Source organism: Schistocerca piceifrons, chromosome 1, assembly GCF_021461385.2.
Source record: "Schistocerca piceifrons isolate TAMUIC-IGC-003096 chromosome 1, iqSchPice1.1, whole genome shotgun sequence".
NCBI classification, from domain to species: Eukaryota; Metazoa; Arthropoda; class Insecta; order Orthoptera; family Acrididae; genus Schistocerca; species Schistocerca piceifrons.
The window spans coordinates 153,506,001-153,650,179 of NC_060138.1; the positions used below are offsets into that span (position 1 = coordinate 153,506,001).

At 38.8% G+C, this 144,179-nt stretch overlaps 1 protein-coding gene across 3 annotated transcripts; it reads right to left on the reverse strand.

The window, feature by feature from the left end:
- Positions 1 to 17,903: 17,903 nt before the first annotated feature.
- On the reverse strand, positions 17,904 to 113,486 carry LOC124784021 (inositol polyphosphate 5-phosphatase OCRL). 3 transcript variants are annotated; one of them, XM_047254066.1, is made up of 19 exons: positions 113,299 to 113,486; positions 113,018 to 113,149; positions 107,350 to 107,530; positions 107,122 to 107,256; positions 106,812 to 106,963; positions 98,998 to 99,140; positions 98,386 to 98,556; positions 93,844 to 94,006; positions 90,308 to 90,486; positions 75,528 to 75,749; positions 74,824 to 74,959; positions 64,791 to 64,970; positions 64,606 to 64,702; positions 56,537 to 56,674; positions 52,881 to 52,978; positions 52,603 to 52,786; positions 48,208 to 48,335; positions 42,359 to 42,470; positions 17,904 to 20,609 (listed from the first exon to the last, which is right to left on the reverse strand). In XM_047254066.1, exons 2-19 carry the CDS (start codon positions 113,072 to 113,074, stop codon positions 20,449 to 20,451), a joined length of 2,637 nt encoding a protein of 878 aa, XP_047110022.1. In that variant the 5' UTR covers positions 113,075 to 113,149; positions 113,299 to 113,486; the 3' UTR covers positions 17,904 to 20,448. The 3 variants fall into 3 exon arrangements, with proteins under 3 accessions (XP_047110022.1, XP_047110023.1, XP_047110024.1); XM_047254067.1 differs by lacking the exon at positions 113,299 to 113,486 and adding an exon at positions 113,234 to 113,268; XM_047254068.1 differs by lacking the exons at positions 107,350 to 107,530; positions 113,018 to 113,149; positions 113,299 to 113,486 and adding an exon at positions 112,804 to 112,979.
- Positions 113,487 to 144,179: the final 30,693 nt, after the last annotated feature.

Here is a 144,179-nt window from a genome sequence, read left to right on the forward strand (position 1 = left end):
GTTGTTTTAATTTTTTCTGGTGAATTTTTTCAATGTGGTTTTCATGTTCATAAACCACAATGGAAAAATGTGTCTTCAACATCTGCAGCTGAAATACATTTTTTTAATTGTTTCTGCTGCTGCATTAACATCTCCAAATGTGGGAACATCATTACTATCACAGTCACAGTCACTGTCACTTACTGCGTTTTCTTGAAAGTCAATCACATCATCAACAGAAATATATTCCACAGTGACAACATTGTCTTCAGTGTGTACAAAATCATGAAACAAATGCTGCAGCTTTTCCCATGATGAAGTAAGCAGTTTTTCACGTAGTCACTAACACTCAGGTCTGATGCGTCGGATCCATTTCCGTTGTTGGCTTCAATGAATCCCGCTTGTCAGAAGCAATTGGAGATGCTGGCCACTGTAACTCCTGCCCATGCCTTCACAATATAATGCAAAGCATTTAAAATTGACACTTTAAATGAGGCTGGGTCTTTCCCAACCTCCATCAAAGTTAGTGCCTTCTGCACAGTCGCCTTCCTATAGTGTGTTTTGAAAGCATGTATAATACCCATATCCAAAGGCTGTAATTTGCTTGTGCAGTTTGAGGGCAGAAACTCTATTTCCACATTACATAGACTTATATTTCCGGGATGTGCAGGGCAACAATCCACTAACGAGAATTTTTCTGTTGTGACTGTCCATTCTTGCATGAAGGCAATGTAATTGCTTCTTGAATAATTGTGATGTCATCCATGCTTTTTTGTTGGTGCTGTAGTTCGTTGGTAGTGTTTTTATATTTTTAAAACACTGTGGTTTTTTAGATTTGCCAAGCACAAATGGTTTAATTTTTTCAGAACCATCCGCGTTGGTGCCTAACATTACTGTCAGGTGAACTTTACTGCGTTTACCTCCATGGCAGTTTTCGCCTTTAAGGGCAAGCCTTTTATTTGGGAATACGCTGAAAAAGAGATCTATGTCGTCAATAGTGAATATATACTTTGGTTTATATTATTTCAAAAGTTCTTGTAACCTGCTACTCTGCAATTCCATAACAGATTTTATGTCCACGTTGTTTTCTTCTTTACAAACAGTTCTATACACTACAATGTATCGCTTCTTAAACCTGTCTATCCACCAGTTAGATGTTGTAAAGTCCTGGACCCCAAGTACTTTGGCGATTTTCAGTGCCTTTTTTCGTAACATAACGCTTATTGGAATGTTAGACGCACATGCTGCCTGAAACCAGAACTTTGTAATTTCTTCCAGCTCTGCATATTTCGAGTATCTGGCATATTTCATTTTTTTTGGAATTTGGCCCACTGTTTCTTGCACTTTCCAAAATAGTGTCTCAGTTTTTCACGATGATGTTCTACATAGATATGGGTATTCCTAAACTCTGCGATAATGCAACACATGTTCCACGGTGAGCTTAAACTCTTTCCAGAATTTTTACCTTTTCTTCCATAGAAAGTGTTTTCCAGTCTCTTTCGGCAGTACCAGCTTTTCCCATCTTAAACTGCGACAGAAAACAACAGCATGAAAGAAACAACTAACCACAGACTATGACCACTTAACACAAGGCTACAAACATGCTACACACAAACAAAGCCACAAACACAAATTCTTTGCATGGCAGGTGTTGACTGTCAAGAGTAGCTGTGTCAATTGAAATCAACTCCCTTCGGTTGTAGGAACAATTACTCCCATCAGCCACAACTAGTGGTTGGCAGTGGCAGGATACGAATCACGATTTGTTCCAACTTAAGATTTGCTGGGTAGAGCATCCTGGTATCAAGAAAGTAAACCGTGTAATCTATGTAAACACTACTTGAAGGACTATGCAATGTCTGCATCATTTTATCTCAATCACACCAGTTTTTTTTTTCCTCCACAAATACTGTTTCCTAAAACGTAAATCGCGAGAAAATTAACCGAAAAATGGATGTGAATTAACACTGTGACCATAGGAAATTTGAGAGGAGCGATGTTAAAAATGTTGTAAACGGCGGGAAAATGTTAATTACGGGAATGCAAATGTTGGGTTGTACTGTAGTAAGATATATGTTTTCTAATAAGTAAAATGTTATAAAGCACTATAGAGCAGGCAGGGGCCACTGAAGGATTCTTGTGAAGTATTAAACGATGAATGGAGATTTGCCGTGGTGGAGTGATTAGTGAGAGGGAATTTTAACAGTTGTATACTGTATTTTACAAGGAGGTAAGTGCCTGTTAATTTGGGAGAATAGGAGGTTTGACCTAGGAAGAAAATGGTAAATACTGTACATTTTTTCCATGTATGCTGATTTTTGTTTGCAGACTGGTCTAGGGTAGAGATCTGGGGCCAGAGCTCTTGTACAAGGGAGCCATTGTAGTGCAATAACTTTTTTTTTGGGGGGGGGGGGGGGGCGGCAGCGGCTTATTGTGGAAAATAGCAGCTCCGACGCAGCAGCTGAAGGAGCAATAAGCAGCCAGCGGGCATCAAGGCATCGGCATGATGGTTGCAGCAATAGAACTGTTTGTATACTGCGAGGCAGGCCAGGTCAAGCATCGCAATCCTGTTGACACAGCAGATTCCAAATATGGCTGAAAGCAGTACATCGGCATATCATGTGTACTTCTAACCAGTGTAAATAGCCATCAGTTCTAGCAGTGGTATTTGTTGTCTGGCAGCACCTACTACGACAAGAGCTTTTGGCCAACGAGGCTTTTGTCAGAAGTAGACCACACACACCCATTGAGTCGCTGATGGGTACAACAAAAAGACTAGCTGAAAGTGAGCTTTCAGCCAACACACACACACACACACACACACACACACACACACATAAACTCACTCACTCATGCCTTGTTGGCTAAAAGCTCACACTCTGACAGTCTTTCTTTTGCTGTTGCTATCTGTGACTCAGCATCTTCCCTATATGATGTGTGGCAGCCATCCTTTTCATAATATGTGCTTTTCAATTGGTATATCTCAAAAGTTAATTTGATTCTTATGTGTTGGAATTTAGAATCGATGCCTCTGCTACATATTTATCTTTGCCGCAGTTTACCATGGATAATTTTATAGTCGTTTCTATTACCATGGTTGTGTTTTGCCTACCCTTGTGTAACATTCGTTCTGTGTGTGTGTTAATAAAAGCATTTATGTTCACTTTTGAACTGTAACCGCATGTTTATTTCAAGTTCAATAACAACATTATGTTATTTTTCTATTTTGAATTTAATCTTTTTATGTATCTTCTCAGTTTTGGCACGTATTTTGGCAGTAATTTTTGTTTGCGATTCATCTACTAAGCAGAGGATATCACTTGTGCATCAAAACCTGTATGTGTTGTTTTCCTTGTAAAGCAATCTGCTTTACAAAGTTTAAAAAAATATTTTTTTTATGCTTTTGAATCTTAAACCACACAACTCACAAAACCAAGCACCACTTTGACACATGCTTCATAGACTCAACAGTGAAGGGCGGAGTCTTTTTGTTCTGTCTGCAACCCAACACCTCCTGTATATTGTGAGTAGTAATCTATTTTTATCCATAATATTTTTGTTCTTGTAAAAAAGAAAAAATCTGCAGTTAGCACAAGACCAGTACTTGTTCCACAGCAGTTAGATTTTAAAACACAAAAGCTACAAAGCAAAAAGATTGTTACATAAAAATGTTGCGATGTGTTATAAGTGAAGTGACAATGCAATGTCTAATCTATGACCATATTGGCAGATTTTGGATGGAAAAATGAATAACTGCAAGTATTTATTTATTAATATAATAATTACGACATGAACTATTTCCTAATCTGTAAGTACTGGATATACGAACAAAACTGTATTATTTCAGATTATATCAACTAAAAATGCCTTAAATTAATGTATGTAAATCACTAATAGCAGCAAGATAGACTGGAAGAACAAATGAGCAGCTTGCAGAGTTTGGCATGACAGCCCAAAATTTTGTAACACGGCATTGGGGCAAGTATCCTCCCTGGTCAGTATAGATGCTAAGTGTGTTTTTAAATCTGACAAAGTAAACAAAATTCTGAACATCAGATTTTATTTTTAAACACTGCTTTTTCAAGAGGCAGTGAAATTCAATAACTATTTACACCGATGGGCCTAAACTGGACCTTACTGTCAGCTGCCCAGTAGTTCCTCATGGCTATCTCTAGGGATGTATTTCCACACAAAAATGGTCTTTGATATAAAGCTATAAGCAATCAAAGACACTGTAGCAGATGAGATGCAATCAGTTTTGTTTGTTTTACTTTAGGGTGCAAAAAACAACTGTGGTCTACATGCCCAAGTCAAAACTACAGGACACGAAGAGGAGTTAAACAACTGTACGTCAGTCCCAATGGACAGAATAGAGGACAGCTAAAAACAGGCACGTGAAAAAAGTAATAAAAAAAACACCAAACAGGAATGGAGGTCCAAAACTAAAATTTAAATGGCCTTCGTCATATTGCTTCAGTGGATAAAAAGTAAAATACGGTCGACAGCCTGCACGTCATTCACTAAAATGGCTGATAAAGCAGGTGACTAACCCAAGCTGGAACGTAAATGGTTAAAAAATGGGCATTCCACCAGGAAGTGGCGGACAGTTTAAAAGTTGGGTGCAATGTGTACAACGTGTTGGGGTAGCGCCACTTAGCAAATGACAATGGTTAAAGAGGCAGTGCCCAGTACGCAGCCGAGTTAAAATAATCTCCTACCGGTGGGAGGGCCGAGAGGCAGTCGCCCAAGGCTGGGAGAGGATCAGTAAGTTGAAGCTTATTCCTGTGAAGGGAGGACCAGTGGCAATGCCAAAGGGACATCAACTCCTGACAGACGGCAACACAGAGATCATCGGAGGGAATATAGGTACTCGCGGGCTGAGGTACGAGGACTGCAGCCCTGGCAGCAGCCTCATCCACCAAGAGTGAGCAAGTGACTGTTTTCCTGGACCCGCTGCACCAAGGGATGGGGGGTGTACAGCGCACATAGACTTTGAAGGGCACTGAGTGAGTCTAAGCAGAGTACACAATTAGAAAGGCTGTGTCGCCGGATGTACTCCGTGGCCTGATACAAGGTGAAGAGCTCGGCTGTCAATACTGAGGAGTGTGCCAGAAGCTGATACCAAATGACATGGGTGCCAATGACGAAGGCACTCCTGACCCCACGGTCAGTCCATGAGCCATCAGTGTATATAAAGGTACTATCGCGAAGTTCCATGTGAAGGTCATGAAACTGAAGGTGATAGACCGAGGCTGGAGTAGTGTCCTTAGGAAGCGAATGAAGGCCAAGGTTAACGTGGGCCGCTTCACGAAGCCAAGGTGGTTAAGGGTTCACACACACTGGGAAAGTTGCAGGTAGTGCGAAGTTAAGCCGCTGTAGCAAGTGGCAAAAGCAGACTCCAGGAGGTAACAGAGAAGAGGGATGAGCCCCACACTGATGATCAAAGGAATCATGAAAAAAGGAGGGATGGCTGACAAACGGCATGCATACCTGCTGAAGAGAAAGTCATGGCGGTAAGATAGTAGTAGTTCAGCGGCTTCAGCATAGAGGCTCTCAACCGGGCTGGTGTAAAAGGCGTCCGTGGCCGAAAAGATGCCATGATGGTGGATAGTGTTGAGACGGCGTAAGAGGGATGGGCGTGCAGACGCATAAACAAAGCACTCATAGTCAAGTTTCGAATGGACTAGGGACTGTTACAGACGGAGCAGAGCAGTTCGATCGGCACCCAACAAAGTACCATTGAGGACATGTAGGAGATTGAGGGACCACATACAGTAGGCTGCCAGGTAGGGAACATGGGAGAACCGAGAGTGTTTCCTATCAAGCATGAGCCCTAGAAATTTAGTAGTTTCAATGAGCGGAAGGGCAACAGGCCCAAGATGTAGAGATGGTGGGAGAAACCATTTGCACCAGAAATTCATGCAGACGGTTTTGTCAGTGGAAAAGCGAAAGCCATTGTCGATGCTCCAGGAGTAAAGACAACCAAGACAGTGCTGACAACACCGCTCAGTGAGACAGGTCCGTGGACAACTGCAATAGATGGCAAAATTGTCAACAGAAAGAGAGCCGGAAATGCCTGGCGGAAGACAGGCCATTATAGGGTTAATGGCGATAGCAAAGAGGACAATGCTCAGGACGGAACCCTGAGGCACACCATTTTCCTGGATAAAGATGTCTGACAAAGCAGAACCCACACGCACCTTGAAAACTCGGTCTCGTAAAAATGCCTGAAAAAAACAGGGCAGGTGCCCACAGAAGCCCCACATGTAAAGAGTACAGATGATACCAGTTCTCCAGCATGTGGCTAGGCCTTCCCCAAATCGAAAAACACAGCCACAATCTGGGATTTCTGCAGAAAACCATTCATGACATGGGTGGACAAAGTAACAGGATGATCAACTTCAGAACGCCGCTCTCGAAATCCACACTGTGCATTCGTCAGTAAATTGCGTGACTCGACGCAGCACACCAGCTGTGCATGAATCATACGTTACATCACCTTGCAAACGCAGCTGGTAAGAGAGATGGGGCGGTCAGCTGGTAAGAGAAATTAGAGGCGGTAGCTAGAAGGAAGGTTTTTGTCCTTACTGGGCTTAGGTATGGTGGTGGTGGTGGTGGTGGTGGTGGTGGTGGTTAGTGTTTAACGTCCCATCGACAACGAGGTCATTAGAGACGGAGCGCAAGCTCGGGTTAGGGAAGGATTGGGAAGGAAATCGGCCGTGCCCTTTCAAAGGAACCATCCCGGCATTTGCCTGAAACGATTTAGGGAAATCACGGAAAACCTAAATCAGGATGGCTGGAGACGGGATTGAACCGTCGTCCTTAGGTATGGGTATGACAGTTGCTTCACATCGGCATCCAGGAAATGTGCCCCCTGCCCAGATGCAGTTGTATGCGTTAAGCAGAAAGTGCTTGTGTGCAAGAGAAAGGTGCTGCAACATCTGAGTGTGGGTGGTGTCTGGCCGTGGGATGGAGGATCGGGATGAACTGAGAGCATGATGTAGCTCCCACATAGTAAAGGCAGCATTGTAAAGCCGCCTCCGCTTGTTTCCGAAGGAGGAAGGGAAGGTGATAGTGGGAAGAGCTCTAAATTTCCGCAAAATGGTGGCCCAAGGTGTTTGAGATAGCAATAGGGTCCACGATGACATCATCAGCGACTGTCAGGCTGGAAGTTGGGAAGGTGTGGAACTAGTGAATGAAAGCCAACTAGCTCTTTTCCTATCTCAAAGAACATGATGACACTTTGCACGCATCAGTTTATAATGAATGCAGTTCACCAGCGAAGGGTGGCAGTTAAAAATGCGGAGAGCTCGTCTACGTGTGCGAACTGCATCGTGGCGTGCCTCAGTGCACCAAGGGACTGGGACGTGGCGTAGTAGAGAAGAAGTGCAGGGGATGGAACGTTCTGCAGCAGTAAGGATAACGTTTGTGAGATATTCGACCTGGTCATCACAACTGGGCAAATCTTGTTCTTTGAAGGTCGCCAGGGAGGATTAAAGCTGCCAGTCAGCTTTAGGAAGCTGCTATTTAGGCGTGCACACAGATGGGGTAGGAGTCTAGCAAATGAATAGCACACGGGAAATGGTCACTTGAGTAGGTGTCAGAAAGAACGGTCCACTCAAGACGATGGGCAAGCTGGGCACTGCAGAAGGATAGGTCAGCCAAGAGGGCACCTCTCTGACAAGTCCTGGGAGAACCCCAAAGGGGAGGATGCACATTAAAGTCACTGAGTAGTAAAATTGGGGGAGGTAGCTGCCCAGTAAGTTGAAGGAAGTCTACCCTGGTGACAGCGAATGATGGAGGGACATATATAGTACAGAGGGAGTAAGCCAAGTTGGGAAGGAAAAGGCGAACTGCAACAGCTTGAAGATTGGTAGTCAGGGAGATGGGTTGAGTACGAATATCATCCCTTATGAGCAGCATGATGCCTCCATGAGAGGAAATGCCAGCCTCAGGGGGAAAAAGTCAAAATAAATCAGTAAGAAATGAGAAAGCTCAAAGTGGTCGTTAAGGCGCAATTTCGTTTCCTGAAGGCAGAGTACAAGGGGACGGTGCGATGCCAAAAGCAGCCGTAAATCCTCTTTGTGGAACCAAAGGCCGCAAATGTTCCATTGTAGGAGAGTCATGATGAGGAAGAGATGTAGGGGTATCACCTCGGTGGCTGCCAAGTGACAGCTGGGGAAGAGGTGCTACTACAGGGCACAGAAGTGGGAGGGTCTTGTTCCATGGGGTTCTCAGAAGCTTCAGTTTGCTCGTGTGGTCGGTCTGTAGAGTCCAACGCCAAAAAACAGTTGTTTGTATGCACTGGTGACACGGAGGTTGGATGGGCTAAGGTACCACGTGCCGACACCATCGAAGCGGATCTTCAAGGTGGCAAAGGAGAAGACCATTTGCCCTTGGTGGACTTCTTCAAGCCGTTCCGGTTACATGAGGACTTTGGTGTTGTTTGGCTGGAGGGATGGAGGAAGTCTTCATGGGAGTACGCCTTCTACCCTTTCCAGCCTACCGGTTATGTAGTTGGTGGTTTTGCCCCTTGAGGTGAGAGCTTTGACAGTGTGTTGTGTGTTGCACAGCTGGACGGGGGGATGGCGATGCTACCTTCACACTGGGCGATTTGACAACCTCCCAGCTGAATTGGGTCGCATGTCTGTGTGGCCATGTCCTTCATGGAGCGAGGGGTAACAGGAATGGAACTATAGGTGTCAGATGGGAGAACGCAGGGTTTGTGACTAGCCAGTAACTTGTGAGCGACTGGATAAGGCACCTTTTCCTTTACTCAGATCTCTTGAACAGCCCACTCATCAAGATACACTGGACACTCCCGAGAGAAGGCGGCATGGTCGCCATTGCAGTTCATGCAGCAGGGAGGAGGAGGTGGACAATTGCCCTTGTGTGTATCCCTACCACAGGTGACACATTTGGCTGGGTGTCGACAAGACGTTGAAGTGTGGTTAAAATGATGACACTGGTAGCAGTGCATTGGGTTTGGAATGTATGGCCAGACGGTCACAGTTTCATAGCTTGCTTTGAGCTTGGACGGAAGTACCACTCAATCAAAGGTAAGAAAGAGAGTGCAGGTGGGCACTGAGGAGGAACCTACCTTTTTCATTATACGATGAATGGCAATGATACCCTGATCAGGGAGGTAAGATTGTATTTTGGCCTCGGTTAAGCCCTCGAGGAGCCTGGTGTAAATTACACCACGGGGAGAATTCAAAGTCCTATGGGCCTCAACATGAACAGGGTAACCGTGGAGAAGCGAGGCAGCAAGCAGTTGTTGTGCTTGAGAATCAGAAGTGGTCTCCAATAGCAAAGTGCCATTCCGTAAACAAGTGCAGGATTTCACAGGGCCAACAATTGCATCTACACCTTTCTGAATAATAAATGGATTTAAGGTGGCGACGGACTGACCGTCTTCAGTACGTGAGAACATGAGGAACCGTGGTGCAGCGGGAAGGATATTTGAATCATTAGCCTCATTGCATTTATGTTTTGTAGATGTCGAGTGGGAAGATGATTGGCTCATCGCGAGGAAATCCCCCATGATTGCCAGCGTCACCGATGGCATGCTCTTCCAACTGGGGCACCTGGCTTAGGTGATTGTTCGCACCTCAGGTCACACCTCCTGAACACCTGGCAGATGGACCAATCGGCAATTTGGGAAGGTTACAGCTTAGGCAATCACCCCTCCCTGGGCCTGGCCTGTACCAGGGTGTATGTGTGAACCCTACCTGTCGACCCGGGGCTGGGAATTACATGTTACCTCGTCACCTGTTACGCTTCAGACATGTGGGCCGGCCTTAGGAGGAAGAAGAAAAAAGAGGATCCTCAAACGCCAAAGCGGAGGAACGAGAGGAGAAGGGAAACCAAGAAAAGAAAACGGAATGAAAAACAAAGGTGAGACTGTTCGCACATCAGCAACAGAATGCAGAACATTCCCAATAATACCCCATACATGTTGCCCAAGGGAGAGGAAAAAGAATAGTAAGAGGATAGACATGCAGCATGGAATGGAAAAAAATGCAGCAAAGGCTGGGGCCCTGTGGTAACCAAACACGAACCTGCCAAAGAGTGGTGATCCCCCAGGGTGGGGGGATGCAATCAGTAGAATAACTTTAGAGTACAGGAACTCGGACCAGATATTCAGCAAATGTACTCGACAGACAAAGTGGTACAAAATGTACAAGACACACTTCACATACTATAACATCAAAGTTAGGAAGTATTATTATGGGTACCAGGCCATGCGGAAATCGTGAGAAATAAGCAAGCTAACTTGATAGCAAGGGGTGCATGATAAGAAAGTTATGTACTAACCTATGCCTGCCCCCATGAGTGCTGCCATTACCTAATTGTTGTGGAGAAGAACTGCCTGTCAGTGGGAAGAAGTGTCGCTGGAGGTACATAACAACAACAATAACAAGGCTGTAGTTTTGCCATGGCAAACATTGTTCCAGTCAAAGTGGCTTCAGTGCAACTTAGAACAGGGCATTGTCCTTGTGCCAATTGCATTTTATATTCTGACGAGAGGATAGCAATATTTTTATCATGATTTGACCACTTTTTTAAACAATAAGATGAGTGTGGAAAAGGTTTCATGCATAGACACTGTTTAGTCACTGATCAAGCCAGCCACGATTGAATCAGTTTTGGACTTTTGGGTTGTGCAAATTTCTTTCCTAATATATATTTTAAATGTAGACTTAGGTTTTTATTTAAGTACTCTTATATCAACATACTAAACTGTTACCCAACATTTTCATGTTCTCGTTGGCCCTTGTTCTGCTTTTATTAGTGGTACACCTGTCGCATGTACCAAGGAATAGTTTTTAGCAGTTTCTTCAGCAAATTCTCAACCAACATGTCAAAACTTTTGATGATGTATGAGATTCATGTCAATATTTGTTGCAAATAAAACCAACATTCTTTCAAGTATTATGTAATTTAGCTCACATTTGGCTATATTGGCTCTTGACTATATTTTTGTTTACAGGAGATGAATGGAATCTTTTTCTCTTGATGATTCAAGCAAGAAACTTCCCTCACATACTCTAACACATTTTCTGTTATAGTTCTTGCTGATGTGTTGCAGGTTCCGCAAGAGTGTACGTGGTTGAAAAGATAGTTGCTGATCTGTGGAAGAAATGGTCTTATTGTCATCTCAGAGCTACAAAATAAAGAGACTTTCAGAAGATTCTTGAAACTCTCAAATAATTCAGTTTATTGTAAAAAATATAGATGGGAGTAAAGTTAGTTATCTAGAGGAAGTAACAGCCACAAAAGGTTGTAGAAACTATCTACATGTAATATTGGAATTAATAAACCCAAACATATAGCAATTTCCACAGATACAAAGGCCATGCAGAAAATAATTCCACACACTCTTTCCTCATCTGACAATGATGCAAATGTAAAATTGTTAGGTTTGAATTCTCTGAATTTTCCTGACTTTACGCACAAAATTTCTGTTTCCTTCAACAGAGTAGGTGTGGCAGTGTTTCAAAATGGCATCTATAAGTGTCGTATTTTACCACAGTGGGTCGCCATCGAATATTCACTGGGGAAAATCTTGAAACGTTTGTCCGAAATCCATGGAGCATCTGAAGTCAATAGTAGTACAGTTTTTTGCTGGGCATAATTTGCAGCAAGTGGGAAAACCATGGCTGTTCCACCTGATATGGCGCATTGTGCTAATGTTCTCACTCACGGGGATTAATGCATTACGACTTTGCAGGCGCCACTGCTTCTGTCAATCAGCAAAGGATACTCAAAATTATGTGCAAGATGGGCCCTGTGTTTACAGTGGAACGCAAATCTCACAGAAAAAATATTTATTCTGGTTGTTTGCAACATTTTGTAGCTTAGAGGGAGGCTTTGCCTCGGATTGTGAAAGGTGACGAACCATGGGTTCATTTTGAGCCTGAAATAAAAAGACAATTGATGGAATGGCATCATCCTTATGCTCCACAGAAGTAAAAATTCAAAGCAACTGATTTCGTCATTAAGATCATGATTGTAAGAGTGTGATTATCATTCCTGTGATATCAAAATGCAGTATCATTAATTCAGAGGCAAACGTGAATACAGTAACACCACTCGTGAAGCATTTCCAACAACTTTGAAACCATATCAACTCGGGGGATGTCTTGATTCAACACTGTTATGCTTGGCCTGAGGGAAGTTTGAGGACTTGTGAACAAATCACAAAACAGGGTTGGACTGTTTTACTGCATTCTCTCTACAGCTTTGACCTAGCTCCACTGAACTGCCAGCTATTTGGGCCGTTAAAAAATAAGATTTGTGGACAACATTTTGAGCATGAGGAGAAAATTATTTGCAAAGTGACCAGAACAAAGACTGGTACCAAAAGGGCATAAACACCCTTGTGCCTTGCTGGAGAAAGGCCATAGAACTGGAAGGAGGTTATGTGGAAAGATAGTGTGTAGATGAAAGTCTTTCATGCATGTAATTTTCATTGTATGGAGTAAGTAACAGTTTCAGGGAAAAATCTGGGGTATTAATTTCTGGGTAACACACTTTATCTTTCATCTGCTGTCAGCAGGTTGAGGGGGGAGGGGGGGGGGGGGGTAAAAAGATGTGTAGGAACTTTATTGACACATATATTATTTGGTGTAAAGGATGAACAGAAGTGTGAAAGTTATAATTCCGATAAATTAGTCATTGCAAAGCTACAACTGGGATGAGCAATTACACAAAACTGATAACAAAGGACATGGAATGAAATTAACTACATCCTTTTCAAAGGAATCATCCTGTCACCATAGTTGATATATGCAAAATCTAGACTGGGATTTGACCCCCAGTACTTAACCACTCAACCTCCTTGCTTAGGTCCTTCCTAACAAGGCAAAGGCATCAAATAAACATCAAACAGTAAAGGTAAAATGTACATAGAAAAGAAGAGATTTTCCAAGTTAAGACTATCATCTCTCATTTTTTGGTTAATGCTTACCAGCAGCCCAGTATTGAGTACTCAAGACTGAACAGAAGAAAAGAAAACTTATGGAGAAAACGTAGCGTACATTATTGCACTATGCACCTTGTAAACTCCAACACTGCTCACTCAAACTAAATTTCTGTGTTTATCAAGGACCTGCACAATGCCATACCAGCCACTTTCATTACCAATGCAAAACTTACCACAATACCTTAGTGCCAGACTCCTGTCTAAAAGCTTCAACATTGAACTTTGGTATCACAAATTTGAGGCAGGCATTTAACAGAAATGCTGCCACTGCAGTGTTGGCGATAAAACATAATTTTTCATAATTTGTTTATTTTGTACCATTATGTGAATGATGTCCATTAACAAACATTGCAGAATAAATATTTGGCTTTTTTTATGTCAAAGGGTAAATATGAGAAATATTGAATCAGGTTCTGAAGTTTATAACAAATTCATGTTGTTGTTGTTGTTGTTGTTGTTGTGGTCTTCAGTCCTGAGACTGGTTTGATGCAGCTCTCCATGCTACTCTATCCTGTGCAAGCTTCTTCATCTCCCAGTACCTACTGCAACCTACATCCTTCTGAATCTGCTTAGTGTATTCATCTCTTGGTCTCCCTCTATGATTTTTACCCTCCACACTGCCCTCCAATACTAAATTGGTGATCCCTTGATGCCTCAGAACACGTCCTACCAACCGATCCCTTCTTCTGGTCAAGTTGTGCCACATATTTCTCTTATCCCCAATCCTATTCAATACTTCCTCATTAGTTATGTGATCTACCCATCTAATCTTCAGCATTCTTCTGTAGCACCACATTTCGAAAGCTTCTATTCTCTTCTTGTCCAAACTATTTATCGTCCATGTTTCCCTTCCATACATGGCTACACTCCATACAAATTCTTTCAGAAATGACTTCCTGACACTTAAATCTATACTCGATGTTAACAAATTTCTCTTCTTCAGAAACGCTTTCCTTGCCATTGGCAGTCTACATTTTATATCCTCTCTACTTCGACCGTCATCAGTTATTTTGCTCCCCAAATAGCAAAATTCCTTTACTACTTTAAATGTCTCATTTTCTAATCTAATTCCCTCAGCATCATCCGACTTAATTCAACTACATTCCATTATCCTCGTTTTGCTTTTGTTGATGTTCATCTTATATCCTCCTTTCAAGACACTGTCCATTCCATTCAACTGCTCTTCCAAGTCCTTTGCTGTGTCTGACAGAATTACAATGTCATCGGCGAACCTCACAGTTTTTATTTCTTCTCCATGGATTTTAATACCTACTCTGAATTTTTCTTTTGTTTCCTTTACTGCTTGCTCAATATACAGATTGAACAGCATCGGGGAGAGGCTACAACCCTGTCTTACTCCCTTCCCAACCACTGCTTCCCTTTCATGTCCCTCGACTCTTATAACTGCCATCTGGTTTCTGTACAAATTGTAAATAGCCTTTCACTCCCTGTATTTTACCCCTGCCACCTTTAGAATTTGAAAGAGAGTATTCCAGTCAACATTGTCAAAAGCTTTCTCTAAGTCTACAAATGCTAGAAACGTAGGCTTGCCTTTCCTTAATCCTCCTTCTAAGATAAGTCGTAGGGTCAGTATTGCCTCACGTGTTCCAACATTTCTACAGAATCCAAACTGATCTTCCCCGAGGTTGGCTTCTACTAGTTTTTCCATTCGTCTGTAAAGAATTTGTGTTAGTATTTTGCAGCTGTGACTTATTAAACTGATAGTTCGGTACTTTTCACATCTGTCAACACCTGCTTTCTTTGGGATTGGAATTATTATATTCTTCTTGAAGTCTGAGGGTATTTCGCCTGTGTCGTACATCTTCCTCACCAGATGGTAGAGTTTTGTCAGGACTGACTCTCCCAAGGCCGTCAGTAGTTCTAATGGAATGTTGTCTACCCCTGGGGCCTTGTTTCGACTCAGGTCTTTCAGTGCTCTGTCAAACTCTTCACGCAGTATCATATCTCTCATTTCATCTTCATCTACATCCTCTTCCATTTCCATAATATTGTCCTCAAGTACATCGCCCTTGTATAGACCCTCTATATACTCCTTCCACCTTTCTGCTTTCCCTTCTTTGCTTAGAACTGGGTTTCCATCTGAGCTCTTGATATTCATACAAGTCGTTCTCTTATCTCCAAAGGTCTCTTTAATTTTCCTGTAGGCGGTATCTATCTTACCCCTAGTGAGATAAGCCTCTACATCCTTACATTTGTCCTCTAGCCATGCCTGCTTAGCCATTTTGCACTTCCAGTCGATCTCATTTTTGAGACGTTTGTATTCCTTTTTGCCTGCTTCATTTAGTGCATTTTTATATTTTCTCCTTTCATCAATTAAATTCAATATTTCTTCTGTTACCCAAGGATTTCTACTAGCCCTCGTCTTTTTACCTACTTGATCCTCTGCTGCCTTCACTACTTCCTCCCTCAAAGCTACCCATTCTTCTTCTACTGTATTTCTTTCCCCTATTCCTGTCAATTGTTCCCTTATGCCCTCCCTGAAACTCTGTACAACCTCTGGTTTAGTCAGTTTATCCAGGTCCCATCTCCTTCAATTCCCACCTTTTTGCAGTTTCTTCAGATTTAATCTACAAGTCATAACGAATAGATTGTGGTCAGAGTCCACATCTGCCCCTGGAAATGTCTTAAAATTTAAAACCTGGTTCCTAAATCTCTCGGTTCTAGGCGCTACAGTCTGGAACCGCGCGACCGCTACAGTCGCAGGTTCGAATCCTGCCTCGGGCATGGATGTGTGTGATGTCCTTAGGTTAGTTAGGTTTTAGTAGTTCTAAGTTCTAGGGGACTTATGACCTCAGCAGTTGAGTCCCATAGTGCTCAGAGCCATTTGAACCATTGAACCTAAATCTGTCTTACCATTATATAATCTGATACCTTTTAGTATCTCCAGGGTTCTTCCATGTATACAATCTTCTTTCATGATTCTTAAACCAAGTGTTAGCTATGATTATGTTGTGCTCTGTGCAAAATTCTACCAGGCGGCTTCCTCTTTGATTTCTTAGCCCCAATCCGTATTCACCTACTATGTTTCCTTCTCTCCCTTTTCCTACACTCGAATTCCAGTCACCCATGACTATTAAATTTTCGTCTCCCTTCACTATCTGAATAATTTCTTTTATTTCATCATACATTTCTTCGTCATCTGCAGAGCTAGTTGGCATATAAACTTGTACTACTGTAGTAGGTGTGGGCTTCGTATCTATCTTGGCCACAATAATGCGTCCACTATGCTGTTTGTAGTAGCTTACAAATTCATAGAATTCTGAAATTGTGCTTTGTTTGTCAAGCTGTCCTTATTTTGGTAATGGTTATGTGTACCTCATTTTATTCACCAATGTTCAAAGCTTTTTGTTAGATGGTTTCTTATAAGCTACATTCAATTGACCACATGTTGTATATATTAAAAAGATCATTTATTAAGAGTTTTTATGAATGGAACTATGAGGTAGAAAACTATACATACAATTAACATTGCCAGTTGCTGCTATATAAATTTAAAATTGCAACTGAAATTATAACAAAAGGAGAAAAGGTACATCATATGACTTCAGATAACAACGTTCCACAGCAGTTTATGGAAAATTTAACACAAAATGTTTTTTTAGATGATACAGACCAACTGAATATGAATTCAGCAAAGTGTTCTATAAAATATATTGACGTACATCACAACAATGCTAGCCCATTATTGCAAAAAGATGACTAGAAATACTACACAAGCAAAAAGATACGGCTAATGGAAGGAAGACACTGTGATAAACAATGGAAGGAGTAAACAATACTAAAAAAAGATGGCAATGACAGTATGGGTGTGTTGGGAGGAGGGCATATAACCTGTGAGGAAGGACACTTTAAAAGCTTAGTGACTATTTCGATCTTGTTTATATATGTGTAGCCCACTACATGTCTCAACTACATGGCACGTACTTTAACTCCTTCCACTGTTTGTATTCCATTGAGGACATTTAAGTATTTCACAAATTCAAAGGTTCTAAGTATAAGAAATAGACAAGGAAGCTATTTTAAAATATTTGAAGTAGGAAGTGCACCTACAGGTCATTGCTGAAATGTACACACAAACACCAAGTAAAATGAAAGTATCATTACTGCCCATTTGGGAGAAAGGTGAGAGGATAACTCAAAACAAGGAAGTGTTTTGACAACATCGGCATTTCATGTATTAAATGCATTCATCACATCCAATATTTATAGGAAGATAAGTAAAGAATAAGAGGGTCCAAAAATGGATTTTTTAAACTAAACAAAGAACGTATAAAATGAAAAAAATATTCAACTCTCATGGATAAACAAACTATGTCAAAGCAACACAGTAATATTCAAATTTTCTGTGTGTATTCTTAAGGAGTTCTTTGGAATGTATACTTTCCCATCTACATTACTTTCAGTTGCCTTTGTCACCATTGTTTATTGAAATCTTAATTGGGGTATTTTAGTTGACTGTTCATGCATCACAAACTAAAGTATTTACAGCAATTTAAAGAGTTCTTGCTTGCTCCTACAGTATTTCTACAGGCTACACATTCTCCAGCTAGCTGTATGTGGACCACTGATCAGATCCCTCCCAATTTCATTTACTGTGTACTGGAAACAATATTAACAATATAGAAATACCATTATACAGAAACATTTCAAATGACTAGATTTCTGAGTGACAATTTTTTCAAAATATTTAAATAATAATACTACATTCATTTTATAAATATTCTAGTGCTTCATCCTTCTAGTAGGCCACCATTTAAAACCTAATATATACTAATATAATAGAGGGAAACATTTCACGTGGGAAAAATATATCTAAAAACAAAGAAGATGTGACATACCAAACGAAAGCGTTGACAGGTTGATAGACACACAAACACACAAAATTCAAGCTTTCGCTGAAGCAACCATTGGTTGCGAAAGCTTGAATTTTGTGTGTATGTTTGTGTGTCTATCAACCTGCCAGCGCTTTCGTTTGCTAATATATCCTAAAACATAACTACATATGCACAAAGTATGATTGCTTTGGCTATGTATAAAACTGATGTGGGAGGGGAGAGGAGACATTGTTTCTATTGTGTCAGAGAAGAAGCAAATATGTACAGGCGCAACATAGAACTCCTCTCTCTTCATTGCAGTTAATCATGCTGATGTTTTAAAATGCCTTGTGTGTTGGTTGGATGGGTTCCTTTGCAGAAAGGTGACAGAGCTAATGTGAGAAACACTCTGCTCTTTCCTTCCCAAATAAGTGAACGATTTGTTTCACATGGAATTTTTATTTAGTGGAAAAAATATTCTTATGACTCAGTGATTTACATGTTAAATGTCCATTATGTATTTAAAAGCAAAATAGAAATGAAAGAATGGGAGGTGGCATAATTCCAAGACTTCAGAAAATTGCCAAAAAGTGAGTGTACATAGCCACAGTCTATGGTGAACTGTTGCTGCACATTTTAACTATGTTTATAACTGCACTCACACATCAGGTCAGGTTCGTGAACAATTAATTGCATTTTATACTGTTGATATGTTCTCATATAGATTGTGCATCACATTGTGACAGATTTAAATATACTCTCGATTAGGGACTATTACGTCATTGGAAATCACCGAGCTCATAAGAATATTTTTTCCACTAAATAAAAATTCCATATGAAACAAATCGTTCACTTATTCGGGAAGGAAGGAACAGAGTGTTTCTCACATTAGCTCTGTCACCTTTCTGCAAAGGAACTAATCCAACCAACACACAAGGCATTTTGAAACATTTTTTACTGAGTCCATTATACGGTGCAACAATGAGTTCAAAACGTTTTTGGTTCTGGAGCCATTAATATCAGAATTTTTCCATGGCATATCAAGTCAAACTATTCATCTATCTGACAGCTGATGTGAGAAGGCTGGTTTAAAAATATTATAATAAATGAAACACTTTAGATTCGCAAACAATACATACAGTATATCCAACATTAATATCATATTCTGGTGGTGTCCTGTAGCACAAACGTGATGCTGCCGCAGCACGCAGTTAACAAATCTCTGCACTATAGTATACAAATAGATAAATTTAATTGGAGAGTCTAAGATGAGACATTGATTGCTGCTGAAAAAACCTTGTATGACCAGTAAAGCAGACATGAGTAAATGATGACTTTAGTTTTCCACTTAGCTACAGCAAAGGTCTGGTTCACAAATGAGCAAATGCAGAAGTGAGTCAATTGGTGGATGTATAAATTGCAAAGATTCAGTGAGGGGCTAGGTAAAATAAGGTTTAAATGTCTCATTATTACACACATGTGAACTGACACAGATAAATTAACAACTTGCAATATAATTCTTTTGAAACACGCTCCAACCATCAAGGTAAAAAACACAAGAATGATGTTCAAGGAGGGTTATGGTAATATCTCTCTCCATTGAGGCAGTCCATGCTGTAACGGTTCCCTTAGAAGAACAATATGATTAACTGATGGAAGAGAGTATGTTTCACACAATTCTTCAGACATTAAGGTCAAACATCATCCTAAATTATGACTCCACTGTCACTTCACCATCCATTACCGCAATACACCACACCAAGCATTTGTGGGAGCTGTAGAGGCTTTATACTGGGCTCTGATCCTCACACTTGAAATTTCAGAAAAGATGACAGAGGAAATTATAATAAAGCTGTGGCATAAGGCATTTAATGATTTGGCATTTGTGTCTGCATATGCATACTGACACACAGGTAGAGCATTTAAACAGCTAAGTACACACTGTTAAACAAACCAATTTGTTTAAGACTAAAAAATTTGGCATATCATCGTACTGTAATTTTACTCGGAAGAGCTGTTGCAAGATATATTTATATGTACAATTTTCCATAATTTATACACTGAACTCCAAACTGCTTCTTCATAATATCTAATAACAATGTCACTCTTGGTCATCATGCACATTGTAATGGGTCAGCCAAATCCATGTAATGACATAACTCTGCAGTTTCCAAATTGAAGGACTAATCACTCCATGGATGAAAATTGTCAGACTTACTGTTACATCCAGTGCACATCATTATCACATGAAAATAACCATACTGGCTCCTGCTTAGGATAAACAATATGTACTTTTGAAGGAAATAGTACAACAATATGCAGTCAAATTACAGTTTTTAATACACGGCAAGAATATCAGTTATTCTAGGATAACTTTTTCTGATATTTAATTTCTCACTGCAGCATAAACTGAAACTGTTTTATTCTATAGTGCAGTACATGGTACTGCTTTACATATTTGCTTCTTCTGTACAAATAATTGCACATTAAAACACACACATGCAAGAATTTCTTAATTAAAATAAATATGCAATCTAAATATTAGATAACAATATATATAAATATGTGCAAGGTGGGTCCACTTTAATTTGAGTATAACTGCTTGTAAGTACTACACATTTAACAAATGCAAAAATAAAAAAAGTTTCATCGACCAAGTATTAAATCACTTTGGTCATTCACTAGAAAATTGTAAACAAAATTCGCCTTCTTCCTGTCAAGTGCCTGCTGATTTGTCCGAACTCTTGAACTCAAATCGCCACGACTACGTGGTGGATCACGTAGGAAGATTGTCCCAAACAGTGTGGCTGAAAAAATTGCAATATGTAAGATTTTTTGTAATGGCCTTCACACCTCACAGATTTTATTCTCATCTTGGGTTATAATTGGAATAAGTTACCTTACTACTTTTAAAGATCTTTTTCAAACTTAACACAGTGATTTTATATTGAAGAGCTATTACACTAAATAATAATTAAAAAAAGGTATAATGATTAAGTGGATACTCCACCCTCTTCAAGTGGTTTTTTTATTCTGTATAGATATATTGGGGATCAGTAAAGTGAAAATGGGATTTTTTTAAGGATTTCAGGGCAGATGAATATAGGGTAATATCAGTAGCGCCAGACGATGAAATGGGGGTAGGATAATCATGAATAGGAAGGTACAGAGGTAGAGCAGAAAGTGAGTTATTGTGAGTAATCCAATGAAAGGATTATGCTCACCAGAACAGACAGTAAATCAATACCAACAACAACTAATCAGATATACATGCCAAGGTTCCAAGCAGAAGATGAGAGAGAGAGAGAGAGAGAGAGAGAGAGAGAGAGAGAGAGAGAGAGAGAGAGAGAGAGACTACATGAAGGTACTGAATGTATAATTCAGTACGGAAAGGGAGGTGGAAGTCTAATAATCATTGGTAACTGGAAAACTCTAAAGGGGAAGGAATAAAGCACTGTGTTATAGGAGAATATGGGTTCGTTAACATGAATAAGAGAGAAGGAAGACTAAATTCTGCAGTAAACTTCAGCTTAATGGCAAATGCACTATTCAAAAATCACACAAGGTCATGGTGAACCCTGAAAAGATCAGCAGACACAGGAAAACTTCAGCTGGGTTACACTATCATCAGACATAGATTCCTAAATAAGATACAGCATTGTAAGGCCTAATCAGCTCATAATTTATAAATGCTGAAAAGTATGCTGAAGTTCAAGAGAATTATCAGAAATAATCAACGCCAAAATAAGGGAGGTACTGGAGTACTGAAGAATGGTGAGATGCATTTGAAGTACTTTAAGACTGTAGATACTGCAATAAAGAATACCACAAAAGGTAGATCAGTTCAAGAAAAATTGAAATCTCAAAAACTAAAATGTCACAAGTTGGTCATACAGTTGTAGATATACGGAACACAGCTGTTTGTGAACATTTCAGCTTCACCGAGTTACTGCTGTGTCAGATTTGTCCATCTTGAGCTTTTGACAACTCCCTACATCATCACCAGGATATTTCAATGTCTATGACTGAAGAACATTGGTAGTAATGCCGATTTCTTTAGATAAGTGACTCGATTTATCTGTCGCCTTTCAGTGTCAAGCATCAATTTCCATGCACCACTAAGGGTGTAACTGCTGACTCAGTTAAAATAGCTGTTACACATTCTGATGTTAACACCTTCATGGATGACACAATCACAGTAAATAGATGCACAGAATAATATTCTGTTTCATCATACATAATCACGTGCCTGTTCACGAGGCTACAATTTGGAATAGCAAATCTGAGAAAATCACAATATTTTCTGTGTTGTTGGTGCTCTTTGCAGTCTCTGAAATCGGTGGTATTGACTGACCAATCCAAATGCTACCACATGCAAATTCCATGAACACTGAGACTGAGGCTGTCTTTTCCTGGGTGCAACATCTTTAAATTTTCTTTGAATACCTTTTTTTTTTTTTTTTTGGGGCACAAAAACTACTACGGGCATTAGCGCCCAGTCTGTGGCTTAAAAAAAATAAAAAATATGGAAATCAGCAGCAATAGGAGTGAAAATCAAAAAGTGGGGAAACTAAAAAACAGAAGGAAAGCTAAGAAAACCACTATAGAAGAGCTTCAAATGACCGACGTCGTCTCACTGACACCACTGACACTAATAAACTCAAGGACGCAATCGGCTGAGTGCGTGTCATCTCCTAAAATGGAAGATATATCAGGCGAAATCTATAGACGGGCGTGTAGCGGAGTAAAATAGGGGCACTCAAGTAAAAGATGTCTCACAGTTCAAGGGGGGAGGGGGGACAGGATTGCCACTTAAAAGATGTCGATGGCTAAAAAGACAGGGAACCACGTGAACAGCAGGCTGAAGAAGAGAGACTGCAGCCTTGGCCACTATATTAGCCGCCTCATTTCCATGGGTACCAATGTGTCCTGGGATCCAGAGGAATACCACAGACACCCCCCAAGTGGAGGCAGTCCTGAATCCAGTGGACCAGAGGATGGACAGGGTAAAGAGCTTGGAGACTGAGGAGAGAGCTGAGCGAATCTGAGCATATAATATACTATATCCGCTGATGGCGACGGGTGTATTTGACAGCCTGGAGGACAGTGTAAAGCTCTGCAGTAAAAACCGAACACTGGTCAGGAAGCCGAAATTGATTAGGGGTGTTGCCAACAATATAGACACTCCTAACACCAAATGATGTTTTTGAGACGTCAGTGTAAATAAATGTGGCATCCTTTATTTGTGCGCATAGAGCAGCAAATGCCCGACAATAAACGAGAGAAGGGGTACCATCCTTGGGAAGCTGACAAAGGTCACGGTGCAGGCAGGTTGTCAAAAAAGTTTTAGGAAATTGGAAGGAAAGAGAATGTAGCAGTTGACGGAAGCAGACTCCCGGTGGTAGTAGAGAGGAAGGGTGGCCTGCATACCCTAAATCCAAGGAGGCATTGAAAAAAAGGTCATGGGCCAGATTAGCAGGCATGGAAAACAGATGGCTAGCATAGCAACTCAGAAGGACAGCTTGCCGATAGGACAGCTTGCCGATTGGACAGCGAAGGGTCAGCAGTCTCAGCATAAAGGGTTTCCACAGGGCTGGTGTAAAAAGCTCCAGATGTTAAATGCAATCCATGGTGGTGGACAGAGTTGAGACGCTGAAGAATAGATGGCTGAGCAGAGGAGTAAAATATGCTTCCATAGCCCAATTTCGAGAGAACTAAGGCGCGGTAGAGGCGGAGAAGGACCACTCTGTCCGCTTCCCAGAAGATAGCATTCATTCAGAGGAGATTGTGTTGAGGGATCGCAGACAGTGAGCCAAAAGATAGGAAACTTGGGAGGACCAGCACAGTTTTCTGTCAAACATAAGACCCAAGAATTTAGCGGCATCCGCGAATGGAAGGTTGACAGGGCCTAGATGTAGGGAAGGCGGAAGAAACTCCGTACACCACCAAAAATTTACACAAACGGTCTTACTGGGAGAAAAGCGGAAACTGGTTTCGATGTTCCAAGAGTGGAGGCGATTGAGACATCCTTGAAGACGTCGTTCAAGAAGGCTGGTCTGTTGAGAGCTGTAGTAGATCGCAAAATTGTCCACAAAGAGGGAGCCCGAGACATCGGGAAGGAGACAATTCATAATTGGATTTATGGCAATGGCAAACAGTACAACCCTTAGCATGGAGCCCTGGGGTACCCTGTTTTCTTGGGAGAAAGTACGGGAGAGAGTTGTGTTCACTCACACTTTAAATGGGCGCTCTGCCATAAATTCAATAATAAAAAGGGACAGCCGACCTCGAAAGCCCCAAAGAGAACAGTGTGTGGAGGATGCCTGTCCTCCAACAGGTATTGTATGCTCTCTCCAGATCAGAAAATATTGCTACCGTTTGGCATTTCCTGAGAAAATTTTTCATGATGTAAGAGGAGAGCACCAAGATGGTCAACTGCAGAACAATGCTTTCAGAAACCGCATTGGGCAGGTGTTAAAAGGCTTCAGGACTCCAGCCACCAGACTTAACAGCAATTCACCATATGCTCCAAAACCTTACATACACTACTAGTGAGAGAAATGGGGCGATATCTAGAGGGGAGATGTTTGTCCTTTCCAGGCAAAGGAGGTAATGCAGACTATGGTAGGATAAATGCAGCAACATTTGGATGTGGATACCATCTGGTCCTGGGGCAGAAGAGCGAGAAGGAGAGAGTGCGTGTTGGAGTTCCCGCATGAAGAAAACAGTATTATAGCCTTTGCTATTTTGAGAGGAGAAAGCAAGAGTTCGCACTTCTGCTGCACATTTCTTTGGGAGAGAGGCTGGCAGGTAATTTGAAGAGCTCAAAATCTCAGCAAAGTGTTGACCCAATGAGCTAGAAATTGCAAGGGGGTCCAATAAGGTATCATGTGCGACAGTGAGCCCAGAGATTGGGGAGAAACTAGACGTGCCAGATAACCGTCGAATTTGACTTCAAACTTTCAAAAATGGAGGGAAGATGTTGAAAGAGCTAGTAAAGAAGTCCCAGCTTGCCATCTTGCTGTTGCGGATGACGCGACAGCATCACGCACCTAACTGCTTATAGTGGATACAGTTGGCCGAAGTGAGATGGTGGCGGAAAATGCGAAGAGCACGTCGCCACTTACATATTGCGTTATGGCTTGCCTCGTTCCACCAAGGAACCAGGGGGTGCTGGGGCAAACTGGAGGTGCGAGGTATTGAACGTTCTGCGGCTGTAAGAATAACTTCTGTAACATGAGTGACCTGATCGTCGACACAAGGAAAGTGATGGTAATCGAATGCTGCTAGAGACGAAAAAAGTGTCCAATCGGCTTGGGCAAACTTCCAGCGTCTCGGGCGCATAGATGGCAGCTGTGGCTGCAATTTGACACATGGAAAACTGTCACTCAAGTGTGTATCAGCAAGAGAGAACCATTGAAAGTGCCGAGCTAGCTGAACAGTACCAACCGAAAGATCCATATGAGAGAAATTCGATGTGGAGGCAGACAAAAATGTAGGGTCCCCAGTGTTGAGGCAAACGAGATCCACTTGGTGGAAGACGTCAATCAATAGGGAGCCTCGTGGACAAGGACGCGAAGATCCCCCAAGGCGGGTGGTGGGCACTGAAGTCCCCAACCAGCAAATAGGGGTGCGGGAGTTGACCAAAGAGATGAAGGAGATAAGCTCTTGTCATCGGTGTGGACGATGGAATGTATACAGTACAAAGAGAGAAGGTGTATCCAAAAAGGGAAAGATGGACAGCGACAGCGACAGCAACAGCTTGGAAGGAACTGTTTAAGGGGATTCGGTGATAATGGACAGTATCATGGAGAAGAATCTTAAGTCCCCCATGTGCTGGAGTGCCATCAACAGAGGGGAGATCAAACCGGACTGACTGAAAATGAAAGAAAACAAAGCGATCGTGGGGACACAGCTTTGTTTTCTGAAAACAGATGACAACCGGCGAGTAGGATCGTAAGAGGATCGACAATTCATCCCATTTGGCTCTAATGCCACGGATATTCCAATGGATAATTGACATAGGGTGGGCAGAGAAGGGAAGAATCTTACCACGGTTGCTCTCAACTCGACTGCTGAGAGTCGGCGGCTGACAATGTGGAACGGCATTCAGCCAAAGGCAGAAGATCCTGATCCATAGGTTGTTCGGGGGCAGCTCCTGCCACCAGCAATCGGCCGGTTGATCGGCCGCCAGCAGTGCGCCTTGGCGACACGGAAGACGGCCAAGGGGGTTACCGTCAGGTGACACTGTAGATGAGACACGCCTTGGCGGAGAAGGAGAGGAACTTAGTTTCTTATGAGCCTTATTGGAAACAGGACATTGAGATGAGGGAGGAATCGATGGTTGTGAAGTTGGGGTACATAAAAAATGTTCGCGAGTAGGCTCTTTTTTTGGAAGTCCGGGTGTCTGATTTTGGGGCTCGTGATTTAGCACAAGCCGATCAAGGGTGAGCTGTGAGCAGGTGATAGTGTGGAGGTTGAACGGGCGATCTTGGCACTGGCCAATGTGATGACCGTGGCGTTTAAGGTGAGATAACAAGTCTGTGTGGCTGCCTCCCTAGTAAGCCAAGAAGATGCAAGAACAGTGCTATATTTACCTGCTGGAGGCACAGTGGGCTTTCGATTGGCGAATAACTTCCGGGCAGCAAATGTAGACACCTTTTCCTTCACTCTGATTTCCTGAATAAGCTGTTCAACTTTGAAAATGGGGCAATCTCTAGAGGAAGCAGTGTGGTCACCCATACAGTTGATGCAATGAGAGGATGGAGGTGGACAAGTACCTTTATGGGCATCCTTGCCACACACAACACATTTGGCCGGATTGGAACATGACTGGCTGGTATGATTAAACCGCTGACACCAATAGCAACGCGTAGGGTTGGGGATGTAATTGAAACTATCTAACAGCCCGCTTTAATGTTCGATGGAAGTTGAACTCTGTCAAATGTCAAGAAGATGGTACGGGTTGATACCAAGCCCTTGTCAACCCTTTTCATGACTCGATGTACAGCCTTTACGCCCTGGTCAGACAGGTAGTTTTGAATTTCCTCGTTGGACAATCCATCAAGTGAGCATGTATAAACCACCCCGCGTGATGAATTTAAAGTGCGGTGCGCTTCCTCCTGGACAGGGAAGGTGTGTAGCAGTGAAGTTCACAGCAATTTTTGTGCCTGGAGGGCACTGACTGTTACCAACAACAAGGTGCCATTTCGTAATCGGCAACAAGACTTTGCAGGACCTGCAATTGCGTCGACACCTTTCTGAATAATGAAAGGGTTGACTGTGGAGAAGTCTTGACCTTCGTCCGACCGAGAAACTACAAGGAACTGTGCCACTGATGGAAGAATTGTCCGTGGCTGAGACTCATTTAACTTTCTCTTGTGAGCAAAAATTGTAGACATAGAGGAAACCATTACGGAAGCATCCCCCATGATTACCGGTGTCTCTGATGGCACGCTCCTGCCTTGTGGGGGGGCCCTATCTGTGGGCACTCCCGCCTTAGGCGATTGTTCACACCTCCCAAGAAACGGATGGAAGGTACCAGCTCAGGTAATAACCCCTCCCTGGGCCTGGCCGTTCCCAGGGGATACATACGTGTCCTACCTGTCTACCCGGGGTGGGGAATTACGCGTTACACCATCACTGGCTACACTTGGGAACGCATGGGTCAGCCTTGAGCCACGCATAGGGAGCAAAGAAAGAGAAAGGGAGTAACAAAGAAAAGGAAAGAAGAGAGGACTCAAACGCCGCAGCGGAGAAGAGGGTAAAGAGAAGAGGCAAGGAAAAGAGAGGGACAAAGGGAGGACAGAGACTTTCCAGCATAGAAAGCAAAGAAGAGAGACTGTCTTACAGTTACAAGTGTTTGTCTCCGGACGTAGGCACGAAACATACTCCCATAGGGGGAGAAGGGGAAGGGAAGAGGCGCAGGTGGGGGGGGGGATGGGGAAGGATGTGGAAAAGGAAGGTACGCAGCCCAGAAAGGAAAAAGAGCCGCACTAGCTTGGGGTCTCGTGCTCCCCACGCATGTAACAACAAAAAGAGTTGTGGACCCCCCTGGTGGGAATTGAATACCATGTCTGCCCAGGACTCTGCCTATTTTATTAATTGCTGTAGCTTCAAAGAAAGAAGGAATGCTATGGGCTGATCACCTGATTATTGAGTATCTCAGTTTGTTTCTTGAATGTGAGATCTCGGAATCCATGTGTTCTTTGCCATTGTTTACTTTATTTATCAGAATATTTAAAACTGCTCCTTTATGGGATGGACGAAGTTTGTTTTGTGCCCTGAGATATACTTCTGTATGGCTCGCTTTCCAGAGAATAGAGTGCCCTAGCTGACTATATAATTTTCGTTGAAGCAGACCTCTAAAAATGGTAATTTTCCTTCTCTCTCCATCTCACCTAATCAATGAACAGGTGAATTGCTTCAATTTCATGTGACCAAATCATAAATGTGTGTCACACACAGCAAAACAAACAAGTTAGACAAGGAGTTTAATTTCACGTGCGTGTCTCAAAGTGCTCCATAAAGACATTGCCCACTGCTGGAGACAACAGATTTTCCATTAGTCATTTCATTTCATAAAATCTACCTTTATATAAAAATGTGTGGTTGTCGAAGTATGGTGAAAGAGTATGACAGTCTGGAGAGGGAAGTGGTCCAGTAGTAACTTACGTGTCCTCCACAGGGACTTTTGAACAAAGAGACCACATCCAAACTAACAGTAATTTCACCTCGATTGGTTCAGATCTGTTTGTGACCAAAAAATTTGAAGAGTTTTTAATATCGTGTTCACAGTGAATAGCAATTGACTTACGTAATGTTATAAGAATATTGTGAAAGGATAGTTGTTACTCACCATATAGCAGAGATTCTGAGTAACAGAAAGATACAACAAAAAGACTGACTGAAACTGAGATTTTGGCCAACAAGGCCTTCGTTGGAAACACATACATACAAAAATCAGATGGATAGCTCAGGCACTATGTTTACCGGAAACCAACTTATTTTGACCTATATCTTAATGCACAAAGATCTCATCATCTAGCCCATAAAACAGCAGTTTTAAATATGCTGATAAATTAAGCTAAAATTGCCTGTGCAAAGGCACACATGGGTTCTGAGATAGCATATCTAACAAACTTATTCCAGGAATTGCTATAATTATTCAGGTATTAAGTTAACCATGTCTAAGAAACAAAAACAGAGATAATCACCAGAAGCTGATCAGTCCGTAGCAATCCTTCCTTCTCCAAAGCTACAAAAATCAAAATAAGCAGAGTCCTGGGCAGACACAGTATCCCATCCACTTTCCAATCACACAAAAATAGTTAAGAGAGATGATAAGCCCATAAAAGACAACCTTGGTCTCAGTGTTCCCGGAATTTATAAACTAACTCATGAATGTGGTACAGTTACACCAGTAGTCAAGATGAGTGATTTCAGGGGGGGAGGGACCAACAACACGGGATTTCAGCAAATCTGTCATTTCTGAACACAGCCTCATGCATGAACACACGATTATGTTTGATGAAATGGAAATAATATCCCAGGTATCCACCTATTGCGATTCTGTCATCAGAGGTGCCATTGAGATCAGAATGTGCAACAGCAACTTTACCACAGTCAGCAGCTACACCCTCTGTAGGGTGTGGAAATGAGTGTTTTATGCTGCAAGGCAACAGATAAATCAACTGAGACATCCACACTCTACGAAATCAGCATTGCTACCAATGTTCCTCAGTCACAGACATCAACATAATCTACGACAGCATACGGAAGTTCTGTAATGACTCTGCCAACTAATGTAACTAATGGCTTACTGGAATCTACTGATGACAATGACAGAGGTAGTTTTCAAAAGCACTAAATTGACAGATCTCACACAGTAAGAAATCTGTTACACATTTGTTGAAGAATGTCGTCGTGAAAAATTACGTTGCCAAATACTTCAGCTGATCGAAAAAAGAAGAAGCAAATGTTCATCAATACAAGTCATTTCAGAATAAAATAAACAGGAAGAGCAAAACAACCTTCCATGAAATTAGAAGCATTAAGAGTGCAGTCTGATTTCCACTGTTAAGACCCAAGAAGAGAGAGCAGATAGGAGGAGAAAGTACACTGAAGACTTCTACTTTAGAGAGGAACTGTTTGGTGACACAATTGCGAAGAAGTGGGAATTGATATGGAAGACATAGAGGATCCAGTATTGAAATCTGAGTTTAACAGAACAATGGAATACTAACAATCAAATACGGTGGAAGGTATATATAATATTCCTTTGGACTTTTTAAAATTCAGGGTTGCCACAAGTTTTCCCAAGTGAAATTCCCTGACATTTCCCTGATTTCCAGACAAATTTTAGCATTTTTCCCTGACAAATTTTGAGATCTCAATGGTAAGTAAAGACATAAGTTGACAAAAAAAATTTAAGGACTTCTGTATTTCTAAATGTGTGAGCAAAAAATCTTAGGTACTAAAATTCACATCTTTTGTAATGAACTGTTTTCAGATGGAGAAAGAAAGCCAAGATGGTATGTGTTTCATCAAGATCACTGATGTTATTTTATGTCAATAAAACAAAACCCACTGTGTTATGTTTTATTTGACAGGTATTGTATGATCAAGAAATATGTGAGTACATAGTGTACTGACTGCCTGTAACTGCCATGATTTTCTTCTTCTTATCACCCATACTTTCCAATATATAAACTACTTTCAGTGCCAAAATATACTAAAATAAATAAAATGTCTACAAAACACCACACTGTACCATGTACTTGCGGTGAGACAGTTGCAATTCCTGAAATCCATTACCCATGCCTTCTGACCTGCCAAGGAGCATCAGAGTCCAGGGTCTATGGATAAACCACAAAAATCCACCACATTATGCCACACACAAACAGACCTGGTCTGCGAACAGATCTGTGAGACTAGATACGCTGGGCAGGGAATGTACATTAGTGGGAAACAATGGGCTTTAGATCAGCATGACTGGTCCATTACAGTTACCCACAGAAATAGCCTGCAGTTTTGGCCTGTAGTAGAAGTCTACTCATGTGACCAGTTATTCACATGTCTCAGACACCATGCTGAGGAAATAAGATGGGTTAAGTGGGGAGAAGGGAAAAGAGAGGTGGGAAGTGACAACAGGTTATAGAAAAAGTAGGAATAGGACTTTCTCAGACAATGTTGTTGTGAATGTGGAAAATAGATTTGATCTGTTGCCACAGTTGGAAACTGATGAGCCACAAGCAGATGTAGGAGTAGACAGGACACAACAAACTTTCAGTAAGTGTTTGAAAAGTAAGAAGTCAGAATACATTGTGGAGAAGAAGATGAGGAAATTTTTGTTGTTACGTTGTTTACACGGTAGAGGTGTTGGCCAACTGTTGTAGGATGAACTAACGTCAGGTTACCGGGTCAAGTTTTTTTTAAACCTAGTGCAAGTCTGGGTCAGGTGATAGAGGATGTAGGTTCACTTTGCAAAGACTTCACAAAGGAAGACACTATGGTAATAGTGGGTGGGGCAGGCAACAACATGGACAGGAACCCTAATTATTCAATTTAAAGTGAACTGCTAAAGATAGCTTCAGCAATGAGACATACTTGTGTTGGGCTTGTGTCTATCGTGAGGCACCATGATTGGCCTCATTTAAACTCTTCTGTTAGGAGAGTTAATTCTGAAATGGAAAGGCTGCTTGAATCAGGTATGGGGGTCTCATGTGGTATGGTTCCTGTTGACTCCATCAATAGGATGGGACTATACTAGGCATGGCCTTCACCTCAACAGGCAAAGGAAGGGAAAATTTTCTAGGCTAGTAGCAAATATGGGAGTTGATGTCATCTACCACAGATGGTAAAGTACCAGTTGTTACAAGTGACAGAATAGCAGTTTTTTTCTTTTCCTTTTTTGAGGTAGGGAGGGCAGAAACAAAAGATGTTCAGACACAGGCTGAAAATGACATTCACATTGATAAAACAGGCAGTTAGAAAGTAAATTTTAATGTACACAATTCAAGGAGACAGCCTCTGACAAACTAGAGATATTCAAAAATTAACAGGACAATTACGTTCATCCAGTTGTAATTCAGCCAGTGTACAAAATCAGTTATCCTTATTCCATCAGAATACCAAAGGACTAACGAGTAAGCTTTACAAGTTGCTTATTTGTGTTGAAGAATTAGAAGTGAGAAAACCAATTGATTTAATCTGCCTCTCTGAACATCATGTGATCACTGGTATAGATATGTTAAATGTTACAGGATTCAAGTTAACTTCTTACTGCTGTAGAAAAAATATGGAGAAAGGAGGAGCTGTCACATTTATCAGAAACTGTTTTGGTTTCAAGAATATTGATATTAATAATTTTTACTCACAGCAGCACTTAGAAGCTCATGCAGCAAAAGTAGTATTTCATAATATGTCCTTTATAATGGTAAGTATATACAGATCACCTTCAGGAGGAAATTTTAAGCTCTTTGTAAAGAATCTGGAAGCTCTATTCTCCCATCTCACAGGGAAAAAAAAAACAAGGAAATGATGGTTACTGGTGATTTTAAGGTGGATTTATTGAAAAGCTCTGTCAGTGAAAAATTATTGCAATCAGTAACACTGGCATTCAATTTAGTTCCTACTGTGAACTATGCAACCAGGATATGTAAATGCTCAGAGATTGCTATTTATAATATCTTTGTAGACAAATCTAGGGAAAAAAGTCATATCACAGCACCAATAGCAAATGGGCTATCTGATCATGACATGCAGCATCTTGTTTTAAATGTTGAAACTTGTCAGGATAAAAAAAAATCTGTTACATCTGAGTACATGAGAGTAATAAATCAGTCAAAAATTGCAAAATTTGGGAAATTTCTCAAAGACATTAACTGCGAAGATGTTTACAATATCTCTGACTCAAATGGAAAACACAAAGTGTTCGTTAATAAAGTTACTTCGACTTTTAAAAACTGTTTTCTCCTAAACATAACTCAGATCACACAGCAGTCAAAAAATAAACCCTGGGCTACACAAGGAATAAAGATATTCATGTCGGACAAAAAGGAGACTATATCTACTATCTAGGAACAGCTCTAATGTTAGCATTGTAATGCATTACAAAGAAAACTACAAAATATTGAAGCAAGTGACCCGGAAAACGAAGCAACTTTATTACAAGAAAAAGATAATCACATCAGGCAACAAAATAAATAAAAAAATCATGTGGGATATAGTGAAGACAGACACAGGTGGGGCCAAAACGAAAGAGGGACAGATAGCTCTAAAAATAAATGAGACATTGATAACAAGTGCATGTAGTGTTGCAAACCTCTTAAACAAGTACTTTATTTCTGTTACTGACAGCTTGGGGTTATCAGGTTCAGTGAACAATGCAATGTAGTATCTGAGACCAGTCTTTAAAAAGAGCTTCAGTAAAAAGGACACACCATTCACGTCTCCCAAACAAGTAGCAGCCATCATAAAATCCTTAAAATCTAAGCATTCTAGGCGGTACGATAACATATCAACAGAGTTAATCAAAGAGTGCTCATGCAAGTTGCCTATCTTAAGTTATAGGTGTATTCGATCTCTTATCAGCAGAAGATTTCCAGACTGGATAAAATATGCTGAAGTTAAGCCTCTCTTGAAGAAGGGGGATAAAGTGATACCCTCAAACTACTGACCAGTTTCACTTTTGCTGGCTTTTTCAAAAATATATGAAAAGTTTGCGTTCAAGCATCTGACTGCAAATAATATATTGCCCAAGTCACAGTTTTGGTTTCGTAAGGATTCTGACAGAGAGAAAGCTGTTTACACTTACACTGGAAATGTACTTAATTCATTAGACAATAAATTAGAGGCTACTGGCGTGTCAAAAGCCTTTGATGTGCGACATGCAGATTGAAGAGGTTTACAGTGTTAATTTTCTGGGATTACAACTTGATAATAAATTCAGTTGGGAAGGGCATACCACAGAATTGCTGAAGCACCTAAAAAGTCTACATTTGCAGTGAGAATGATGTCAGATTTAGGAGATATAAATATAAAAAACTTTCTTACTTTGCTTACTTTCATTATATTCTGTCATACAGGATCATATTCTGGGGTAACTAATCAAACCGAGCAAACATTTTTAGTGTCCAAAAGCGTGTAACAAGATCATCATGTAGAAACCTGTTCAAGGAACTTTGTATTCTAACCACTGCTTTTCAGAATATTTATTCCTTAATGAAATTTGTTGCAAGTAATATATATATATATACTTCCAGCCAATAGCTCAATACATAATATCAATACCAGGAATAATAACAATCTACATGAAGAATTAAAATCACTTGCCTTGGTCCAAAAATGGATCCAATATTCATTAACACATGTTTTCAATAAACTGCCAGCAACCATTTAAAACTTGGTTTCAGATGAAGCACGGTTTAAACGGAGTTTGAAAGATGATCTTCTAGGCAACTCCTACGCTATAGATGAATATCTTAACAGGGACTGTTAGACAAGTTTAAGTAAAAATGTCTGTTGGATTTTAGTTTTGACAGCACTTCGTCACAACAGTCAAGATTAGATTTTTTTTCTACGATAAATTTATTAAAAGTGCATAACAATGTTTAATTCTGTAAATATTAGCAGTTCCAGTTTACTGTAATGTATTTACTTATTTTGACAATCTCCTGACAAATGATCTGGGTAGTAAGTATTATATTCATATGTTTTATGTTTTTTTTTTTTTTTTTTTTTTTTTTTTTTTTTTTTTTTTTTTTTAGGTCTATGGAGCAAAAACTCATTCTAATCTAATCTCATCTAACTAACTGTGATGATCAAGCCATGCAACAGATAACTTGTGTAAATACTCTGAGAATCAATACTAATGAGGATAGATAGCTAACCCGTCAAAGAAGATTCCTGAGCCACATACAGGCACATGGAAAAGACAATCACACTCTCACAACTAAATTTTTGGCGATAGCCTTTGTTAGAAAAAGGGAGCACGCACGCAAAGGCTAGCGGCACGAAGTGGTGGCAGCACTGACTGCAGGCTGAGGGGAGTGGTAGAAAGGGAAGAAGCAGTAAGAATGAGAGAGTAGGGGAGCGGCGCATATATTCAGCGGCCCCAGGGAACAATGATGCACGATATCTCAGCAAATAAACGATTTCACATACCGAGACAAAAAAAAAATTCCAATGTTTTTTTTCTTTTTCAAATTTTCCTGACACGTCTAAAATTCAGTGATATTACCCGATTTTGAAAACTTGTGGTAACGCTGAAATTATTGGGGGTGTGGCAACCATACAACTAATCAAGTTGGTGTATAGAGTCTGCGAGTCTGGAGATATCATCCACAAAATTCCTCAGATAGCAAAGGCAGATAACTACAAGAACAACTGCACATTCAGCTCACTAACTCAAGCATCCAGACTGCTAACAAGAGCAATATACAGAAGAATGAAAAAGAAAATTGAAGATCCATTAGATGGCAGTCAGTCTGGCTTCAGGAAAATTAAAGGCATCACACTGCACTTGATAAAGGATGCCACACTTATGAAACATCAAGACAGGTTTATAGGATTTATCGACCTAGAAAAAGCATTCAACATTATAAATTGGTACAACATGTAGGTGAAGGTGGATAACACAAAATATGAGGGGCATTCAATAAGTAAAGGAACACACTTTTTCCTCGCCAGCTTTAGTTGAAAAATGCGAAATTTGTTGTGTGACATCATGGAATTTTCCTGCTTCAGCTCATACAGTTTCACGAAGTTTTGATAGTTGACGGTGCTATACATAGTCTTCAAAATGACGTCTGTAATGGAGACGCGTTCCAAGCTGAGAGCTGTCATTGAGTTTCTTTTGGTCGAAGCCCAGAGCTTCACAGATATTCATAGGCACTTGCAGAACGTCTACTGAGACCTGGCAGTGAACAAAAGCATAGTGAGTCATTGGGTGAAGCACCTGCCACAATCACAAAAACGTAACTCAAACCTGACCAATTTCCCGCATGCTGGCTGACCACCCACAGCTGTGACTCCTGCGTTATTGGAATATGAAGACACTCATTCGAGTTGGTCAATGAATAAAAATCAAAAGCCTCACTGCTCACTTGGATGTCTGTGTTGGTAGTGCTGACACACTCGTCCACCAGTTGGGGTAATCAGGGGTATGTGTCCACCGAGTTTATCACCACCAAGAGAACCAAATACCATCTGTACAGAATTTTTTGCACATTATGATGCTGATCATGATAATTTTTTGTCAAACACCATAACAGGTGATGAAACTTGGGTTCATCAATTCGAACTGGAACCAAACCACCAATCTCCCAAAGATAAAGTTCACAGCCGCACCCTCAGTTAGTAAAGTCAGTCGACAGTCTTCTGGGACTATGACGGAATTATTCTGTTTGATGTCCTCCCTCATGGTGCAGCGATCAACTGAAATGTATCGTGCTACCATCAGGAAACTGAAGAAACTACTTCAACATGCTTGTTGCCACAAATGCATACTAACTTCCCCACACAAATGCATACTAACTTCCCCATCACCAATGACAATGAAAAGCATCATGGAAGTCTGCACACCCAAACAGAGCTCACAAAACTTCACTGAACTGTTCTTCCTCATCCACTTCTATCTGTTTGGTCAAATGAAGGATGCACTCCACAGAAAGCAGTACATGGATGATGATGCAGCAAGACACTGGCTCTGACATCAACCAGTAGAGTGGTACCACACGGGCACACAGGCATTCCCAGTAAGGTGGTATAAGGTTGTCACACTGAATGGAAATTATGGTGAAAAATAGGGTTTCATAGCCAAAAGAGTGGGGAATAATATAGTGTATTGAATCCTGAATAAAACTAACCTGCTTTAAAAAAAATTATGTTGTATTACTTGTTGAATGCCCTTCGTACTGTATGTAGAAGAATCAAGAGGGGAAAAATAAGAATAGATGATTAAAAACTTAAGTGTTCCGATTAGAAAGGATATCAAACAAGAATACAGTCTTTCACACCTACTGTTCGGTCTGTGAATCAAAGAAGCAATAACAGATTTAAAATAAAGATTCAGAAGTGAGATTATACTACAGGGCTAGAGGGTGTCAACAATAAACGGCGATCAAAGTTAGCTGCAGCACACATTATGGATTGAGTGTAAATGTAAGATGGATGGAAGCAATGAGTCACAGCATATACGAGATTAATGAAACTCATCAAAATGGGGGCCATGAAGTGGATTAAGTTACAGAACGTGGTATCCTGAAGCAAAATAACATGACAAATTAAGCGGCATTCCTGGATAAAATAATTCTACTGTTATCACATATTGTCCTTTATTTGACGAAGAAATTTCTGGTAATGCACAATGGAGGAAAGTAAGTGATTCATGAACTCTGTGGGGAGGGGGAGGGGGGGGGGGGAATCCAAGATCCAAGATCTTGTGCTTTGGAAGCATACTAAAAATTAGATGTACTGATGAGAAATGAGTAGATTCCGCACAGAAATGGCGAGGAGAGGAACATGTGTAAAACACTGAAACGGACAGACAGGATGTATGTCAAGGCATCAAGAAATAACTTCTATGGTACTTGAGGTAGTTGCAGAGGGTAAAAACTGTAGAGTAAGGCAGAGACTGTAATAAATGTGCTTCATCAAGAAAGAGGGAAGGAGAGGGAAAGACGAAAGTATGTGGGTTTTAAGGGAGAGGGTAAGGAGTCATTGCAATCCCGGGAGCGGAAAGACTTACCTTAGGGGGAAAAAAGGACGGGTATACACACACACACACACACACACACACACATATATCCATCCACACATATACAGACACAAGCAGACATATTCAAAGGCAAAGAGTTTGGGCAGAGATGTCAGTCAATGCGGAAGTGCAGAAGCAAAGATGTTGTTGAATGACAGGTGAGGTATGAGTGGCGGCAACTTGAAATTAGCAGAGATTGAGGCCTGGTGGATAACGGGAAGAGAGGATATATTGAAGAGCAAGTTCCCATCTCTGGAGTTCGGATAGGTTGGTGTCAGTGGGAAGTATCCAGATAACCCGGATGGTGTAACACTGTGCCAAGATGTGCTGGCCGTGCACCAAGGCATGTTTAGCCACAGGGTGATCCTCATTACCAACAAACACTGTCTGCCTGTGTCCATTCATGCAAATGGACAGTTTGTTGCTGGTCATTCCCACATAGAATACCAACCGCACATTAGAACAGCATGCCACCCTCCACCTCAAAAAACTATCCAATCTCCTGGTTTCCCACCTCCGGAAAGGCAACTCACTCACCCTTCACAACCTTTCCAGCAAACCTCAACCTCCTCTCATTGCACACAAACCCAGTCTCTCCCATCTACTCAATCTCCCACATCCAGCTCCACTCCCTCCAAAACCTCAAAATTCCAATCAACACAATCTGGAACCACAACACCCTAATTCAGTAGTTAACCTTTCCTCCAAACCTCTCTCCCAATCCGAAACCTCTGTCCTATCCAAAGGCCTTACCTTCAGCCCCACTCCCAGATTCAACCAAACAGCCCTCATCAAAGATTTACTGTCCTACACTCATACACTCTGCTGGAAATATCACTTTGCCACAAAGAAAAATGACCCTAATCCTACTCCTAATGATCCAACTCCCCAAGACACTATCCAAATTGAACCCTGCCTGGAACAGTTCCGACCTCCGTGACAGAGGGACCCACCTCCTCTTCCTCAAGATCACCCTCTCCAAACCTTCCAGGAATTTCTGACTTCCAGCCTTGCCTCTCAATCCTTCTTAAAAAACCTTAATCCTACTCCCAACATCACCACTGCTGAAGCCCAGGCTATCCGTGATCTGAAGGCTGACCGTTCCATCGTCATTCTTCCGGCGGACAAGGGTTCCACGACCGTGGTACTAGATTGTCGGGAGTATGTGGCTGAGGGACTGTGTCAGCTTTCAGACAACACCACATACAAAGTTTGCCAACGTAATCCCATTCCTGACGTCCAGGCGGAGCTTCAAGGAATCCTCAGAACCTTAGGCCCCCTGCAAAACCTTTCACCTGACTCCATCAATCTCCTGACCCCACCGACACCCCGCACCCCTACCTTCTACCTTCTTCCTAAAATTCACAAACCCAATCATCCCAGCTGCCCCATAGTAGCTGGTTACCAAGCCCCCACAGAACGTATCTCTGCCTGCGTAGATCAACACCTTCAACCCATTACATGCAGTCTCCCATCCTTCATCAAAGACACCAACCACTTCCTCGAATGCCTGGAATCCCCACCCAATCTGTTACCCCTGGAAACCATCCTTGTAACCATTGATGCCAGTTCCTTATACACAAATATCCTGCACGTCCAGGGCCTCGCTGCGATGGAGCACTTCCTTTGACGCCGATCACCTAACACCCTACCTAAAACCTCTTTCCTCATTACCTTAGCCAGCTTCATCCTGGCCCACAACTTCTTCACTTTTGAAGGCCAGACATACCAACAATTAAAGGGAACAGCCATGGGTACCAGGATGGCCCCCTCGTACGCCAACCTATTCATGGGTCGCTTAGAGGAAGCCTTCTTGGTTACCCAGGCCTGCCAACCCAAAGTTTGGTACAGATTTATTGATGACATCTTCATGATCTGGACTCACAGTGAAGAAGAACTCCAGAATTTCCTCTCCAACCTCAACTCCTTTGGTTCCATCAGGTTCACCTGGTCCTACTCCAAATCCCATGCCACTTTCCTTGACGCTGACCTCCACCTGTCCAATGGCCAGCTTCACACGTCCGTCCACATCAAACCCACCAACAAGCAACAGTACCTCCATTATGACAGCTGCCACCCATTCCACATCAAACGGTCCCTTCCCTACAGCCTAGGTCTTCGTGGCAAACGAATCTGCTCCAGTCCGCAATCCCTGAAGCATTACACCAACAACCTGACAACAGCTTTCACATCCCGCAACTACCCTCCCGACCTGGTACAGAAGCAAATAACCAGAGCCACTGCCTCATCCTCTCAAACCCAGAACCTCCCACAGAAGAACCACTAAAGTGCCCCACTTGTGACAGGATACTTTCCGGGACTAGATCAGACTCTGAATGTGGCTCTCCAGCAGGGATACGACTTCCTCAAATCCTGCCCTGAAATGAGGTCCATCCTTCATGAAATCCTCCCCACCCCACCAAGAGTCTCTTTCCACCGTCCACCTAACCTTCGTAACCTGTTAGTTCATCCCTATGAAATCCCCAAACCACCTTCCCTACCCTCTGGCTCCTACCCTTGTAACAGCCCCCGGTGTAAAACCTGTCCCATGCACCCTCCCACCACCACCTACTTCAGTCCTGTAACCCGGAAGGTGTACACGATCAAAGGCAGAGCCACATGTGAAAGCACCCACGTGATTTACCAACTTACCTGCCTACACTGTGATGCATTCTATGTGGGAATGATCCGCAACAAACTGTCCATTCGCATGAATGGACACAGGCAGACAGTGTTTGTTGGTAATGAGGATCACCCTGTGGCTAACCATGCCTTGGTGCACGGCCAGCACATCTTGGCACAGTGTTACACCGTCCGGGTTATCTGGATACTTCCCACCAATACCAACCTATCCGAACTCCGGAGATGGGAACTTGCTCTTCAATACATCCTTTCTTCCCGTTACCCACCAGGCCTTAATCTCCGCTAATTTCAAGTTGCCGCCACTCATACCTCACCTGTCATTCAACATCATCTTTGCCTCTGCACTTCCGCCTCGACTGACATCTCTGCCCCAACTCTTTGCCTTTACAAATGTCTGCTTGTGTCTGTAAATGTGTGGATGGATATGTGTGTGCGAGCGCGCACGCGCGCGCGAGTGTATACCCGTCCTTTTTTCCCCCTAAGGTAAGTCTTTCCGCTCCCGGGATTGGAATGACTCCTTACCCTCTCCCTTAAAACCCACATCCTTTCGTCTTTCCCTCTCCTTCCCTCTTTCCTGATAAGGCAACAGTTTGTTGCGAAAGCTTGAATTTTGTGGGTATGTTTGTGTGTCTGTCGACCTGCCAGCACTTTCATCTGGTAAGTCACTACATCTTTGTTTTTAGATATATTTTTCCTACGTGGAATGTTTCCGTCTACTATAAAATATATATATATATATATCTGTGTGTGTGTGTGTGTGTGTGTGTGTGTGTGTGTGTGTGTGTGTGTGTGTCAGGAATTCCTCCCCTGTGCCAAGAGTATCATTTGCACCCAATGATCCCAATTATAAAGAGCGAGAGAGAGAGAGAGAGAGAGAGAGAGAGAGAGAGAGAGAGAGAGAGAGAGGAGGGGGGGGGGGGGGGGGGGGGCGAGTGGGGGGGGTTATGAAATACAGGCTATTTCCTAAAGCAATCAATGATATCAGACTAACCTTATAGAGGAAGATCTTCGACAAAAACATATGAGATGTTCTTATCTATGAAAAGAAGCAAAAGAGAAGTTAAAAGGAGATCCAAAACAGATAGGTAGTTGAATCTACAGCGCAAATTTTTACAAAAGATAAAACTGAGCAGAGAGACTACCCTTAAGGATGCATTTACCAAGAACTTCACACATTTATTACATTATACACTAAAAAAGAAATTGACTATTAAGTTATGTTAACATCTTACAAAAATTTTCTTTAACTGGAAAGTCATTTACTTTATGGTATGTCACTATTAGACTGACATACGCATCACAATTCCTCTAACTGCCATCATCAATGCTCCTTTCATACCTTGTCACAGTTTGCCTTTTGAATAACATGACATCACTTTTATTCTTAAAACTAGCTCACAAATCTGGCACTGCCCAGGTATTCATTTTGCCAATTTCCTATCAGAAACAAAAACAAAAAAGAACTTGTGTTTTTAGTGAAGCACAGAAAAAATTTCATTTCCACATATTCATGATTATGACCTTCGAAATTATGACACAGTTGTACAAACAAATATGCATAATGAACAAAAGTATAAGTTCTGTAACCACATTAACAAACATGATCCCGTGCACTAGGTGCAGCTGCTTCACGTGCCTACAGCACAATTTTGTAAACATCTCTATGGCAATGCCTCTTCATAGCTCTACAGATGGCTATCGTTTTCACCTACAGCTGTTTGCACTTCACAGTTCAAAGCTGTAAAAAGCACTGCCAGATATCAGCAATTTCCTCAAGTCACCTCGACTATAAGAGTGTCTTAGGCAGCAGTTTTACCTTGAATCTTGCTGTTTATGACATCTTATCTGCTGAACTATAATAGGTAGGTGGTTCTTAGCCTCACAGAAATTGTTGCCTGACAGTAACAGGTGTGTTTACTAAGTCTGATTGGAATCAGCCCAATGATTTAGGGGAGAAATGAAAAAAAACACACACACACACACACACACACACACACACTCTTAACATATGTATGGATGGAAGACTGTGTAACACTAGACTGTATTCCCTAGGAACATGGAACTTTTTTTATTCCAGTGTTTCATAAATATGTGGCATTTAATCAAACACACTAACTCTCAAACAAAACATTTTAACTACCAGTAGTTCCTCACCTACTGTTTTTGCATCCAGGCCGTTATCATTCATGTGACTCAGTACCTCTTGTAGAAAGGTACACAAATACAGGAAGACATTCTTCCTATGTTCAGGCAGCTGCATGACAATCTAAATTTGAAAACCAAAATGAGCAAAATAGGAAAATTTACAACAAAAGATAGTACTTAAATTTGAAAACAATTAAGTTATGAATCCTGCATTATGCTCAGACGACAAGAAAAGATGATATTTTTGTGACTTATTAAGTAGTTAATTGATTATTCATTCAAAAATCAATATTACAATGATGTTAAACATTTCAAGTTGGTATAAAGAGAAAACAGAATTAAAAATTAACTGATTCATACATGCAAACAAGTAGTTACTTGGAAGTCTAGTTTAACAACTACCTATAGAGTGCTCTTTTGTATATGCATAATTTCAAACATTTGTTTGATGGTATGCCCTCTTGCCACACCTGTGGATCAAAATGAAAAGGCTACTTCAATAAACAGCCAACCAAAGTATATCATGCTATACAGATAAATTACTTTGAAGTATTTTTAAGATAATTATTGTGTCATTAAAGCTGTAAATCTCCGAGTTATCTTTCAAATTAACTTTCTATAAGGATGACATGATGGATATTTTTCATTTTACTGGACAAAATATTAATTCACCCTCTTATACGAGCATGATGGTACCACCACTGATAAACATCACAGCAGTGAGGTAATGTGTATGTTCCAGTCAGCACAGTCAGATGGGTCAACATGGAGGTGATACAGAAAGGAAGTATTGTTTTGGATATGCCAATGACCACACCATGAATGGAGTTGCTCCATTTGTTGGTATATCAATGTGGATTTTCCAACTCGCATACAAGATATAGTGTATCACATGCAGCTATGTAACACGGCATATGAACAGTGGTTGTCAAAAGATTTTAACTAACAGGAACCAGAGGAGTGTCACATCTTGTCAATGACAACTGGTTTCTAACCTGACAAAAACTGCTGCTGTCAGTGAATGTTAGTCCATCTCAAGCAGATCCCAAGCAAACTTTGTTAAGGTAATGCAATGCGCATGTGGCACATAAAGCTGCACTAGTTCAACAGGCCAAACACACAAACTGGACAGTAGAGGATTGGAAGCATGTAGTGTAGCCTGATGAGGTGAAATATTGCCCCTTTTCAATAATACAAGACACTGAAGGCACAAAGGCCCAGTGAGTTGTTTAACCTCTAGTGTATGGAAAGTGTAATTGAGGCTGGAGATGGTTCTTTGATGTTTTAGGGGTGTTTTCCATACCCTAACTTTGACTGACTCCTTTAGATTCTGGTGAACAGAAATCAATAAGTTTATTTCAACATTCACAGTGACCAAGTGTTGCCCTTTCTTCAGAAATGGCATAATGAGCATGCTGTGGACACATTTCTTTTAAGATGACAACAGGTGTGTTCATATGGCTGCACACATTTGTTCCTGATTGACAGAAATATAGGCACTGTGTTATACCTCTACTGGCCTGCTAATACACTGCCTTAATCCTACAGAAAGTATCTGGGACAATTTGGACCAATGGGTGAAATAAAGCAATTAACACCCCACCTATTTTGGTAACTGTACAAGACCTCATTACCAGTGAATGGCTTTAACAGACACAGCATACCTGAGAAAATTTTTGGTCCCTCCTGACTACACTGAGGTCATTATCACTGCTAGAGGTGTGTTACATGGTATTAGCATGTCATCTTCTGCCAGTGACTGTCTTGTGTACTTATATAAATGTGTGTGTTTATGTAGAAATTTGAGTGTCAGTAGCAACAATCATCATCTGTATTAGAATGTGCTATTATTGTAATTTCTTTAGTCTGCAAACAAACAAGAGGCATTACTTGCAGGATAATGTTACTGTGTCTTATGCAGTCTCTCAACTCATTTGGCTCACTGCCTTCTCTATGTGCACAATTTAGTCCTAGTTGTGTATTACAGAAAAAAATTGGTAATACACTATGAATGTGACAAGTGAAGGGTAAAAGTTTTCACCCAATATTGCTGAGATGAGCACACTTTGCAAACAACAAAAATTAAAACTTCCTGCCCAATAAAAGGTAGGGTAACATTTGAAAGCAGCCATGTTCTATATCAGGTTTGCTGCAATTACTGTACAGCATTCTATGTGGGTATGACAAGTAACCAAATGTCTACTCACGATTAGCCACCGTCAAACTGTTGCAAACTGCAATCTGAACTGTCCTGTTGTTGAACATGTTGCACACCACAAATAAATTACTTCAGTATCTGCTTAACTGCAAAGGCTATTTGGATACCCCCTCCAAGCACAGGTTTCTCTTAACCAAGCAAATGGGAATTGTCTATCCCACTGGCCCAAACCTTTGCTAACCTGTTCCACTTTCTCACCTTGCCTCTTCCCTTCTCTCTTCTGTTCATGCCATAACTCCTCCATCTGGATCATGCACTGCCTTCTCTCCACTCCCCTCCACCCTTTTCTCCCCCACCCAAACCCTTTTCCCTCCATCACTTTTTGTTGTGCCATCTGCACTTCTTGTGCAGCTATGAAGTCACCTGTTCAAAGACCTAGCTCTTTACCATTACCCCCTCCCTGCATTCTTGCCTATTCCCTCTCCACCTCTATCAGCTCAAGCACCTGCTTTCGAAAATTAGTCTTGCCGTAGCCATGGGAGTGTGCGCCTGGGTGTGTGTGTGTGTGTGTGTGTGTGTGTGTGTGTGTGTGTGTGTGTGCGTGGGCGCGCGCGCGCGCGCGCTGCGCGCGCGCGCACAAACGTGTTGTTTCTGGAAAAACTGCTACTGCTTGAAAGCTAGGGTGAATGTTTTTTTCTGTTGTGTGTTATTGTGCTCCATGCATTGATCCGTTATAGGTAAATGGTTGCCTTTCCCTTATTTTACATATTACTTCATCCAGGAATTTTCGTTAGTGTTAGAGAGCAAAAATTTTTTAATTAAATTTTCAACTACGTTTTTCTGCCTTCTTTTGTTTGTGTTTGTTGTTGTTGTTGTTGTCCTCAGTCTGAACACTGGTTTGATGCGGCTTTCTGTGCTACTTTGTGCTGTGCAAGCCACCTCATCTCCAAGTAACTACTGCAACTTATATTCTTCTGAATTTGCTTACTGTATTCATCTCTTGGTCTCATCCATGATTTTGTAATTGGTGATATTTAAGTGGTGATCCCTTAATGTATTCGAATGTGTCCTGTCAACAGATCCCTTCTACCAGTCACGCTGTGCCACAATTCTTTTTTCCCTCCCCAGTTCTATTCAGTACTTTCTCATCAGTTGTGTTACCTACCCATCTAATCTTCGGTATTCTTCTGGAGCACCCCATTTCAAAAGCTTCTATTCCCTTCTTGTCTCAACTGTTTAACACCCATTTTTCACTTCCATACAATGCTACACTCCACGTCCTAACACTGAAATATATATTCAATGTTAACAAATTTTTCTTCTTCAAAAACGCATTTCTTGCCATTGCCAGTTTGCATTTTATATCTTCTCTAGTTCAGCCATTGTCAGTTATGTCGTCCAAATAGGAAACTCATTTACTGCTTTAAATGCCTCATATCCTAATCTAATCCCCTCAGCATCACCTGATTTAATTAGACTATATTCCATTAGCCTTGTTTTGCTTTTGCTGATTTTCATCTTATCTCCTTTGAAGACACTGTCCATTCCGTTCAACTGCTCATCCAAGTTCTTTGCTGTCTCTGACAGAATGCAAAATCTAAAATTCCCCTCTACTACACAACAAGAGGAAAAATTCCCAACAGGACCTCTTGTACTTACAGTAAAAATTACAATGTAATTGCTATTATAGTGTTGTTGTGGTCCTTGGTCTTCAGTCTAGAAACTGGTTTGGTGCAGCTCTCAATGGTACTCTATTCTGTACACATTACTTCATCTCCAAGTAACTACCGCAACCTACATCCTTCTGAATCTTCTTAATGTACTCATCTCCTGGTATCCCTCTATACAAAAGGTAAAAGTGACAATCTGAGTGTTAAATCAAAAAAGATGTCTCCCACAATCTGGAGAAACAGCCAATGCTTTTGATTTTTCTGCATATCTGTTTAATTTAATCTTTGTCTTCCTATTTCTTGTTTTCATAAATATCAAAATATGTAAAGTTTTAAACTTACTATAGTTGAATTCTTTTATCTTGGCGGCTCGTGTATGCCCGCCCAGAGGCGGGAGATTGCTGCGTTGCCAGCTGCACATGACGCACGTGCCAAGACAAGCAGCGCCATGTATAGTATAGTTCGCAAGCTTACGTTTAGGGGGGAGCGCGCAGTTTATGAAGTAAAGCCACAACTGCCGCATTAACCCTTTCGCTGCTACAGAGACGTGCTCCCCGCATTCCGCGCTGTGCGCGATTTTGTCACTGCACTGCTCACCTGTGCTGGCACATGGTGTTTCCGACTGCTTTGACACACTTATCATTCGATTCCACAAAAACTATTTGGCCCAAAAATTAGATTTTTACACATCATCTTGACTGATACCTTCCCTCCACTTCCTTTGACTGATTAAAGAGCTTTAAAATAAAGCCAAATGCGCCCGGTGTAAATAAAACTTTTATTACAGTCGCGAAAGACGGAATATTTCTCAATATTACATACGACACCTATGTGGTACTTACATTAAATGAGATATTGTTATACGGTAAATTTTATATGAAATTTAGGTACCTTGTCCACATTTCATTCTCAACATTGTGGCAACTAAAATCGACCATACGGAAAGTATACGCTATGGACTTTTACCTCTGCAAACTCTTCAAAATTTCGTGCAATGGTTTTCTACATTTAATGCTGCACAATAACTGGGTTGAACATCGAACCAAAATTAAGTCATTTATGGGGGGAAGGTATCAGTTAAGAAGATGTGTAAAAATCTAATTTTTGGGCCAAATAGTTTTTGTGAAATCGAATGATAAGTGTGTCAAAGCAGTGGGAACACCATGTGTCTGTACAGGCGAGCAGTGCAGTGATGACAAAATCGCGCACAGCGCGGAATGCGGGGAGCACGTGACTGCAGCAGCGAAAGGGTTAATGAAGAGACAAAGCACTAGAAATTTCAAAAAATTGCATTCAAACGAATAAAATTCGTGAAGTAAGACACTTTGATATTGTTTTTAAATAAAGAAAATATTTAACATCGCACAAGGTTTGAACTCTTTACCTTTCGCTTACTAACCCAACGCCCTAACCGTTACGCTAGCGCAGCTCGTCCTGCTGTGTCACTCCATAAGGACTCTAACAGGTCACGCAAAATTCTGACAAACATTGTTGGTATGCCTATGAATTACTCGCACTTCGTCGAAGTACAATAGGAAATAAACAATTACCGCTGTTCTTTATTGCGAAAAAGCGGTTCGTGAAATTGATACAAACACCTTTCCTTGCTATCGCCTGAATTAGGAGTCTTATTGCTTGTTTGGTTTAATTAATAAATAGAAATTGAAGCAATTGGTATAAAGAATGGTTTTTCCAAACTTTCTATAAAACAAAGTCTGCTATCAAGACATTGCTTTTGTTCTATTACTTTATTTATGATTGAACGTTTCTAAAACTGAAGACACTGGTCCCTGCTCTGCTCTGCAGTCGAGATCTGGCAACGTTGTTCTCTGTTCATTGACTGACTGTATTTTTTGACGTCAGATGCGCAGAACGAACCTAAACTCGGCCGCCAACATAAATGACGCGCACTTTAGTGTTTGCTGTTGACTGATAGTGGTTTGTGATACATAAATACAAAAGTATCAATTATTGACAAAATTAAATAATTTTGCCAACAAATACAAAACTAATATTTATGAAGTAATTACCTGTTTACACTGCAGGTAATTGCTGGACGCATTCAGGCAAATATTATGTAAATTGTATGGTATAACTGGCTCTGCAGTGGATTCCAGAAGTAAGAGTAAAGCTTCAGCAACTGAATGAACACTGCCAGCTATTTAACAGTTAAGTGAAAAAGTCAAATGCAATATGATACATGGAACCCGTTAAATGTATAAATAATCACATTACAAAGCAGGTATACAATTTTTCTAGAAATATACAAGCTACCATTTACAGATCTATTATATTGGCCTCACAACATAAGAGAAAAAAAACCTTATACTGTTGTGTGTGCTAGTATGATTTTGTCCAACTGCGGTGCAGTTAGTGAACCCTTTGACTGCAACATGTGATACTTTGTGGTCATGGTGGAACACTGCACTGGCACAGCTCATGTGCTGGGTGCCTAGTACTTCCAATGCAGTTACTATATTTCAGTGTTGTTATTACTCTGACATTTAGACTTGTATTGGGCAATTTAGAAGTACTTATTTACAATATTTACTGCAGCTTGTAATGCCAACATATCATTTCAACAAAAAATTGAAGATGCAAGATCAATGGAAATCACTGGTTTTATAGCAAATAGTGTGGTGAAATTCTGTTGGAAGCACTTATGATGAACAAACAACAGTCATCCATCTGTTAGACCTAAAGCATACTACAAAGTCTGGAGCAGGAACAGCAAAAGTGCACATGTCTAACTGGGAATGCAGTCGTGTACGCCAAATTGAAGTTGGAGTAAATGATAGTGTGTAGTGAGACTCTGCTAGTTATGATGCGCCATATGGACTGTGTTCCACCACAGTGAAATGATAAAGAAGCATAAGTCTGAAAATGTCTGCAGTTGACGACCCAATATGGCCCTGTTGACACTGAATTGCTGTAGTACTCCACTGCAGTTGGAACATGGTGCACACTGACTGCTGTGGCAGTCCACTGCAATCAAAGGATCAAATGTAAATACCATCCACATTTTTGATAAACTGACTCCCTCTATTAATCTATTCACCTATAGTTCACTGCTTACTTTCAACTTATTTTCATCTACAACTACATGACTCGTCTTCCATTCACATTTAAGTGTGTGGCAGAGGATTCATCGAACCACATTCAGACTATTACTCCACCATTCCAGTTCCTACCAATGTGCAGGAAAAATGAACACTTGCATCTTTTCATTGTAGCTCTAATTTATTGTATTTTACCACAACGATCATGTCTCCCTAGGTAGGATAGCATTATCAAAATATTTTCGCATTCAGAGGAGAAATTCTGTATTGAAATTTCATGAGAAGATCTCACTGCAATGAAAAACACTTTTGTTTTAATGTTTGCCACTTGAACTAACATAACATATGCGTCACACACACTATTTCACAAAAAATCAATATGAGCTGCCTTCTCTGAACTTTTTTGATGACCTATGTCAATCCTATCTGTGCGATACCATATCGCACAGGAATACTATAGAAGAGGACAGACAACTTTAGTGTACACAGCCTCTTTATATGACCAGTTGCATCTTAAGTGCTCTGCAATAAAACTGTCTTTGGTTCACCTCCCCCCACAACTTTATCTATGCCCAGCTGAACTGACAGACTTTAAATTTGTGTGATTAACAGCATAGCCGAAAGTTAATCAATTTAGTCAACTGCCTTTTTGCACTGTACAAATATCTTATCAATCACTATGTAACTGGTTTTGATCACAAGTCACTAGTAAGAAACAATGTCAAAAGCCTTCTGGAAAACTAGAAATACAGAATCAATTAGAGATTCCCTATTGAAAGTACTCATTATTTCGTATGAAAAAAGAGCTAGCTGTGTTTCACAAGAACAATATTTTTTTAATCTGTGCTGACTGTGTCAATAGTTCATTTTATTCGAGGTAATCCATAATATAACTTATTTAATTCTTGTAAATAATCCTTTACTAGTTAAGATCACAAAAATTATTTATGACAATATTATGAAATGGACATACTGTTACTCACCAAATAAAGGAGCTATTGAGCCACAGGCAGGCACAATGAAAGGACTAATTTAAGCTTTTGGCCAATAGTAAGTGCACAAACATTCACACAAGCGCAAATCACACACATGTGGCCTCTGTCTACAGCTGCTGTGGCCCGACTACAGACTGATATGAGCAACAATATAGAGAGTGTAGTAGGACTAAGGAAGAGGTGTGGGGCAGGAAGATCAAGGAATAGCAGGGTAGGGGTGGGGAAAGGAAGTGTGCTGACCTGTCAGAGTGAAAGAGAGCATACAGGGATGTGGTAGGAAGATTATGAGGCTGATAGGTGCTTGGGGGGGGGGGGGGGGGGTCAGAGAGGGGGGGGGGGAGAGAAAAGGGAGAGAGGACAGGGAAGAAGTAGAGAAGGGGAAAGGCTAGTGGTTCCTTTGGCATGTATAGTGCTGGAGTGGAAGCAGGGAAGGGACAGGCAGGTGGAAGACTGGAAATAGTGCATGTTGCTGCCACAGGTTTAAGGATATGTTGTAGGGAAAGTTCCCACCTGCAAAACTCAGAAGAAATGTGATGCGTTAGTAGGAAGGATCTAGATTGCGCAGGCTATAAAGCAGTCATTGAGTAGGATCCTTCCTACCAACATTTTTGAATTGTCCTGGTAAGAACCCTATCAACAACATATACATCATTCCTGCAAGCCACAATGTCATGAAACAAATTGTTTCATTCCAATTTAATAACATATTTTCATTTAAAACCAGTTATGATTTTATTTTTTGTGGTATAATACATCTGTTTCATATAGGCACAAAACCAATATGCCAAGTTGGTGTGCTATTTAGACACAAAAAACATTTACCATGCATTTAGGAAAGGTCATCTGCAGCAATGCCTTTGCAGAACTTAGCTTTTGGTTGTATGTGGCTTTTATCACTTACATATATTTTTTTAACAACAAACTACATAGTTGTAGATGTGGGGCGACTGGCTCAAGCAGTGTAGGAGAAAACCCATCTGCTGCTTGGATGGAAACAGAGCGCACGTGCAAATATTTCTTTTCACTCAATGTGCAGAATACAACAACAGATAATGACGACTATTTATATGGAATTAGATTTTCTACAGCTGTCAGTTCAGTTTATGCCCTCAATCTCCTCTTCTATTCACTCCAATGTAGTAATTACACATGAAAGTCACCAAAACTGCTGTAAGTTCATATACTACACAAATGGCAGAACTACGATCATTTTCAACATACATCTTTACTGATGTATACCTACCCATGTACACAGGAGGAAAATGGTACATCTGCAACAGCCATTTGATTGCACATGCTGTGGAAACTCGCTTGCAGTACGTCAAATCTTTATACAATTGTGCATTGAATGTGAGAACATTAAACATTTCCTACATGCTTTGTTACATCTTTATAGAACTGTTAAATCACAATTGTTTTACGAGTAAAGATGGTTTAATTATGACAATCTAACTAACCTGTGACAATTAAACCAAAATGCTCTTGGACACGTTATTTACTAAACAGCTCCAGAAGGGAGGGGGGGGGGGGGGGGAGGAGAAGATTTTGAAGAGCCACCTTTTTTTTACCACTGAGCCACCTTTTTTACCACCAATGAAGGCTGGCAGTGAAATTGAGATCCTTTATGAGATTATCAAGTGACAAAACTGTGGAGGTAAGAAATGGTGAAATATTATTAAAAAATTTAACACTGAATAAGTAACATGAAAACTGTACATTCCTTCTAGAATCATATTTTAGGTTCAATGGAATTTTAAGGAAATTCTGAGTTATCAGGTACGCCAATAAAAACAATTTTCAGATGAAATGGCATTGTGGTTTACAGCAGTACAGAGTAAACTCAATAAAAAGAAATTGAACAGTGTTCCATCAATACAACAAGGCATAATAATGCATGTTTTCAGCATTTGCAAAAAGTTGATCAAGATCACACCATTCTTCTCTACCCTTCATAGTCATCACACCTTCAAATTTAACGGTATAGCATGGAAACGAACACCACTGGGAATCCTGGACTTGTGAAAACAAATCACTTTTTTCATTGATGAAAAACGGGAACTTAAAAGTGGAACCAAAATTAAATAAACACTCAAGACACTCTCCGTATGAAGTTTCTGGTTCCAAAACATATTTCTGTTTGACAGTGCTGGTGCAGAGGAGTTTAGTATTTTAATGTGATTAAATGCCTAAAAGTAGTGGATAAATATCCAAAAGAAAAATCTTGTAATTACTTTCACAGTACAGCAACGCAGTACCTGTTGCTCTTCATCCAACTCCTCTTTATGAGTCAACATACTGTTTTCTTGTTAAGTGAATTTACTGAAACATCAAAGAACTACTGAAAAGAAGGCTTGTTTGCTGCAAAGGATACGCAGAGGATCAGGTGAGCCATTATCAAGCCAGTTTCTAATTTGCAAAATTTCTGAATGCAAACCAGGCTGTTCAAACAAGTGTGGCTGTTTTAGTCCATGCCTGTAGAGGTGGTCAACCAGAAACCATATTTCCTTTGGTATTGGGTATGGATCCTGTGTTGATGTTACTTCCTTACTGCTTTCCTGTACAGAAGGAAGGGGAAAAAAAACAGTCCTTTATTTACAAATTAAGTTTCTGAGGTTATTACTATAGTCTTATTCTACAGTCAACACTTACCAGTTCAACAAGCCTGCCAACAGGTATTTCACGTATTGGAAGTGTAATATACACCAGCGCTTCAATTGATGCTCCAAAGCAACTACGCTCATATGTTCCTGTAAGAACAGTGTGCAAATGTGAAACTATTTTATGCCTAACAAATTATTGTTTAATTTCCAAATGCTGAGTAAATCTGTGAAATTTGCATCAGAGAAGGACAAAAGCTGTGCAAGACTAACTGTACAACACCCCAACTAATTACTGAAACATAAATCATACTGTCAGATGTATTTTGTGTTGCACTTAAAATTATCAGTGTTATCATAAATTTCTAAGAAGGGTTATCCTAGATATTCTGTAGCAGTTCAACAAAACATGCATCAGGGACCCAAAGAAACAACAGAAAATGAATAACCCAGGATCACAAAAAAAGTTTATTACAAGCCATAATGTTATATAAGCTCAGAAAACAGTACAGTTCTCTTGGCATTATCACAAGAAGTCTTATTTTTTTCTCTGCTCTTTACTTTCTGGACGATTTTTGCATGTTTCTGATACAGATACAGGTAACATATCAGTTCTGGAAATTCCAAGACCATATCAAAACCTTTGCAGTAGTTTCACAGACAAGCCCGGACATACAAAAAGAAGTGAGCAGCGGACTTTAGTTTATATATGTAAGATAGAGAAGAGTTACTAAAATATTTTTTATTTACCTACTAAAACGAGGGATGATAAATGGAATGTTCAGTCTAATGGGAAAACAATATTTTTATGTAATAACAGAAAGTACCCTAGGATTTTCATGAAGTGAGTTTTCCATTATCCAAAATTTATGACAGAAATGAACATATCTTTTGCTTGCATTGAATTAGAAGTTTGAAATTTTTACGCTGTCAAGATACCATAGACCTTAATATGTGACAAATTTCAATTTGATATATCTACCCGTTCCTGAGAAAAAGGGTTCTAAACAGTTGGACAGACAGACAGACAAAGTGACCATATGTTGTTGTTGTGGTCTTCACTCCTGAGACTGGTTTGATGCAGCTCTCCATGCTACTATATCCTGTGCAAGCTTCTTCATCTCCCAGTACCTACTGCAACCTACATCCTTCTGAATCTGCTTAGTGTATTCATCTCTTGGTCTCCCTCTACGATTTTTACCCTCCACGCTGCCCTCCAATGCTAAATTTGTGATCCCTTGATGCCTCAAAACATGTCCTACCAACCGATCCCTTCTTCTAGTCAAGTTGTGCCACAAACTTCTCTTCTCCCCAATCCTATTCAATACCTCCTCATTAGTTACGTGATCTACCCACCTTATCTTCAGCATTCTTCTGTAGCACCACATTTCAAAAGCTTCTATTCTCTTCTTGTCCAAACTGGTTATCGTCCATGTTTCACTTCCATACATGGCTACACTCCATACAAATACTTTCAGAAACGCCTTCCTGACACTTAAATCTATACTCGATGTTAACAAATTTCTCTTCTTCAGAAACGATTTCCTTGCCATTGCCATTGCCAATCTACAGCAAAGTGACCGTATAAGGGTTCTGTTTTTACAGATTGTGACATGGACCGCTAAAAACCAGATATCAATTATTTCTTCCGGACAGGAAATAGTAAGCACATTGTATGACAACAGAAATAATGAAATATTAGCAAAGGTAGTATTCGTAACTTGTGAGGGATCATCAACATTAATTTTAACCCTCAGATGGAGTGTAAGTATAGGATTTTTTAGCAATTACCACCATTGAATAGGCATGCTTGCTGCAAGTGCAGGGTATGTATTTATAGTAATGTTTTGGAGAATTCTGCAGGAAGATTTTTTATTGTAACCCTATGCAGAATCCTGAGGAGCTAAAAGAAAGAAAAATATCCATCTAAGGTTACCTGAATGGTGACAGCTAGTCTACAAAATGTCAGAATTTATGGAGTATTGGAGCCAATGCAGTAACATGAAGCTCTTGAAATGATGCTTACAGAGTTTTAGTTTCCTTGTGGATTGTGTACTGAACAGCTCAACACACCAGGCCAAGCTTGTACTGAATATTGAATGTAACTGAACTTTCGGAAAGTTAGTCAGCAATTTTAAGGTGCATAGAATGTACCTTTTGATTCACGAATATATTCAATATACACTACACAAGTACTCTTCATTGTGACTTGTAGACTGGTGTCACATGAACTGATGTTATTTGGTAGTGATTGCTTGTTCCAGTTTAACTTTGAACAGTTTGTTCGATTCTGAGTGAGATTAATTACTACACATGTGCGTTTCAATAATTATTCTTAGGAATTTATATGATCTCCATGTGACTTTAACTTTCACTAGTAGTGAGCAGTTTCAAACTTCAAGCCTGTGCAATTAGATGAACATCTTTATTAGGGCTATATTGTCTATTACTTCTAGCACGTTCTAAGAGATTTGGCTATCTTTTATGAGCAATCAACAAAAAATTTTTTTTAACTTCTCGTGATGCTCTACATCTTTAAAATGATGTGATGAAGGAATAGAAGTAAAAAAATTACATTAAAAGAAATAAGAGTGAATAAAAATAATGGTCAAAGTCATTTCAACATAGATTTAAAATTAAAAAACTTCAAAGGACTTGATGAGATTCGAACCCACAGCTTACTGCATGTGAGAACTATACCTTAATCAATATGTTACACGACCAATCTGTTTAACATGCTTTTTCTAAAGCTACAGAACACCACATTTTTTTGGTGATTACTCACAAACAAAGGCCCACCAGGATGAATGGTTGCAGGGTGTGATAGCTGGAACTTTAACTTGCATAACCATATAAATGGTTTCGAGAAGTCGGACCCACCACTGGGGACCCCTACTTATAAAGTCCCTTTACTTGGCACTGCACATTGTCCAGGTCTAATAATCTTTATGCATACATGATTAGGAAGGTGGGTAGTGAACTGGCTCTTGACACCAAATATAATATAATATTCATCCACCCCCCACCCCCATAGGCAGTCCACCAAAAAGTAAAGATTAGACAGACTCTACGATAAATGGGAAAGTAAGTTTAGCTTCAAAAATTATGACTGTTTCATAAGTAACACACTCAACTGCAGATCATACTACTTCAGAAACTCACAGCATAGTTTACAGTCGGTCTTAACAGCTGACTGCGTCAACCTTGATTCAAGATTAACTACAGTAAAGTTGGCATTCAACCCTTTTAAACGCAATATTCTGGTGTACCAAAACTGATCCCAAGTTCAAGAGGAGAATTTACTGCAGTCAAATTTTACCAGCTTTCTCAAGATGACCGAAGTTTTGTAAGTGTACAGTTTTAAGATAGGAGCATGTTTCAATGTACTGAGACAGACTTGAGGCTTTGTATACTGTAACCTAAATGTAACATGAACCCAGAAAGTTTATTAATTTATGAATCAAACTTTCCATGAGTAAAATTAAACTGCTTCACCACATGTGAACACAATTACTGTATTTCCCTAACACGGGAAAGAAATAATACAAGTTTCCTAGAACAATCATTGGAAAAACTGAGAAAATTCATTATGGCTGCACTAAAATTTAGATCTGTGAATTCATTATTTTACTGCTACCCATTTCTGAGGCTTCCTCAGTTTTGCACACAGTTTTGTAAAATATATGTGTGTCACATAATATACCATACCTGTAACTGTGATAAAAATATCTTTTCCTCCTTCTAAATGTAGAACTAGAATGTCATAAAGCTTATCCTCTCCAGAATTCAACTTAAATGCCGATTTCTTGTCAACAAAAACTTCCAGCCTGATATCACATTTTTCACCTAAAACAAAGAAATGTATATTTTAACAAGAATGGAACGAGAATAAATATTAAAACATTGCAGTGAGACTTTTAGAAGAACTGCTGATGCCAATAAGTTGTTCCTGAAATAATTAACCCAATGTTTATTGCTATTACAATGTAACAAGCTTTTTACATACTCAACAGGAGTGTGCACTTAGAACATTCACTATCTGATCGAAAGTATCTGGGCACATATTAGTAGATACTAATGTGGGGTGTCTCCAGTGTTCACCTTTATGACAACTTTAACTGGTGACAGGTCATTGGGCCCCCAGCAAACAACACTTACCAATTACAAAGAACTTTATTGATCTATATATACGGTGTAGCGAGGCAGTCACATCTCTCTTCATTGACCCTGGCTGGGGTTGTAGTATGGGTGGCAGCTTCCACCTGGCACTGCTGCTGAGACTGACATTGATGTTAACGGCATGTCGTGTAGCGCTGCGACAGCATCTAACTCGAGAAATGGCCCCTTGGCTCCGCAAATGGGCGCAGTGGTAGCATGAGGAGTCTAATCTGAGCGCCCTCTGAAGAAGTCTGGCAGCAGCTGCTGTTGTGGTGGTGCCCTGGATCCCACCAGGAATTCAGTGTTTGAGTCAGAAGTGCAGAGATCAGACCCGTAGGGCTGAGACACCAGGTACCGTGAAGGACTTAGTGCAGACAGCAGGTGCAATCCACTCATCCCACTGTCCGGCATCATCTTATTACTGGCTTCTGGCGGCGATGAGTGATACCTGCCCTAACCCAACAGGTTCTTCATATTCCTCCAGTGCCCATTTGTTTCTCTAAAACCCGACACCTAGTCACGCTATCAAAACAAGATACTTGCCTTAGCGTGGTGACCTGCCTCACCTGCTACACAGTCACGACTGTGCACCACCATTCACTGCTGAGCTCTGCTACCCTCGCTGCGCAACTACTGACTTGTCTGTTACTGTAACCCACATGTTGCCACACTGGTGGCTACCAAACGGTGATGGTTAACGCAACACTCTGTCGCCCTTCCATGTTACTTCTCCTTACTTTTGTTAAAGACTAATAATTTTCTGACCAAAGACTGGGTCGTGACACTACAGAGCTGTTTGAATGTCTGTGGAAGAATGGCAGTTCATTCTTCTTCAAGAACTGAAATCAGAAAAGATAGTGATGTTGGACACTGGGGTCTGGATCAAAATCAGCTAACTCACCCCGGAGGTGCATCAGTGCGTTCAGTTTAGGATTCTGGGCAGGCCAGTCCACAAACCATTCCCTCAAAGATGATTTAATAAGAAAGGTCTGTTTTCATGTTGATACACACAATTATCTCCAAAGTGTTTCTCTACTGTACACAATACACAGTGCTATAATGCGTTCATGTCCTGCATTTAGCATTCTCTCAAGTGCAACTACAAAAATGCCCGAACTGTAACACCACCATCTCCGTACTTCACTGTCTACAGTACAATTAATGATAGATAACATCCACCAGGCATCTCCCGCAGCCAAACATGCCCACTGGATTGCCACAGAGTGTAGCACAATCCACCCTGTGAAGTCGCTAATTTCCAGTCATTTCCAGTGGCATCACTCTTTACACCATGTCAAATACCACTCAGCATGTGTAGCTTATGAGGAACTGATCAACCACTGCAACCCATTAGCTGTGGTTGTTCCTTCGAATTTCCACTTCGCATTCACATAAACAATCAGCTTGGACAGCTTTAGAAGTGATGAAAATAATGTCCCTGATGGATCTTTTGCTAAGGTGATATCCAATGACTTGTCTGCATTCAAAGACACTGAATGCTCCTGACCAACCAAGTCTGCTGTTAATGCTTCTCTACTGACAACACAACACTCACCACTCTTTTATACTGGTGGTTCTGCACCTTGTGACATTAGTGGTCAGTTCCACATTACATGTGGGTACAGAACCTGTATAAAGATGGATTTATAATTAGGTACGGGTGTTCAGATACTTTTAATCAGATAGTATAACTCCCCTTCCCCAGGTACTGCATTTTTTTGGTATAATTCCAATAATTTTCCTATTCCATAAAGAGAACTTGGTGTGCCATTTTATTACTCAAAGCAGAAATAACACTTCATTTTGAGACACCTAAGTTCCAGAACTTTAGCAGGTCATAATCTCATTTTGCATATTTTTGAAAATATATTGGTCACAATAAACAACATGACCATGAGATGTAATTACAATGAAATTAAAAAAAATGAACTCTTTGCTGTACCGGTTTTACAATCCTCAAGAAAAATAGCCTATGACAAAACAATTATTCACTTCTAGTACCATTTAATAGATTTAGTCCTTTAGAAGCCAAGTTTACTTCCAACCAAGTTCTGCTATTACTGAAGCAATCTACTGCAATATTTTCACTAGCAATGTCTTATTAAGGTAATCTACAGATATCTACTTCTGCTCATTGACCTTTCTACACTCTGCAATTTACATCATGTTGCAGCCTGTGAAAAAGCCTTAATAGCAGTTGTCCAGAATTTTTGTACAATCCTTGGTAAGTGGACCATATGCAGTAAAACTTGCTCAAATCGACACGTGTATAATTCGGATTTCTGCCCAAACCATACAAATATTTCTGTCCCGGTGCATTCAGTGCACTTGTATGTGCTGATTTTTGTATAAAGTGGAACATGCCTAATGCGGAAATGGAAAGCAAATTTTAGAACATACTTAATAATTCATTGTATAATGCAGAAAAGAGCCTACACAATACTACAGTATTACAGTTCATTAGTTATTCACGACTTTACAAGGACATTACTTTTAACACCTCTGTTAAGTGGGGCAAAACCAAGAAAAGAGTTCCAGCACAGCACTGCTGGTGTGGACCTAAAACCATGCTGCTCTGTACAACAATGAATAAGTTACGGTCAAGTGTCGGTAGAGTACATCAAAGGAAACGGTTCATTCATCAGCACTCTGCCGGCTTTCTGTTTTCCTCATTGATGCATGCCAGCACATACAGGAACATTGTTCCGAATCTACCAACACACTGCTGCAATGTGTTCCGTTAAACAATGGTTTTACCCGGCAAGATCATTATTTTCTGCCAGTTTCAGTTGACTAGTAGCACTTTAAAGAGATACAGTAACATGATGTCGAACAAACGGTATGTGTTGTTAATACCTAATGAAGAGATTGATATAATTGAGATGAGTGAGAAAGACCAATTCTATGTGCGCAAAATTATGTTGCATTTCAAATGCGGTAAAACACAAATTTATGAGACGTTAAGAAACAAGGATAAGACTCAGGACGAATGGATGAAAGGGAACGGGCAGATGAAAAGAAAGGCAAAGAAGACCAGAAATGAAGAAATTAACGAAATAGTGTGGAAATGGTTCGTAAGTGTGCGCGCAAAAAACTTATCTTTATCTAGACCCATGTTGCAGAGAGTGGTTTGGAAAGTCGCTGAAGAGCTTTGAATTATGGAGTTTAAGGCATCCACAAGACGGCTCGACAGTTTCAAAGGTAGGCACAACATCATGTAGAAGGAAGTGTGTGGGGAAGCTAAGGATGTGCAGGAAAGTGTAGCGATAGAATGGAAGACAATACTGTCCAACTTAATTGTGAATTATGACCTGAAAGACCCGTTCAATGCTGATGAAACAGGACTGTTATCACGCGCTGTCTTCAAAACTGCTAGCAATTCGAGTAAAAAGTGCACCGGCGGAAAAATGTCCAAGGAAAGACTCATTGTACTGCTGCCTGGAAACATGTTAGTTTAAATAGAGAAGCCACTGGTGATTGGAAAGGCGGCAAAATGGAGTTTCAAAAACAGACGTCAGTAAGCTTCCAGTCACATGACAAAGCAATAAAAAGGCATGGATGGTGAGTGGTCTTATGGAAGAATGGCTGGTCTCCTTCAATGCCAAAATGAAAAAAGGAAAGCGGCAAGTTCTCCTTATCCTAGACAAAGCAACCTGCTACCTGAAAGTAACGTTATCAAATGTGAAATTGGCTTGGTTCCCTCCAGGTTCAACCAGCCTCACACAACCCATGGATCAGGGCCCTATTTAAACATTCAAGTGTCATTATAGGTGATTACTAATGCAATCTCTTATTCTTAGTGTTGAAGAAGCCGAAAGTGCATTTGCTCTTGCACGGTCAGTTTCTGTTCTGGATGCAGTAAACTGTATTTGCTTGGCAGTAAAGGAAATAAAACCTGAAACTGTCACCGAGTGCTTCAATAAAGCGGGGTTTGGGGTCAAGAATAAGACGCTTCTGTGGCCATCGAAGTTCAAGAAAATGCAGCACCAATTGCTGAATTAACGAAAATGTGAAACGTTTCGTGTAGTGCAGATGATTACATTCGAAATGATTACCTTTTGTCAATTCACTCCACTTTCACTTCAACAGATTTAATTGAAATCCATAACACAGAGGATGATGAAGAAACAAAGGAAGAAAAAGAGGAGAAAAATGATTTCCCTAGAAAAATCAATAAGCTTGAAGAAGCCATTGCACGCGTAAACACTGTTATGCAATTTGCAGCACACACAAATTCTCCCAACTTGTCAGAACTATTGTATGGTGTAAAAATTGCCTAGGAAAAACAATTTTGAACAGAAAATTGAAACAAGTTTCCCTCCTTGATATGTTGTGAAAAAAAAAAAAAAATAAATAAATAAATGTAAAGCAAATAAACATGGGAAAAATATGAATGTACATACAATAATAAACGAATTTAAAGTTAGAGTAAAAATATAGAAATGCTGTGCTAGTTATCAATTAGTGTAATGGTCCAGTGTTTTATTGTCCAATATACAGCAAACGAACATCTACAGTGCTGGAGTGAAGGTACAAAGATACAGTATAAGCATAGTTAAAAATTTTTACTGTACTTTTGTTCATGATACCTGACAAATTTTACTTAGCCCCGTGAGTTTTGTGCAATCCGGAAACTTGTCCAATTTGGAAAATTATTTTAGTTCCAGGCGATTACGTTTTGAGCAAGTTTTGCTGTATATATATGGAGACTAACAGTGGCTACAAGAGTGTGCGTTTGAGTGTGGGTGATTGTGTATTTGAATCTGTGTACTTTTACTGAAAAAAGAACAAGAGCTTGAAACCTAGTGCAAATACGGTTTTCCGCTATGTGTTTGTGTCCCAACCACGAGTCTGCTATAGGTGAGAGTGTGAACGAGCTAGGTGGATACTTTCCATGTGTTATGTTTCTCTATTCCCAAAATAACCAAATCTTTCATTTAATTTCATCTTATTCTCAATATGTTTACCTATTGACACGTAGCACTTACCTAAAAACCTCAACTTCTTAAATTTATTATTTTAAGTGTTAAGTTTGTTATTCACATTCTCATTTCCAAGTGTTCTGATTCCATCTGCGTAATTAATTTTCATCAGAACAAAAGTTACTGTTAATTGAAGTTAGCACTATAGTTCCAGATGTGTAAAACTTTACAAGTTTATCAGCATAATATTACAAAGCGAGCTGTGGAGGACTTTAAATTACTGAAAACCAATTACCTTAAGCAATACTTAACATAAAAGTTTCTAGCTACTGCCAATTTCCACTATCAGTTTACAGAGTGATTACTAACTTTTGTTAACTTATTTTTCCATACCAACTGACATACAGCATTAATTAACTCACCTTACTAAGTTTTGCAATATGGCACTCATCCATATAAATAAGGAGATGCACACTGGCATTACAATAATAGTTCTTCCACGTATTTTTCTAAATTTCTGACTAGCAACATTTTATATAAGTGAAAATCTTATTAATCCTTGCTGCTCATCAAAAACAATAAACAGCACATAAACGATTTTCAAAACATCTGCTTTTCAAAATATTAGTTTGGCTTTAAGCCCATTTATAAATAGTCTGATGTTACCCAACAGACAGTTCACAGTTGGGGAGCTAAAGAGTAACACCTATGCCGGACAGTCTCTTGTCCTTTGACTTATGTTTCTATTATGTATATTCTTCACATGAGAATACAGACTCCAGTCACCAAAACTCACAGACTTTAATGTTTAATTACTTTTGAGTGACTTTAGTTATTGAAGTTGTATACGATTATTGTCACTGAAGTGAGGAACTTGTTGGACTCAGTCATTTGTGTAATGGATGCACTCAAATGAACACGTTTAACAGATAGCTAAAGGACTGTGCTAAATGTGAACTGTGTTGTTTTTAGATAAACGTGAACTGTTTATTTTGTACCACTATTGAAAACTGTGTTTGCTTGTGCTGGTCTGTAGATTTGCAAGAATGATTGTTCATAGTGCAAAATTGAATCACCATTGCAGCTAGAACGCATAATAAAGTGAGTGTGTGTGTGTGTGTGTGTGTGTGTGTGTGTGTGTGTGTGAGACTAGGTTCACATCCATAATCTTACTACTACAACTTGCAGCTATTACTTCCTAAACCTGGAATGTTAGTTCATGTATTAACAGGCAGCTTTACGCAAAAATAGTACCAATCTACTGTAAATAACGCGATCTACAGACCTTGGGCAACTAAAAAATTCAAATAATATAAATTTCTGGAAATTGTGGTATTCTCTAATTGATCATTATTATTTACATGGAGCACAGATGTATACAACAATATTTACAACTTCTGGAATGTGCCATTACAAGATGGGCTACATTTTTAAACACATATCTAGTGTGAATGAACTGTTTTTCAAAGAAGAAAGAAACCTGGTTTTACACACAAAGGAATGAACCAATGCTGACAACTATATATATATATATATATATATATATATATATATATATATAAATAATAGAGGGAAACATTCCACGTGGGAAAAATATATCTAAAAGGAAAGATGATGAAACTTACCAAACAAAAGCGCTTGCAGGTCGTTGTGTGTATGTTTGTGTGTCTATCGACCTGCCAACGCTTTTGTTTGGTAAGTTTCATCATCTTTCTTTTTATATATATATATATATATATATATATATATATATATATATATATATATATAATAGAGGGAAACATTCCACGTGGGAAAAATATATCTAAAAAGAAAGATGATGAAACTTACCAAACAAAAGCGCTGGCAGGTCGATAGACACACAAGCAAACACAAACATACACACAAAATTCTAGCTTTCGCAACCAATGGTTGCCTCGTCAGGAAAGAGGGAAGGAGAAGGAAAGACAAAAGGATATGGGTTTTAAGGGAGAGGGTAAGGAGTCATTCCAATCCCGGGAGCGGAAAGACTTACCTTAGGGGGAAAAAAGGACAGGTATACACTCGCACACACACACACATATCCATCCACACATACACAGACACAAGCAGACATTTGTAAAGGCAAAGAGTCACTCTTTGCCTTTACAAATGTCTGCTTGTGTCTGTGTATGTGTGGATGGATATGTGTGTGTGTGCGAGTGTATACCTGTCCTTTTTTCCCCCTAAGGTAAGTCTTTCCGCTCCCGGGATTGGAATGACTCCTTACCCTCTCCCTTAAAACCCATATCCTTTTGTCTTTCCTTCTCCTTCCCTCTTTCCTGACGAGGCAACCATTGGTTGCGAAAGCTAGAATTTTGTGTGTATGTTTGTGTTTGTTTGTGTGTCTATCGACCTGCCAGCGCTTTTGTTTGGTAAGTTTCATCATCTTTCTTTTTAGATTATATATATATATATATATATATATATATATATATATATATATATATATATATATATATATATATATATATATATAGTGTATGGGTTACTGTGCTAACTCCATTAAATCTATTCGTCTTCTGATGTGGACTTACTTACAATCTATTAACATAATGTAAGCCAAAAAACTTGTCAGATTATAACCAATGTCCATATTCAACATTATACAAAATTCTAATTCCTTAACATTATATTTTTGCAATTTTGGAGAGACTAAAGGAAGCTTCAGTTACATACCTGGCATTATAAATCCTGCATATGGTTCTATATTCAACCAATCCTTGCAATAACTTGAATCATCCAATTTTTTTATGAACTCAAATGTGACAGGAACCTGAAACAGTTTATCATGTAAAGATATAGTGTCTAATAATATACTTTATAGTGTGCCTAGCTCATACTATTACAAATTTTACAGTTACCTGCCCTGTATTAGCAATTATCAAATCTTTGGTCTGCGATTCTAAGTAGTAAATAGTGTCAAATATTATTTCTGTATTATCCACCATCACTTGAGGAAGAAATTCATTTTCCAATTTATCCAATTTTTTCATCACTTCCTCGTGTATTTTTCGATATTTGGCAGCATCAATCACTCGTATCTGCAGTAAAAAAATATCAATAATACAAAAATACTTAAATAAATTAGGAAACCAATGTAAATCAATCACACAACAAGTAAAAGCTCAATATGAAATCATACATGGTTTGTCTTTGGTAGAACAATACTTCAATGGTTTACAACATTTTGTGATTTTACTAATGTACCATCTGGTACTTAACTTAGTATGAAAAATTGGTTCATTTGAACTTATAATTGCCTATAATAGCAACTAATTTATTTTACTGCAAAAGTATAGTACTGCATGCATTACACTATTGCTTCAATTGTCTATCTCATTTCTCCAAAATGTCTACTCAACCATACTCTGTATGGCTGCTTTGAAAGACATGACAGATATATTCCATTTAAAGTCCTTGCCTGTATTGAAAAAGACCAACAATTTCATTATCTGGGAATATTAGCAGAATTTCAATGGACGGTGACTAAGTGCTCTATGATCAATTTTTCTTTTGCCTTCCCATGGGTTAGCTTTTCCAATATTATTTACTTTCACATCTATCTCCAATACAACAGTGTATTTTCATACAAATGGACATTACAATAGTCCTTTGCTACAGGTCATCTTCCTAGAGGAAGAATTTTGCTGCTATCATCCCATAGCTCCGTGCAACAAAATTAGCTTGAAAAATTTCTGCCCAACGTGACAACTGCTACGCAATCCCCCAAAAACCACAATGTTTGAAAATGGATCTACAATTCTGGCCATTAAAATTATAAGCATTAAATTAGCATAAAATAGACTATGTCCTTGGATAAAATGTTTAGCATTTCAGAGTTACCGCACAATGTAGGACGAGAGAACACCATCTACATCCTGCATATGAACAAGTTTAGGCAGGAGATATCTCATTCAGTAATAGCGCCTGAATGTTAATTTTTGTGAGAAGATCGTTATGCCTCATGTAAGAAGGAGAAACTCTAGCAGCACATATTGGAATTTGATAGTGACAGGATCATGGCCTATTGAGATGCCATTCATTGTTCTGCAATATTGCAGGACACGTTAGTCGGGACTGCAGGATAGACATGGTAGTATGGAATGGGTTGTAGGGGGCTATACTCAATGCCATGCTCAATCCCAAGTGTTGCTTGAGAGGTCGGAAACACTCTTTGCTCTGTTGTGCAGAAACACACAGGTACATCACACATCTTGTTATATCTTTACCGTCATCAATATTTCAATTTTTGTAATTAGCTGGTTTTGTGAATTTGGATATGTCTCTTTCAAAATAAACTCCCCTGAAAAGTGATATCTGTGGTGGTGCCACACTGTGACTTAAGTTGGCAGTAAAAAGAATACCAGAGGAGCAAAGTGTTTTGGTGGCCACTTATGTATGAAACAGTGCAGGAAGGGGTTGAGTGGAATGACCACTTCAAAGTACGGTATAAAAATATATATTGAATAAAATATATTCTCAAGAAAATACTATATGTTGCTCAAATTACTAAATAGTACATAAATATGAAACCTGGAAAAACCTGCATTTCATATGTCTTGAGTTGTAGTCAAGAATAAATGCATCAACAAAGTGCAGTGGCTGGTAAGAAAAATCCAGTGTTCAAATATAAGTGGAACTAGATGCGTAATCCTGCTACAGAGGTGCTATAGAAGACAGAAAAAAGGTAACCAGCCACACAACCTTGAGTTGAGAAATGGACTTGTTTGCAGTAAGACAAGATTCCACATTGACAGTGCTACAAAGTCCAGTGCACCACTAGCTATAGCATGATTACCTTCACTCCAACTTCCATTGACAGGACAGCAGAGAGATGTGCCAATAGTGGTGTGCCCAACAACAACACTGGGCAAGAGTTAATCACACTGTCTTTCTTATAAGAGCAAAATCCTGCATACAGTATCATGACAGACATAATTCGTGCACAGAGACACCAACGAGAATGCAAATTGCATTTGTTATTGTAATATGAGCCCAGCACCTGGCAAGATGGTATAGTGTGCTGCTTGTTCCACAAGATTATCACTTCTAGTTTGCAGAGTCAGTAATTTGCACAATAGGTCTTACATTTCTGACATGTTGGGCCAGCAGTTGTGCCCCGTCTTCAAGTCTCCATGAATTTATTTTTTAACATAATAATGTAAGACCACAAGTTGCCTTTGCTCTCTTGACATACCTTGATACAGGATGTGTGACTGTTGTCCTGACCAGCACATTCTCCTGGTCTTATACACTGCGAACATTAGTCACGGGTTGCCAAGAGACTAGCATGCCACCACTCACCATCCACTATGACTGATGAACTCTGGCACTGAGTTGAAGTAGCATGGCATTATGTACCTATATTTGTGATCCGATTCAGTCTAACTCCACATTCAGCCATACTGAAGTCAGTGTTGCAGCTGAAGGTGCCAGCTATGTGTACTACATTTCACCATATGCATATTTTATAGGGGAAATTTGCATGTAAAGTTTTCCAACTCATTAAATACGCACAAAATTTATGTGTGATTGCAGTAATTGGATTTGTCATTTCCCCTCCAGTGCAAACTGTCTGTAACTGAATTTAGTACCTTCCTTTAAGTGCTGGGTAAAATGGTCACTAAGACCTACATCTACATCCTCCACAAGTCGTATGGGGTAGAGGGTACCCTGTACCACAGTTAGTCATTTCCCCTCTTGTTCCACTCGCTCAGTGAGGCAAAAACTACTGTCTATATGCCTCCGTATAATCCTTAATTTCTAGTATCTTATCTTCGTGGTCCCTAGTGTAATGCATGTTGCTGGCAGTAGGATCATTCTGCAGTCAGCTTCAAATGTCAGTTCTCTACATTCCCTAAATAATGTTCTTCGAAATAAATGTCTTCTTCCAGTGATTCCCATTTGAGCTTCCGAAGCATATCCATAGCAGCTGCATGCTGATCGAACCTATCGGTAACAAATCTAGCAGCTCACCTCTGAATTGCTTCAGTGACTTCTTTCAATTCAACCTGATGCGGATGCCTTAACTCTAGCAGTACTCAAGAATAGGTTGCACTAGTGTCCTATATGCTGCATTCTTTAAGATGAATCACACTTCCCTAAAATTTTCCCAGTAAACCAAAGTCCAACATTTGCCTTGCCTACCACAATCCTCACATGCTCATTCCATTTCATGGCACTTCTCAATGTTACGCCAAAAACAATGTGACTGTGTACAGCATGACACTACTAATGCTGTATCCGAAACATTACAGGTTTGTTTTTCCTATTCATCCACATCAACTTACATTTTTCTACATTAAAGAGCCAGCTACCATTCATCAAACCAACAGAAATGTTGTCTAGGTCATCTCGTATCAACCTACAGTCATTTATCTTTGATACCTCCACATACAGCACGGTATCGTCAGCAAACAACTGCAGATTGCTGCCCAGCCTGTCTGCCAGATCATTTATGTATATAGAGAAACAGCGACAGTCCTATCACAACTCCCTGTGGCCTTGCTGATGTAACCCTGTTGCTGTCAAGGACAACATACTGGGTTCTATTACTTAAGATGTCTTTGAGCCAATCACATATCTGGGAGCCTATTCCATATGAAAGTTCCTTTGTTAACAGTCTGCAGTGGTGTACAGTGTCTAATGCTTTTCAGAAATCTAGAAATGTGGAATCAGCCTATTGCTCTTCATCCATAGTTCACAGTATATCATGTGAGAAAAGAGCTAGATGGGTTTTGCATGAACGATGCTTTCTAAGGCCGTGTTGATTCGTGGACATAAGCTTTACGGTGTGTAGAAAATTTATTATATTTGAACTCCGAATTCTGCAGCATACCAATGTTAAGGATATTGGTCTGTAATTTTGCACATCTATTCTTCTACTCTTTTTATTACAGGAGTCACCTGCATTTTTTTCCAGTCACTTGGCACTTTGCACTGGTTGACAGATTCACAATATATGTAAACTAGGTAATGGGCAAATGCTGTGGAGTACTCTTTGTAAAACCGAACTGGGATTTCATCCGGACCTGGCAACTTATTTCTTTTCAACTCTGCCAGTTGTTTCTCTATCACAAGGACACTTATTATTACATCAACCATCCGGGACACTGTGATGGTCAAACAGTGGTACATTTCTGTTTCTCCTGCATGAATGATTTCTTAAATGTGGAATTTAAAACTTCTGCCTTCCTTTTGCTATCTTCTACTGCCGAACCAGACTGGTCAGTGAGTGACTGCGTGGAAGACTTAAACCCACTTAGCAATTTTATATACAAACAGAATTTTTATGGGTTCTCTGCTAGATCTTCCGCTGCCTTCACTACTTCATCCCTCAAAGCTACCCATTCTTCTTCTACTGTATTTCTTTCCCCCATTCCTGTCAATTGTTCCCTTATGTTCTCCCTGAAACTCTCTACAACCTCTGGTTTAGTCAGTTTATCCAGGTCCCATCTCCTTAAATTCCCACCTTTTTGCAGTTTCTTCAGTTTTAATCTACAGTTCATAACCAATAGATTGTGGGCAGAGTCCACATCTGCCCCTGGAAATGTCTTACAATTTAAAACCTGGTTCCTAAATCTCTGTCTTACCATTATATAATCTATCTGATACCTTTTAGTATCTCCAGGGTGCTTCCATGTATACAACCTTCTTTCATGATTCTTGAACCAAGTGTTAGCTATGATTAATTTACGCTCTGTGCAAAATTCTACCAGACAGCTTCCTCTTTCATTTTTTACCCCCAATCTGTATTCACCTACTATGTTTCCATCACTCCCTTTTCCTACTCTCGAATTCCAGTCACCCATGAGTATTAAATTTTCGTCTCCCTTCACTACCTGAATAATTTCTTTTATCTCATCATACATTCCATCAATTTCTTCATCTGTAGAGCTAGTTGGCATATAAACTTGTACTAATCTAGTAGGCATAGGCTTTGTGTCTATCTTGGCCACAATAATGCGTTCACTATGCTGTTTGTAGTAGCTTACCCGCATTCCTATTTTCCTATTCATTATTAAACCTAATCCTGCATTACCCCTATTTGATTTTGTATTTATAACCCTGTATTCACCTGACCAAAAGTCTTGTTTCTCCTGCCACCGAACTTCACTAATTCCCACTATATCTAACTTTAACCTATCCATTTCCCTTTTTAAATTTTCTAATCTACCTGCCCAATTAAGGGATCTGACATTCCACACTCCGATCCATAGAATGCCAGTTTTCTTTCTCCTGATAATGATGTCCTCCTGAGGAGTCCCCGCCCGGAGATCCGAATGGGGGACTATTTTACCTCCAGAATATTTTACCCAAGAGGACGCCATCATCATTTAATCATACAGTAAAGCTGCATGCCCTCGGGAAAAATTACGGCTGTAGTTTACCCTTGCTGCCCATAGCATGATTTATAATCTGTTTAAGCTTTGCCCACAATTCCCCTATGGCCATCATTCTGGAACTTCATGATTGCAGTACATTGTCTAAGTGAGATGCTAACAACTGCTTATCTGCTCTTTCTAGCAGAAACACTCTCCTAGCCCTCTTGACTGATTTATCAACTTTCATAACCATAGTCACTATGATGACATCATGGTCACTAAACCATATGTGCACAAAATGTTTAGTAAAAGTCTCAGGTTTACAAGGCAGTGTTCAAGAAACCAACAATGGTAGACGTGACATATGACAGAAGGCGTGCCAAGGTAGTCTGCGCGGCTGTTGTGAGCACTATGTCCAGATGGCGTAGTGGTCAGCGTATCTGCTTAGTAAGCAGGAGACCTGGGTTGAAATTCCAGTCCAACACAAATGATATAAATCAATGCCCATTGGCAGTAATGTCTTTAATTCTTTTGTGTCTTGAAACTTGACACTGACAGGCACTGGCTCGCTACTAGTTACATAAATCTTCTTTAGTGTCATTCAGGTATGTTTACATCTTTTGAAAATCATCATGTCTGGGCCAGAAGTTAAACTATCATTGAGTCTGAGTAGCTCCACAAAATGACAACATACGACAATAGGTAAGGTACGACAGATCACAACCAAACTGTTTTCCTACATTTTTTCAGATAAAAAACTGTTTGCTATCTCATCAGAGCAAAGTGCTTTAATTTTGCCATTTATACTCTCAACAGTTCAAATGGCTCTGAGCACTATGGGACTTAACATCTGAGGTCATCAGTCCCCTTGACTTAGAACTACTTAAACCTGACTAACATAAGGGCATCACACACATCCATGCCCGAGACAGGATTCGAACCTGTGACTGTAGCAGCAGTGTGGTTCCCGGCTGAAGTGCCTAGAACTGCTCGGCCACAGTGGCCGGCTCTCAACAGTTCAAAAGTTTGTTAAAGACTGAGTCCGCAACCTTTACGTAATTACTGTATGTAGCCATTCCCAGCAACTGTCCCTAGCTGTGAAAAATCATTATTACCAGTTTGTAAACCTTTTCAACAGCTGAGAGAGCTGGGGGCATCCTATTGCTACACTGATTCTTGGCAGTCACTAAGATTAAATTTGTAGCTTTTTCTGTGTCATTTGCCTAATTTTTTCAGAGACTCTGAAGAAAGGTACAATGTATTACTAGTTTTTCAGCCTCCCACAAATAAGCTTCTGCAGCGGATGTTAATATGGAAACACAATTTTCATCGCTTATCTTGCATTTAGCAAAAACCAGAAGTACAGAAGTGCAAAGTTCCTTGAGACTTGCTGTAAATTTTGCTGCTGCTGCTACTGCTGTTGTTGTTACATATCATTGCTGAGCGATGATACATGACATTTTACAATTGTCACCAGTATCCCTGTTTTGCTGGTGTATGTTGAATAATTTGTTTTAAATCAACAAAGCCAATGAGTGTCAAAGCATTGGTCAATTTCTTCATATGACCTTTTTCTCCCGGCAGTTTCCATTTGAGTAGGCTTCAGTGATCTTTCTTCTTCATGTATTTTTCTGATCAACGCCAATGAAGGTGACCTGTTGTCGTTTTTAGTATTTAACAATTGGGAAAGTCGTGCCCACTTCTTTTTTCCATCTGAATGAGCTATGAGATAGGAATCCTTAATCATTTCTACAAAAGTAGGTGATTCTCCGTTCTTCTTGTCTGCAAATGTAATTAAATGTTTCTGTAAACCTTTCAATTCCTTGCAGAGTCTGAGTAGCTAAACATCACGCTCAAGGGTGGGGGGAGGAAACTCCCACACTTAGGGACCTGAGAAGGTATCATCTATTTTTGCCGAAATTTGCAAATCTCTTTGCAAATGATGAGACATATAAATTAAAAAAGATATCATGCTATCTATGGTCCTTAATGCTTTTAACTAAATTTCTGGTGATTCAGGAGCTTCTCGACTCCAATGTTTGCTTTTGCAACCACATCAGCATTTCACCACTGCTCCTCATTAACTGAATCCCATCACAAACACCCGTAAAGTTAAAATAAGACTAATTTTTAGCCACATTGTTTGGGGTTTATAATAAGATTATAAAAATTTTGTACCTGAATATACTCTCTTTTGCAGTTCTATAAGCCTAATGGTAATTCACATGGTGATTACTTAAATAACGTTCAATGTACAAGAGTAGGACATTAATTTTATTTTATTTAGGTTGGTAGCGAGTATAATTGTCTAGTAGAAATAGTAAATCTCTTACTTTTCTTGTCCCCTCTTGAAAAAATCATTTGCAAAATGACTCCCCACAAACTACAAGGAACTCATCATCAGACCACCTTCTGACGTGTGTCCGCAAATGTTCCATAATCTTCCTTAACGGACATGAATGAAAGTTTACTTCAACCTTTATCATACCAAATATAAAGTCAAACTTAAAAGAAACAAACACAACATCTGAGGTACTCTTGTAATCTATAATATATGGTCATTTCCTAACTTTACAGACAAGCTGAGATTTTTGCCTGTTTGAAACTCCCCTCTGCTGGTCTTTTTCAGTATCACTTAAAACTTTGGAGATGGGCCACTTAGAAGACTATCAGGCTAAGGTGATCCATCATTTATGCCATTATTTAAAGCATTAGTGACACGTATGTAACTGATGTATCTTCAAGATTAATACATACTAAAAGAAAAAGAACAAGATTTATTTTCCATATTTAACTTAATACTTTTATAGATTACATATTTTAAAGATGACAGAGTATAATTATTCCCACAGGAAAAAAGTGAGAGGTGAGTTATTGAGCAGTTTCTTCCTCTTGAGCTTCCAAAATTTCTTGCTCACCCAACAAACATGATGTATTTGTAGCAGAATTACAGCAAACTGTGAAACCTAATAAGCACACACACAAAATTGTATCACTGTGATCATATTGGCTCAGCCATTTGTGAAAGCAGCTGTTACATTCACTGATGTCTCTTTCGAAATAATTCTGGAGAATAACAGGAGACAGCAACAGTCAAGGTACAGGTAGTGTGATGTCCATACATGGTTCTCCTACAAAACATGTCTAGCTTTTGAGTTAGAAGTGGCTCGCACATGAAGAAAATCACAGCTTTACCTATTCTAGGGTTTGGTCTTTCTATGACGAAGTTGTGGACTAAGCTATGCTCGGGGCTTGGTCTCCAAAGTGTTGAACATTGACATAAAGAAGGTTGTTTTCCATGGTTAGCATACTTCACTTACCCCTTCACAAAGCACCATATCCTTTAAATGTATGTTGGTCTGTCTGCAAGAACGAGTATACTCAAGTGATGATCACTGACACAGATCAACTTAGTAACTCCAAAGTTGTCACTTTTTCTTGTCCGAGAGAATAATATCATTTCTTGTAAGTATAAACATGTTACACAATGGAAATGTTTTGATAGTCACAGTACAAATGTTTATTTTAAACTTGTTTTACTTGTAAAAAACATACTGCTTGATAAACAACGAACACATGAAGTTCATTAATTTAATCTTTTCTTCCATTAAAGCTTGTGAACATGGAAAAATGTGAATCATTCTTGCAGTAAGATGCTGAGTCATTTGCATAATTAAATGGATGAAAATAACTGTTTGCAGTCAAAGATGTCACAGGTTTCTGTTTTATTAGGAACCAAAGCTTTGAATTCAGCTATATGGCCAAACAGCATAAATATTTCTCAATTTTTTTGAACTGCCTCTTACACAAGAGTAAAGAAATGATGAAAGTAATACTTTGGCCCCAAAAATAAACCACAACTCCGAAGAATAGCCACAAAAGCAGTGCTGTCTTTGGGTCTAGGGTAGGATCAATGATAGCACACACACTAAGCCCAAACTTCTGAGAAAGCCATCAGCCCAACATGGTTCAGGCGAAGTCAGAACAGAATCTTTTAATTATGAAGCACCCTCAGAAAATTCAAATTGTTTCTGGACCTAAACACAGCGTGTACTTAAAATTCTTCAAAATAAGGGAGCCTTAAGAAATTCCCATTCAACAGTCCATTCCTGGGACATGTTATGACTTCCTTCACAGTTGCAACTAACATTTCCAGAACTGCCAGTGAATGGATCAAATAGCATGTTGTAACATGAGCCAGCATCTCATGAGAGATGGAGAGATGCTTACTCTCAGGGATAGTGGTGGGTGAAAGGGGGCATTAGTGTAAACAATCAGCAATTTGTGTATGTTGCAGTATCCATCCAAACACTGCCAAAAAGCAATTAAAACCAACACCTGAAAGTGACAGCTGAATTTCATGTACACTTCCAAAGGAATGCAGTAGATGACTGTTCACACTCATACACATTAAATCTACAATGGAAATCAATATAATGAGATTACAGTAACAATGCATACAAATGTCTGTCTAAAAAACAAAAGTTAATTTACAACAAACTACACTTGGTATGAACTGGCAACCAAGAAATAGGACTTCAACTAATGAAATGAGATGAGCAAGCCTTACCTGTGAATCAAATAATGCACTAACTGGCTTATGATCACTAATTTTGAGTTCTGGATGACTTCTGTAAGCTAACTGTTTGATACCATCACCTTTCCACAGTATTCTATCACACCATGCTGGTGCTCTATTTTTTTCACTGTGAATAAAATGTACAACGTTAAAAATTAGGAAAACAGTGCAAATGTGAACTGTAGCAATTTTATTATCAAGTTACCAGGTTATCTTCAGATTATAATTGAATACTGTAGAAAAGGTAACCCAAAGATACAAAGTAAGAACTATAATCAGATGTAAAATGATTGCCAAACAAATACCCTAAAAATTGGAAGAGATATACGAAGATGATATCTGAATAATCAAAACTGAAGATGGGAACACTGTGGGATGATTACAGTTTTAATATGTAGTGCAACACATTGTCAATACTCAACCATAATTTGCCTGCTACAAACACTTCTACATTAATCCAAAATTTAAAGTCTGCACCTCAATGACATTTACGCTCCTTCACCCAATTGTTGTAGTAATCATTATTGAAGTGCACTTCAAACATTATAAGCAGGAAGAACTGGCACAATTGTCAAGTTTTGCCATATTTATTTGGTAAGACACTTAATCAAATACTCTAATGCACATAAAAACTTATATTTCAAATTATACACAAATTTAGTATGTTAAAAAGGAAATAACATTTACAGCATTACCTTGAATCCCAGTTGTCTGATCCTGGGTCATATTTATAAGTTGGTCGGAAAGTGAGTGACCCTTCTTGGTAGCCTACAAAAACATTTTTGTTCTTGTGTTGTTGCCGTAGCTGGTCAAATTCAATAATGGTCTCTAAATTATTTTTATCAATACAATCCTTCACAATCTTCGGATCTAGATCTGTTATTCGGTAATTTAAATCTCCAAGCCAAAAAATTTGACTGCAAGTACAAAAGAAAATCTGATATAGATTATACCTCATAAACATCTTAAAATGGCTCAGGTATTCTCATCCCAAATCATATTTTAATGTACAGGTAGCATCATTCAAAAGTTTTATTTGAGCTTCTGTTTGTTGCTTAAATTTTTCCAAGCACAAATAACCAAAAGATGAGAATTTGCAAAATGTTTGGGAAATTGCTTGAATATCTGATCAAAACATAAACAAAAATAACTGTTTACGTATACAGACTGACGCAGCGAGTGAAAGCCTGTACAAACGCCAGGAATCAAACCCAGGTCTTCTGGTTACTAGCCAGGTGAGTTAGCCGCTAAGCAACCTTGGCACAGTGGTCCACACAACTGCATGGATTACCCTGGCAAGCCTCCCTCCTTGAGCTAAAGTTTCACAGCTGCCCCAGTCTACTTGAAATTCCCCCTTACACACAAACAGAATTGCTGAGGCTCTCCATGTTCTGAAACAGCATCTCAGCATCAATCGGAGATCCAGCCTGAGACCCAGGTGCAGGTACTTAAACAGAAGCCTAGTAAGCAGGAGGCCGGGTTCGATTCCTGGCCTTGGTATAGGTTTTCACTCACCACTTCAGTCTACATACATGAAATCTGTATCTGTGTGAGACCAGTAAAGTCTCTGAAATTGGGTCATTTCATCCGTAAAAATAATTTTATCTTTCATTTATTATAATAAGTTACAGCTTTGGCATCTACATATCTGCTACATCAGTGAATTCCTTAATATCTAAATCAACAACCTCTCCCAGGTTTTCCTCTCCTCTACGCAACCCACAGATTTTGCCCACAATGAAATCTCCCATACTGTCTCTTCTTCACACCCTCTGTTAAGTACAGCTCCCACTTCTAAAGGAAACTTAGAATCACCAGTTACTCCACAAACACTAACAAGGGGACCATCAGAAGAGTAAATAACGGATTTTGAGGCATCTTTGACATGTTTTAGAGGGACATGCTCCGAGTATGATGCTAAGCGCTTTTTCTAGCGAGGGGCCTTGGTTTCCGAGAAAATTGATCTTAAAGCTCACTGTGCATTGTAATACACATAACTTTAGCCATATTCCAACCAAGTGAGCGTGCGGCAGCAGTTAAGGTCTACAGCTATCACACTGGAGGTATCGTGTTGGGGTCATTTCCGTGTTTTTGCTTTTTCTAACATCAGAATAATTTAATATTTTTCCATTTTATTTTACAGAATATCAACAAACAGTATAATTGTGTGAAATTACTAAGAAGTTTAAATTGTGTAGGTTCGATCAAACAGAAAACGGACTATCCGTGCAGACTTCTCATGCGAACTCTGTGTATTGTGAGAGTGCAGCCCCATCACCGCCTTTATTTGGCTACGGTGATACAATTTCATAATATGCAGAGTTCACATGGACAGTCCTCAGTGTTATGAATATGTATCACCATGGTCAAACAAATGGTGGTGACCTAGCTCCTGAACCAATAGTTTGCATTTGTCTTCAACGTTTGTCGCGCGTAACGCGTTGTTAATGCAGTGCGTGTTCAGAGACTACAGTGAAATGGACGGCCCAAGTGTGTCTACAGATGTGCAGCCACAAGAAGATACATCAGAGGTAGAGGAGTTGAATTAACACTTCAGAGGCGAAATCACTAACGCCATCAAATACACTGAATTAGATTTAAATCTTCTAACAAATACACCGCCCAGCACGATCTCTCCTAATTCAATTGCAATTGGCAATGAGATATGCATCGCAATACAAGACCTGTTGGCCGAGAGACGGATCATTGATGACGATGAATTAATAAACATCAACGAAGAAGACAAAGTACACAAATATGAGGCGGTTAAGTTTCAGTTTTGGGTAGATGTTCTCTTTCTTGCAGGGGAATCCACATAACATAAACCTGTTTATTTTGTAATATATGGGAGTAGAGGGAGATGGCAATTTCATTGCCAACGAATTCGCACATGAACCAGCAGATTATGTGCCTCCATCCTACAAAGTACGAGCAGCCGCTCTTGCAGTACCTCATCTGAAATGGAGCCTAAAGAGTTTGCATTCCTCCGGTGTCTCTCATTTAAATAAAAAATCAATGCTATATCGATGGAAAGAGGAAGTGAAACGAGGTGGAACTCATCATGATAAATGGAACACTATCAATCGTGAGACTTGCGAACGGTTTGTTGAAGTGAGACAATTTGGAAAAGGTAAATCATATCAAAATTTATGTCAAATACATCATAAGAAAGAGACTGGCTTGTGAAAATAATATAATGGATGATGAACACTGCTGCTCCATTTTTATCGGATACCTTTAATTTTGTGGCCAGCTTGGCTTGAATCAAATGATTTAAGCAAAAGCATAAAATCAGGCAAAGGAAGATTACGAAGTTTATCAGTTGCAAAGAATGTGCAATGATGGAAGACGTATTAGTAGGTGCGGAAGAATTCCGCACACATACGAAAATACGTGTTTATAATTTTAACCTCTAGTACATAATCAACACCGATCAAACGGATAGTCAGTATCAACCAACTTACATTAGATACCTATTGGAGAAATGCACGAGAACCATTCTCATGCACAGAAAAGATTTAAAAAAGATAAGTACACACTAACTGTGTCAGGGAACGTGATCCCGTACGATTTTTTATGTATTCAGCAACTGTTGGGAAAATTTGGTCCAAATATTCAGAAAAGAGTGGATGAATTAACCCTCAAATTTAAAAACTTAATTGTGTCCTGCACGAAATGAGGGAAGTTCATGAAACTGGTGTATGAAGACTTTTTAAGATCTGTGATTCTTCCATACATGGGACAGGAAAAGTTTCTATGCATCATTGATACATGGGGAGGGCAGACTGATCTGACCGTATATGATCACATCTTCGTGGATGAGAGGAAATCGTGCACTTGCACCATAAAAGTTATCCCACCAAAGTTAACTCCACTTTGCCAGCCATGTGACATATATTTTTACCGACAGGTTAAAATTGTCATGAAGGAAATTCAGAATGCTCCAGATTTGTTTGAAGACCACCAGAGCAATCACATCCAGCGACGATTCCATAAAACTACTCATCAATTTTGCATCAATTCAGGGCACCTGGTTTTTCGAATATGAAATGGATGAAACAGAAACTTCTTTGAATGTAAATGAACAATGTTTTCCGGTATCACTCTTAAAAAACCCCGTGCGCCTGCAAGACAGTAGCTATTATTAAATTGGCTAAGTGCTGTAAAACATTGTGTTTCGGTTACTTTTATGACAAATATCATCCGGAATTCTGTTGTGGCATAGCAAGCAATGCAGGCGATAGCAAGTACGATTTTGTAATAATGATGTGAATATTAAATTACTACAGCAAAATTGGATATTTCTTAATAATTTCGTTGTGCCCAACAAGGATGTGCAAAGTTTGTATAAAATACAAAGTACGAATTGAAACGATGTTGGGAGTGATTTACATCTACCACAGTGCTTTCAAAACTCTGCAGGACTACAAATTTTTAGAGTTGTAGGCACAGAGTACCACAAACAAAACTGATACGCCTCATGTATTGGTTAATTATCTCTTGTCAAAGTGCTTGTGAAGTGGCAACAGTCTCAGAAAATTGGTTGCACTGCATTTTATCAGAAAGTTGGGTGCACTATGTGTTTGTGCATCAGTTGTTGTGAAAAGCTTGTATTGTTAATTTCTTACAGAAATAGGACAGCGCTCAAATAGTTTAAATCATACCTAACTGGAAGAGTGCAGAAATTTTAAATAAGCAGTTCACATAATATGAAAAAACTGGTGATTTCTCAAACTGGGGAACAATCGAGAATGTGGTGCCACAAAGGTTCGGTCTTGGGTCCTCTGCTGTTCTTAATATATATTAATGACTTGCCATTCTACATTCACGAAGATGCAAAGCTGGTACTTTTTGCCGATGATACAAGTATAGCTATCACAGCCAATGGACAAGAATTAACTGATGAAATTGTAAATGATGTTTTTCAGAAAATCATTAGTGGTTCTCTGCAAATGGGCTCTCAATTAACTTTGACAAAACACAGTATATACAGTTCCACGCAGTAAATGGAATGACACCATTAATAAATATGGACTTCGATCAGAAATTGGTAGCTAAGGTAGAATATTCAAAATTTCTAGATGTATGCATTGACGAGGGGTTGAAATGGAAAAAACACACTGAAGATCTGCTGAAACGTTTGAGTTCAGCTACTTATGCTATTAGGGTCATTGCAAATTTTTGCGATATACATCTCAGTAAATTAGCATGCCACACCTATTTTCATTCTCTGCTTTTGTATGGCATCATGTTCTGGGGTAACTCATCATTGAGTAAAAGAGTGTTCATTGCACAAAAGCGTGTAATCACAATAATTGCTGGAACTCATCCAAGATCATCCTGCAGACACTTATTTAAAGAGCTGTAGCCTCACAGTAATAGCAGTGTACATGGCTACAACACTAGAAGAAATGATGATCTTCACTACTCAAGGTCAAATCTAACTTTGGCTCAGAAGGGGTAAATTATGCTGCCACAAAAGTCTTTGGTCACTAACCTAATAGCATCAAAAGTCTGACAGATAGCCATATAGCATTTAAAAGGAAATTAAAAGAATTTCTGAATGGCAACTCCTTCTACTCATTAGATGAATTTTCAGATATAGTAAGTGGGTAATTTCCCCACCCCAGGTCATGTAATTTTTGTGTAATGTAATATCTTGTATAGACACCTTTTATTAACCTGACACGTTCCACATCATTACGAAGTGTCGTATTCATGATCTATGGAACGAGTACTAATAAAAAAAGGGGAGCAATTTGCATTAGAACAGATATTTTTTATTGTAGAGTGTTACATAAAGGCACGCTCAATCGATGAGTGTAAAGAAATGTTTCAAGCAAAGTATCCTGGTAGGAAACTCCCCATGGTCAGCACATTTGAGATCTGTACATGAAATGGTGGTCTATAGGAACCATTCAGTATGTGCAGAGTAACATGCGCCTACAGTGACGACCCCTGAAATTATAGGCAGACTTCGCATGGACATTACCAGAAGTCTCCCCCAAGTCAGTAAGGAAGTTATTGCAGAAGGTAGGTGTAGCTCGTACATCATTTCATTGTGTACTAAAAGAAATAAAATTAAAACCTGTGGTGTGAGTATGGTGCGGAAGTTGAAATTTGAGGATCAGGAAAAAAGAGTTGATTATTGTGACTGGCAGTTACTTGAACCCCTTGCTTACTTCATGTAAGATGAGGCCTTGTTTCATTTATCAGATTATGTAATCTCCCATAATTACAGATCCTGATCACAGGACAAACCCACATATTCTGCATGAAGAACCTCTCCACTCAGAAAAGGTGTGCATTGTCTGGGATGTGCACTACTGACCCCATATTTTTCAATTACACCTTAAACAGTGCCAGAGATCTTTGACTCTTTCTATGCACAATTAATAGATGTAGAGACGCCGATCGAGCAACCACTCACATATCCAACCAAAGTATGGTACAGATCATCAACGTGATCACTGAAAACAGACTTATCAGTAGAAGTCTCCGGCCTCTAAGGTCACCGGACTTAACATCTTGTGAAATTCACGCCTGCAGAGTTACAATGTGTTGCTGATAATGTCATCACACCAAGTCAGCAATGCCAGGATGGTCATAGTCACCACTTCCAGCATCTCTTATAAACAAGTGACTACATGAAACTTCCTGGCTGATTAAAACTGTATGCCAAACAGACTTGAACTCTGGACCTCTGCCTTTCACGGGTTGTGAGTTGTGTTTGGGTAGACCAGTTGGCAGACCACTTGCCTGTGAAAGGCAAAGGTCCTGAGTTCGAGTCATGGTCCGAACCTGCCAGGAAGTTTAATATCAACACACACTCCACTGCACAGTGAAAATTTCATTCTGGAAACATCCCCCAGGCTGTGGCTAAGCCATGTCTCCACAATATCCCTTCTGCCAGGGGTGTTAGTTCTGAAAGGTATGCAGAAGAGCTTCTGTGAAGCTTGGAAGATAGGAGACGAGATACTGGTGGAATTAAAGCTGTAAGGACAGATCGTGAGTCGTACTTGGGTGGCTCAGATGGTAGAGCACTTGCTCGCGAAAGGCAAAGGTCCTGAGTTTGAGTCTCAGTATGTCATACAGTTTTAATCTGCCAGAAAGTTTCATATCAGTGTGCACAATGCTGCAGAGTGAAAATTTCATTCTAGATGACTACATGTGTTTTTAATGTCACTATTATCTGTTCTTTACTAGTTAGTTCATTGTTACTTGAATCTTGGGCATGAGGCGTACTGGTTTTATACAAGACACCCTGTCTCTTTCTATTAGAAATACATTCAAGGGCAGCAATTCTTTTTGCAATTAAAGATTTTTTGACAAATCTACTTTTAGGCATTGTGTTATTACATTCCTTCTGAAGGTGTCACACCTGAAGACACCCAAGAGGATTGTAGTTTCTAAGCACTGTTTATGTATACAAATTTATATTTTGAAGTATTGTGTTAAAAACATATGTATAAAAAGGGGACAAGAATTAAATTAGTGTTGATGTGCACAAGAATAGTATTGCATGAAACAGACAAAGAGTACAGCTACATAATAAATCTGTTTGTACTGTGATTGCCCCATGCATCATGCTGGCACATTTAGCACACATCATTTCCAACTGCTTGGGCATGGACTTCATCAAACTAAATGGTACAGCAAGGGGTTAACAATCCCTGGGTGCTGTTAACTTTAAGTGTGAGCAACCTGCCCCTGGAGAAGGAACTAACAGTTCCAAAATCTAGGCTAAATTGTTCTATGCTTGTAAATCAAAAAGCAGTACTTATAGTTTCATACCCTGAGGGTAATAACTGGCTAAGCTTTCTGCCTCGCTATAATTTTATAGTTTTTCAAGTAAATTTTCCTTTTGATACAGACAAAACAGTTGGCACAACAGTGCCAACCATAGCTAAAACGGGTGCCAAAGATAAAATTATGCAAATACTGAGCATAAAATGAACAGAGCCGCTTGGGAAGCTGCAAATCCATAATGATTATGAACCACTACATAATTGAGGATGCAGTTTTTGGTTGTATTTTATTTATATTCCATATTACATCTTTGATATGTAAGTTTTATTATTTTACCAACTGTTACCTTCCATATGTGGAATTGAAACTCCCTGGAACTCCCTAATATAGGCTGAAGTCTTACACTTTTAGCATGTAACAATATTACGAAAAGGAAAGTTGCTACTCACCATATAGCGGAGATGCTGAATGGCAGATAGGCACAACAAAAGCTATCAGCTGGCCAATAAGGCCTTTGTAAAAAAAAAAAAAAAAAAAAAAAAAAAAAAAAAAAAAAAAAAAAAAAAACACACACACACACACACACACACACACACACACACACACACACACACAGAGAGAGAGAGAGAGAGAGAGAGAGAGAGAGAGAGAGAGAGAGAGAGAGAGTCTCAGTGGATTCAGTTGGTTGAGACTACAATCACGTGTATGAGGTTGTGTGTGTGTGTGTGTGTGTGTGTGTGTGTGTGTGTGTGTGTGTGTGTCCATTTTTGACAAATGCCTTATTGGCCGAAAACTTTATTTGTGACCGTCTTTTTGAATGCCTATCTGTGACTCAACATCACCACTACATGGAATTGTTACACCCCATCCTGGATTTTCCATAGTTTTTGCATGTCATACGATAAACAGACACACTTAACATTCAAAGCAGTTATTGATACACCTAGGCAGTTACTGCTAGACTCCCTGCCAAAATGTACGCGGAAGAATTATGTCCTAGATGCAAACTCATGAAATCCTGGAAGGTTTAAAGTTACTGTTGAGTATGACACCCACATCACATACTTATTCTTGTAACAAAAGATTAAGGACAATGAGGCAGTCTAACCTCAATGCCATGACCATTAATAGTATATTTAAAAAAGGTTTAATGAACAAAATTATATTACAAAATCGGTAGTCAATGGTCTCTAGGACCATGCCATTCGGTTCACTTTGCTAAATGTTAATACTGAACAACATAAAACATTACTAAATATGAACTGCAGATTATTTCAGGATTTTCCTTATTTTGATCCTACAATTGGTTCTCGGTAATTAACTTTCCAACACAGGTGGATAAAGACAGCTAGACCCTAATGCATATGGCTTTCTCTGATGAAGCTCAACATGTGTCAATAACTGTATAACCAATAACAAATGCTCTCTGTGTGTGACACACAGCTGGTTAAGATAAATAAGATAGTGTCTTAGAATAGTTAATGACTCCAGAACAAACATTTTTAAGAACAGTTTACATGAGATGCCTGGAACGAAATTTATAATGAACCAATTTAATCTATTCCATGATAAATTCATATCATTATTTGAAAATAGCTTTCTGCATAAGCTAATCAGAAAGGATATCAAACAGTCTTGTGAAAAGAACCATCTGTCACTAGAGAGACTTTCTTGTGGAAGGAAAAGGGGCATGTATCTCTTGATAAGGAAAAGTAGAGATCTTGCAGTAGCTGCACACTGCAAGAACTATCCAAAATCATGGAGAAAGTTACTAAAACCGAGGAACATGCACATTATGTCAGAAATAAGTAATTCTGAAAACAGACTTATAGCTACAGAAATTTAGTGAAATGAGAGACAGCACAACAACCTACACTACAGTATACCTTCACTATTGATTTAAATGGAACGAAATTAAGAAAATTCTGTGTTTACGAACATTATATGCTCTCTCAAAAATAAAAGCTCAGAGTACTGACGATTTGCTCCCCTACAGTAACCCTTGTCTTATCTGAAATATAATGCATCACTATGTATGTAAAACAATCCCAATATAAGAAAGGTGATAAAGATCAGCGGTGGCTGCTGGGGCATTCCACTGGTGGTGGTGGGAAGGGGTGGGGGGTGGGGGGAAGCTTAGTCTGGAACCATCGAATGTAATTCTGTCAATAATGCATATATTTAAATATTTAATAAGATATTATATCAAACAAAATGTACAAGGAAACAGAAATAAACACTTATTAAACAGTGCCCTTCTTATGTACAATAAGACTTTGATATGTTCCTGGAGAACATGATAGCAAGCATTTGTATAACACACACACACACACACACACACACACACACAGACAGAGAGAGTGCATGTCTGTATGAGAATGACAACAACAATACAATTCTTCAGGCTCACAGAGTATGTGCAATCACTTTTACGTGCCATTCTTAGGTAGGAGGTGTTAGGATGTACGGTTGCTTAAGGTACCACTGGAGATTAGGCCTCAACTAAAGCCTTAATGATACTGTCAACGTCAGCTAACAATTGCACTTTAACAGTTACTGAATGATTTGTGCACTCCACTTTGCTTTGAGTTATGCTTGTTGGTGTTTCCTTTTCTTATTTTGAAATGAATGCAGAGAGCAATCTTGTTCTGTCACAGGGTTCAAATACAACTCTCACAACACCAGATGGAATCTGTGATCGATATGTCCATTATTACATCGGTTCTGCCCTCCCAGGAGCACAGAACACGGATGTAGAATGCCACCCCTGTGAGAGATAGGCGTGTCTTATCCCCACACTCCGCTCGTCTCCCCTCAACTGCCAGAACTCCTAATTTATTTTATGTTCGTGGCTGACTGCTAGAAAAGTGTCCCCTACAACATGAGTGCCAGTATGAGCTTGTTAATTTGGATTTTGCAAAGCAAATTTAATCAAATTACCAACATTTAAAACTAAAATCATTGTACTCACCAAAAGCAGTAACTCCATGACTTTGGGAAGACAGTTTCAAGATAATTAGTAGGAATGGTATTGGAAATCCATTCGTCGCTCCTTCTTGTTGGCAAACAAATCTGTCACTCTCAAATTGAAATCCTCAATTTTACACATGAATGACTTTTCACAGGATAGCATCCCTAAGGCACTCAGTCATTCTTCTTTCATGGTGTTTTGTAGGAAAGTTTATTCAGTTTCTAATGTCAAGACAGTCGTCTTGATCAGCAGTTTCTAAACTCTAACAGTCTCACCGAATGTGTCACAAAGTTTCTGACACAGTTCCATTTCTTTCGCTGATTCTAGAGTGAAAGAAACTGAACTGTGCCATAAACAGTTCTCAATTCAGGCCTAGCATAGAAGACTTGAAGCTCACCCTTCAACTTTCTTTTTTCCAGAAATGTATGTGTGTCTAATTTCAGGGCATTCGTCTGCAAAATTTGTAATGTATTTGTCAAACTGATTTACATCAAATAAGTTGGCTATAATTAGGCGTCCAGTGAACTGGAAACGTAATTTTATTTCAGAAAGGGTGGCATCGCACACTTCCAAAGCATATCTTTTTTTTATGCCCATCAAGAATCCATGGTTTCTTGGCTGGTATCATTTTGTCATTTTCGAACTAATATTGTTAAGGATGGAGTCAATCTCTGATGTTCTGCATTACCGCTTCAAAGTTCTGGGTGTTTTGTTTTGCTCTGGTCAGTTCAGTTGTTTTCTTCTGAGGCTCATTAAAAAGTATGTCTGCACTCTCACTTGTTTCAATGACTTCCGTAACAGTAATAAAATTTTTCTTGTTTTCAAAAACATCTTGTGACACACACACACACACACACACACACACACACACACACACACACACACACACACACACGGGGCAAGCTTTTTTGAATACTGCTATGTGACACTTTTGATCTACGAGTCGAGTTAGAAAAGAAAGAAGAAATATCTAAATACCCGAAAGACGTGCAAAAGAGATGTGGGCTTTGTGATTAACAGAGGCTGCCGTAGACATATTAAGGTTGAACTGATACACATTTGGGTATTTGTTTTTAATTAATTTCTGAATCCCATTTGACTTGCCACTCAATGTTTACACCATCTTAACTCTCAGCTGTTAGTTTTGATTGGTCATCACCAACTAATTGTTAAATTTCTTTCAGAATACTCTCAGTTATAGTAGGAGCATTCTGACTTTCTGGATTTAAAAAGTTCGAAAGTCTTTCAACAGGGATTCCCTCAAAAACATAACACAAACCAACAACCAATTGAAACTCGCAAGACACATCTGTGGTTTCATCCTCGATTATTGCATATAATCGGCATGTTTTATTTCTTTATGATCTTCACCTTTGTACACTTTTAACATGCATTCTAAACAGTCTTAGAAATATCTCGAGATGAACTTTAAGGTCTTTATCCAGTTCCGTGCTGAACTGATTAGCTCACAAAAAATGCCCTTATTTTGAGAGGCATCGGATTCATCGTGGCCCCTGAGAGCCAGTTTCAAAGCACCACAGAACCAAATACAGTTTACAATTCAATTCATTCTACATGTTTGTTGTGGCTGTCAATTGTTTGTCTATATTGCGAATGTAATTTCTGCCGAATGTTGGTTTTCCCTAGAAATGAAAAGACTAAGCACATTATTCAAGTGACACTTTGACATTTTATGTTCTTTCATTTTCGACCATATATGCCCAACATCAGTTATTCCAGACTTACATCAATGAACATCTCCCCTCAAATAACATGCAAGAAAGAAAAACAACAGTGTTGCTTTGTTCACAGCCACAAATCCATTTGTTCTTTTGGTAAATTCCTGGATAGACCATACGGCATCGATTTTTTTTGTTTGCTGCTGCAGATTCAGATACGGGAGTTGCCTACCTAGTGTTTTTTTTTTTATCTGAAATTTTTCATTGTGAGTACTTTCGCTAAATGGCATTTTTAATAGCTCACTCATTTTGTTCATGTTTGCTATTTTCATAGTCAACTGAATTTTCCCTTACAGATAACGCTGTGCACACAGCCATATATGGTCAATTACCTGACCTCACATTGACTACAATGTGTTTGTACAGAATCTTATTACACAAACTTAATGAACATAAACAGAAATACTACACTGTTTGGAAAATAGATGCTAAACAGGTGGTGAATATGTTAGTTTTTCTGTTCTGTAGCAACAGGCCTGCTGTTGTGAAATATACCAATATTGAAATAATGTCTCAGTTTCAAAATCTTGGGGCACAATTATATTAAAATCATATATAGCTATTTGCACAATATTTAAGTGTATTATTTCTCTATTTGATTTAATAAAGCATTAATTTGTGTTTAGCATTGCATTAGCATTAATTTGCAGCCAGATTGTATACTGGATTACAAAAAATTTGTGCCCCGATGTATTCTAACATGATCGCGAGATGACAGATCGTGCTTCTGTTAGTTTTCTACTTTACTGCTCTCTGGTGGAAGGAACATAAAGAGTCAAACTAGCTGTGGCTCCATCTCCTCCATAAGAAGCATGTAGAAACAAATGGCCGAACCTTTTACACAGTGCTTACGATGGCAGAAGGTGCCAATTTAAGTTGGCTCCAAGCTTCAGAAAACTACAGTGAGAGCGCGCGTGCCAGAATGCACCTATTCAAATCAGATAACAGATACTTCAAAACAATGTTTTATGTGCAATTTGCATAGATTTCTCTTTCTTTCTTTATCATACAAGTGGTAACACGGCACAATGGCACTACCTCAGAAGCTGCCCCTGATAGAGTTGTTAGTAAACACCAATACATTTCACTACAGACATTTTTCAAAATTTTTGAGAAGGTGATGTACTCCACAATAGTATTTCAGCTGAGCAACAATAATAGCCTTACTGAACCACAATTTGGATTTCAGTGAATGCAATTTACATGTTCACTCACCAAATGTTACGAACGTTAAAGAACAACTGTCTACAGCATTTGTCTCTGTGAATCACACTATTCTCCTACATAATTGAAGTTTTATGGGATTGGAGGTATAGGCAACCAACGAATTACGTCATACCTAACCAAAAAAATTCAGAAAGTTTTACTCAGTAATTCAACCAATGCAATTAGGGGGCGTAACTCATGGAGAATTCATATACGGGGTTCCCAAGGCTGAATCTTAGATCCATTATTGTTCCACATACATGTAAATGCTCTTCTGTCTAATATACAACAAGCAGAATTATTTCTTTTTGCAGATGACACTAGTGCCATAAGCAATCCAAGAATACATAGAGCAACACAAGAAAAGGTAAACAATCTCCTCAAAAATTTTATTTATGTTTTTTTGTGGATGGTATCATCCTCAATTTTAAAAGACATAACATATACAGTCCTGCACATCTAGAGGTACTACTCCAGTGTTAAGTGTAACATATGGTTAGGAAATAGTAAATCGAGTGGAAACTTCACATTCTTAGGTGTCCATATTGTTAAAAATTGAACTGGAAGGTGCACATTTTGGAACTCCTAAAGCAACTTAGTTCAGCCACTTTTACAGTCAAAATCACTGCAAATCTTGGAGAGAGACAAATCAGTTAGCTGAAATATTTTGCATATTTTCATTTAGACCTAAGGTAACTCATCTTTACAAAAATTATCCAAAAATGTGCTCTAAGAATAATATGTGGTGCTCAGCCACAATCATCATGTAGACATCTCTTAAAGGAGTAGGACTGTAATGTGTAAAATGTGATGGGCAGGAACTACTAACTCACATCTGGCTTTGTAAATAATCGTCATGAAGGTATATGTAAAAAATAAATTGTGATATTAATATAAAAGGACTTATTTCACATCATTACAATTTATCAAACAAATGATCCATGGAACATGAAACTAAATAACTAACATGAACTGGAATAACGTATACAATGCTCATGGCATGAAAGAAAAAGAAAAAAAATCATTAATGAAGTCCTTCTCTTATTTGATTACTGGTTTCCCCCAATACTAACACAAATTACACCAAAGTCTACAAAGAAGCCACAGATTGCTCACAGAATAAAAGTATCTCGCGAAATGAAAAGGAAACAGTAACTCAGGAAACAGTAACTTGTAAGTCAAACAGCTCCGATGTTGATGTTATAGCTCATTGCAAGACATATTGCAAAATATTAAAGACAGTAATAATGAAATCAAAAGCAAATACATTACAAGAAAATCACTTCAGATAGGAAAGACAATATGGGATACAGTGCAGAAGAAGACTAGTAGAACCAAACATTTCACAACTATTACTGAAAAAATGTGGCTATCATGTTCAGTCAATGCTGGCACAGAACGTCTCAGTCCAGTCACTACAAGTAACTTCAGCAACATGACTATGATCCTCCTTACAGTGGTAGAAGTCCACCATAAAATCTTTAACATCAAAATATTCAAATGGTTATAGTAAAACATCAACAATGTTAATTAAAGAGAGTGCTTCTAGGTTTAGTAACATTAAGTTACCTGTGTAATGAGTAATTTATCAGTGCAACATTTCCTGAATGGCAGAAGTATGCTGAAGTTAAGGCTTTGTTTAAGAAAGGAGATAAAGAAATACTTCTGTCCAATTTAATTCTTTCTACCAAAGACAATCCCTATAAATTATATTCACAGAAACCTGTGTACAAGGATAAATTCTATTCGGTCTTACTGGTACAAGTGCATAAACAAAAGATTTCACATGAGGCAACAGAAAAATACTCACTCATGATCCTTAATCCCTTTAGGAGGCAGAAACCTTGTAAAACTCATTCTTTGGCAAATGTCATGATAATCCTGATTTCTTCTTTCATATTCCTCAACATGAGCTGCTAAGTGGGAATTCACAAAACAAATTGATGTACTGTGGAAGTCTAGTCGAACACCCACGCCACCTTTGTTTCCCTGAAAGAAAACACCACTATACAGCAGAAGTTACATGCAACCTTATAGCCATCTACTCTGCAAGAGCAAAAAATTATGGAAGACTGAGGTTTAACATCCCACCAACAAGATTAGATACTGAACACAAGCTCACACTGTAGAGATGAGAGACGATTGCTGGACACAAATTAGGACTACTACTATCCCAAACACGAGTTCCTCCATTAGTGCAATATAAGCTAGAAAAAGTTGTCATTTATTGTCTCAAAACTATCAAAGATACACCCTAAAAATGAGAGAATTTCAGAGGTCTTTCTCTGAAGCAGCAGGTTGTACATACATTAGAATGGTCCTGGGTAAAATTTCAAAAGTTCAGTTCATTTGCTTCCTTCATGAATCTCCAAAAACTAGAAGTGCTGAAGAGGTTTCCTTGTAGCATTGATATACATGAGTACAACTTTAAATACAGCAAGCTCCAATCCTTCCATCTGCTCTTCCTGCACTTCTACTAATAACTATAAGTTTTTGATTTTTTAACTTCCACCTAAAGCTAGTCAAACACAATGTGTATATGTAGAGTGTGCCTAATCTTAATATTATATTTGGACCGTATATTGGGTAATCATCATTCAGGTGCTAATTGTCAATATGCTGATTACAATAGTAAATTTAGACTTGCTGAAAACCAGGTTATTGGAAAATAATGGATTGAAAAATTTTTCTGAGCATGTAAGGAGGAATTTCAACTGAGACAATCCGTCATTTTAGAGACTTTCACACATACCATTAGACTGGAATGCAAGCTTTACAGCAACATGCTTTTATTTTTCTGAAACTAATTAACTTGTCAAACAATGGAAATTTGAGGTTGGGATGATAACTATGAAAAGGATAGATTGTTACTCACCATGAAGACAGCATTTTGAGATTTCGGTCAAAGCCTCCTTCATAAAAGAAAGGAAACCACTATTTCCAGCTTCTTTCTTTTCTAAAGAAGGCTTTGGCCAAAAGCTCAATATGCTAGTTTTTCGTTGTGTCTGTCTGCAACTTAACGTGTCATTTTTTATGGTGCATAACAACCTATCCTATTCATAATTGTTAGCTAAATCATCAGGTAATTAGTACTGAAGTTCACATTCACCTAAAACTACTGTAGCCTTTTGTGCCTTAATAAATATTTAATTCCAAAGTTTAACACTATACGTTTGTTGTCCGAAATTTCTGACCATATGACACCTTTCATTAATTAAGAATCTGCATATTTTACCGTAATTTCAAATATGAAAATTGCACTCAAACAGATAACTCTCAGTATAGGCAAATAAAATAGATTTGTGACTTCCTGTATTTTATTAACTCATCTACATATTCTGTAAAGTTCTTCTTGAAACAAAATTATTAAAAGGATAGTTGCTACTCACCATATAGCAGAGATGCTGAGTGACAGATAGGCCCAACAAAAAGACTGTTACAAAATGAGATTTCCGCCAACAACACTTTTGTCGAGGTGGTGGGAGGATGTACAGGACAGGTTTTGCATCTTCGTCTATTATAGCGATATGAGCCATGAGGCAAGGAGTTGGGAGCAGGGGTTGTGTAGGGATGGCCGAGGATATTTTGTAGGTCCAGTGGGCAGCAGAATACTACTGCAGGAGGGGTGGGAAGGATAGTGGGTAGGACATTTTCCATTTCAGGGCTCGACAAGAGATAGTCGAAACCCTGACAAAGAATGTAATTCAGTTGCTCCAGTCCTGGGTAGCACAGAGTCACAAGAAGGGAATGCTCCTCTGCGGCCGGACAGTGGGACTTTGGGAAATAGTTGATGACCGTAAAGATAAACGCATGAGAAATCTTGTGGTTTTGTACAAGGTTAGGAGGGTAATTACAGTCTGCAAAGGCCTCAGTGAAACCCTCAGCATATTTCAAGAGGGACTGCTTGTCACTGCATATGCGACGGCCATGGGTGGCTAGGCTGTATGGAAGGGACTTCTTGGTATGGAATGGGTGGCAGCTGTCAAAATGGAGGTATTGCTGGTGGTTGGTAGGTTTGACATGGACAGAGGTACCGATGAAGCCATCTTTGAGATGGAAGTGAACATTGAGGAAGGTGGCTTGTTGGATTGAGGAGGACCAGTTCACAAAGATGTCATCATCCACTCCCAAATTCATTTGAGCAGGACTTCTTAAAGACCTTCCTCCTCCTCCTCCTCCCAGTCCTTACAATGGAAACACGTTTTTGCCACCAACAATTTTTTCCCGAAAATAAGTTCATATAAACAGGCCGACAGCGCTGCTCTGAAATAAAATGGGAAAAATCTAGTGTGTTCACAAAAACCAATTTTCAATCTTGCAGGGAGGCTTGAATGGAAAAAAAGATTCAAAACAATTTAAATCACTTTGTGATATCATTGGTATTTTATAGGTGGAAACGGAATTAAAAGTTTCCACCAAACACCAACAGTATCATGAGGAATCTGGCAGAACCAATGAAGCATGCCAGTTGAGCCATGCCTCCAGCAGCTCTGGACTACAAGTGTCCTCTGCTGCTGCTATATAGGGTAGCTGACGGCAGCTGCTCAACCCACTTGCACTCAGAGCCATTTTGTCATGTGGCACTATGCAGACATTGCCTAGTCACAGAACACTATAGTTGGTGCTCAGTAGAGTGAAACTCTTCCTTATTGGCAATAATAAGCTGGACTATATCTTGCTGCAATATTTGTAATGTGACTTCGTTCATACAAATACAAGTTAAGTAAATTTTCTGTTTATTGTGTTATTTTGATTGCTAATCGTTTCTGCTCCTGTCCAGCTTTCCCATGACAGCAGTTGCTACACCTCTCTGTAGCTCATCTCTCCTAACTGTTGTGTACAAAGTTGTACAAAACAGCTGCTTTAACAGACAGTATTATTGACAGTGTTTGTCCCTCTAGGGCAAACTTATGATAATATTGCTTGTTACATGGCTTTCATTATCTTTCACACTTCTCATCACAAAATGGTATTACAATGGCAACTCAGCTCAAACTCTCCCTCACTCCCAATCTGGCATTGACAGACTCCTTGACAAGTTTCAGAAAGCTGTGGTAGCTTAACTGAAAGAGATTCAGTTTCATGGTTTCCAGCATTAATCACAAGGAACATCAAGGAAACTATTCTAATGGAAATACACTGTGAATAAACAAAAATCTGAACAGTGTCATGCGAAAATCTCATGTTTTAAAGGGACCTTCATGTGTCACAGACTGCATAAACTGATGTAACGGAGAGTGCCAGATGACGAACTGTAAAATATGTGTAACAGTTATACTATATATATTATTACTTCATTGAAAGACATTTTAGTGTAGAGGTGAAAGTGGCAAATGAAATACAAACCATTTTGCCCATTATTCCTGTTCCTACAGTTTCTGTGGCAACACCTCTAACATATGCCACATGTTGCTCTTGAACAAATATCAGTAACATCATCCCAACAAGCCTCACAAGTGCAATTTTACGATACCGAGCTTTGGGGTGAAGACTGTTCATAACAGCAGATCTGAAATAAAAAAAGGGAAAAGAAACTCAGCACAAACAATAAAACTATAATTTTACAACTGTTGCGAGATTCATCACTTTGATACGCTATTATTCACTAAAAACTGCTTTGGTACTGCACTATTTTCATATTATTCCAGCTGCTAACCACTTAACAATTAGAAAAGGAAATCTGCATCACAAAATATATCTGCACTTCCCTGTGAGGTTAAAAAATAGCTAGTAAAAGAAATGTGCCAGCTTTGGTTCGACATACCATCACTGACATCTTTAAGAGACGAATACAAGAAGTGGGACAGGGGAGAGCAAGAGGCTGAGGGGTAGGGAGTGGGTCGCAGGAGAGTGGAGTAGTATACGCACACTAGGACTGTAACAACATCCTTGATTATAGAATAAGCACGTTTCAGACCACATTTATGTATTACAATTCTCATTTAGTGTGCTTTCTCAGAATTCTTCTTGGTAACTGACAAAAGGTTTCCTTCAAAACGTAATTGCCATTGTACATGAGAGGTAATTTTAAGGGCTCGAAGTTCACAGAACAAGAATATCTGGATGCATACTACTTTTGGGAATTTTTAACTGAAATGATCCCCTTCTATAAAAAGTTTATTTCAGATGTTGTAACATGAAAAGTTTCCACAACAACTAGGAGTCCTACACCACACTTGCCTGCAACAAGTCTATCAGAACAGTGTTCTGAATTTCATTAATAGAATTTCAGCTCTTGACTACTGATTGCCTTGAATTAGAAAGGTCTCTCTCTCTCTCTCTCTCTCTCTCTCTCTCTCTCTCTCTCTCTCTCTCTCTCTCTTCTTGGTGCAAGATATTTTAATCTCACGTATTACCTTATCTTGTATTTGCTTTTATCCAATTTTACACATTTGTATTTAAGGTGAAAACAAAGCTAAGTCCTGTATAGATTTGCTTAAGAAAAAGTTACAATTTTAGACCTACACTGTTGGCTTTACACACGTCTTCCCAGCATCTTCCTATAACTTCCCTTTAAACACTCTTAATCGTTATGGTTCTATGACAGTACTTTTCTTCAGTGATCTGAATCCAACTAACTAGGATGGTCAAATCATCAACTATCATTGTTACATCACTGAACGTAGTTGGGTCTAGGAACAAACAACCAATAGCTATTACACTATTTCCTTTGATTCTCGTTAGGAACTTTCCTGTAGCAAATAATCCAAATTTGGATATCAAACTCCTTTATCAGCATTACTGACAGAAAATCAACACTAAAGTCTCTGCAAAAATATGATTTTCCCAAGTTTTTGCTACTAGCTCGTGAATTTCCTCATATTGTATTACAGCAGCAGTTCAGTGTCTTACCATTGCACCAATTAACTTAGTTTACTGTGAGTGATTTACTTATGTATCACTGCCAGTACACACTTTTATCATGCTGAACGTCCTCTCTCATCTTTGTTTGCTAGCATAAACCCGAACAATATTATTAGCTTTACATTGCCTATGAACAAATAAATTATTTGAAAGGAACTTTTTTGTTCAATATACTTCCCTGGGCCACACCCGAAGCTACTTCTACATCTGACGATGACTATCCACCCAAGAGAACATGTTGTGTCCTCCCTGCCAAAATGTCCTCAATCCAGTCACAAATTCATTTGATATCCCATATGACTGTGCTTTTGACAATAAGCGTAGATGAGGTACTGAGTCAAATGATTTACGGAAATCAAGAAAGACTGCATCTACCTGGTTGCCTTTATCCAAAGCTTTCAGTGTGTCATGTGAGAAAAGTGCGAGTTGCGTTTCACATGATCAATGTTTTCGAAAATCATGCTCGTTGGCATTGAGGAGGTCTTTCTCTTCAAGATAACTCCTTATGTTTGAGCTCAGAATATGTTCTAGGATTCTACAACAAAAGTATGTCAAGGACATTCAAAGGTAGTTTTGTGGATAACTTCTACTATCATTCTTGTAGATGGGTGTACCCTGTGCCTTTTTCCAAGAACTGGGCACATTTTTGTTCGAGGTATCTATGATATATTATAGAAGGAAAGGGGCCAACTCAGCTGTGAATTCACTATAGAATATGACAGGCATTCCATCGCAGGTTGATCATGTATACCACAGTCTTTTTGGTGTCTGCATTCCTTACCTATTACTTTATCTTAATGAATATAGAGGTTTCCATAATGTGTACAAATGGTAATAGAATGACACCAAATGTCTTAAACAGAGGCTTGCATGAGCCTCTAAGTTTGCATCCAAACATGAATCTAATGGCCTTTTTTTGTAGTTTAGCTGTTTTTTAGAGTTTCCCCAGAACATGACTTCGTATCTAATACGAAATGGAAGTAGGCTTAGTACGCATTCATTGCTATTTTCTGGTATTCAATATTCCTAACATTGCTCTGCAGCCAAACTCCTAATTATTTTGTTTCAATACTGCTACTAACTAGTTCATCATTGATAAATACCAAGGGATAAACATGTCCTCCTTTGGAGCATTGTGGATTTTTTTTTTAAATTAAAAGTTGATTATTCTGTGTTCAGCTACTTTGTTGTTTTGTGACAGTATTTACTGACTGCTGTAATTGTTCTTTACAGTCTTCTTTCAGTAGAATTGTGGTATCATCCAAAAATATGATTGTTTTATGTGCATCCACATTGAAGTTGAGATCATTTATATACAGAAGGGGTCCCATTACTGATCCTTAGGGTGTACCAGATTTAATTCGTTCAAATGTCTGATAAGTGTTCGTATACTACTTCAAGCTAGATATTTGTGTATTTGAAGCACACTGCTGCTTAAGATTGCTCAGGAAGGAACTGATCCAGCTATTGGACAGACATCGAATACCATATTTTTCAAGCTATGACAGCATAATCCTATGGTCCACCATATCAAAAGCTTTTGACAGGTCAATACTTACTCTTACTGATTCGTTTTTCTCATCCATCAGGCTTAATATGGAATAATAATAATAATAATAATAATAATAATAATGTATGTTCGGCCAGTCATAAAAGGCAACGAAAAGAACAAACCACTAATATCGCTAACCCCCCTTTTAGTGTGATTAGTTGGATCAGGACAGAACTAATGAAGCCTCGGACAAGCACTGTCATGGTCGGGGATGGCGCTTGAACCCTATGCCCGTCCACTATGGTAACGACACTGCTAGCCACACGGAAAATGATTTAAATCCAAATAGAGGTGTTTTGCAGGATATGCCCCCTGCAACCACCCTACAAGGAAAACAAAGACAGAGGATGAGATGGTCAGATGAAGTTAACCGACACCTCATGTTCTGCTATTACCAAGCAACAAACTTAGGAACCAACAAAACTGGATACAGATCACAAGTATACACAACATTTATAACCAGATACCCAGAATTAAAATTTTTAACAGAACAACGACTACCTGATCAGATCCGTGTAATAATAAAAAATAACAGGATACCCCAGTCAGAATTAGAAAACATCAAACAACAAGTACAACAAATACTGGAACAAAATAATAACAACAATAACAAAAATAACATACGGCTGAACAGCCTGTATTTTACACAATTAAATACAAGTTGGAATAATAATATCCATGTGGACTGCCACCTTGTTTACGGTTCAGAGTATAATTCTGCATTCTGATTTAATCTTGCACAAAGTTTAACAAAATTAAGAATTCCTACACTTTCAAAAGAACGTAAATCTATACTTTATTAGCAATTTCTTCTAAAGATTATCGAATCAGTTATATGACTGGCTTAATGATTACTGTTGGGCATATGAACACTAGCCATAATCACTGTGAACTGGTTTCTTGCTTAGAAGTGACAGGTGACTGTTATTCCATGATAAATGTAACTGTGGTCACGTAAATACTAAGTTAGAAATAGAAGATAAATGTAATCCATCTAATATAACAAAGGAAGCAGCTATTTGTCCCCCACACAGTAATAGCATTCTTTTAAAATTGTACGTGCCTAAACATAGTTTGAGCAAGCACAAGTAGTTTAGAGTAGGCTGATAGCAGTTTCAAAACACTACTCCACTTTGTTAATGAATGAAGACTGACTAGATTCTACTATTTTGTCCACATACTCAGCAATATACATCACAGTTCAGTGGCAAACTCACACCAAATGAAGGTTTATCTTTTTTCCCAGCTGTTCATGCAATTTACTTGATGATTCAAAAATACAACAGTTTCCACGTCAACATCTAGTAATGTATCAAAAATTATTTTTTCTACAATCTAAAAATAATTTAATAAACTGCATTATGTCACACTCATTTATTGCATTTCCCACCATGTGAGTATCAGGAGGAATATAAAAATGTAAAAATAATGAGCATATTAATAAGGACTCAACCAAAAACAGCAAAACTTACAGCCATTCTTCTTCTCTTGGTGTATCATTGAACAAAAATGCTTCTTTGCTCAAATCAAGCTCCTGAAATCCAATAGCGTATATATCAGGTGGTTCAGGGTCATGGGCAAGCCATTCTGTAAGTGGCACAGTTGGCGGCTGTCCATTGACATTCCAAGTGCCAATGAAAACCCTAGAGAGGGAAATCTGCATAATGATTGACATTTCAGAATTTATAAGCAGTGTAAAAAATAATTTTTTGCACTTTAAATGTTTATTTGTCCCAAAATAATTAGAAAAAAGCTATAAAAAGTCATTATAAAGCAAGACGTTCAATACAGAAGAGCCTAGAACCTCTAGTTCAAATATTCACTGCTCTTACTGAAAAGACACACACACACACACACACACACACACACACACACACACACACACACACACACACTTTACAGCGACAAAAAAAAAAAAAATTATCACAAACACTGTAATTTTCTCTTAAAATACCATCTGTGCTTCCCCAACTGTTTTAGCCATGTTCAATCTAATTAAACTTTGCTTACTTGCTATTACATATAACTGAAATTATTTCAACATGAAAAAATAATAAAGAAAAAATAATAAAGTGTCTACTTACTTCAGAACTTGAGTGTATGTATAATGACGTTCTTTCATTGCCATCTGATATCTAATAACACTTTCCCTTGCTGCTATAGGCGTGGTCCCTTTAGCAATGCTTTGACGTGGTAATGTAATATCCGGGCTTTCAAGCTCCAGCAGCTTAATTAAAAAAGGCAATTAGCTAATTACACAGCTGGCACTTAAAAGCTACTATGCATTGCACATAGTATGAGTGTGGTGTAGCATAAAGTAACAGTCTCAGCTTACTAAAAAGCTGATGCTCTAAAATTATTCTAATATGGCCAACCTAATTTAAGAAACAGCCATTACATATATAAACACATTTATGGAATAGGAAGAATATAAGAACCTGTATGCAAATTAGAAATTTAGTGTAGCCAACAATTAATGTACTAACCAAGTATCTGAACAGCATGCCAGAGCTACAAAAGTTCTGCACTAGCACTGTAAGGTAAGTTAACATTTACATAAAAACAAGTATTACTAAAAAACTCACGTATGTCAATCTGTTTTACTGCTGCTACTAGTCTTCCAACTGAACCAGATTCAATAAGTAATAATATGTGTAAGTAAATGAAGACAATGTCAAATATTAATGGGCTACACCAACAATTAATCTCACAGGCAATGTTTTCTTGTCACATAAGGAGATCATTAAGAACTCTTAACAGTGGCATCAGAAATGGCGAATGTCATGGTATCAAATGATTTTTATAGCATAGTTTGTGTTGTCATTCTCTACAGACCTATAAATCATTTGAGAAAGTCTGGACCCATCATGATCCTAAGTACCACAGTATATTTCCCCCCCCCCCCCCCCCCCACTGTCAAACCTCTGAATAGCCTCTTACCACAAACTACAAACCCAGAGAATCTTGCAAAGCAGATCTCTTCTCCAAACACCTCAATCTTTAACAGTTCAGTCCTCCCCACTGAGCTCATCTTCGAGCCAACAACAACAGTAAATCACACAGACTAATCAAAGATCTACAGCCTATAGTGAACACACACCTTTACCACCCACTTTAGAACAAAGTAAGTCAGATGTTTGTGCCAAAAATCTCATAATGCTTGCCAGCAGGTCAAATATGCAGAATACCACAGCAATATTACAAATTTTTCAAGACAGTAAAAATTTGAAAACTAACATTACTCTTAGAGTACCCTTTTGGATTTTATCATTTGACACAATGGTGATCTTTTCTAACGGATACTGTATCACCTCGCGCATTTATCCTGGTCTACTTTTTCCTTTTTTGGTTATGTCTTTTGTGATAAAAACAAATTCTATAATGCACAATTACCTTTGCAGTTTAAACTGACTCATTCATTAAAATTTGGTTTTCTGATGGGCACTGAATGCTAGCTCATGCAGCTAAATCTGTAACTTGCCTCCAATTCAATCACTTCGTAGTTTGCCCTGACTTGATCCAAAAAAAAATTCCATTCTGCACTTACATTAAAATCCCTTTGACGGTAACAATTGAGGAAATTCTCAATTTTTTTGTATTGGACAGCAGAATCATCACTAGAATAGTGAGAATAATGATTATGTTTCATTTCTATGATGTTGCATTTAAGTAACTTCACTAGTGAAAAAAAACTGCACTATATCTGTATCATGTTTTAGGCATGCAGTAATAATGCAGTAGCTAATAGTAATTGTTTTCATTTTCATTATCTTTGTAGTAAATGAGAAATGGGTAAACTGACATTTAACTTTTTCTCAGTGAGAGCCATCAACTGCATCTTTAACAACAAAGGCATGATTTCCAGCTAAATTCATTAACATAATCAACTCACTAAATGAGAAATCATCTAAAACACTTTGAAAGCTTACTTTGAGTCTTAGCGATGCTGAGTACAAAAGCCAAATTTTTTTATTTCTAGTTCTGCAATTAATTCTTGCATTGTCAGTTGTCTCTTCATCAGTGTGAATCCACCATTAGATTATATTTTAAGATCATTATTTTCAAGTTCAAATGTATCTTCCAGAATTTTTTTTTATATAGCCTCTGTTCCTGAACTTCTCGGTTCCAATCTACACACAATTTTGTTAAGCAGCACTTTATAACAATTTCTAGTGGGCTGCATGCCACTACTAGTTTCCCATTCTGGTGTGTTGTGCAAAAACTGAGTATGAATCTGTTAATTTACAGTCAAGTGCTACATCACTTTTGACATACTTCACGAAATTCAGATCAATTTCCGTTTCAATAAGCAATCACTGTTTCTTTGCTACTGAACAATTTGGAAGTGTTGGGCTTCTGAACTTTTTCTCTATATACTTGAATGGAAACATAGTCTTCCTTGCCACAAAAAATTTAATTAAATTCTTTATCTTCAACTACTTCAATGATCTTTACACTTAAGTTTCAGGAAACTTTCTCACACTTATATTTTGGATGTGCCACTATTCCAAGAATGGCAAACCAATGGCACGCATGCCACTAGTGGCAAATGATCAAATAGTTTGGGCACAATGTTAAATGAGGAATTTAGGAAGGCCTATCTAACTGAAATAATTCATTTGTTTGTTTGCATTTGAAGTCCCAGCAACAGTGTTCATCATGAATGGGCTATCGATACCAAGGCATCATAAAAGTTTTAGATGACAGATTTTCACTCGTGCTCACTCACTGTGAGCCATGGTGTACTCAAATGCTTTAGTAAAAATACACTATTGTTCAATGTTAGATTGCAGCTGTTCCAACAACCATGACTAATGACTTCTACTGACAAGTACCACACTGCCAAACAGTTTCACTGAAACACATGTTCACATGCTTGTTTTCATTGTTACACATGTAAGTTGTGTGCTGCAAACAGCTCTATTTTTGAGCTTTTGAGTATTATTCAATAACATTGGCTAGGCAAAAAAAGTGCAAGGTATGTGTGATAGAGAATTTCAGACTTGGTGGACAGGGAAACATGGGTAAGATTAACAAAGGCAATAAAGCAATGTGTGTTATATTCCTGGACTGTGGTATGTAGATCTTCTGTAAAACAGCACTGTGAAACAAATCACATATCTCTCTGTCAAAAAAGTGAACCAGAGCAATAGGAATGCATTGTACGTTCTATTAAAACAGGAATAAACAGACAGCATCTATGATTAGGTATTTCAACAAGTACTGCCATACCAGTGCTGTCAAGAAAAAGCAAAAAAGAATGAAAGGCATCAAGTCATTTCCTTATATTTCACTGTATCTTTATGAAAATACAGAAGTAACTAAATCTGCTTGTTTAACTATGTTTTCTCGATATTGCGTTGTAAATGACATCAAAGAAAAACTGACTGTGATAATATCATTGCCAGCAACTACTAAGCCAGATATGTGTACAACTGTTGAAAATTCACTTACTGAAAAAGAAACAGATTTAAGCAAAATTGTTTTGGTAATGACAGTGTGTTCCCAATATGCTGGCCAAAAAGAGTTTTATTATTTTATTCCAAGCAAACAATGGACATTCTATTCTTGAAATCCACTGCATCACACATCAAGAAGTCTTGGGTGCAAAGAGTGGTTCTGCTTCCCTTGACAATATAATGGCCGTAGTTATTTTGAACGTGTCATTAGATATGGTAGACGTCCAAATGGTGTTTCTCAAATACTGGAACTGCAGAAGAAATTATTATATATATGTACAGCAAACAGAATCTTGTTGCCCACTATTTTGGAAATGTCAACTCCTAACTGTTCCCTCCATACACGTTTATGATGAAATAATCTTCCCACATAGCAGAAAAAAAAATTGAGGTAAATAATTTTAACCACACATACAACATGGGAAATTAAAGTAATTTTATGCTACCTACTCAACAACTGAAATTATATGTACAGACTCCACAGGAAATGGGGATGACAATACATAACAAGTTCATGGGCAAAAACAGATTTAATATGAAGCCAGAGATTCTAAAAACAAAGTTAATCAGGTTCTGTGGGAGAAATGCTGCTATTCAGTAGAATAATTCACAGAGGATGAAATAATAATTTAAGCAAAGGGAAATTAAGTGTTAAATTTTTTATTGTCTGTATATATAACAAATTGTATTATTATTCTGAAGCTGTTTGTTAACATCAGCTGTTATATGTTTATGGTGAAGTTTTACCACAATTTTGATGTGTTTCATGTACCTGTGTCAAATGATTATGTCTGTTATGAGACTAATAAACCACAATTCACAAAAACAATAAACCTTATATTGTCGCAAGCTAGTAAAAAAAATGATGGTGATGTCAACTCTGTGTACCCTGACCCAATGATGTACAACATTGTTCACTGGTTGGCCACGGCAACAAACTCAAAGATTTGTGGATTTTTTAGAAGAAATCGGCGTGCTTTTTCCAAATGAGAGAAAACTGTGCAATACTCACAGCTGATGGATGTTATGTGGCTTACAAAACTGACGTTTCGTTACGCACGTGCCAGCATTTCAATGATTTGAACATAAATCTTCAAGGCACAAACAAAACTGTTACTGCTATGATAAATCTTATTCACACTTTTGAGGATGATATTGCCAGTTTCTAACAGCGATATTGTTCCCATAAGTACAAGTATTTCACAAATTTAAAAACTTTATCAGCAATTCAGATTTACTCTAAAAGCCAGACCAAGAAAAAGTCACCAAGGAATTTTCTTTGGTAATACATACAACTTAAGAATTTGCATCGATATTTTCTCAGTTCAAAGTATTGTTGAAAACACTAAAATTTATTATGAAGTTAGATGTGGCTTTACTGAATACACTGAACTTTGTTAAATTTGTTTGGTTGGGAACTGAAAAAATTGAATTGCAGCTGACTGATTTTCAGTCTAGTTCAATGTGAACTCAAAAATTTATTGAAGCAACAAAAGAACTGAAAGTAAACTTATCAGAAAGACCATCACACAATATGACAAAAAAGCCAACATTAAATTTATCAGAATGTTGAATTCAATTCCAGACACATGCTGGCATTTGCTACCTTGATTGTATTATCTAATTACGCCTGTGAGTCATTATTTCCTGAAATGAATAACATCAAAGACTTGCTAAGAAAGCAGTGATCAGACAACTTGAGTTCAGCTTCCATTCTGCTAAAAGTTACGAAGCGTGCACCTAATATAAATTATATGGCATTGAATTTGCAACAGCAGTAATCACATTAATTTTTATTTTATTTAGATAAACTAAATATGTGTATTTTATTATTACTGTTTCAATGGTCTATTTCTGGTTGCAAATCAAGAGTATTAATATGGAAATATTTAGTTTTTTTTTTTTTTTCGTTAATTGGTAGAGTTCATATTTCAGTGCACTAGCAAATCTTAAACACACATGCATTCATGCACTATCACACGTGCAAAACATGTACAAAATAAATACAAAAGAAAGTGTAATATATGATACCAAAACTTAGTTCTAGACTTAGTTTGATGGTAAACCATTGCCTTATTAAAGATTTCTCTGGGAAAAAATGACACACAGATGTACAAAGGTTCAACATCTCTGCACTATTTCTTTTTTCACCTTGAACTTCCTTACTTCTTATGTCGAATACTCAAATCTTAAGAATATCTGTTTAACATGGTATTAAATGTGCAGTTTTATTTGTAGGAAACCATTTTCTGTGTTCAGGTCTGGTTCCATATCAGACTATCATACATTTCAGCTGATAAGCCAGTTCCATAACAAATGAATGCAGACATATTTGTATTGTGCAATTATTTTTGATAAATGGGATACACCATCACCTTCATAAAAGATCATACCCACATAAGAGCAGTGCTTTAACATGAACACACCTTTGAGCACCTTCATTCACACAGTGTCGATTCAGCGGGTCATGTTCCTACAAAGGAAATTATTTTACAGCTTCTAGGCCTTTACTGAATATGTACAGTTGAGTGGCACACATTCAAATTTCAAGGCCTCAATTGCTCATCTTTCACCTCTATATCACAAATTCACTGCTGACGGAACTATGACAAGTTTTCAGTTACTACTACATAAAATGCAGTGCAGTAACCTGTCTTCGAATCCTAAGCGTGCTTATTACTATAAATACTTAAAAGAGCACATAAACCAACAGTGCTACAAATAAATTTGGGATGGAAGCAAGAAACTGTTATTGTACTGACCACAAAATAAACAGTACTTAAATACACAGATAAAAGCAGAAAATTTTAGCCAAACTTTTGTACACTAATTGAAATGACACCAAAATTAAAATAAAAGTTTCTTATTGACTTACATGATTCTTCAATGGTGTAAGTAATTATACGATCAGTGCTGTTAATTTTAAGATACACGATGTGAAATAGAGCCGGAGTTTGGTCTTTTTTTTCTTTTGGAAATTTTAGATGTTAATTTTTCCTAATGGTAGACAGACAAACCACTGACAAATGATAATGCTTCCAGTCCCTTTAACTTAATAATGTACATGAGCTAAAAAAAAATAATACTGATTACGACTGGTGAGAGAAATACATTATCTGTGGTGACCTCGTCACGCGAAAGAGATCTGAATGTGTTTTACTCCTGTCGTCCTGACAACATCACAGAGTACTGACTAATGGAGGTGCAAGCTTTTGCTAATGGCCTATTTCTTAAATTCTACATTGCACGATATATATCCAAAAGGCCAAAAAAGTAGTAAAAACCATTGTGCTTATTACTGTTTGCTAGTTGATCAGCTTCTTCAGATCATTGACTGCTAACTTCCCACTCTAGAAATTGCCCACTTTCACCATATATATATATATATAGGCTCCCTGCTCTTCACTGTTGGTGCCATCTCCATATGACTGTTCCCACTCCACTCCCGAACTGCCCATCGCCAAAACAGTTTATCCCCGTGGCCATGCTGCACTGAACTAGCAGTGCTGCTCCCACCAACTGCTTTTGGGGCTTTGAATTCAATATAACCACAGACCTAACCAAGGCTGATTTGCAACATAGCACTATAGAGTAACATACATGGCTTGGAACTGTTAGAGATTATGTGATCCCTAACATTCTCCCCCCCCCCCCCCCAAAAAAAAAGACTGACCATATTTCAAGCTAGAAAGAAAACTGATTTAAGTACCAACCAAACCTGGAATGCTGGTTTTCATTAAGCAACTGTCTATTGACTAACAAACAACTTTAAAACAAATGTACTTTTCTACACCAAACTAGAAGATCAGTGTCAATATTATTCAGGGTTAAATGCAACATTCCACTATCTTATCAAAACAGGTAAAGGCATACACTGTATCCTCTTCTTCTTCTTCTTCTTCTTCTTCTTCTTCAAGTGTCTTCCAGTGGTAGATGACAATGAGGAGTTTTGCCAATGACACTTTTTGTGTACCTTGCATCAGAATTTGTTTTCTACAAATGTGGACACTAATGTGAAAATCTGTAATTTTTTTTTCAAATCTATACAAAAACAAAAGGGACACATTCATACACCAAAACATGAAACATATCATAAAATATTTAGGTTTCCTTCTCTCTCCTTTCCCATCTTTCTTTTTTATACATTCACATTAGACATTTGAGTTCAAAGTGAGAAAATTATCTGAATGTGTCACCATCCCAAACTTATACTGTCTTATTTCTCGTAAGCATGCTGTAAGTTTTGAGTAATTTGGGGAAAATCTGAAATCTGATGCTGAATCCCGTATCATATACAAACTGCAATAAATATGTACCAATTCCATATTACTCTCTACTTTCAATTTTATTTACCACCCATCATAAATTAACAAGAATTATTTTTTGTTGTAACACACTGTCAACAATATTAAATTAGACTATAAAGTAACAATCCTTACAGAGGTGGCCAACGAGTCATCCTTGGTTGCAGGCGGTATTTCCTTCACATCTACTGGTTTTTCAACATTAACTAAGGCACTGTAAGAATTATCTGCAGCATACTTGCAAAGCCACTGGAATTCTGGAGGTGGGCCCCTCCTTTTACTGTAGACTGAAACATAGAAATAAAAACAAAAGGGACATATTCATACATCAAAACATGAAAAATATCATCAAATATTTAGGTTTCCTTTTCTCTCCTTTCCAATCTTTCTTTTTTATACAATTACCTACCAATTAGGAGCTACACTGAGAAAACTCAATTGTTACCTTCCATTACTCTGAATAATTCTCCAACGAAGTTGCTTGTTTTCACTCCAGGCACCATTTCAAATAAGAGCTTAAGTTTATAAGAAGATATGTTGACATACACATCAACACCATCTTGATGTTTACTTTCAGGGTCTGAAATAAAAACAGCAACCATAATTACATAATGTGTCAATGATGAATCACATTAACACTCGGAAAACTAACAAAACAAAAATGAAACATCACCTATTTCACACCTGAAGTCAGCATCTACTGGCAATGTTCGCTCAATAGTCAGATCAGTAAAACTTTGAGGGGGCACTCTTGAACTCAGAAAAACAAACAATGCATGATCATTCTCATTTTCAACCAGAGCCAGAACTCTAGATGTGCGCACCCATCCTTGCATTAAGCTTGCTTCGTGGACATGTTTCAGTTAAGAAACAGATATATGGAAAAAATTACATAGCAGCACACAATCTATTAAGCTTTGAATTACTAACGTTTTACCAACAATAAAACACTTTTAGCCTGCAACACAGCTGTTTTTAATAGTAACTGAAACTGTACATCATATGATTCTTTTCCCTACAAATTATAGAAGTGAGTCCATTTTTTCCATTTGATATTATTATTGAAGCAAAACTGGCTGCAGAAACTGTCTTTTAAAACCTTTCAACTTACCAGTTCACAGAACTCCTTGTTTTTAGAAAGTTTTGTGATGTTACTAACTTAAGGTTGTTTTGTGATGAGGAATTCTTGCGATTAACACGACAGACAAATGGGAGAGAAAAGAAGTTGTGGATTATACGATGAACATTTTTGTGAAGTTAAATGTGAATAAAATTCATTCAGTATTTGATTTCTTATTTGAAGCCTATCTTCCACATTCACTGTAAGGGCCCACGTGTTTAACATAAGTGTTAAATTTTTAGTATGCATGATCAGTTAGTGTTAGGAGCAGGTATATGTGATGATCATTGTTGACAACTGATAATAGGCAATTCATTTAGATGACCACAATATGACACAGGGCAGACTGTTACTCATGTGTGCGCGTGCTTAATAGCTCCTATTTCCATTCCGGATTTTCCACTGTTTGACTTCATTTAGACTAAGCAATGGTCCTATATTTTAGTCCAACTGTCTATTCATAAATACAATTACACTAAAGAATCCCTAAGCTATTACATCCATATACAACAAAAATGAGAGTTTATTTCTGTTAATTTCATTACTATGTGGAAACATTTAGTATTATTGCTAAAGCATGAATGTGTCTAGCTCAGAAACTTAACGAAGTTTAGCATCAAGAAGGTACCCAGGCTCCTCTTTTAGAGATCTTGCAGTAGTTACAACTACTCCAAATTACTAAGAAAGGTTACTAAAACACAAAGGAATGTGCACCTAATGTTAGATATCAATAATTCCAACAACAGTCTTAAAACTATATGGAATGTAGTGTAACAACACACAGGACAATTAGCCAAAGAACAGGATAAAATCACTGCTGAACTGAATGAAAGGGCTACAAATGATGAGTCACAGGTAGCAAATATGTGAGTTATATATATATATATATATATATATATATATATATATATATATATATATATATATATATATATATATATATAACTCACATTTTCTTAAATAGTGAGAACTATAGGGAGAAACAGTTCAACAGAAAATAACAGCAGTATGTTTAAAAAATATCTCTCATAAAATTCAGTCATATGTATGCCAACAACTTCCCCTGAAATTCATAAAACTATATATTCTCCCAAAAATAAAAGTTCATCTAGTTTTGATGGTGTTTCTAACACAGTATTAAAGAGTTGTTTCCACACATATGTAATGCACTATCTCAAGGCACTTTCCAGGAAGACTGAAACATGACATTGTCAAACTACTATTTAAGAAATGTGATATGAGAGATGTCAATAACTACCGACCTATTTCCCGTCTGACAACATTTTCCAAAATTTTGAAGGTGGTGTATTCTAGAACTGTATCTCACCTTAGCAATAATAATATCCTCAGCAAATGACAGGTTGGATTTCAGAAGTTTTGCTCTACTGAGAATGCCATTTACATGTTCACTCACCAAATGTTACAAGCATTAATTAATAAAATGGCACCAGTTGGTATTTTCTGGAACCTATCTAAGGCATCTGAACGTTTGAATCACAGTATTCTCCTATATAAATTCACGTTCTATGGGACTGCTGGTGCAACCAAAAAATGTATGATGTCATATCTAAACAGAAGAATGTTACGCTGTACTTAATAATTCAACCAATATAGTCCAGTGATGTAATTCTGACAGGAGAGAATTCATGCAAGGTGCTCCCAAGGCTCAATTTTAGGTTCATTATTGTTCCTTCATGTGAGTAAATGATCTTCCATCTAATATATAACAAAATCTTGAATATAGCTATGTTTCAGCAACTGTATAAAATTGAAGAGGTTTAAAAAAATCAGCCAACCAGTTGCAAACCAAAGCTTTATGCTTTAACAAAATTTCTTCTTCAGAAGGGGTGGGCCTGCTACACCCACAAAACCACAGGAATCTGACATTGCCCTTGACATATATAGCTCAACTGAGGCTATTGATACAAAAAATCAACACCCACAATGCCAAAAAGTGGAATCTGACATTTCACTTTACTTATATAGCTCAATCACAGCTATCAATACCAAAAAGAAAACACCTACAACTCCGAAAAGTGCAACCAAACACCCAACAACTCAAACACCCAAATACTTCCATTTTCACTACATGATAATAATAATAATAATAATAATAATAATTAAAAAAAGACCTACCATAAATATACTAAAGACAAGATATCACAATTACTACACAATAAAACTCAAAGAAAAATTACTTACGAACAAAAGCCTTCAGCAATGTCGCCTAGGTTGGCCACACAAAGCACATGCACACATACCAAATATAAAAAATCTCCTTGAATACCCACAACCTCCCACCCATAAACCAATCCCAACCCACCCAATATCATCCTAAAAAAAAACAAAGAAACATGGAAACCAATTACACCTAAAAGCTACAACCAAATTGGTTCTCTCCAACATAATTTCTAAATGCCCCCCGAACTCGCCCCATTAACCCCACAACCAATATCCATTCAACTCACCACCATCACCCTATACATCCTCCCTACTTCCCCCCCCCCCAAAAAAAAGAACACTGTCATAAAATCAATACTGTGGTAAACTACTAAATGATTATAACACCTCTCCCCAAACCCCTATATAACAAACACGCATCACAAATTATAGTACTAACCTCTCAATATATTTCTCAGTCACCCCCATTAGTTTTCTCCTACTATGACTGTGTAAAACTGTAAAAACAATCAGCAACCCCCCCCCCCCCCCCCAACACCACCACAACCACATCCACAAACCAAACCAAGCCGAGCCGAGAACTGCCCCTCCCTAAGTTCCTCTTACCAAACTGTGATTCACCAATTTCAACAACCTCCAGCCCACCCAACTTCCCACTATATTTCACATTCTCCGAACAAACCTCTCAGCAGAAAGAAAATCGATCCAAAATAATTCTCCATTCATACCAGTCCTATGGCCACAAAAACTCTTAGAGGACTAACAACAAAAACAGAAAGTAACCAAGACAATCACCCTTATGCCCAATCTAGATTTCTCGAACCAGTTACCATGTATTATCGAGCACCACATATTATTGCACCAACACCACCACATATACATGGCCCTGGTCCAAGCTGCCAGAACTCTCAGCAACCTCACATTGCTGCCACAGCACGAGACCGAACATCTGCAGAAACTGTATGAAAGATGACATATCATCGTCCATTGCTGAACGTAATGTTACACTCTTAAACTTCACAGTCATATCCATGCCTAACAAAAAGCAATAAGAAAATTTAGGCTTCTTTCTGCACAATGAACACCAAACCAATCAGATATAAGAAAAACGCCAAACGCTAACTACCCCAACCCAAAACCACATTAGCACGATGACAACCAAACATCAACTGAGCCAAATACCACACGTTCAACTCAGCATGTCAACATCCACCACCAGAGAGAACCATCAAATACAACATAATACCTACAAACACAACTGACTCAAAAACACCGCGCCATAGTGACTTCACACATGACAACATCATTACATCACAGGCCAGAGCAGACGGGTGGAATCAGACACTTCCATTGACCCCAAAATGCTACCTCATAAAATAGTTGGCACAAATTACAATACAACTATCAACAAAACATTAAAATAACAGTAGCCAACTGTTTTCACAGACACTACAGTCACTATTTATGATCTTCATACACCATTTAAATTCTTGCTTAGCACTTATCTTGATGTTTAGATATTTCTTGAATGGTAATTATATAACTCTACTAACTTCTGTATTAATAATTCACTGATTTTATAAAGTACTTCATGATGTTTGCTGACACATACAATTAAAACATTTGTAAACAAAAAAATTAAAAGTAATATGAGATTAAAAAACATATAAATTTTATTTATACTACCGGCAAATGGATCCAGAGTACAAGTAATCACAAATGTTAGTATAAAAATATTTTTCTGGTTACACAATTAAAGCAAATTACAAATACTGTATTTAACGAAACTAGCCAACAGTTACACAGAAAAATACAGACTTGCTTGAACTACCTAACTCATGTAATAACCAAATAACATTGCTCTGCACTCACAGATGACAATTCCTTCTACATGTGTGCTTAAACTGTCAATTTTGTTTATCAAAGAATTCAGGTCCAACAACTAAAAATTTAACTCTCTTAACTAGTTCCACAACTCTTAGTATGCCTGTGGGAAAATATGAACTGCAAGTAATAGAGTGCATCTCCAATTGGTCAGCAGCACTACACTAAGCACAGTACTGTACTCAGAAGCTAACATCAATTGCTGGCATTCTATTGTTTCCTAGTAAATTGGTACAGTGCAGCTATTTTCCCCCTTTAAGTCACAATCTTATGACTCTCTGGACAATCTGCTAATAATCTTCAACATATTTCCCTTTGTGTTTTCTTAAGTTTGGTCACCTATATAGCAACACACTTCTTTTTCAATGAATAAAGAAGCAGGTGATAAACAGTATTGCATACAAGAAATCAGTTTAACATCTACTCAAAATTTTAGTTTTCACTGTAGTGTGTATATTACTGAAGCAGCATTATCACCGTTCTATTACCAGATAACTGTTTTTTTCTTTGAAATAGCTCCAATTATGTCTACGAATTTTAACTGCCTCCCCAACCCCATAAATTCATGAAATATAATTTTCTTTCAACAGAAGTGAAATAACTGGCTTGACCTAACACTTCTATATAAACACAAATTCTGAAATACTGAAGGAAGTACGACATGTCTAAAAGTTACATGAAATAATAAATAAGATAGAAAAAAATCTCATTTCTGTCAACAGCTTATGGAGATGCATGTTTATTTTTCTTGGTTTCATCCTCGAGACAGTCACAAACAACAAAGAAAACAATGACTGTTCCGGTACATTTTTTGTTAGCGCCTATGTTCGTCGCACAATAAAGATGCGACGTGAAAAATGCTTATCACGTAACATTTGTAGTTTAAACGCTAGCATTAAAATAGCATGCTCAACCAATCCCAACGTAAAAAATAAAGTTTACCTCTTTCAACAACAAAGCATTTACTTGCAATTCAAATCTTGACGGGAGGGAAACCGCGAAAGTATACCCGTCTTTGCATTCTACCAGATACCAGGCTTCACGTCCGAGTAACTCCTCCGTCACTGCACGCTACGCTTCACATAGGGGGCGTTCCGTAAACAAGTTTCCGGCAATCACCGCTAGGCTGAAAACGAATATTTAAGGAAAAGGATACTGAAACCACATTGTCTTCGGCGCTCAGTTTGGTCTGAACAACAGTTAGCACATCCATGGCCAGTCAGTGTGTCCTTTCCAGCGCCCTTACACTTATAACGCGCTGGAATTAAGAATTCATTTTCTTCTGTCACTGGAAAAGAGGTTAACAGTAAGAGTTTGGTTAAAAAGCATACAATATTTTGAACCTACTTCTTATCTAGTCACATTTATTTACATCATTATAAAATAGTTAACAATGAGCAAAATATGACAGGTAGTCAGCTTCAACTCTCAAGTTACCTTAGTTACCTCTGCTACCGATCGGAAGAAGCCTGCTGACAGCTTTGTGTCTCTTATTGACAGTTATGTGTTTAACAACAACAATTTTCAAGTTACGTAGCATTTCAGTTGACGAAAATAATACTCAAACAATCGTTACACAAAAATACTACATACAATATTCATAATAACGCACGTAAAGTTCGCATTAAACAATTCTACCAACAGTGGAAATTTACCATCTAATCTCTTCGTACTACAGAAGCCTGGCTGTATAAAATGTGGAATAAGATAAGTAATGCTTCAAACATCGATTTTTGTAATATTGTGTGTCATTTGCAACCTTAATTATCAGGGAAGTCAGACGTTCATAAAATACAAAATATTTATTTTTCCTGAAACCAGCTGTAACTGAAGTTGCTCAAAGTAGAGAGAAGGAAATCGGCAACATTTCTACACTAAAACTCACAATGGTGAGCATAGCAGACGGTGCTCCCCATTGAATTGAACTGGATTTATTTGCCTATAGATAACTTGTGTTGTGTAAGGCATCGTCACACGTAACATAGTATCCTAATTAGAGCTTCTGCCCACTCCACTCACGCATGGGGCGCAGGAACAGTGTTCAAACAACTATATGCGCGCTGTAATTAGACTAATAGTGTCTTCCTTATCCCTACGGGTACGGTAGGTAGTATATTACTAGATACGTCATTTAAACCTGGTTCTTGAAACTTTCTAACCGGGCTTTCACGGTATAATCTGCGTCTATCTCGAAGCGTCTGCCAGTCCGCTCTCCCATGCGTCACGCAAACCTGCGACCATTCCCGCTGCCTTTCATTTTATACAATCAACATATCCTGACGTCCCAGTTGGTACGGGTCTCCCGAGCTTGAGTAATATTCTAGGATGAGTTGCAGGTAGGACGTCCATTCGTCCCGTTTTTTCCAGGACATTCCAGTTTTTCGGTCTCCTGCCTCCCCGAAAATTTTTGTGGGAACCATGGAGGTGGGAACGCTCATATGTCGCGGTTTTTTGACTGTGTAAATCACAATATCCTTTTAAGTAAACTAGAATATTATAGTGTAACAGGAAATGCTGCAAAATGGTTCAAATCTTATATCTCTGGCAGGAAACAAAGGGTGTTATTAGGAAAGAGCCTGATACATGTCTATCAGGCATCATCCAACTGGGAACTAATTACATGTGGGGTCCCACAAGGTTCCATTTTGGGGCCCTTACTTTTTCTTGTGTATATCAATGACCTTTCATCAGTAACATTACCAGATGCCAAGTTTGTTTTGTTTGCCGATGATACAAACATTGCAATAAATAGCAAATCAAGTGTAGTCTTAGAAAGATCAGCCAATAAAATATTTGTGGACATTAATCACTGGTTCCTAGCCAATTCTTTGTCACTAAACTTTAAAAAAACACACTACATGCAGTTCAGAACTTGTAAGGGGTGTCCCAAGAGTATATGTCTAACATATGATGACAAGAAGATAGAAGAAGTGGACAGTGTTAAATTCTTGGGATTACAGCTTGATAATAAATTCAATTGGGAGGAGCACACCACAGAACTGCTGAAGCGTCTTAACAAATCTCTGTTTGCAATGCGAATTTTGTCAGACGTAGGGGATATAAAAATGAAAAAGCTGGCATACTATGCTTACTTTCATTCCATAATGTCATATGGGATTATTTTTTGGGGTAATTCATCAAGCCAAGCTAAAGTTTTCCGGGCACAAAAACGTGCAGTAAGAATTATATGTGGTGTGAACTCAAGAACATCCTGCAGAAGCCTGTTTAGGGAACTAGGGATACTAACTACAGCTTCCCAGTATATTTATTCCTTAATGAAATTTGTCATTAAAAATATATCACTTTTTCAAACCAACAGCTCAATTCATGGAATCAATACTAGAAATAAGAATAATCTTCACAAGACTTTAAAGTCACTTAGTCTTGTACAAAAAGGTGTGCATTATTCAGGAACACACATTTTCAATAACTTGCCAGCAGCCATAAAAAGCTTAACAACCAATGAAATTCAGTTTAAGAGAAGCCTAAAGGATTTATTGGTGGCCAACTCCTTCTACTCCATTGATGAATTTCTTAGTAAAACCAACTGATTTGTATATAAGTACAACATAACTTCTGCACAATTTCAGTGCAGTAATGTGTTCACTGAAAATTTGTGTGTGTGTGTGTGTGTGTGTGTGTGTGTAAGTATAATCTAACTTCTGCACCATTTCAGTGCAGTAATGTGTTCATTGTAAATAAGTATTACAGTAGTTGTATTACATGTTTATTACCTTATAAATAAATAAAAAACGTTTTTTATTTTAAATTCAGTGCATTAGTATTTGTAAAATGACTCTTAGTGTTCATTAAAAATGACGATCATTCCACTTGGGACCTGTGGAATGGTTCATTAGCTTATTTGTTTTAGTTGTAAATATTTGTCATGTATTGTTGTTTTTCTGACATGTTCCACATCCAGGAGGACCTCCTCACTACGGATCAATTGGAATGAAAGTAAATCTAATCTAATCTAATCTAATTGCTGTTGGCTACAGTAACCTCTAAGACAAACAAAGACGCACCATGAATAAATTATCCGAATGGAACGGAAATTGGTAGATGTGATGTAGGTGCACAGTGAAACAAAACGTTCTATTTAAATTGTTTCCAGCATTTTTTTTTAATGTTGGTATGCCTAAACATTGACCATGAACAAAGACAACTTTGACTGTTACCACAGTCACACATAACAGTCGCGACACTCACTGCTGTAAAAATTGTTACCGTTTGACAGATGGAGCGACACTAGCGCTCTAAGCGGCGAGTACGGTGAACGTCAGACGCGTCGTAAGCAAAATATTTGTTTTGCATCCATTTCCTACGTAATTTACGAAATATTTGAGTTATTTTCTTGCCTCCAAGGGTTTATGTAGTATCAAAAGGCATATATATTTCTAAAAATGATTCTAAAATAAGCGCAAGTATGGACAAAAACCACGAGTCGAGTGGTAATCTACAACACATTCGTGAAGAAACACTTGTGACTTTGGATAGAATTGCAGCTTAACACGTTGATATCAAAAGAATATAAACAGACAGATTCACAAGTAAGAAGCACAGACATGTACCTCTACATACAAAAGCGACCGACAGCTCATTTTTCGTTCTATAGTCCTACAATGTTTGTCATTGTCGCCTGTTGCCACAAGTACGACCTCCTTCTTTATATTATTCTAAGTGGGACAAGCAACTGCCAAATAGTTGGAGAAATATGTTGAAAACATTATAATGAGCTGATTACATTACATTTCACGCAAAACCAAATATTTGAATAATTTTTAAACAATCTGTCAGCGAAGAAGGTGCTAACAAAATAATGTCATCACACGAAGGAAGCAAGGAAAATTAAGTGGCTAACAACAGAAGTGAATGAAACACATACCAAACATTACGCTTTCGTAAGACACGAATAACTGCACATAATGTAACCACTTCACCGTCAAAGCAGGTCTGTGTTGACGATTCACACGAATCTGGCACTGATACATGGAGAGTTGAACTGGCTGCTTCTGTGTCATAGAACTGTTTTACAGCTTTAGGTGGATTGTCGAATCTTTGTGGCAGTTTCCTCTTCATCGTCAGTTGAGGTGGCTTATTTGGGATGTCAAACAGTGTGGGTACTACATTCCACACGAGTTTATTATTGCCTGTATGAATGAACTGGTTTTGTTCGAAATGTAGCGAACAAAATCTAATACTATTATACAGGTAAACTGGGTCTTTTTTCACAAGGTCTTCTCGTCTGCTATTGACTAGCCATTTTCTGCTCCTAAAACGAATCATTAATCACTCATACACATGTAGTTTGCAAGTGAATCCTGACGATACAGTTTAGTAACATGATGGTATATACCTCTCAAGATGCTTAGGTAACCTAAAAAAAGACAGCTGTGGTGTCTTCTTCCTGTTGTTGCTGCAATTTATTGCGCTACAAACGCTCAATCTATTGCGCTACAAACGCTCCTGCTTGTAAAAAACCATTGTAGGAATCAAAATAAACAATCACTATTGGCATTCACGATCGCGCTGAACTCACAGTTTAAGTTACTGGCCGCTTGGGGCGCTGCTGGCGCGATAGGCAACAAAATTGAGGCGAAGCGTCGTGACTGTTATGTTAGACTGTGCTGTTACCGTGGACTGTTTGGAGGATTGTAATCTTTTTTCATAAGTGTATGTTTTTGGTGGTCATAAGCTACAATTAACGTCTCTGTATAAATTTAATAGTTCCCGTAAAATATACAGCTAATAAGAGATTGGTATCTTATGACTAAGTATTCACTTTTGGCTGTATATCGACAGGTATTACATGTGATGTAACAATTTTATTTTCTTACAGGTTAAGGATGTAGGCCTAGTGCACAACACAAATAACGTTCTTACGGACTGCAAGCAAAGTGGAATTATGAAATTCTAATCAGTGTCTTAATATATCTCTCTAGCTTTACCATGGTTAGACAGAAAGATATACCTCAGAAGATTGGAAGAAGTGATGAGCAGCAGATCCCCTGATAGGGGTAGGAAGAAGAGTTAACATCTCGCTCTGTAAAAAACAACTATTGCGAAACTTCTACAAAGTAAGGTCGGACAGATGAAGGAAGACGGATCTGGCATGGAAAAGGACAAAGAGGATGGCATACAAGTAAATGAAGGAGGGAAAATTAGGAAGAAGAGAAATATAAGGCGTAGATCAGATCCATATATTGGTACTTGGAATGTGAGATCCCTACGACCAGGAGTACTGAAAGTAATGCTGGATCAAATAACGAATCTGAAGCAAAGTATAATAACACTACAAGAAATTAGATGGACAGGGAGTGGAATTTTAGAAAAGAAAGAGGCGAATATATTCTATAGCTGCAGTGAAAGAAATCACCAGCTGGGGACAAGATTTGTAGTACGCCACCAATAAAGCATTTGATAATAGGGTTTACATCCATTGGTCCAAGATTATCAACACTCAGGATAAAGGGGAAATTCTTTAACTACCCCATAATTAACGCCCATGCACCAACAGAAGAATCTGAAGAAGAAGAGAAAGTAGTATTCTATGAATATTTGGAACGAGTATATGATGAGTGCCCAGGGCATGGTATTAAAATAATAGCTGGTGATCTAAACGCTCAGGTGGGGAAAGAACAGATTTACAGACCAATAATATATATACCATATGTGTTGTGGCTGGAGGCAGTTCACTCTGCGCTCTTGTATATGCAAGCGCTGAATAAACCTTTGTTAACTGAAGTTAGTGTTCGTCATTCATCTAATTACACCTTCTTCTCTGTGACAATACTAATAACTGAGAAATACAACATCTATCTACTACAGCTTTCTTTAAAAAACTAACTTTCACGTTAATTTTACTTTGTTAAATTTAGTTTGAGTAAGCACAAATAATTTACATAGTTATGAGAATAATAGTAGCTGGTGGATAGTTTTTTTTCTCTGAAGCACTCACTAAAAGATGGATAGTTGTCCTTATGAAAGCTAAGAGTGAACAATTATTTTCTGCTATAGATGTGGCTGAGGTAACTCGTCACATTAGTGTACAATCAAACAATCATAGTAAGCCATCAATTACAGAAAAACGGTACTTCTCACAAGTACAATATAAGATATTTCAGTTTAAGTTATCTTCAACTAGCTACAATTTGATATAAAGGACACTGAAAATAACCTGATGTTCAAGAAAAGCTAAAAACATAGCATTCTAGGCACTCCTTCATTATGCTAAAAATATGCAGATTCAATAACTAGATTCCTATTCTGCTCTTGTAACACACATACATCGCTATTATTTTATGTTAAATTTGGAAATTTGTGGTAAGGTCTCATGGGACCAAACTGCAGAGGTCATCGGTCCCCTAGCTTATGCACTACTTAATCTAACTTAAACTAACTTATGCTAAGAACAACACACACACTCATGCCCGAGGGAGGACTTGACTCCCCGATGCAGGTAGCTGCGCAGACCGTGACAAGATGCCCTAAACTGCATGGCTAGCCTGTGCAGATATGCGAAATATATGTGAGCTTATGTGGATGATACTGATAACTGAAAAACACAACAGCTATGTTTGATAGTGGGGAAAGAATCATTTTTTTTTTAAAAAAAAAGAAACAACTAAACTTTCCTCTTACTATCACTGTATTAAACTTAGCCTGGGTAAGCACAAATAGTTCACAGACTTTAGTGAATAATGGTAGGTGGGAGACATTGTTCTTGATCTGGAGCATTAATGGGCATGTGATCCTAATATTTTCACTAACAGGTGGAAATTTGTTCGGACTCGGTTGTGGTATTTACAAAATGGGGCATTTCCAATAGAAAACAGAGTGGAACAATATTTTCTGCCAGTCCTTTCCACTACTGCCTCAATTGTAACACACGCCACGTATACAAGACTACTCCTACACGTAGTGTCATTATAATGTGCATGATTCACATAAATAACATAATGGAATTCAAGAAGCACTGAAATCAAATGCGTATTACTACAGATAAACAGTATTATTTAAGAAAACAGAGAAATCGTCTCACCTATCTGTCATAAGCTCCATTGTCTCACAAACAAGACTCAAAAGATAAGCGAAATCTATATATAAATTCGCAATCGGCATCGTCTCACTTTCTTCTCATTCTCATGAACTGTTTAGTAAAAATCTTGTCATTGCTGTCTGCATCCTTCACTGTTACTGCCATCTCGAAAACTTTTTCCCTTGTAAAGCTCGCTAACAGATCAGAAATCGCCAGTTAAGTTATCCTGAGTTTATTCTCCAGTTGGGCGTGATTCAGGTTTACACAACTCGTTTCTCGCGCTATTCTGGCGGCAGAAGTTAACTGACTGCAAACTGGAGATTGTACAACTGGCCCTTATGCATTTAATGTTGGCATATTTGATGAGTCGGAGTTCCTAACGTCTGTGGTTTCAAAGTGCTCTTCTAAATTCTAATGTTCCCACTTCAACATAGCCATTGAATTGAGATAGATATCATCCCACCAAACAATTTGGATGATAATATTCAAAATGTTGAATTAGCCAGTTGCAGTTTATACAGTGATAATACACTCCTGGAAATGGAAAAAGGAACACATTGACACCGGTGTGTCAGACCCACCATACTTGCTCTGGACACTGCGAGAGGGCTGTACAAGCAATGATCACACGCACGGCACAGCGGACACACCAGGAACCGTGGTGTTGGCCGTCGAATGGCGCTAGCTGCGCAGCATTTGTGCACCGTCGCCGTCAGTGTCAGCCAGTTTGCCGTGGCATACGGAGCTCCATCGCAGTCTTTAACACTGGTAGCATGCCACAACAGCGTGGACGTGAACCGTATGTGCAGTTGACGGACTTTGAGCGAGGGCATATAGTGGGCATGCGGGAGGCCGGGTGGACGTACCGCCGAATTGCTCAACACGTGGGGCGTGAGGTCTCCACAGTACATCGATGTTGTCGCCAGTGGTCGGCGGAAGGTGCACGTGCCCGTCGACCTGGGACCGGACCGCAGCGACGCACGGATGCACGCCAAGACCGTAGGATCCTACGCAGTGCCGTAGGGGACCGCACCGCCACTTCCCAGCAAATTAGGGACACTGTTGCTCCTGGGGTATCGGCGAGGACCATTCGCAACCGTCTCCATGAAGCTGGGCTACGGTCCCGCACACCGTTAGGCCGTCTTCCGCTCACGCCCCAACATCGTGCAGCCCGCCTCCAGTGGTGTCGCGACAGACGTGAATGGAGGGACGAATGGAGACGTGTCGTCTTCAGCGATGAGAGTCGCTTCTGCCTTGGTGCCAATGATGGTCGTATGCGTGTTTGGCGCCGTGCAGGTGAGCGCCACAATCAGGACTGCATACGACCGAGGCACACAGGGCCAACACCCGGCATCATGGTGTGGGGAGCGATCTCCTACACTGGCCGTACACCACTGGTGATCGTCGAGGGGACACTGAATAGTGCACGGTACATCCAAACCGTCATCGAACCCATCGTTCTACCATTCCTAGACCGGCAAGGGAACTTGCTGTTCCAACAGGACAATGCACGTCCGCATGTATCCCGTGCCACCCAACATGCTCTAGAAGGTGTAAGTCAACTACCCTGGCCAGCAAGATCTCCGGATCTGTCCCCCATTGAGCATGTTTGGGACTGGATGAAGCGTCGTCTCACGCAGTCTGCAAGTCCAGCACGAACGCTAGTCCAACTGAGGCGCCAAGTGGAAATGGCATGGCAAGCCGTTCCACAGGACTACATCCAACATCTCTACGATCGTCTCCATGGGAGAATAGCAGCCTGCATTGCTGCGAAAGGTGGATATACACTGTACTAGTGCCGACATTGTGCATGCTCTGTTGCCTGTGTCTATGTGCCTGTGGTTCTGTCAGTGTGATCATGTGATGTATCTGACCCCAGGAATGTGTCAATAAAGTTTCCCCTTCCTGGGACAATGAATTCACGGTGTTCTTATTTCAATTTCCAGGAGTGTAGTAGCACCAGCAATCATATATCTTACCAGAGGAATTTTGAGGTTTACCACAAGCTAGTCATAGAAAAACAATTCTCAAACAGAAGAACCATTATAACGACACCAGCACCTGGAAAAACAGTTATTGAAGAAAAGGCTTTAAGGAAGTGTAAAGGTAAAAGAAAAACAGAAAAGAAGTGGAAAGAAAGCCGACAACCAGAAAACTAAGCAAAGTGAAAGTAAAAGGGCTTAAAGTGAAAGTGATGAACAACTGATAAGGATGATGTGTCATATGAAGAATCAAAGTTCATCACTAGATCTTTTTAATTTGAATCGAGATTTTATGTTTGGTGACTATATTTTGGTGAAATTTCGAAATGTAGATTTTTTCTTTTTCTTTGTAGGTAGGGTGTTAAAAGCGAGTAGGTGGTAATTATGAATATGAGGTCTCATACCTTCAGAAAAAAAACTGGTTTTGTATTCCCAGTAGAAGAAGACATAGCTTGTGTAACACATAAGGATACTGCAATGATTCTGCCTCCATTGTTGCCTATGGCAACAAAGAGACTATAAAATTATGTCCGTTTTTCAATCAGTTTTGGTAGAATTAATATTCTTTGAACAAACTTATAAATGTTGGTGTTCGTAATCGTATTTAAGATACATATTCGCGACTTGGGTGTTATCTAAGCTATTCAAGTGCAAAGAAAAGCAAAAACGGCAACAGTTTCATTGTGTGATATACCAGCACACAGTGACACATTTGCAATGTTCTTTTTAATTGTACATTCACTAGTTAATTAGCTACAAAAGTAGTACTGGTTGATTGCAAATGGTAGACAAAGGATTGTTCTTTTAAATAAATAAAAAAATTTCTTTCTCTAAGAAACATTTTCTACAAAATCATCGAAGTACCATTTTCGTTTCGCTGTGTGCTACTCTTTCATACATGTACAGACAAACAAATGATTGCAATTTCAGAAAAAATTTGGACTATTTATTAAAAAGACAGAGATTCACAAATAGAGCAAGTCAGTAAAGCACTGGTGCATCTCTGGTCCATATGCAAGCAGTTATTTGGCTTCGTATTGATTGACAGATCTGTCTGATGCATTCCTGAGGGATATCATGCCAAATTATGTCCAGCTGGTGCATTAGAAAATCCTGAGATTGTTGGATGACCCTGCCCCTAATGTTCCAAATCTTATCAACTGGGAAGAGATCCAGTGACCTCACTGGGCAATGTACGCTTTGGCAAGCAAAAAGACAAGCAGTAGAAAATCTTGTCGTGTGCAGGCTATTATCATCTTGCTGAAATATAATCACAGGATAACTTGCCATGAAGAGCAATAAAACGGGCTTTAGAATATCGTGGATGTACTGCTGTACAGTGTGGGTGCTACGGATGACAACCGAAGTGGTCCTGCAAACCACCACTCTTGTATGTGCAGGTGACAGCCAGGTTGATACCCCACTGCTCTGTGGGGCATCTCCAGACACGTTTTCGGCCTGGAATCTCTTTGCCTGGAGTTGAATTGTCTTCAGTGACGTGCCTCACTTCGAACTGAACCCTGATGACCAGCAAAGACGTGTCTGGAGATCCACCAGAGAGCAATGGGGTACCAACCTGACTGTCGCCCGCCATTTTTATTTATTTAGAATCCCTGTATATTATCATTGCAAAATGATACAGGATATAGGATTTGTCATACATGAGCTTACACAGATAATAGGACATGAAAGATTTACAGTTATAAGTTGGCTAATAAAATATTCTTAGGTATAACATGAAACCATACACGTAACAACAGTCACAACATACTAAATTAGAATAATTAACGAACACAGTTTGTTTTCCAAATGAGCACTTTGGGTCACTATGATGAGGGAAATAAGCTACCTATATTCAATGCTGATGATTTAAGTATTCCTTGACAATGTAAAAAACCTTTGATAATCAGCATTTTTTCAGTTCTTTTTTGAATACCTATGTGGAATTTCGTTTAGTAATTTACCAAGCAAGATTTTAAGCTAGAAATGAGCACTTTTTTGATACATGACTTGTGTGTATTTCTGTATGAAACTCATCTCTATTTCTCGATTTGTAGTTGTGGACTTGACAGTTTAAGACAGAATGTTCCTGGTGTGCCTTCAGAAAAGATATACTTTCATAAATTTAGATACATGGTAGGATAATGTGGTTTAGTTCCTTGAAAAAATGTATATGATTATCTATGTGTCACCCCTTTTATCACTTCTGTTGCTCTCTTCCAAAGCACAAATGCAAATGCATGTTTTGCCAGACTAGTTTTCACCCAAAATATGATGCCATATTTTAACATGCTATGTATTAGTTCAAAATATACTACAGGAATTTTTTAGCATTCTAAGAAGTAACAGTACTGACTTAATTTTTCGTTTAACATTTATTTTTATTTCTCCCACATTAAATTTTCACCTAACCATACTCCTGAAAATTTAGTATGGAGGTGTGCTCTGTGTTACTCTGTTCAGGTTCTATTGTTAGGTTGGTTCTCATTTCGTCAGTTATATGTGTGAAGTTTATTCAAACTTATTTTTTGCCTTTCACAATTAGTTATTGCAAAATCATATGTTTCCTGCTTCTACAGCTACTGTAACTCTCTCCTGTAGATCAGTTTCATTTATAGCTATAACACTCAACCTGGTGTCACTGAGAAACAAGATTGTGTCTGCTGCCAATATATGGAGTGGCATGTCATTTATAAATATTATAAACAACTATAGTCCCAGTATGGAGTGTTGTAGCCCTGAGTCTTTGTTATGCAATGAGTAAACTTTTTCCTTTATGTTGTATCTCTATCATTTGAGACCACTTAAAAAGATTGGATTTGATCTGGTCCATGAGTCACATAGCATTATAGTTCCACAATTTATTTCATTTTCGTCTTCAGGATTTATGATCAGATTTAAAACGTTATAGATTGCTGTGCCAGTTGACCTATTTTTCCAAAAACCATTTTATATGTTATCTAAGCCACTTATTTTTATTAAGAAAATGAGACAGTTTTCATGCATTATACTTTCTATTACTTTTGAAAATTCAGGGAACTGTGATATAGGCTGGTAATTGATAACATCAGATTGGTCACCCTTTTTTAAAATTGGCTTGACAATAGAATAATTTAGTTTTTCTGAGAAAGCACCTGTTCTAAATGATACATTAATGATGTCAGCAAGTTGGGAATTTATGTATCTTGCACTGTGCTTTATTACTTTGTCTTTAATACAGCACTGCCCCAAGAGATTTTATTTTTTAATATATTTGTAACATTTTGCACCTCCAGTGCAGTAACAGGGTACAGAAACATAGTTTTATCATTCTTGAGGAGTTGCATTATGGAATAGAAATTACATTTACTTTGAATTAATTTTCCTGACAATTTGTATAATGTTTGTTGAATATGTTGGATATCTGCAGTGGATCCTCAACAGTCTTCCCTCCACTTTTAATTATAAAATTGTTTTTTTTTTCATTTACCAGTATTGCTATTTATTACTTCCTATGTCGATTTTATTTCTTTACCAACGTTTGTGATATATGAGTCACTAATTTAGCACCCACTGCTTCACTCGCATAGATTGTATGGCCTGCATCGATTTTTTTCTTTTTCTTTAACTAAATTTTTATGCAAACCTTCTAATTATTTTATGCTAATAAGGCCGCAGAAGCATGTTTTTTTTCTGCATGTACATCTGACCAAAAGCGAATCTGGTAGCTGTAGTCAAAGGATTTTGTTAATTATGCCTTTTGTGTTCTTTTGGAGATATTATTACAGAAACTTTAATCCCCTAACACATATTTCTTTATATGTAATCTAGAACTGAAATGCCAGTTTTCAAAGGTTTAGCTTCAATTTTTTAATGTAATGAAATATTTTCTTAAAAATTTTCGTCTCTTATTTCGTCCCCTTAGGAGTTGAACTTCCAAAAGACATTGAAACACGTTTTTTTAATTTATAACTGAGATCACAAATACAAATTTTCATGGATGTAGCTTCAAAAATAGTAGTTCTTTAATAATAATTTACTTTCAAAAAAGCTTTTATCCACTATTTTCCTCCCTTAGTGGTTGAATTTCCAAAAATACTGAGTATGTATTTCTTTATTTCTGACCAAGAAATAGCAAGTTTTCTAGGTCTAGCTTCAAAATTCCTTTAACAGTGACATCTTTCAAAAAAAAACCTGTTTCAGTCCCTTGAGGATGGAATATCGATAAATCCATTCTTAAATGATATCTGCAGTATAAGATGGACACGATCTGAAAATTTCAAGTTTGGGTAGGATGATAATAAGTCAGTGAGTCAGACAGTTGCGACATTGTCTTTTATATACATGGTGATTCATGAAGATATGCAAATATTGTAATATGTTCTTCTACAAGTAAAACTAAAGAAAAAAGTTGATATAACCATAGGTCTGCAAATGTTTAGTTATGAAGTTACGGCTATTAAAATATTTTGCCTGAAATTTAGTGACTTGGCTAATATAAAGCCATCGCAAAATTGTACGAGATTAAAGTAAAGTATAATTTCCCTTTATTTTGTTGTATCAGATAGATTATATAATGGTAAGGCAGAGATTTAGGAACCAGGTTTTAAATTGTAAGACATTTCCAGGGGCAGATGTGGACTCTGACCACAATCTATTGGTTATCAACTGTAGATTAAAAATGAAGAAACTGCAAAAAGGTGGGAATTTAAGGAGATGGGACCTGGATAAACTGACTAAACCAGAGGTTGTACAGAGTTTCAGGGATGAAATAGTGAAGGCGGCAGACGATCAAGCAGGTAAAAAGAAGGGAGCTGGTAGAAATCCTTGGGTAACAGTAGAAATATTGAATTTAATTGATGAAAGGAGAAAATATAAAAATGCAGTAAATGAAGCAGGCAATAAGGAATAGAAACGTCTCAAAAATGAGATCGACAGGAAGTGCAAAATGGCTAAGCAGGGATGGCTACAGGACAAATGTAAGGATGTAGAGGCTTATCTCACTAGGGGTAAGATAGATACTGCCTACAGGAAAATTAAAGAGACCTTTGGAGATAAGAGAAACACTTGTATGAACATCAAGAGCTCAGATGGAAACCCAGTTCTAAGCAAAGAAGGGAAAGCAGAAAGGTGGAAGGAGTATATAGAGGGTCTATACAAGTGCGATGTACTTGCGGACAATATTATGGAAATGGAAGAGGATGTAGATGAAGATCAAATGAGAGATACGATACTGCGTGAAGAGTTTGACAGAGCACTGGAAGACCTGAGTCGAAACAAGGCCCCGGGGGTAGACAACATTCCATTAGAACTACTGACGGCCTTGGGAGAGCCAATCCTGCCAAAACTCTACCATCTGGTGAGCAAAATGTATGAGACAGGCGATATACCCTCAGACTTCAAGAAGAACATAAAATTCCAACCCCAAAGAAAGCAGGTGTTGACAAATGTGAAAATTACAGAACTATCAGTTTAATATGTTACAGCTGCAAAATACTAAAGCGAATTCTTTACAGACGAATGGAAAAACAGGTAGAAGCCGACCTCGGGGAAGATCAGTTTGGATTCTGTAGAAATATTGGAACACGTGAGGCAATACTGACCCTACGACTTATCTTAGAAGTAAGATTAAGGAAACGCAAACCTACGTTTCTAGCATTTGTAGACTTAGAGAAAGCAAGCAGTAAAGGAAACAAAAGAAAAATTCAAAGTAGGTATTAAAATCCATGGAGAAGACATAAAAACTTTGAGGTTCGCCGATGACATTGTAATTCTGTCAGAGACAGCAAAGGACTTGGAAGAGCAGTTGAACGGAATGGACAGTGTCTTGAAAGGAGGATATAAGATGAACATCAACAAAAGCGAAACGAGGATAATGGAATGTAGTCGAATTAAGTGGGGTGATGCTCAGGGAATTAGATTAGGAAATGAGACACTTAAAGTAGTAAAGGAGTTTTGCTATTTGGGGAGCAAAATAACTGATGATGGTCGAAGTGGAGAGGACATAAAATGTAGACTGGGAATGGCAAGGAAAGCGTTTCTGAAGAAGAGAAATTTGTTAACATCGCGTATTGATTTAAGTGTCAGGAAGTCGTTTCTGAAAGTATTTATATGGAGTGTAGCCATGTATGGAAGTGAAACATGGACGATATATAGTTTGGACAAGAAGAGAATAGAAGCTTTCGAAATGTGGTGCTACAGAAGAATGCTGAAGATTAGATGGGTAGATCATATAACTAATGAGGAGGTATTGAATAGGATTGGGGAGAAGAGAAGTTTGTGGCACAACTTAACTAGAAGAAGGGATAGCTTGGTAGGACATGTTCTGAGGCATCAAGGGGTCACCAATTTAGTATTGGAGGGCAGCGTGGAGGGTAAAAATCGTAGAGGGAGACCAAGAGATGAATACACTAAGCAGATTCAGAAGGATGTAGGTTGCAGTAAGTACTGGGAGATGAAGAAGCTTGCACAGGATAGAGTAGCATGGAGAGCTGTGTCAAACCAGTCTCAGGACTGAAGACTACAACAACAACAACGATCTGGTGATTCTAATTAAACATGTTCCAGACATGTATCTGTAGTAGTTTCTAGAACATCCAGGGAAGCAAAGATTATTATCCAAGTAAATTTGTTTACTTTCCGTTAAGATTGTAAAAAAGTTTGTCATTGTTGGCAACCGTTAGGGAGTTGTTTCAGCCGTTTCCTAACCTTGAAATACGTTAGTTTTCTGTGCTGTTTGGTGAAAGAACACAACAACAATAGCGTATTTAAGTTAAACTACATAGTAACTGCTGTAGTTTGTAGATTATTTACGAAATATTGCTACACGTCTGTGGCCACCCAGGTCGCCCTATTTAACACCAATGGATTTTTGTGTGTGAGGATGAATAAAAGACATAATTTATAAGCACAAAGTCAATAGACGAGAGGTATCACTTGATCCCATTATGAATGCAATAGACGAAACTAAGAGCAGCCTTGTGAAACTGAAACGAGCATCAAAATCTGTTCATACACGTGCAGCTAAATGCAATGAACTCGGTGGAGACATTTTTCAACATTTATTGTGAAATTGTATGTACACTGCACAACTTCCTTAACACTGAGCTTTGATTTTCTGGTTTAACATGAATTCACATGTTCTATGGTATTAATAAATGCAGATTGTCTGATGCATTAATACAGTTTCAGTTAATGTTATACCATCATATTTCTAAAATTAAATTCTCTACAACTTCTGTTGAAAACTTTGTGCAATTGTCTGCAATTTAAAAAACAAATTGAGCCAAGTAGTTAATAAATTAAAAATTTTACGAAATTACGTCTTTGCTTATCTGAATGTTCTGGAGAACTACTGCAGATACACATCTGGGAGATGTTTTATTAGATTCACCAGATCCATAACAACAAAATAAATGAGAATCATGTTTTACTTTAACCTCATAGAGTTTTACGAAGCTTCACGTTAGCAAAGTTGCTAAATTTCAGGCAACATCTTTTATTAGCCGTAACTCCATAATTATACATCTGGAACTATGTTTGTATAAAGTTTCTTCTTTAGTTCTACTTATAGAATAACATATTAAAGTGTTTGCATATCTTCGTGAATCAAGTTGTATAGAGATTATTAAGTTTCTTAACTTCTATTATAACTTTATTATATAATATCCAGTAAATTTTCATTATGATTTTAATATGGTATTTTTCTGGCATATTTGTTTAATATTCTGAGGGTGTCTGCTGATTTTTTGATTCCCTGGGCTACCCTTGCTTTAATTTTAATTCTAGATTAGATTAGATTAGATTTACTTTCATTCCAATTGATCCGTAGTGAGGAGGTCCTCCAGGATGTGGAACATGTCAGAAAAACAATAATACATGACAAATATTTAAACTAAAACAAATAAGCTAATGTACCATTCCACAGGTCCCAAGTGGAATGATCGTCATTTTTTAATGAACACTAAGAGTCATTTTACAAATACTATTGCACTGAATTTAAAATAAAAAAGTTTTATATTTATTTATAAGGTAAGAAACATGTAATACAACTACTGTAATACTTATTTACAATGAACACATTACTGCACTGAAATGGTGCAGAAGTTAGATTATACTTACACACACACACACACACACACACACACACACACACACACACAAATTTTCAGTGAACACATTACTGCACTGAAATTGTGCAGAAGTTATGTTGTACTTACTCGCTTCATAGGAAGTGAGACATCATAGCAATTAACAAGAAATGATTCAAACGCTTTATCTAAGTCACAATTTGGTTCCATATTGTAAGTTACATTTTTAACATATGATTAAAAAGCCTTATGCTGTCTTCATTAATAAATTTCTTTTCTCTATGTTTATCACAGACCACTGGATCCTTCTTGGATATACTATTTAATGACAACATGACTGCCTTATGATATAAGAACCTATTGTCTGTTATCTAACCGATGTACTCACACTTGTTCTTATCAACAAACACTTTATCAATTATTGTTTCAGACCTATTCATACATCTAATGTCTTTGAATACTGTTGCTGTTATAAGAACACATTGATCGACTGTTGTTGTTTAGTACACTTATTTTTAAAATTAACATTAAAATCTCTTGATGTTTGAGTTGATTTAGTACCATTTCAAAGTTTTTCAGGGAAAAAGTTAAACTGTCTGATGGTGGTCTATATACATACACAACAATAATTTTGAGTTTGCTTAATTCATGTACACAGTATTCAGGGTCTTTTTGTATGTATTATATGTATGTATCTTTACCATGTATTATACTTAGCTTCCTTTGCATCTAGTCCTGTCGTAACATATATGCATGTTCCATCTGACTTATAATTTCAAACTCATGAATAACAACAGTACATGTCTGGATCTCTTCTAACCAGTGCTCATTTATACACAAGAATTTAGTTTTTTTAAACAGTTGTTCAGAAGGACTTCTATTTCATCTAGCTTGCTGCCTAAACCCTGCACATTTTGATAGAAAACAGCGAACATACTTTTGTTTACTGACTTTTGTGCACCATGTACCTTACTGTTTCTGTGACATGTCTTCCAAAAAAAAGTCTGTGAGATGTGTTGGTGGAGCTTGTTTTTCTTCTCAGTCGAAGTCTACACTGCCTTCTGATGTTGCTTCTACTTTTGGTGGTGGTGTGAATGCTACTTCGTTTTCTGCCGGTCTTGCTGTTCTTGTGCCACGTATTGCTGCTGTAGTTATTAGTGTAGATGTGCATACTGTGACAATCTCCTTTTCCTGTTCAGAGATTGGTACTTGGTCTTTTATTACTGTTGCTGCCGTTGGATGCCTTAGTAGGGAAGTGTCTTCCAAGACGCTGGTGGCCTTGATCATACAACATACATTGCAGGTAGTGCTTTCTTTACAAATCATCTAAGCTGAGAAAAACGGCATTGAAAGTGGACTAGCAAATCTTTTTGGTCAGTCCTGTTAGCTTTGTGTATATCTTTGTTTACACATGAAGACTCAATAAGGTCATGCTTTTGTGGTATGCCTACCACAATCGCTTTCTGATACTTTAATGTCTGTCTTAATAATCTACTTGCTACTTTGAATTCATTCTTATATACATCATTTGCGCCGCCTACTATCACAATACAATGATTTTGCGACACAAGATTTTTGTTTTCATACTCCTTCACAATTTCCTCCAAGCCTACTCCAGATTTCACAATACTTGCAGTATTGAGATCCTGTTGGTGATGAATAATTCCAGCAATTCCTCTGCCATTGCTGTCAGAAAGCCACACTGTGCTAACACATTTTGATGTCCCTTTTTTTTAAATTGTTGCACTGTTTGTTTACTTTCATGCTGTTATTTTGTACTCATGTATTACAACGTGAAGAGTGCACAGTGTGTTTCCTTGTTGCCGATTCAGATCGATATGCTTTACCTGACTAGCAAGACGTAAGTTCTCTGTACAAAGGTAGATGCTGAAATTGGTTGCTTAGAAGAACCTTTAATGTGTTTGAAAGAAATTTCGGTTTCACACGCTTCTTTGGATCGTTGTAGGTTTCAAAATTTCCAAGTTCTTCTTGTGCTGGTTTAGATAAGCATTTCACCATGTTTTCCAGAACCTCAGCAAGATCTGGCAGAGCAGAACAATAACAAAAAGCACCGGCACGTTGAAACACTCGTATTATCTGTCTTCTTTTATGGTTGCAAAACATGGACAGTCAAGGCCAGAGACAAACAGCGCATTGATGCGTTTGAGCTTTGGTGCTGGTGTAGGATGCCATGCATAAAATGGGCCGAAAGAAGAAGTAATGTGTCTATTATTGAATAACTCGATATCTCCAGACATCTTTCTTTTGGAGTCACTGAAAAAATTCTCCAATTCTTTGGCCATATTGTGAGAAGAGATGGAGAAAATCTAGAGAAAACAATCTTGCAAGGAAAGATCGAAGGCACAAGGCCAAGAGAAAGAGCAGCGAGCAGAAGAATGGATCAAATCAAGATCTCCGGTCTACCTCTTCAGCAGGCACTAAGAGAAGCTGGCATACTGTCCTGGGTGGAGACGCTTAGTTCATGGGGTCACGACGCTCAGGAATGAGCACAACGACTTATGACGATGAACGTGTTTTATTGCGGCTTTCAGATGTTTCTGCACTTTAAGGTCGCGGTTAGAACTGCAAATTTCAGTTGCATCTAAGCTGACATTACACTTTGTTCCCCATGCACATGACCGGTGTTTTCTTGATTTGCTTTCGCAAAAAAATACAAATAATAGCATTTATGTATCACGAGCATATCCTAATACTACTTGTTACAATTTTATTATAATTTATACACGCTACATACTCACGATTTACGGAAAGATTTACCCATACGTCTACACACGTCACCGTCTTGCAGTATCTTGCCCCTTTTCATAGCAGGAGCCCTTTCGTTGTCATCAACAGTACGCTTACAGCATACCGGAACGTCAACGACGCTCTACACCCCGATTTGTTGTCCTTCAAGGCACGCCATCCTAGGCTTACGTTTAAGTAGGATAATGCCCACCTGCACACAGCAAGAGTTTCTATTGTTTGTCTTCGTGCTTGCCTAACCCTGCATTGGCCAGCTAGGTCGCCAGGTCTCTTCCAAAATGAGGACGTTTGGAGCACTATGGGCAGAGCCCTCCTACATTCTTGCAATATTGACGATCTAGCGCACCAGTTGGACAAAATTTGGCACGATATCCCTCATGAGGACAGGCAACAACTGTATCAATCAATGCTAAGCCGAATAATGGTTTGCATAAGGTCCAGTGGTAGACCAATGGATTGTTGACACGCTCAATTTATGAAGCACTTTCTCTTGAATAAATAATCCAACTTTTCTAAAATTGTAATCATTTGTTTGTCCCATGTATATCATGTCTACCGATTTCTGTCCCATATGTATATTGCTTCGAAATGAGTATTTTTAAAAACTGTCTTATAAAAACTTGATCTACAGTCTTTCTTTATTTATTGTTAATATTTTTGCTGTTGATAGTATTGATTTGTGTTAAGTTGTATTTTTGACTGGTTTAGACCAGGGTTGCTCAAACCTTTCCTTGGACAGAACACTTCGAGAATCCCAATGCTTTCATGGAATACCTGTGTATTTCGAAGTTAAATAAAATTAACAAAATTTTTTAAAAATTGGAAAAATGTTTAATTTAGTGATTACTTAAATTTTAAATCATAACTAAATTTTTTAAGGAAATTAATAAAAATTTCGAAATAGGCCGACATATACTTAATAGTCTTTATAGCGCACTAGTTCATTTTACGTGGAACACCTATGTTTTGCAGAACACAGTAAGGGAAACCCCACATTAGATAATAAGAACATCTGTTTCCATAGTGGTAAGCAGTCTGAAGATGTTATAATGGATACATTACAATTTTAACCTTTGCAATAACTGATTTAACTACCCCGAAGAGCACCACATCAATTCGCCTGAAATAGCAATTTACTTGCATTAGAAATTTATACTGATGCTGCCCAATACCCAAAAATAATTTCATTTGTAATGACACTGGCTATGGAAGCCTACAAACTTACATGTATGCAACAACTGTTTCATCGCGCCAAAATGAAAGTGAATCAGTTATTATGAAAAGGTCATGAGTCCAATTTTTCACAAATTCAGATTTCAGTACTTTTGCATTCCCAATCTGTAGACACATGTATCTGTGTTGAGACTGTCATGAGTTTCTGCCTTTAAAGCCAAGAATATCGTTGCCAAAATTTTTAGTTGGTATGAAAATGTCATGAGTCCAGGACTCATGACGTTTCCATAATACATCTTCTGATTATTTTTATTTAATATTTTTTAAATCACCAGAAGTACCCTACGGTTTATATCCCTAGATAAATAACAAATTTTACCAGTACCTGTTTCATGATCTGTTGTTGACACCACACTGGAAGACAAATCTTGTGTGGTTGTTCTCTAATCTTTCATTAGTAGTGGCAATTTAATCAGAACAGAGCTCAAATGAAGAAGGGAACAGCCACAAGAAGATGAAAGGCATACAGAATTATGATAAATACAAACACATCATAATAAAGAAGGCTAGATTACGAGAAGAAGCGTACATTAACTACAAAGGACTAAACATTCCTTCAACTGATATGTTTGAAAAAATTTTTCAATGCTTTCATATCTGGGGGCACTCTTTCCTACCTTGTAATGGGGTGTTTGGGAGTATAAGAAGAAAGTTTCGACAAACTAATAGAGTTTACACTATGAAAGAATATATTTAATTTATAATTCATTCTGACAATAAAAAGAACTCATTCATTGTCAACTACCTTGAGGATAACAAAATTGTTAAGAACTATAAGGACTGGTGGCCGGATCTTTTTAAATGCAATTCCCAGAGTTTAGAAACAATGGGAAAAGACAGTTCAATGAAACTCAATGTCAGTCTTTCACAGTACAATATGTTTGAATATGACAGCCACAACCCAGGGGTATTAGTAGCTCGATCATTCACTGATGGACTGACTCAGAACTTAGCACACGGGAGTGGAATGTTCTATAAACATATTTAAGATAAAAAATAAAAAAAACTGGAACAGAGCATCACAGAGGAGCACAAAGACTTTTATATTGATTTATTCACTTGGCCTACAACAACTCAAGAAGATGAAAATGTATTAAACCTACAGAAAATGCTGCAACAATGCTTATCTGTAACAATGAATATGTTAACATATTATTTGTAATTTGTGTTTATTAATAAATTCTCAAAATTCTGTAGTTGTACTATTGTTTATTTTAATTTGATTCAAAAAGGTCATGAGACCAAGATATAAAAATTAATTTGAAGAATGTGAAAATAAAAATTGATGAAACTTCCTGGCAGATTAAAACTGTGTGCCTGACCAAGACTCGAACTCGGGACCTCGGGTTCCTGAGTTCGAGTCTCGGTCGGGCACACAGTTTTAATCTGCCAGGAAGTTTCATATCAGCGCACACTCCGCTGCAGAGTGAAAATCTCATTCTGATAAAAATTGATGATTTGAAGATGTAGATTTAATGGTTTCTGTGTACATCAGCATATGAAAGTCCAAGTACTTCATATCTTCTACCATTGAAGCATAAAACAGTTGTCTTTGAATATCTCAAAATCATTTACTATTAAAAACAGTCTTGATCGCGATTTATTTATCAAGGTGACCAGTTTCGACCACTGCTGTGGTCATCTTCAGACCACTGAGTAGGAACCTCTTTCTGTTGGAGATTCTCCGACAGAAAGAGGTCCCTTCTCAATGGTCTGAGGATGAGCACAGCAGTGGTCGATACCGGTCACCTTGATAAATAAATCGTGATCAAGACTGTTTTTAATAGTAAATATTTGTATCACATTGATCACTGCCACTCCCATAATGTATTCAAAAGTAATCTCAGAATCATGTTTTATGGACTTATGACCTTTTCATAATAACTGATTAAAGTGTAATTTTAAAAGCAATATAAAAAGTGAGTTTCCTTTCATCACTGGTAGTTGAGAAAATATAGAATGTAAGTACATTTTCCTTAGTGATCTCTTTGCAGTCAGATAAAAAGCCAAATGAAAGTTGAAACAGTAAAGACCTTTCTCATTGTGAAAACATATTTTAATGAGGTATCATGTGCGCACATCTACTACAAAATGTCAAAAGAAAAAGCATCTACTAGTACAATACAATGCAGCAGAATAAAAGTAAAAAACCATTTTGGATTATCTGAGTCTATAATACAATGGTAAGCTTCTTCTTGTATCAAATTTTGTAGATATAATTTGTGTCTCGTTTTTTACCTCGTCCGATCCAGTTTCAACTTTTTAAACATCTTGTTTCTTAATAAAAATGAAATGGATATCCTAGTTGCATGAGTGTTTTCAAAGCAATGTCCTTCCTAGACTGATTGCATTTTTCTAATATTTTGTCTTTGACTGAGCCTATGTGATCATTCCATTTCGTCTATCTACAAATTGTTACAGCAATAATTTGTATCAGCTGGCTGATGCATATTGAGTCTCATAGATATTGTGGTATTAGGAAACCACGTTTTTCGTTTTCGTGAGCTGCTTAATTTTATGTCCAGCTCTCGAAAGAGGTTCAATTTTTATAACATGAATGTCGTCTTTCAGGTGAAACAGATAATTCAACTCCTTGTCATCACTGACGTTCTGTTGAAAGACTGTGTTACATCAGTTTTCCAGGTTACTCCTGGGGCTTCCCTTCACAAGAATCATCAGTTACTTGGCATAAAACACAATTCCTATGACCTCTTTGTTACCCTGCAGCTTTCCTAATAATGGATCGAGTACCAGATCCCAGAAGACAAGGACACTTACCGGTCCCTGTGGGCATGCATGCATGCATGCATATGCACTCCGTCTTCAGGCCACAAGTGGCCCATCGGGACCATCCGACCGCCGTGTCATCCTCACTGAGGATGCAGATAGGAGGGGCATGGGGTCAGCACACCGCTTTCCCGGTCTTTATGATGGTTTTCTTTGACTGGAGCCGCTACTATTCGGTCGAGTAGCTCCTCAATTGGCATCACGAGGCTGAGTGCACCCCGAAAAATGGCAACAGCGCATGGCGGCTGGATGGTCACCCATGCAAGTGCCGGCCACGCCCGACAGCGCTTAACTTCGGTGATCTCACGAGAACCGGTGTATCCACTGTGGCAAGGCCGTTGCCTGGTCCATGTGGGCAACCATCCGAAATTTCTTTTGGAAGTGTCTGTTCTGAGCACGACAGAGTTGCTTCCCTGTTTTGACAATAGTTTTTAAGACAGTCTAAGTCCTTCAGGCGCTCAGAAAGTGCTGGCCACCATAAGTGATCGAAAGCCTGGCAGCCCCGGATCTGCGACATTTCCGAACTGGGGCAAAAACTTGATACTGACGTTGAATCTCAAAACCATGTTCATGAACTTGATACTATGTGATCAAAAGTATCCGGAACCCTCAAATACATACGTTTTTCATATTAGGTGCATTGTACTGCCAGGTACTCCATATCAGTGACCTTAGTAGCCATTGGACATCGCGAGAGAGCAGAATGGAGCGCTCTGTGGAACTCAGACTTCAGGTGATGGGGTGTCACTTGTGTCATACGCCTGTACGCAGATTTCCACACTCCTAAACATCCCTAGGTCCACTGTTTCGATGTGATAGTGAAGTGGAAACTTGAAGGGAAACGTACAGCACAAAAGAGTACAGGCCGACCTCGTCTATTGACTGACAGAGACTGCCAGCAGTTGAAGAGGGTCGTAATGTTTAATAGGCAGACATCTATCCAGGCCATCACACAGGAATTCCAAACTGCATCAGGATCCACTGCATGTACTACTACAGTTAGACAGGAGGTGAGAAAACTTGGATTTAATGGTCGAGCGGCTGCTCGTAAGCCACACATCACGCCGGTAAATGCCAAAAGACGCATCGCTTGGCGTAAGGAGCGTAAACATTGGACGATTGAACAGCGGAAAAACGTTGTGTGGAGTGACGGTGAACGTCATTGCCGGCATGTGTAGCGCCAACAGTGAAATCTGGAGGCGGTGGTGTTATGGTGTGGTCGTGTTTTTCATGGAAGGGGCTTGCACCGCTTGTTGTTTCGTGTGGCACTATCACAGCACAGGCCTACATTGATGTTCTAAGCACCTTCTTGCTTCCCACTGTTGAAGAGCAATCCGGGGATGGCTATTGCATCTTTCAACACGATCGAGCACCTGTTCATAATGCACGGCCTGCTGAGGAGTGGTTACACGACAATAACATCCCTGTAATGGACTGGCCTGCACAGAGTCCTGACCTGGCTCCTATAGTATACCTTTGGCGTGTTTTGGAACGCCAGCTTCGTGCCAGGCCTCATCGACCGACCTCGATACCTCTCCTCAGTGCAGCACTCCGTAATGAATGGGCTGCCATTCCCCAAGAAACCTTCCAGCACCTGATTGAACATATGCCTGCGAGAGTGGAAGCTGTCATCAAGGCTAAGGGTAAGCTAACACCATATTGAATTCCAGCATTACCCATCGGCGCGCCACGAACTTGTACGTCATTTTCAGCCAGGTGTCCGGATGCTTTTGATCACATAGTGTATGTTCAAGGAAATGTAGGACATTCACGTCATTGTATTTCCCTTTGTGGAATTCAAACGCGCATAATTTTTAATAGGAATCATCAAGCCTATATTCAGGACAATGGAAATTTAAATGTCCTGTGGTGCCTTTCCTGCTCACAATCGGCCGATTTGACATCCTACCCACTTCAGAAAAGAGCCCACCATTAATACTGGGTGGAATTATTTGTGGCTGTGAGTGAAAGAACTCTTCAGTAAATTTGCGCTCTTTATTGCCTATTAGCTAATAATTTTCTCTTTTGTGTGACAAAAAATTAAATATAGGAAACATAAAACAGTAAAGACAAGAGACAAGCAAGGCAGTACACATTTCTTCACTCCTTAGGTCCCAGCATTTTTTCTCTCTCTAATCTTGCTACAAATTTACATGGTGCGCTTTCCTCTCTGCGAAGGAATCTATTACCTCATCAAAGTTCGTCAAACGTTTTGATGCGCGAAAAATCCTAATGTCACTGTCTAATACTGAAAAAGCTGTTAATACGAATAGTGCCCAAGACTGGTGTGGTTTCTCGATTTGATAACGTCTGTTTCATCACTGTCTGCTAGATAAACGAAATATGCCTTTCGAATATAGCAGCAGTTGCAACAGGCGCCAAATAAGCGAGACTGTTTTTGCACAAATTGTCATTTTTATCTACTTTATTTACATAAATAACACGACAGAGCCGGCCGGAGTGGCCGTGCGGTTCTAGGCGTTACAGTCTGGAACAGAGCGACCGCTACGGTCGCAGGTTCGAATCCTGCCTCGGGCATGGATGTGTGTGATGTCCTTAGGTTAGTTAGATTTAGTTAGTTCTAAGTTCTAGGCGACTGATGACCTCAGAAGTTAAATCGCATAGTGCTCAGAGCCATTTGGACCATTAACACGATAGAATATAAGTCACTAAATACCAATATCAAATGCCTATTAGGCCCACTACAAGCAGAAACTTTTATGTTCGGAAATAGTTTCACATTGCATTCATACGCTCCAGTTTCTCAAGCATAAGATCGAAAAGTAGTAGTACGAAATTTTTATATAAATTTGGAATCGTCATATTCTTCCACATACTTTGTGTGACGTTCCCGTTTCTTCTCCTTCCTCGTTCTAACAATCTTGTCGTCTGATCCTGTTATGTACTCCTGCTACTTTCGTAACTTATTCTCCGGTTAACTTCGCTAACCCCGCCAGAATCACTGGTTCAGTTATCCCGGGCCTATTCTCCGGTTAGGCGTTATTACGTAATAGTACAACGCGTTTTCCGCACTATTTCGAGAATAGAACTTGAGCGGCTGCTAACCGGGAAATGTACAACTGGCCCTTAGTAGTGTAGCGTTCTAGCAAAAATTTTCTGTCAAAATTTCGTTTTCTTGGATGCACGGAGAAAATTGATATTTAATCTTTCTTACGTGTTATACCTGTTAGTCGTTTATTTCCACTCTGGTAATCTAAATCTATGGGTTTCGCTAGTAATTATAGCAATGATGATCATTCGCACACCCAGTCGACTTCATAAGCAAACAGCGATTGGCATTCATCCGTTCGGGTTTATTCGGCTCAGCTCATGTAGTCCCGTCCCCTTTTGTCCGTAGGAAAGTTCTTTATTTCTAGATGCGACGGGAATTTCGTGGCAAAGGCATCACGTACACTATGCATGCATTCAATCAATTTAAGATTCGTTTAGAAATCAATCTAGAATGTGGTCGAAAATGTTCAAAAACCAACAGGGATGCGTTTCAAAATCATATGAATATCGACAGACCAGCGTGCATTGGATGCTAGGCACTTTGTGAAACAACGCCTTTTCCTTCCAAAATATGAATTTGGCGACCCATGAAATTGCCGCCTGGGGCAGATACCCTGGTTTGTCCCTCTCTAGATCTGGGCCTGAGCCTTGCGGATGTCCACTATTATGACTACAACATATTTATGCGGAGCGTTTTTTGCAAGTCTTATCACCTCTTTCACAGTGTCTTCTGCTGACTTTCTGTTTCTGAATCCATATTGTTTGGAATACACGTCATGAAGAAATCTTTTCTCGTGTAGTCTACCGTATAGTAGTTTCTCCATCACTTTAACTAAGGTATCAAGAAGACAAATAGGTCGGTAGGACGTTGGAGCTAGCGAATGCTTGTCTTCACCCTTTTTCAAGATAATGACATTTACTTTCTTCCATATAACTGGTATTTTTCTCTGCAATAAACATGCATTGTAGAGTTGACACAAACATGAATTTAAGTGCACGTGAAGAGTATATAGAGCTTCAGGAGAGATGCCGTCAGTATCAGGTGATTTCTTCCTTTTCAGTTTCAGGGTTTCTTCCCTCATCTCTCCTCTTCCGAAAATGGACAAATTGCCCCATCTCGACAGTAGCCTTCCCTTTGTTCCGCAGTTCTCTGTGTTAATCAGATTCGTCTGCTGCAGTGTGCCTATTAGGAATTGTGCAGAGTGCCGTCAGTTTTCTGTTATGCTGCCGCCTGTTCGTTATAGAGTTGATAATACAGTCAGAGATTTTATCTTTTGGCAGACGATTTTGTATGACATGTCCCATGGGTCAAGATGTAGATTCTGTACCACAAATCGGTTGCAGCTCTCTATTCTTGCCTGCCACAGGTGGTCTTGGACTCGTGGATGTATTAGGGGCAGTCAAATGAAAACAAGAGAGTTGGAAAAAATATGTCAGCTGTTTATTATTTCGTAAATAATCGTCATAATTGTCAACGTGTTTATCCCGTTATGAGACAAGACAGTCAATGCCTTCATAAAAAAACGTTTACGGCTGCCTATGGGACCTTGATTGTACCTCTTTGTTCAAGCAACTCAACGGCCACGAGAATCATTCTTCGGTGCTCCAAAAATATGGAAAGCACATGGGGAGAGATCTCTGGCTACATGAACGGCACATGCAGGAAGTGTGTCAGCAGCTGTATAATTATGGTATAGTACTGAACGAAGAGAAGCGTGTCATCATCAAAGCAAAAGCGATTTTCCTGGGACAGACGGCTTCGGCAGGTGATGTTCATTCGTTGCCAGAGAAAATAGCAGCTCTCGAAGCCCCTCCAAAGCAACAGATTAGCAGCAGTTACGAGGTTTCCTTGAAATGGTTAACTTTTATCGCCCCCACCTCCCAGCAAGGACGGATGTACAGTCGCACTCGAACGACACAACACCACAGGCCGGCGATACCTCTGGTAGTCCACAGAGATGGAAGAAGATTCCCACAATCTTCAAGTGAAGGTAACCCGTGCACTGCTCCTCGCTCATTCAGTGCTGTGTGTGATACTGGCAGTAGTCGTAGACGCTAGCCAAACAGTATAGGTACAGTCCTACATCAACAAATCGACTAACATTGGCAAATATATTTTTTTTCCGGAATGCAATGGGTCACATTTGACAGAGAAGTGCCTGCAGTCTATGTAGATGTTAAATATTTACGACCACAATTTGAAGCTCGCCCTGTGGCAGTTGACAATGATCACAAAGCGATGCACTCCAGAACACCGGTGACTAGTGTCCCCTCTTCAAACAGAGTTTGTTAGTTTACGCTGGATGTGTGCCACACAAAAAGGAGCACACAAATCATGGCCGATCACTTTTCATGCATCTGCGGTTTGGCAGGTAACATGGATTACAACGAAAACACAATAGCTCAGACTACAGATCCACAACTACAGCATTTACTGGCCATTCCTTCAACAGGGCCGTGCCACAGCTCAGGCTACAATCCACAATTACAGCATTTATTGACCGTCACTTCCACAGGTTTGTGACTCGCCCAAATCCCAAGTTAACACTATGGGGCAACATTTCTCAGCAGAAGCCAAGGCCCTACATTTCGCCAGAACTCCGGGTAGTTGCTTTTGACAGGTTCACGCTCAGTCATAACCAAGATTAAACCTGATCATCAAATTGCTGACTGACTGTTTTGTGTCTCGATTGCTTAAAAAAATGCCCATCCTTGGTCACGTTCATTTATTCTACCCCAGGAATAGAGTGGGAAGACATGTATACGCCAACATTTAAAAGCTCTCCAGTAATATTCTTCCATATCCACGTCAATCTTGAGACCCCCTTCCATCTGTGCATGGCTACAGATACCTTCTCACAGTAGAACAAATGTACTTGATGGTTAGAGCTACATCCACATGGGTATTTCTGCTGAGACAACAGCAAGGATCTTCGTCGCCACCTGGCCAGCACGACTTCATTGCGCCCTACATGTCGTTACAAATAAGGGTTGACGGTTAGAATCTCTTTTGTCCAGGAACTGCCCAAAATGTGCAGTACGCCGTGTCATCATGACAAGATACCATCCTGTCAGCAAAGGGATGATAGGAAGATCGCATTGGACCTTAGGGGCAACTCTCATGTGCCCCTGTGAGAAATGGACAGAAGCCTTTCTCTTGGTCCTTTCAAGCCTTTGTGCAGCATTGCTTCCGGATATCAGCACATCATGTGCAGAAATTGTGTATGAGGAACTGTTATAAATTCTGGCAGACTGTCTATTACTGACACTGCTTCCATCCACGGGGGAACTTCCACATTTGGTACAAGAGCTCCAAAACCGCATAGCCAAAGTCCGTCACACATCTGCTTCGCGCCATGGCTAACACACCGATTTCGTCCAGAAAGCTTTCGGCGACTGTATTCAGACATTGATCCATACAGATCTCATCAAATCGCTGCTCCAACAACTGTGCACTGAGGTGACAAAAGTCACGAGATACCTGCTAATATCGTGGTGGACCTCCTTTTGCCAATTGTAGCGCAGCAACTCGACGTGGCATGGATTCATCAAGTCGTTGGAAGTCTTTTCCGGAAATATTCAGCCATGGTGCCTCTATAATCGTCCAGAACTGAGAATCTATTGAGGTGCAGAATTTTGCGCATGAACGACATCTCGGCTATGTCCCACGACGGTCGATCTGGGTGGCCCATCATTAGCTCAAGTTGTCCAGAAAGTTCTTCAAACCAATAGTGAACAATTGTGTCTTGGTAATATGGCGCATTATTATCCGCAAAAATTCTTCATACTTTGGGAACACAAATGGTTGCAAATGGTCTCCAGGTAGCGGAACATAAGCATTTTCGGTCATGATTATCTCAAATGGACCAGTGGACCCAGTCCATTCAATGCAAGCACAGCCCACACCATTATGGAGCCACCAACTGCTTGCACAATGCCTTGTTGGCATTTTGCATCCACGGCGTCGTAGGGCCTGCGCCACACTAGAATTCAACTATCAGCTGTTACCAACTGAAATCGGGACTCATCTGATCAGGCCACGGTTTTGCAGTCGTCTCGAGTCCAACCGTTATGGTCACGAGCCCAGGAGAGGCGCTGCAGACGATGTCGTGGTGTTATCAAACACACTCTCTTTGGTCGTATGCTACCACAGTTCATTAACTTCGAAGTTTTGCCACACTGTCCTAACGGATATGTTCGTTCTACGTCTCACATCGACTGCTGCGGTTATTTCACGCAGGGTTGCTTGTCTGTTCCCACTATGTCGCTGATCTCGGTCGTTAAGCGATACCCGTTGGCCGCTGCATTGCCCGTGGTGAGAGGTAATGCCTGAAATTTGGTACTGTCGGTACGCTCTTGACACTGTGGATCTCGGAATATTGAATTCTCTAACCATTTCTGAAATGGAATGTCCCGTGCGTTTAGCTCCAA

Excerpts from the sequence above, each read along its gene's own strand:
- LOC124784021 (XM_047254066.1), bottom strand. The coding sequence starts at position 113,074 with ATGGATGTGCTAACTGTTGTTCAGACCAAACTGAGCGCCGAAGACAAT. Across the intron at positions 106,964-107,121 it reads ATTATTCAGAGTAATGGAAG|TCTACAGTAAAAGGAGGGGC; the intron begins GTAACAATTGAG and ends TCTATGTTTCAG. Across the intron at positions 42,471-48,207 it reads ATTACCTGCAGTGTAAACAG|ATTGTCATGCAGCTGCCTGA; the intron begins GTAATTACTTCA and ends TTTCAAATTTAG.